The sequence below is a fragment of the Aquarana catesbeiana genome, linkage group LG10 (assembly GCF_042186555.1).
Source record: "Aquarana catesbeiana isolate 2022-GZ linkage group LG10, ASM4218655v1, whole genome shotgun sequence".
Lineage (NCBI taxonomy): Eukaryota > Metazoa > Chordata > Amphibia > Anura > Ranidae > Aquarana > Aquarana catesbeiana.
In genome coordinates this window covers 162,206,180-162,350,358 of record NC_133333.1, presented here as the reverse complement: position 1 = coordinate 162,350,358, position 144,179 = coordinate 162,206,180, and positions in this window count along the sequence as shown.

The window sequence follows — 144,179 nt, the reverse complement described above, 5'->3', positions numbered from 1 at the left end:
TCCAACGGCATTTGCAGTGGCTCTGTTGTCCTCCACTCTGGTCACACAGTGATCGCGCACCCTGGATCCATACTGAGGCTTTCTCCTCCCTGATGTTGGCCGGCACTTAGGTCATTTCCAGCTTCTGAAAGGTTTTGGTAATCAGCCCCTTCCTTCCTTAGCCCTTACATAAGTGGGATAGCCATCTCTTCACCACCTTTTGGCCCCAATACCGGCACCATCATAGTGAGTTTTGCCCCTCTGATTATTATCCCTAATTTTACTGTGAATTGGCTACAATAAACTGGTTTTAATTTTGCATGGATTTTTATCTTTATTTGACCTTTTGCCACTTTCTGGATCAGCGCTCCCAAATTAGTTTTTCTTGTCCTATTCTCATTTGTTCATTTAAGTGTGATAGCTGCGGTCCAGTGTGACTTCCTTACTAACTTTGGCTCCTTAGTATTACTTTTTGGAGCTTGGCTCTCTGTTGGATTACTGATATAAGGGCCATTATACTAAGCCTGGTTTCTCATTAGGGTAACAGTTATAGGCTGGTCAGGTTCCATTTTCTGCAGTGTGTCAGTATAATCTGTTAGCTGTATTTATCCTTTCAGGGGCTAGCATTATTTCTTTTAGGAAGTATATATATAACATACTGTTTATTTGCTAATATCTTATCTTGTGTCGTTCAGAGGAATTCCTTTGCTGAGTCGGCGCTGTTGCCTAAAACTCAGCAGATCTATTACCTCCTCTTTGTGACAACATCCCTTTAATTGGTTCAAGTAAATATTATCAGAACATAAATACACAGAGTTGTCTGATTTATTACTCTACAGTGGTACAAGGATGTTGGAACCCAGAGTGTCAGGTGGGTTGGAATGTTCACCAGGTCATGGCAGTGCAGATGAGCAGGTAATTCCAAGCAGTCCCTTAGAGGGTTGTGCTACATTTAGGGGCTCATCTGGGATCCTATCTGCAACTGGCCCTAGCCGACCTAGACAAGAGCCACAATCTGTGTGGGATCTCAATGGCTGCGGTTGCTTGGGGCAGAAGCCATGGAGCTCTATTAGAGAAAAGCAATGTTCTGGAGATCTCGGGAAATGAGCACACCGAGAGAGAGATCAGAAGGTGGCTGAGAGCCCTGACACAGGGCCTACATTGTGGAAACAGAAGCCACAGAGTAGTAGGATCAAGTCAGGGCACTAATAGAATGGCAGGAGTAAGTGTCTGTGTGCTTCCAGGAGGAAGAGGTACGTCTGACTGAACGAGTGACTGCAAGAGTGTCCCCACTCAAGATGTAAAGAGAACAGACCGAGAAGCAGCCCTCGACAAAAACTCAAGAGTGAGGTCCTGTCCTTGTGGGAGCTGACTCGCAAGGGGTCAGTGCTCCTCCCCTCTCTTTCTACACAGATATGAGCCTATTAGTTGATAACTTGTTAAAGAATGGATCTGGAAATGCTGATCAGAGCTAGCGACGACTTAGGTTTTTCTCAGGGCAATTGCCGACCCCATGGAAGAAGATGAGTTTGAGACATGTATGAGTCAGGCTCTGCAGGCCATGGAAGAGTGGAGTGTTCCAGAGGCTGTGAAACGACAACGGCTTAGTGAGAGCCTTCAAGGCCTGGCAGCTGATGTGATCCGTAATCTGAGGATGGGCAAGAAGACTTGCATTGCCATGGACTACATAGATATCCTATATGCTGTATTTGGGTGGGTGGAAACTACTGCTGACCCGATGTATAAATTCAACCACACTCACCCACAGAAGGGAGAGAGTCTGTCCAAATACATCTTCCGAGTAGACAGGATGCTGCATCCTATGTAAACAAGGCAGACCGCCATTCTGCCAGAGGGGAAAATAGAGATCTTGTGTTTCTGCTGAGCAGAAACATGGATCTCGGTTTTCCTTTAGTCAATGCACATCCCCCACGCAGTTAGAAAGCACCCCCTAGGGACACACTTAACCCTTTGATAACCCCTTCCCTGTTGGTGTCATTAGTACAGTGAGAGTGCATTTTTTTAGCACTGTTCACTGTAATAATGTCACTGGTCCCCAAAAAGTGCCAAAAGTGTCAGTTAGGTGTCCGATTCGTCCACTGCAATGTCGCAGTCCTGCTAAAAATTGCTGATTACCGCCATTACTAGTAAAAAAATAAAAAAATATATAAATAAATAAAAAATAAATAAATATATATTACCAAAAATATGTAGCAGAATACATATTGACCTAAATTGATGAAGAAATTTTTTTTTTTTTTTTACGTTTTTTTTTTTATTGGGTATGTTTTATAGCAGAAATTTAAAAATATTGTTTTTTTGTCAAAACTGTCAGTTTTTTTTGTTTACAGCGCAAACACTAAAAATCGCAGAGGTGATAAAATACCACCAAAAGAAAGCTCTATTTATGGGGGAAAAAAGACATCAATTTTATTTGGGTACAGTGTCACACGACCGCGCAATTGTCAGTTAAAGCAACACAGTGCCGTGTTGCAAAAAAATGGCCTGGTCAGGAAGAACTTGGAAAACCTTCTGGAGCTGAAGTGGTTAAGGATGATCCCTAAAGGAAAGAAAGCCAGTGTATATGTTGGTCCCAACTTTAAAGGGCAATGAGCTTTTGACCTATGATTATATATGCCCATATACAAAGGTGAGCTGCTAATATTACCAGTGGAGGATTCACGTGGTGGATTACTAAGCACATGTTCAGTAACTGCACGTTATTGCCGAGCACGGTTAAAGTAGAAGTGAATTCAAAAAGCACTTGGTGCGTGTACATATCAAAGTAGCAACAAAATGACTGCACATTGAAATTTTGTTAGAGGATCATTTATCAGTTACCTTAGCTCATGTGTTTATTTTACCAGGAAAGTGTCACCACTGTTGTTAAATGTCATTCATAATGTTTATATAATTAAGGTGTTATAATAATTTGCGCATTTCTGCCTTGGGATTGCATTGTTTATATAGAGAAGTATATTTAAGTATTTATGCTATATACACAGAGGGTGACACCATTATTGCTGAAAGTTATTTATGTTAGTAAAATATGTTGGTCTCCTAAAGGTGTATTACTGAAGAGAATTGGAGTAATTTTTTCACAAGGAAAATACCAACATTACTCTTCACTTATAAATTAATTATTTTTATGTTTTTTTTACAATTTTATGTGCAATATTTAGAAAGCTGGTAGTGGGACTACATCCAAGTTATTTAAGTCATTATAGGTAGCGCTGCATTTTTTTCTCTTTTGTACTGGAACATATCATTTATAACACATAGCATAACAGATGTAACACATAACATTCTTGTCAGTTTTCCTATCGCACACGTTCCTGGAAAGTATGGCTCTTAAAATGGTGGGTGCTGTAGCAATTACCAGTTGGGTCCTGGAAACATCAAGCAAGTGTACATATTCGCCAGCACACCATTAATCCACAACTTCCCTCCAAGGTTTCTTTTATTGAGGGAGCTCACATCACAGAAATAAGTGCAATGTTTCGGAGCCGCGCAGGGCCCCTTCCTCAGGCATGTAAAAAAAAGTGCAACAGTGTCAGAGCAGAATATAAATACTTTAGCCACAAATCAGAACATGCAAAAATTGAAAAAATTGGAAACAATGGTACCGCCCCCACCCTATGACGTTAATCTGACGCCAGAATCCCGGTTCATAGGCTGCTTTGAGTTATTTTGCTGCTATTTATGTAATGACGTTTTTGTCAGGATTCTGACGTCAGATTGACGTCACAGGGTGGGGGCAGTACCATTCTTTTCAATTTTTTTCAATTTTTGCATGTTCTGATTGGTGGCTAATATATTTATATTCTGCTTCCCTTTGTGTCTGTGCTTGTAAATTAGCCTGTCTATAAAGCTCTATATAGTGCAAGTGCGTGACCTCCAAATTATTGATCCAATTATGGGAGGAGTTCAGGTGGTCCAATGTCAGGACACTGGTCTACTACATAGGGCGATACATCAATATCAAGCAACACAGGAGAGTGGGTCACAGCCAGGCAGTAGGCGTCAATCAGATTAGGACTTGCTGAAGTTGCTGATCCTCTGGTCCCTGTTGGACCAGACTAGGGATGGGCCGAACACCCCCCTGTTTGGTTCGCATCCAGAACATGCGAACAGGCAAAAAATTTGTTACACCGTTAAAGTCTATGGGACACGAACATGAAAAATCAAAAGTGGTAATTTTAAAGGTTAATATGCAAGTTATTGTCATAAAAAGTGTTTGGGGACCTGGGTCCTGTCCCAGGGGACATGTATCAATGCAAAAAAAAGTTTTAAAAATAGCCGTTTTTTCGGAAGCAGTGATTTTAATAATGCTTAAAGTGAAACATAAAAGTGAAATATTCCCTTAAATTTCTTACCTGGGGGGGTGTCTATAGTATGCCTGTAAAGTAGCGCATGTTTCCCGTGTTTATAACAGCCCGAGAGCAAAATGACATTTCTAAAGGAAAAAAAAGTCATTTAAAAGTACTAGTGCTATTAATGAATTGTCAGTCCAGACAATACTTTATTTTTTTATTGAAAAATAAAAAAATAAAATGCGTGGGGGTCCCCCAAAATTCCATTACCAGGCCCTTCAGGTCTGGTATGGATATTAAGGGGAACTCGGCACCAACATTTTTTTTAAATGGCGCGAAATTTGGTTCCCCCAAATATCCACACCAGACCCTTATCCGAGCACACAACCTGGCAGGCCGCAGGAAAAGAGGGGGGACAAGAGAGCGCCCCCCCCTCCTGAACTGTACCAGGCCACATGCCCTCAACATAGGGAGGATGTCCCCATGTTGATGGGGACAAGGGCCTCATCCCCACAACCCTTGCCCGGTGGTTGTGGGGGTCTGCGGGTGGGGGGCTTTTCAGAACTTACGTTTGACTCGAACATCGGGACCATCCCTACTGATGGGCAAATCTTACTTGTTATTGAAAATTTCTCTATCGAGTTGTAAACAACTCATGATGGGTAAATGTTGTTAAATGTGATTGGTTAGTTCTCTTTTAAAATGATTGGCACCCATGGTGAATCTTCTTTGAAAATTATAGGTTAATTACACGAAATACAGATGGATGAATGTCTAGCAAACCTTAAAAAGTAACTCCACTTTTGTTGAGAAAAATATAATCCCCTCTGGGTGATCTGTTTACATTGCAAGGATTTTATCAAACTTTATAGCAGTCCCTATCTATTTCTGTTCTTAAGAAAAAGCTGTATGTTCAACCATGTCCTTGGGTATTAACCTGGCATATAGCCAAAAATATAAAAGATATCAGCTTTTGTTCCATTTGTGTAAAGTCAGAATTTGGTCTGTGAAAAAGAGCATACTATGGAGATCGGATCAAGTTTTTTTTTAAACGAATAAATATTAAAGTATATGTGCGTGTCCATAATGATTGGACTATGGGGCATTGCCACCATATATGAAGTAGTGTGCCAGGAGAATTGCAACCACAGAGGCACAAAGGGGAAATAGACGTAAATTTAGCTAAAAGTGCTGGAGTCATGTAACGGAGGATATAATATTTTGTAGGCATTCTTCTGGTCTAGGACATTGATGGAACAATGGGCTATTGCTGATCAAATTTTTCCTCATTCAAAGATATCTAATAATTCTCCTAGATCAAGTTCCCAGTTGAGAAAATATTGTGGTTTAGAGAAATAAGACCGATTAATTTTAGAGCATGGTCACATTTATTTTCGAAGGAGATCAGGAGAGTTGGAGAAGTCCGAATATCGCTGAAAAGTTTGCGGATAAAATCTGATATTACGATCAAACAAGATTCAGAGGTAGGAAGTTTCCAGTGAAAATGATTTAACTCCATCAGGGGTTAAAATTTTTTGTATATATTTAATATATGTATATGAGAGGTTTTACAACCACTTTAAGTCTGTTTGCTAGAATCTTCGCCAGGAGCTTGATTTCTGTATTGAGAAGGGAGATAGGTTGAAGGTATAGGTTGAAATATGTGGGTCAAGGTTTGGTTTCGGTAACATTACAATAGAAGCTTTAAGTACTTCTGGAGGCAAAACATTATCAAGATAAGGCAAATTATAATAAGATAAAAGATGCAGAGTTAGAATGTCACTATTTTTTTTAAAAAAAGAGGGGTATATCCATCAGGACTAGCGCATTTGCTGCTTTTTAAGGATTTAATGGCAGCTATGATCTCCTCCGATGTAATTTCTGAAAAAGGCATGGTATTAAAATAAGAAGGAAGGAAAGGCAAGTTTATATTTTGAAAAAAGTCTCCTGCTGAAGCATCTGAAAAAGAGGATGGCGTGGTATAAAGATGGTATAGATGATGTTTCAATTCAAAAGGTACAAGGATTGCATTGCAAGTCAGTTTGACTTTTGCAGTATGGATTGAAATAGGATGTGGGTTATGATCAACTTTTTTTAAATGTTTGGCAAGCATTGTAGTGGGTTTATTACTTTGTGCACAAAATGTTTGTCTTGTTCAACGCAATTGTTAAATAATTCAGATTTATCGGATAAACAAAGATTGAGTTCTTTTCTGACTGTTATATGTTGTTGTAAAGTGAGATGTTCCAATTGCAACTCAATTTTACATTCCTTTCTTTCTTTTGAGCAGTGAGAGGAAAGTTGTATAAAGTGTACTCCAAGTACTGTCTTATATGCTTCCCATAGAGTTATTAGGGAGAAGTCCTTATTGATCAGAAAGTATTCAGTAGTGATGGATTAGATTTGATCAAGGATTTTAGGAATGGGCAACAAAGAATCATTTAAAAACCAAGAGGGACAGTGAGGTCTTGTTTGTTGGGAATTACAGTAAATGACTGTCGGGCCGTGGTCTGACCTTGATACAGGCAAGATTTTTGCCTTAATGGTTTCTGGAGTGTCAGAAACCATGAACCAGACCGAGACAGAAGTACAGTAAAATCACACTTGTTTATTAATAAAAATAAAAAAGTAAAAAGAGTAAACGTAGTCAAAGCATAGCCAGAATCCAGTAACCGGATCGGGTAGTCAGCCAAGCCAGAGTTCAGTAACCAGATCGGGTAATCAGCCAAGCCAGAGTTCAGTAACCAGATCGGATAATCAGCCAGGCCAGAAGTCAGGGATCCAAGTAGAGGAACAGCAAGCAGGATAAGGAGCCAGAAGGGATATCAGCAAAGCCAGTCTTTAAACAGGAACGCAGGAGATGGTTTCTTGAGATGTGACCAAGGCGAAGGCAGGAATGAAGTGAGCTGGAGATCTTTAAGTAGGCAGGACTGACGAGCAGATCCACAACAGCTGGTTAACTGTGGAGAGAGATGAGAGCTGGCAATTAGCCGACAGCTGAGCAGCCAGCTCAGAGAAGGAAGGGCTGAGCCAGCCCTGACAGGGAGAAAGAAGTGAGAGACCCAAATATGGTCAAAGCAAGTATAAAGATTATGTGGTGCAGAGTAATAAGTATAGTCTCTAAGAAGAAGGTTTAGTTCTTGCCATGTATCCACATAATTTGTGAATAAGTCACAAAAGTGGGCATGATCCAAAGATATAGAATAGGCGGTACATTTGGATTTATCAAGTCTAGTGTTAGTCACGAAGTTTGAGTCCCAACAGAGAAAAATAACACCTTTACCGTGTGTAGTAGCAAGTTCCACAAGGTGAGAACGGAAAGGTATTTGGGAGGCATTTGCTGCATAACAGCAAAAAATAGTGATGTCGGAGTCCTGGATTGTGCCTCGTAATAGCAAGAAGAACCCACTTGTGTTTCAGTGGAGCAGATGCTGATAAAACTGTCTGAAAAGAGGGATGAAAAAAGCAAAGATTTGACTGAATGAAAATAAGTGTCTCTTTGAGACAAGCAATGTCAATGTGAAAAGTTGAAAACAGTACAGCGTTTGGAGAGGGAGTTCAATCCTTGAGTATTAAGCGTGAAAAACGTAAGAGTCGTTAAGAAAAAAGTGAATAAGTGATGAAAAGTGCGACCTGGCAGGGAATATGAAAGGGAATGGGAGAGATGGGAGGTAAAAAAAGTGGGGGAAAAACAGAAAATGAACTGAGATTTTAAAAACTGAAACCGAACAAAATAAAAAAGTAATAGTATTAAAAATGAATGAAAAAAAGAAAGAAATATTTCAGGGAAGTGAAATGGGATGTTCCATGGAGAAAGCATGCGTCTACAAAGGAGCAAAATATCACCAAACTCAAAGAAACAAAAAGTGGGGCCACTTTGTCAACTAGCAGAAGGAAAAAAAAGGCTGGGGGTCTGAGGGAGGGAAGGGGGAGGGGGAGAGGGGGAAGGCAGAAGCAAGCTAAATAGATAAAGAACAAATAAGAACAAGTATATCTAAGAGGTAGGTAAGTGACATGCAAAAATCACATATAAATTATTTGTCTATAATTTATGGAAACTCATGGAGTACTTCTTGGGGAATATCACACAAATTAGCAAAGTAAGGAACAATAAAAAATGTTATAAATTAACAGTGAAAATATATAATATATATTATCATATATTATTTAAATATATTAAATAATTCTGGCAAGCCCTTAGGAGAAGCACAGTATGTCTAAGAACAAACTGATAAATGTATAAAAAAAATGCATGCGAAAGCCCAATGTGAAAATGTCAAGGGCAGAACATATTTCTAATAACTGCATTGTTAACTATAATAAGGAAGTAAATAATAAGTGACATTACTAAGTAAAGCATCATGGAGTAAATATATAATCCTAGAATATATGTATATGACAATATAGTATTAAGAAGTTTACTTAAAGTGGATGTAAACCCTCACATATACCCAGTGGAGTGGACAACCTCAGATGATACACAGGGATGAAACAAATCTCCCTACATAAGTTTTACATGTATATCTGTCTTCAGCTTTATATATTCTTTAGAAAGTTCAAATCGTGTTAGGAGATTTTCTCTTCCTGTTCAGCACTGCAGTGAAGCCTGGGCATACAGCCAAAATGGCTGATTGGAGGAAAGGCACACAACCCCTCTCCTCATAGGTAGAGACTTTCAGAACTGTTCGTTGAATAGTTCAGCACTCTGCTAATCTAGTTATAGAATCCTCCCCAACACAAAACTCAGGCTGCTTTTATTTCAGTTGAGGGAGAACTTGTCAGAAGTTATCAGGCTGATAACAGAAGAATGGAGCAGAAGACAGCTACGGGACATAGAGAGAGATAAGAAAACACTACATATATAAGTGCCCAGCTCAAATTTCATGAATCATGAACATCCACTTTAACATAGAAATAAATAATGTTTAAACATATATAAGTCATTTAAATTAAGTGCAGTCCTGCTGGAATAGGAAGAGGCAATTCCGAAACTGTTCCCACAAAGTTGTAAGCATGAAATTGTCCAAAATGTCTTGGTATGCTGACGCCTTAAGAGTTCCCTTTACTAGAACTAAGGGGCCACACCAACCCCTGAAAAACAACCCCACACCATAATCCCCTCTCCACCAAATGATTTGGACCAGTGCACAAAGCAAGGTCCATAAAGACATGGATGAGCGAGTGTGGGGTGGAGGAACTTGACTGGCCTGCATAGAGTCCTGACCATAACCGGATAGAACACCTTTGATATGAATTAGAGCGGAGACTGTGAGCCAGGCCTTCTCCTCCAGCCTCAGTGACAGCCTTCCCAGAAGAGTTGAAGCTGTTATAGCTGCAAAGGGTGGGCCAAGTCAATACTGAACTATACGGATTAAGACTGGAATGCCATTAAAGTGCATGTGTGTGTAAAGGCAGGCGTCCAAATACTTTTGACAATATAGGGTATATGTGTAGCACTACCCCCGCAAGAGTCGTGGATGACAAGGATCGCAGATGACGCTGTCTTCCAGGCAGGCTTGCTACATGTGGCAGTCTTTCCCCTTGTAAGTCCCTGACCGTGCTGACATACTCACACTGTCCTCCTTGCTCCTGCTGCCTCTTAGGTAAAATTCCTTTCAAACCTTGATGCTGTCAGGATCCTCACAAGCCAGCCCGAGCTCCAGCTGAGGTAGACCCCCCCCAGCAGGGTTTTTCCTTAAGGGCCACTGATAGTCTCCTCCGCACACCCTCTTCCACCTGACTCCCCTTCTGGCATGATTCATCCATATTTAGGGGTAGCTCAGCCACCATGTCTGACCCACTGCCTGGGGATTGGCCAAACTCTCCTAAGTATGCAGATCAACCCTCCTGGCCTCCGCCCTCCAGCTTCTAGAAGTTTCTCCAAACTTCCAGAACCAGGGGTAGGCACCAGAGACCTGTCTGTATGAGTCATCCAGCCTTGACCTGCAAAAAAACTCTTGACCCAGATTCAAGACTCATCAGTTAAACATGAGCCAAAAGATACATTTACCTACACTTACACTAGTAGCACACTAGAGGGTGCTACATATGAAAGGCATGTAGATAAAAAAAATACTAAATCATCTTTTAAAGAAAGCAAGTTTAACCGCATTGAAAAATTAGTACAAATGAATATTTATAAGTATGATAAATCATAGTTACATAGTTACATAGTAGGTGAGGTTGAAAAAAGACACAAGTCCATCAAGTCCAACCTATGTGTGTAATTATATGTCAGTATTACATTGTATATCCCTGTATTTTGTGGTCATTCAGGTGTTTATCTAATAGTTTCTTGAATCTATTGGTGCCCCCCCCCCCGCTGAGATCACAGCCTGTGGAAGGGAATTCCACATCCTTGCCGCTCTTACAGTAAAGAACCCTCTACGTAGTTTAAGGTTAAACCTCTTTTCTTCTAATTTTAATGAGTGGCCACGAGTCTTGTTAAAGCTCTTCTGTGAAAACATTTTATTCCTATTGTGGGGTCACCAGTACGGTATTTGTATATTGAAATCATATCCCCTCTCAAGCGTCTCTTCTCCAGAGAAAATAAGTTCAGTGCCCGCAACCTTTCCTCATAACTAATATCCTCCAGACCCTTTATTAGCTTTGTTGCCCTTCTTTGTACTCACTCCAATTCCAGTAATCCTTCCTGAGGACTGGTGCCCAAAACTGGACAGCATACTCTAGGTGCGGCCGGACCAGAGTCTTGTACAGCGGGAGAATTATCGTTTTATCTCTGGAGTTGATCCCCTTTTTAATGCATGACAATATTCTGTTTGCTTTGTTAGCAGCAGCTTGGCATTGCATGCCATTGCTGAGCCTATCATCTACTAGGACCCCCAAGTCCTTTTCCATCCTAGATTCCCCCAGAGGTTCTCCCCCCAGTGTATAGATTGCATTCATATTTTTGCCACCCAAATGCATTATTTTACATTTTTCTACATTGAACCTCATTTGCCATGTAGTTGCCCACGTCATTAATTTGTTCAGATCTTTTTGCAAGGTTTCCACATCCTGCGGAGAAGTTATTGCCCTGCTTAGCTTAGTATCGTCTGCAAATACAGAGATTGAACTGTTTACCCCATCCTCCAGGTCGTTTATGAACAAATTAAACAGGATTGGTCCCAGCACAGAACCCTGGGGGACCCCACTACCCACCCCTGACCATTCCGAGTACTCCACATTTATTACCACCCTCTGGACTTGCCCTTGTAGCCAGTTTTCAATCCATGTACTCACCCTATGGTCCATGCCAACGGACCTTATTTTGTACAGTAAACGTTTATGGGGAACTGTGTCAAATGCTTTTGCAAAATCCAGATACACAACGTCTACGGGCCTTCCTTTATTTAGCTGGCAAGTCAGATTACTTAGTATTTATAATAATAATTTAAATAAAAATGATAAACTATTCATGTTGGAAAAAAAGGGGGGATATACATCGAAGGCAATTCATACATTAAAAGTTGCGTAAAGAAGTGAGGTAATAGAGATGTAGTTCAAACTTCATTCTTGAAAGGAAAGATGTGAGAATTCAAACGGTCAAGAATTGGAGATGATTTTGTCGGAGAAAAAATGTTGTTGTATTTCGAGGAGCAAGCAGAAGAAAACGGAAAATTTATTATCAAATACTTACCGTAATTTTCCTTTCCTGATGGACTCCATGGCAGACTACGTGTGGGTTAACCCCGCCTCCTCTCCAATGCTATAGGACCCCATACCCATAAGAGTAAGCTCACCTGCCTCTGGACTGTGTTCCGTAACTAGCAGACTCTAGACCCATTTTCCCTCTTTTTTTTTTTTTTTTTATGGGTGGGAACCCCGTCTGCCATGGAGTCCATCAGGAAAGGAAAATTACGTATTTGATAATAAATTTTCTGTTTTCCTGACAGACTCCATGGCAGAATACGTGTGGGAAATAACTAACCAAACCACGCGGGAGGGTATGTTGAACAAAAAAAAGTTTAATTATTAATTTGCCCCGTCAACTGACAGGATTTTTAAACCAAAGCTCACAGAGGAAAGAGAAGCAGGTTCTATGCAATAATGTGACATAAAGGTATTGATTGAGGCCTATGAGGCCGCTTTGCAGATGACATTAGGAGCCACATGTCGAGCTGCTGCCCAAGAGGCCGCCATGCCCCTGGTAAAATGTGCCGTCACCGCCTCTGGAGGAGCCAAGCCCTTAGCCCTGTAGGCCTGTTGAATGGACTGGACGATCCAGGCCGCAATTGTTTTGGATGAGGCTCGCTTCCCTCTGTTAATGCCAGAATGCAAAACGAACAGGTGATAAGAGCGTCTGAAGGAAGAGGTAACTTGTAGGTATTCCTTCAGTATTTGTCCTACATCTAGAGGATGCGCCTCTGCAGACTCCAGAGACCTGAACATAGGTAGGACGATTTCTTGGTTTTCATGAAACACTGAGGTGACTTTCGAGTTTGAGCCATGCATAGGAATGAGGACCACCTGGTCCGGGAAGAAAGTCAGAAAAGGTTCCTGACAACCCAAAGAACTAATCTCGGAAACCCTTTTGGCCTAAGTGATGGCAACTAGGAAAGCGACTTTGGCAGACAGCTCCTTGATAGAGGGCGGAGTGGAACCTGTGGTACTGAGAGTAGACAGAGAGTCAAGGACAAAAGGGAGATCCCATTTGGGGAACCTTGGTTTTCTTTGAGGCCTAAGCCTTGTTGCCCCCCCCGAAAGAACTGTCGAATTAAAGGATGGATGGCCCATGACGTTCCGGAGAAGGCCGACAGAGCTGAGACTTGAACTCTGAGGGAGCTGATGGAAAGAGACAGATCTAGGCCGGACTGAGGGAAACTAAGTATATCCTGGATTCCAGGGTCTCTCCATGGTCTGCCAGTAGAAAAAGAAAATTCAACGAACTTGCCCCTTATTCTCCCATAAACTTTATTCGTGCTTGTCTTCCTTGAGCTCATGAGAGTGGAAATTACTCCTGAAGCGCACCAGAGAAGTTCCAACCTCTCCCTCTCAAGAACCAGACCATCAGTCTCAGTACTGCTGGACAATGGTGCAGAATTGTCCCTTGAGACAGAAGGCTCAGGCCTGAGGGGAAGAGGCACCGGATCCCGGAAGCTCAGCTGGGCAGGAGGGGAAACCATGGCCTGTTCGGCCAGTAAGGCGCTATCGTCACCACCTCAACTGCTTCCATTCGGAGTCTCTGCAAGAACTTGAGGATGATCGGAAGAGGGGGAAAGGCATATGCCCTGTTGAAGTTCCACTGGCCTGTCAAGGCATCTATTCCGAAGGCCTGGTTGCAACGGCCCCGTGTGAAGTACTTCTTTAATTTGAAGTTGCAGGGGAGGGGTACGCAAACAGATCAACTTCTGGATCAACCCCTAGGGACAGGATCCACTCGAATGTTTGTGTATGGAGGGACCACTTGTTGTTGTCCAACCATTTGCGGGACAGAAAGTCTGCTTGGATGTTCTGAGCCCCGGTGATAAAGACTGCCGAAATATACACTAGATTTTTCTGGGCCCAGGACATGATGGGTTCGACCTCTTGAAGTAGAGTGAAGCTCCGAGTACCCCCTTGTCTCTTCACATAGGAGACTGCTGTGGTGTTGTCCATCTTCAATAACACCAATTCCCCTACTAGGAGATAAGTGAAGGATTGAAGGGCGCACCAGGCGGCCCGAAGTTCCAGGACATTCGAACCCAGGTTGTGAAGACGGGCATCCCATTTGCCTTGTGCAGGTTCTGACCCGAAAAGGGCTCCGCAGCCCGTGCCACTGGCATCGGACATGACCGTAACCCATGTGGTGTGGGCAATGGAGTGGCAGGTGAGAAGATTTCTGCGTTGAAGCCACCAGAAGAGGCTGCTCCTCATCAATGGAGTTACAGTATATAAATCAGTTGATTGACGTCCCCTGAATTCCATTACTGGAGAAGCCTTGACTGGAAGGGGCGTAACCTCCATAGCGCCCATTTAACCATAGGGGTCGTAGAGACCATCGTGCCTACAATTTTTAGGCATTGTGAGGCCTTCAGGTGTGAGGGGCCCAAGGCCCATGAGATTCTTTCCCGAATGACCAGAATCTTCTCTACTGGAAGGGAGATGGTGCCTTCCACTGTATCGAATTGGGCTCCCAAGTATACCAGACGCTGGACTGGATCTAAATGGGTTTTCTCCAGATTCAGGAGCCAACCATAATTGGTTAGAGTAGAGATAACCAACTCCCTGTGGACTAGTAGTTTTCCTTTGTCTTGGAATAACACCAGGAGATCGTCGAGGTAGTGGTACAGGCGTACCCCTTTTACTCTGATGAAAGTCACTACAGCCAGAAGAACTTTGGAGAACACATAAGGTGAGGTTGGCAGACCAAAAGGGAGGCAAGTGAACTGCAGGTGTTTTTTTTCGACTTGGAATCGAAGATATTTGTGAAGAGCCTCTGTCACAGGCACGTGGAAGTACGCATCCTTTAGGTTGATTGAGATCAGCCAATCGCCTGGTTGCACTGCTTTCTGAATGGTAGGCAAGGTCTCCATTTTGAATCTCTCGTACTTTATAAATTTGTTTAGATAAGTTAAGTCTATCACCGGTCGCCATGAACCGCTTTTCTTTTGCACTAGGAAGAGAGGGGAGTACACACCCTGGAATTCTTCTTCCTTCGGGACAGGCACCACCGCTCCTTGAGATTCCAGCGAATTAACATAGGATAGCAACACCTACTTCTTTTCTTCTGATTGTGGTAGAAGGGTATAAATTGATCTGGAGGGGGGATACTGATGAAGGACCATGTGTGTCCTGAAGAGACCATCCTGATGGTCCAGTAATCTGAGATTGAGGCCACCCAGACGTGCCGGAAGAGAAGCAGACGGGCCCCCACCCGACCCGCCTGGGAGGGCCCAATCTCAAAGGGGCTTAGCTGGCTCACGCCAACCCAGGCGCCTGCCTTTTAGCAGATCTCTGGAAGGGTGCCTGCCCTCTATTCCAATTCCTCCTGAAATCCCGTCCGGGTTTGTAGGAGCGTGCTTCTCTTGAGCGCTCAGTACTGTGTCTTCGCTGGGGCCTCTTCTGACAGGACAGACGCCTGTCCTGGGGCAGGAACCCTGACTTCCCCACCGTAGCCCGAGTTATAGTGCTATCTAGCCTGTTACCAAACAATGAGGGCCCCTCAAAGGGCATCCTACACCAGGCTTGCTTGGATGCTGGGTCGGCAAGCCAGGGGCGCAACCACAAGGCCCGTTTGGCCGTAACCGAGGACAGCATCGATCGGGCCAACAGGTGGATAAGGTCAATCGAGGCCTCCCCCAGGAAGGCCACCACCAGCTTTAGCTCCTGAATTGCCAAGCCCTGGGCCAGATCATCTGAGACTCCTCTAAGTACAGAGTCCACATTTTCCGTCCAGGCCTCCATGGCCTTGGACATGGCTGCAAGGGCCAAGGCTAGCTTGCAAGCCATCCCAGTCAGTCCATAGATCCTCTTGAGATCTTGATCTATCCTTCTTTCAAGACCATCTTTGAAGCAAACCGTGTCTTGCATTGGAAGAGTGACATTTGGCTAGCCGCATCAGAGCTGCGTCGACAAGAGGGGCATTTTCCAGATGTTTCACTTCATCAGCTTTGAAGGGGTATAATCTGGAGGTTTTGCTTGACATGGATACCTTCTTATCCACTTTACTCCATTCCTCATCAAAAATGTCCTTCAATTCAGGAAGGAGCGGGAAGTTAGAACGTTCCTTCCCCAGCTGCTTGAAAAACTTCCTTTGCTTTACTGGGGGAGCAGAAGCATCTTCCCACTTAAGGGCTTCCTTAACTGCCTTGATCAGTGGGGAAACTAGGGAATAGTCGAAACCTCCGGTAAACTCATCTCCCTCCATCTCGCTGTGCGAGGAATCAGGGGAGGAATTATAGGGCTGGAACAGGCTGGGAGCTTCCTGGGCCTCGTCAGCCAGGGAGCCAGAAATGGTGGTTGACTGACTCCGCGTGTGGGATGTACCCAATTCTTTTAGGGATTATTGCACCACACGCTTGACAGGAGACTCCATGTGTTGATTTTCCGTCTCTTTTTCCCCGACCGTCCGGGTATAACAGGGATCACACAGGGATTTGCCCTCTGGGTCCCACATCCCCAGCAGGCTCTGCAATTAGAGGAGCTATCATGGTGGTGGGAGCGGTGACTGGAGGAGGAAGGGGAATATCTCCCCTGCTTGTGGGAGGAATGAGAACATCTCCCCTGATGGTGGGTCCCAGATGGAGAGTCGCGTCTGGACCTAGATGATGAGCGTTGTTGCAGCCTGGCAAGGTCTCTGTTGACTTGAGCCACTGATTGGTGGTCGGATCTTGCAGGGCTGCAAAAAAGTAAAAAAGGGGGGGTGTCAGCGTTTCTCTTTAAACTCAGCCGAGCCTAATCCCCTTCCCCTCAACTACACATACCTTGTGCGAGAGAGCTGACCACACGAAGGCTGTGACTTGTCCATGATCTCCGGGACAATCCGACAACCCGAGCCAAAAGCACTCATGCACCACTTGACAATACCTGAGCATTTAAGAGACAAGTGAATAGAAAAACGTTTTTTTTTTTTTTTTTTTTTTTTTAAACTTCCCCTTTAAGATGTCTAACATAACCTGCAAGGCCCATAGAAAACAAGAGGATTTGACTTGCCTGAAGTGATGCCGAGCTTGGGGAGGCTGCCGCTAGCTGCATATAGGTGTCCCACCTGGCAGAAGCTGACAGCTGTTTAAACTTCTCCGCCGGAATGACGCCACCGCCAGCCTCCATAGCGTGCCTGCGCTGAAGATACCGGCCAAACAGCGCCTGTGCAACCACGGGCCGCCACGTCGCTTTGCGCATGCGCGGAACCAAGCCTCGATGTGCCTCGGGAACCAGGAAGTGTCCATCCGCGCATGACGATATTTACTCCCACTGATGCCAGTAAAATTTAAATCCCACTGGTCAAAGTCCAACCCTCCTAGAGTCTGAAGGACAATAAACCGGCCCTTTGTTTAGAAAGTTTGGAGACCCCTGGTTTAGGGCATTGCAGGTATTTGTCACACAAGGAGAGTTTGGTCCTGGGCCTTCTCAGGAACCTTTCTAGGGATTTTAATCAAACCTGTTTAGATGAACCTATTCATCCCATTCTGCACCGCAAGGTGCTCAATGCCTTAGTCCCTATCCAAAGTTCTGAATCAATTCAGTTTTTTAGGTGGTGGCTTAGTTTTAAGTTCTTGGTTTCCGCAAGCATCTAAGATGCATACCCTATATTTCTAAAACACCAACACTTTTTGGACTTAATAGACAATTAACACTCCCAGTTTGTGGTGCTACCCTTCAGGTTGGCCACAGCTCCCAAAGCATTCACCAAGATTCTGGCCCCAATCCTGACAGCGCTGAGAACTAGGAGCATATCAGTTGTTGCCTATCATCAGCTTAGGAATTTCAGACCAGTTTGCAGATCACCCTAGATTCCTACAATCTACATTTGATTTTGAAACTCCAGAAGTCCCCCTTCATCCTGACACAATGCCGGGCATATCTAGGCCTCTTTTTGAATAAAAGGTCAACAAAGGTTTCCCTGTACAAAGGTTTCCCTGTGGGGCTGTGCTGTTTTCTTCCTCTAGTGTCCAAACTCCTAAAAAAGGTGGCTTCATTGATTAGGTCCCTCATTTGACTACTGGAGAAAATACAAAAAAATATTTTTTTTCAGGGAAACTTCACTTTTCTGGTTGTTTTTCTGTTGAGTAAACCATAGTGCTCTATATCAGATCTATGAAAGTTTAGTTCAGTATAGAGACAAAGCTTTTTATGAGCTCTCGTCATACTAATAACATGTTATGGGTATCTTGATAGCGGCTCATTTTCAATAGTGTATTTATTGCATATAACAAAAACTTACCATACTGCTAAATTAAAACATGTGCACACAAGACAAGTTGTCATATTATGATTACTTTATTAACGTCATATGCATCCTTGTCTCTAGCAGAGTAAACCAAGAGAGAACAGGCCCAAACCTGTGACAATTTAATATGATATACAGCGCGAACCTTCTGTTACCTTTACACATTCCAAGATATTTTCTTTAGACTGTATCACTTTATTATATTTTATGCAAAGCATGCAGCAACAGCTCTGTAGCAGAGCAAAACAATGCTTATAAAATTATGATGATGAGACGTTAGCTCTGGGTTTTGTCATATTTAGGCTTAATGTATACTGGGCATTTTAAAATCTCTCCTGAACAATTTAACTTGACAGATGGCAACCAACGTTTAAAAACGGCCGTTTTGCTGCATTTGCATGCTGCGTTTAGCCCATTTGCATTTAGAAGTGTTTTTTTTTAAATAGTCAAAAATGTATCTCCATTAAAAACGCCTGTAAACGAAACGTGGCTAAATACGAGTTACCGCGTTTACACGCGTGTACAAGCTGTTAGAGGCATTTGGCGTTTCAAATGCCTCTGAACATCCATCCTGAACGCTTTATTTTGCTTTCCAAAAAATGCTTCTAAACTCAACTGCCTATAAAGGACTATAAACGACCCTGTGTACATGTAATGATAAGATAACATAGGGGAGAGTCCAGGGGCAGCTGAAAAAGACGCCCAACTGCTCCTAAACGTCCGTTTACCAGCAGCAGTGTACATGAGACCTTACAAGCACTATTGTTATTTTTCCATGAAGTAAGATCAGGGGTCTTTTTTTAATTTATTGGGGCTGCAACCTCCCTGTGTGACACCACTAGTGTTAGTTGAAACAATAGTGTCAATTATTTTAAAGTGTATGTCATGCAAAAGCCCTTTTCTTAGTTTTGGCTGAAGTGGGGAAGAATTACAATTCATTTACTGCTACCCAAGGCTCCATTAGAGAGATCTGCCTTCTCTTCATGTTCTGCTCTCAGTGAGGGGAACTCTTGAATGACAAAACAGAGGGAAATACAAATAATTTTCTTTGGAAAAGTAGGGAAGGCTAGAACCCCCATCAGAATTGTATTTTTGTCTGTATCCCTGCTGTAGATTTTCTCTGATTTCCTATTTGGTAATACATTGTCAACAGGCCAGGAAGTGAGGATAAATCTCTCTAATGGAGCCCCAGATAGCAGTAAAAACCTGACAGAAGTTCTAACCCTCCCCTACTTCATTCAAAACTAGAAAAATAATTTTGTCTTTACATTTACTAAATTACTTCTAAAACAAGGACAGGAAACAGTAGAGTTGTCAACATTGTCAAGACACCATTTGCAAAGAGACTAATGCTGGTAATATAAGTTGCTAGAAAAGAGCAGCAATGTAGGGAATAAACTTTAAATTTACTTACGCATAGTACTTTGCTTATGGCAGCTCATCAGTATTTTTCAGCATCAAGCAATATTTTTTGCAATATATAATCTTGTGATGAAAAAAATTAAGTATACAGCGCTGTCACTTTTGTCAAAGTCTAAGGCTCCATGCACACTGAAGCTAATAATCTGATGATTTTGGGAGTTTGGGTGTTTTTTTTTCAACAGCTCTTAAACTCCCCTCTAGGTTATCCTATGTGTTTATGAACACATGGATGTTTTTGGACGTTTATCAGCAGAGGAGTTTATGGGCTGTTGTCTGAACGCCCTAAATTCGCATTCAAGAGCAGTCCTAAAAATGCTAGATGTCGGTAAAAGCTGTTAAACTCGGTTTAACGCTGTATACAGAGCGTTAAGCCTCATCAGGCATTTCTCTGCCTCCATTCAAAATCAATGGTTTCCTCTGGGAGCCCACTGATTGGAATAGAAGTCGCACCAGAAGTCGGATCATGATGATCCAATTTGTGGTGCGACTTGTGTGCTGAGGATGTTAAAGGGGAGCCCCCGCCATGATGAAAAAAAAATTGGCATGGGGTTCCCCCCAGGACGATACCAGACCCTTCATCCTGGTATGGATTTTAAGGGGAACTCCTCAAAATCCCCCCCAAAATCCATACCAGACCCTTATCTGAGCACGCAGCCCGGCAGGTCAGCAAAGGGGGGACAAGCGAGCGCCCCCCCTCCTGGACCATACCAGGCCACATGCCCTCAACATAGGGGGGGCCCGCCCGGGGCCCTGTGCCCCCCACCCCAAAGCACCTTTTCCCATGTTAATGAGGACAAGGTCCTCTTCCTGACAACCCTGGCTGGTGGTTGTCTGAGTCTGCGGGCGGGGGCTTATCGCAAATCTGGAAGCCCCCTTTAACAAGGGGGACCCCAGATCCCAACTCCCCACCCTATGTGAACGAGTATGGGGTACATTGTACCCCTACCCATTCACCTAAAAAAAAAGTGTCAAAAATAAACACAGTACACAGGTTTTTAAAGTAAGGTTTTTAAGGCAGCTCCGATTTCTTCTCCCCTCTCCGGCTCTTCTCCCTCCTCTGGCGGGTCTTCTATCTCCGCTGTCTTCTCACTCTTTTGTCAGGTCTTCATCGCTGTCTTCTCCCTCTGTTCTTCCGACGTTAACTCATCACAATCTCCTGGTGTAATGCTGGGTCCACCGTGTGCAATGACTTATATTAAAAAGGCGCGGGGCCACACGCTGATGTAATCTGGAGGCCCCGCCCCTTGTGACATCATCGTCCCATCATGCCCCGGGCATTTTCCTGCTAGCAATCCGCCTAAACCATTGTTTCTCAACTTCAGTCCTCAAGTACCCCCAACAGGTAATTTTTTCAGGCTTTCCATTGTTTTGCACAGGTGATTTGATCAGTTTCACTGCCTTAGTAATTACCACAGCCGTTTAATCTGAGGGAAATCCTGTTCCGATTGTGTGCAATCACATCAATTGAATATCCCTTACTATGTTACTGACTGCTGCTGTTCACCTAAAAGACCAACATTTTCCCTTTGTATGTTCACAAATTACTTATACCACAGCGCTGTCATAAAATCAGACCAAATATGCTCAAATGTTATTCAGTACATTGAATGTCTATATATAAAATATAAAACAAACAGTCCCATATATTTCAAAAGTCCATCAAAAGCTTTATCCCTTCTCCGAGTGCTCAGTGCTCAGATAATGCTCTTAGCGCTCCACAAAGTGCTGTGTGCCAATACTGTGCTTCCACACACTCAATGGACCACACTGATTTTATGCTTGTTCAGCAAAAAAAGTCATGGCAGGCTTGGAGAACAACCCTCCTAGGTACTCTGGCAGCAAGGTTCATCCCCCAATGTTAGAAAAGAGGGGGAACCCACACAGTGCTGTACTGTTTTTTATTAATACAGTATCTCACAAAAGTGAGTACACCCCTAACATTTTTGTAAACTTTTATTTTTATATCTTTTCATGTGACAACACTGAAGAAATTACACTTTGCTACAATGTAAAGTAGTGAGAATACAGCTTGTATAACAGTGTAAATGATCTGTCCAATGAAAATAACTCAACACACAGCCATTAATGTCTAAACCACTGGTAACAAAAGTGAGTACACCCCTAAGTGAAAATGCCCAAATTGGGCCCAAAGTGTCAATATTTTGTGTGGCCACCATTATTTTTCAGCACTGTCTTAACCCTCTTGGGCATGGAGTTCACCAGAGCTTCACAGATTGCCACTGGAATCCTCTTCCACTCCTCCATGATGACATCACGGAGCTGGTGGATGTTGGAGATCTTGCGCTCTTCCACCTTCCATTTGAGGATGCCCCACAGATGCTCAATAGGGTTTAGGTCTGCAGGCATGCTTGGCCAGTCCATCACCTTTACCCACAGCTTCTTTAGCAAGGCAGTGGTCGTCTTGGAGGTGTGTTTGGGGTCGTTGTCATGTTGGAATACTGCCCTGTGGCCCAGTCTCTGAAGAGAGGAGATCATGCTCTGCTTCAGTATGTCACAGTAAATGTTAGCATTCATGGTTCCTTCAATGAACTGTAACTCCCCAGTTTTGACAGCACTCATGCAGCCCCAGACATGACACTCCCATCCCCATGCTTGACTGTAGGCAAGACACACTTGCCTTTGTACTCCTCACCTGGTTGCCACCACACACGCTTGACACCAAATAAGTTTATCTTGGTCTCATCAGACCACAGGACATGGCTCCATTAATCCATGCCCTTAGTCTGCTTGTCTTCAGCAAACTGTTTGCAGGCTTACTTGTGCATCATCTTTAGAAGAGGCTTCCTTCTGGGACGACAGCCATGCAAACCAATTTGATGCAGTGTGCGGCGTATGGTCTGAGCACTGACCCCCCCACCCCTTCAACCTCTGCAGCAATGCTGTCAGCACTTGTACGTCAAGTTCCCAATGACAATCTCTGGATATGACGCTGAGCACGTGCACTCAACTACTTTGGTCGACCATGGCGAGGCCTATTCTGAGTGGAACCTGTCCTGTTAAACAGCTGTATGGTCTTGGCCACCGTGCTGCGGCTCAGTTTCAGCGTCTGGGCAATCTTCTTATATCCTAGGCCAACTTTATGTAGAGCAACAATTATTTTTCACATCTTCAGAGAGTTCTTTGCCATGAGGTACCATGTTGAACTTTCAGTGACCAGTATGAGAGAGTGAAAGCGATAACACCAAATTTAACACACCTGCTCCCAATTCACACCTGAGACCTTGTAACACTAACAAGTCACATGACACCAGGGAGGAAAAATGGCTAATTTGGCCCAGTTTGGACATTTTCACTTAGGGGTGTACTCACTTTTGTTGCCAGCGGTTTAGACATTAATGGCTGTGTGTTGAGTTATTTTGAGGGGACAGCAAATTTACACTGTTATACAAGCTGTACACTCACTACTTTACATTGTAGCAAAGTGTCATTTCTTCAGTGTTGTCACATGAAAAAATATAATAAAATATTTACAAAAATGTGAAGGGTGTACTCACTTTTGTGAGATACTATATATGTATACAGACTATAATACACTCACATGAACAACTTGCAAAAATCACATATAAGACCCGGAAATGCAGCTGCTGCTGCGTGCGTTCCACAGGCCAGAGGTGATGTCACCGGATGTCCCTCCCAACGTATTTCACCAACCAATCAGGCAGCTTCGGGAGCCTGGGAAACGCACGCTGCCGCAGCTGCATTTCCGGGTCTTATATGTGGTTTTGCAAGTTGTGCATGTGAGTGTATTATAATCTGTATACATATATTTTAATAAAAAACAATACAGCACTATGTGGGTTGCCCCTCTTTTCTAACATTGGAGGCACACAAGTATTGAGGAGGACTGTATGAGCATCAGGAGAGGTGAGCCAAGGTGGAGAGGCTGAACCTTGCTGCCAGAGTAGGGTTGTTCTCCAAACCTGCTATGACTTTTGTGCTGAACAAGCAAATAATCAATTTGGTCCAGTGAGTGTGTGGAAGCACAGTATTGGCACAGAGCACATTGCGGAGCCCTAAGAGCATTATTTGAGCACGGAGCACTTGGAGAGGGAATATAGTTTATTATGGACTTTTGAAATATATGGGACTGTTTATTTTATATTTTTTTTATATAGACATTCACTGCACTGATGACATTTGCGCATATTTGGCCTGATTTTATGATAGCACTGTGGTATAAGTAATTTGTAAGTATATAATCTTAGTAGTTATTAATTAGTATAAATTCTAGTGCTAGTATGATTAATTAGTCTAGAATGTTAATCACCCCTAAATGTGGCTTGTTTTGTATAATTACAAACCCCAAATAACTTTTAGCTTAGGAGATATTTTGGGATTTTTTTAAACTTCTGAAACCTGCATTAAGCTGGTCATACATGATTCAATATTTGGCCGGTTCAGCAGTGACTGGCCAAATTTCGATCCATGTACGGGCACCCGGGTGCTTCCCAATCAATCCGTGCCACCGGCCATAGCTGCCAGCACTGATCATTGTATTCTGATGGCAACCCTCTGTCAGAACACTTCAAATATGTGTATGGGGGAATTAGACCTCTTTTTCATTCAACCTGCTGATTGAACAAAAAAAATGTTTAATGTATGGGTTTCCTTAGGCATACAGGATTAATATCAGAGAACTAGCCAAGATGACTCTGAGAGCAATAAATCTACTCACATATAGAGGGAAACAAGGGAGGTCCTGTGGTCCAAAAGAATTTTAAGTGCATCTGACAGTCAGCTTTTCTAGAAGGGAGACTAGATTTGTTTTACTTTTACATGCACACTGATTTCTGTATTTGTTGCCCGAACAACCTCCCTAGTGGGCCTTCTTCCCACTAGTACAGGAAACAAAATAGTAGTAGTGTGTAACATACAGCACAGCATACAACGTGCAAGGGTCAGGTGAATGTAACGGTCAGCACAGTGTACAGAGTGCAATAGTAAGATATATATAATGTACCTACATGTGTAGCCAGTAAGAGCATCAGTGTATTGGTAATCAGTAGAAAGAAGACTGCCCTTTACATTGGTATTCAGTGGGAAGAAGACTGCACCTTATTATTATGGTCAGTTGATAAGAAACTGTCTTTTACACAGGTGTTTACTGGAAGTGTTCATTACATACATTAGGTAGACAGCTCTATGTACTGGTAGTCAGTGGGAGGGAGATGGCTCAATGCATTGGTGGTCAGTGCGGGAAATATGGCTTCTTCCATTGGTGGACAGTGGGAGGGAGATTGCCCTTTACATTGGTGGTTAGTGAAAGGGAGATGGCTGTTTGCATTGGCGGTCAGTGGGAGAAAGTCAGCTCCTTACAAGGAAAGTATGTGGGAGGAAGACTGACACTTCCATTGGTGGTCAGTGGTCTGGGAGGGAGCTGGCTCTTTCCATTGGTAGTCAGTTAGAAGGAGACTGACCCTTACTCTAGTGTTCCGTGGGAGGAAGACAGTTCTTTGTATGCAGTCAGTGGGAGTGAGATTTCAAAAAAGAAAAACATCCAAGAGGCACTGAAACTTCAATCATCATTTATTTAAGGCAGTTGATCAAATGATTATTTATAGAGTTCACTGGTTCTGGCTAGGCAACTCACAACAAAGAAGGCTACCCTACCCTACCCCAGTGGGTACCTAGTGGCAAGTCACCCAATGCATACACCAACAAACGGAACTGGAGACCAAATTATAAAAGCATCCAAATTGTTTTGTGAACAAAATTACTGTATATGAACAGGATAATAAAAGTATATACTGTGTAAATATATACATGTAGCAGGCAAGTTGTAATGGAATTTCTCCTTTTGGCCACAAGATGGAGACAGAGAGATGCTGACTTGTCCTTCCAGAAAACAGAGATGCAAAGCACACTGGGAAAAAGGGGAGTTTTTAGGAAGTGCTGAGGTAAATGAGGTGAGAGAAAAGAGAGAGAGACAGGTTTTCCACACAGCACTACAGACAGAGTGCTGACAGAAAATCTGAGGAGGGCTGTCTGAGGAGAGTGAGCAGAGCGCTCTGAGGTACCAGCATCTGATTGAGGGGAGAGACACACGCTGACACCAGGGACTGTGTGACCCAACAGAGGGAGAGAAAGCCACGTTTCTCTTGAGACTACCAGTGAGAGTTAGCGTGAGGAGAAGGGATAGAGGACAGGAGTAGTGAGGTGACAGGACTGTGTGGTGGAACTCCACCTAAGAAAGAGAGAGCCACACCGTCTACCAACATCTGAGAGAGAGAGAGAGAGACACGCTTTTCCCAAGACTGCTGCCAAGAGACAGTATAAAGGAGCCAGGAACAGTGTCAACCACACGGTCCTCCACCGTTCAGCCCAGGGACCCTGCTCAGCAACTCAGCACCATCTAGCCCAGCAGAGACAACCCACACACCATTTCAGGGATCACAAGACCCATCCAGATGTCCTGTTGGCCGTTGTCCCATCACCCTGCCATTTCAGCTACCAGCCACCCCGATTGGCTGACAGGAGGTGATCCAGTGCCTTACAACATTGCCAGGAGCCTGAACCATCATTTGGGACTTCCATTGTTTCATCACTCAGAGGATTGGTGAGCGGGTGTAAACCCAATATCTTTCTTAGCACAGTACAGACACTTCATGCAGACACCTATTCCCCTTTCTACTATCAGAGGATGCTTGTTTGGAGCTGCCAGTTTTAGCCATTCTGTTCTTACAAACCACTACCTAACAGGAATTCCTAGAGGATTACTGTCTCACTTTTGATTGATTAAACTTACTCTCTTTACAAAGGACCCCAACGTTTGCTAGCACTAGTACCCTTCAACTCAGGACCTGTAACATTACAGAACTGTGCTTACTTTACCTGTTAACCCATTTCTTCTTTTTGTATTGTTAATTTCAATGGTGTTTGTGGCCCAGAAGGAGCTGAGAAGTTGATAGATCTTCTCTCCCCCCTCTCAGCGTCTGTGTTATGGGCATATAGATTATTGCCCTTTTCTAAATTTACAGTTGCTAAGTATTAAAGGTTGTCTTTTCTAATATATTAATTATTTGCAGAAAGGTTTAACAGTGTTGTAAGCTTCCATATACTTTAAACCGTGATAATATATTCAATTTGTTTATCACTACCAGGTGTGTGTCTGTTTTTTAGTGATAATCCACAGCCAGGATAACAGTATTTTCCACACGTGTCTTTGAATGTGTTTGCAGTAATTTAATTTAACCAGGTGTGCCAAAGGGGCTGAGGTCATTCTTGGGGTTGAGGAGGAGATCAGGGAATCCAAATTTACCAAGTGGCACCTTCGGGGGTGGTGCATAATACACAAAAAGTATACATACAGTATATTAATAAGATTGATAAAATTATAAATATTCATAAGAAAGAAATAGTCATGAGTATTCATTGAGTAACATTTTTTTAGCTATTGGAAAACGTTCTACATATATCTGAATGTGAAATAATACATAGAGATCCTCATTATTGAGCAGATGTTTAAAAAATATCGGCCATGAGGTTTTAAAACGGGCTATTTAGGCATATAACCAATGAGAGTCACCTTCTTCTGTGACAGCATCCTTGAAGAAATAAGCGAAGCAATTCTCATTGGTCAGCGCAGTCACGATGCAGCACTGACCATTGACTGCGCGTGATTATGAGTATTATCATGCTTTCACACTATTGGATATAGTGCAGCTTTCAGTTGTGCTGTGTATGGACCATTACAGCAGCTGGCATGGGGATCTCTGTAGTTAAAAAGAGAGACAGAGATTCAACACAAAATTGCAGTATATTTAGAAACAATTTATTGGTAAAAAGATGAACGAAACAAACTCACAAAAATTGGTATGAAAAAGGGCATTTCATACAGTGTGCTGACAGATTGTACAGGTCTCCAAGGAGACTTCAAGGAGACTGATGAAAGGGGAACTTCCCCAGAAACGTGTCTCTCCATACTGGCATCTTAATATCACAGCACCCCCAACATGTCACGTCATCCCTGAGTCATGTCTGGACTGTCAGTGGGGGCTTTCCCCCTTGCACACAGAGATACCAGGGCTGCAGCGTTCCATTTATCCAGCCCAACTGGGCTTTTTCAGCAACTCTGAGCCCTGGAGTGGACCTATATCAGCTGCTAGCACACTGTATGAAAGGCCCTCTTTCACACCAAAAAAAAAAAATTTTTTCTAAAAAATGTAAAAGTCAGCAGTTACAAACACTGTAGCTGCTGACTTAAATAAGCACACTTACCTGTCCAGGGTGCCCGCGATGACGGTTGCCGAGGCCGACCCGTCCCTCGGCTCTCGGGTCCCGGCACCGCCATCCTAACTAAGGGAGACAGGCAGTGGAGCCTTACGGCTTCACTGCCCGTTTCCTACTGCGCATGTGCGAGTCGCGCAGCGCTTTGTGAATGGGACGCGATGTGTTGTGGGACACACACAGTTCCCATAACATACCGCGCCCCATTCCCCAGAAGACAACGTGGGGACTAGAAGACAGAACATCACCGCGGCGTAGGAAGAGGCAGATTAGGAAGATTGCCTAGCAACAGCCATTTTAGGTGAGTTAAAAATTTATTTATTTTTTTACCTCCAATGTTTTAGGTATTTTTTGGTGCATTTTTTTTGTGGTGGACCTCCACTTTAAATATACTGCACAGTATTAGTGCAGAGAGTGTGATAAATGAGTTCAATGAAATGTACAAAGTTCATTTGAAAATGCTCTGAAAAAACACAATTTTCAGTCTTCAATCACGTGAAAAGCAGCATCGGGTTATTTATTCAGATGGCACATTTTTCCACCACAAGAGATCTCTCAGAAATAAACTCACCAGATTGATGTGACCAATTAACTAAAGCTGATCAAAACATTTTTAAATTTATTCCTCCTTTCTACTTTTCTCTTATAATTGTATGGTATTTTCATGGCTGCTAGTGTGATAAGTAAAAAAAAAAAAAAAAAGTGTTTACTATGTTTACTTTACTATTTTGTAGTGCCCTAAACTTTGCTGTTGCTGTTGCTTTGTGTGGCCACTCCAATTCAATGGGGGTGAATTACTAAAGTAAATGACCAAGATAAAGGAAAAAAAAATTGCAATATGCTCGCATCGCTGGCCCACACATGCATGTGGATGTTTTTACACCTAGCAATCACAGTCTGTGAACTGATCTAGCGGATCATACACTGATATTTAATGCAAATAATGCAGCCCTAGTATGCTGTGCATGCTGAATATCCAAATAATGCAGCTTTTATACATTCTGCTTCTAAAAGGTGCACAAGTGAATCCACACATCAAATTTCACGTAAAAATTAACTAGGGTCCATTCACACTAGCTTAAAAAAAAAACACCAGAAAAACTTTTCTTGGCAGAAAAACATGTTAATTTCAAGTGTTTTTTTGTACTAGCATTTAGGAGCAGTTAGAAGAGTTTAGCATTTTTTTCATCCAGAAAACTGTTCTCAAAAACGCAAACCAGGGTTTTTTTTTCTGCCTCTAAACGCTGAGCTTAAAATATGCCTATAAACAAACCAATGAGCACAGACACATAGGATAACATCAGTTGCTTCTACAGACAAAACGCTAAACTCCATTTATTTAAGCCAGTGTGCATGGAGCCTAATGCCTTGTACACACGATCGGACCTTCCGACAACAAAACCGTGGAATTTTGTCCAAAGGGCGTTGTCTCAAACTTGTCTTGCATACACACGGTCACACAATTGTTGGCCTACAATTAGGAACATAGTGAAGTACTAGACGTACCTCATGGTTTTTCAGCTCTTTAGCGCCACCCTCTGGGCTCCTTCTGCTAATTTCGTGTTAGTAGAAGTTTGGTGAGTGTTGATTCGCGCTTTTCTTTTCGCGCTGTTCATTTAGCACTTTCCAGTTCGTTTCTGAAAGGCCGCTAGTCAACCAGACAGGTTGCGGAATCGGAGGAGATAACGTGTTATTTATTATTGGACTTATTGCTTTGACATTATTTTTTTGGTTGAATAATAATGATTTGATTTGTTATGTTTGTTCTATATTTTGGATGTATAGAATGCACTTTTTGGTTAAGTTCTATTGGCAGATAGCATTGTCTAATTTTTTTTAATGCACAATAAAAAAAAATGTGTAGAATAATACTTGGCTATGTGTTTTACTTCAAATGACAGTTGGGAGTAGGCAGTTACATTTTAAAAAATACATTGTAAAATTGACAAGGGACACCAACATAGTTGTATCTTTATTTTTAAAAACAACATGATAATGGTGTTGTGGTAACTTGCCCAAATAAATTTAAAAAAACATAATAATATTATTCTTGATATCACTATAAAAAAAAAGCCTTTGAAAATGTATTTTCAATAACTCCATCAGTATCACCAGCAAAGCAGCTTCATTATTATCCCATTAAAGAAGAAGAGAATTGTGCGCTACATTTGGAGATTTCATAATTTGCCATGTCACTAATGTTAATTCTCCATTACAAACACTAGTTTACAAGACCGACCGCTTCTGCTTCTGAGCATGCGTGTTTGTACTTTGGACTTTTGTCCGACGGACTTGTGTACACACGATCGGAAAATCCGACAACACACATTTGTTGGGGGAAAGTTTGAAAACATGCTAGCCAACATTTGTTGGCGGAAAGTCCGACAACAATTGTCCGATGGAGCAAACACACGGTCGGATTTTCCGCCAACAGCCTGACATCCAACATTTCCTGTTGGAAAATCCGATTGTGTGTACGGGCCTTAAGACTCCATGCACACTAGATTTTGAAAAAAAACACTGCTCCTAGAGGAGTTTAGCATTTTGCCTTTAAAAACAACTAATGTTATACTATGTGTTCATGCACATTAGGTAGTCTAGAGGAAATTTTTTAAGCTCAACGTTTAGAGGCAGAAAAAAACCCTTCTGTTTTGCATTTTTGAGAGCGTTTTTCTGTTAGAAAAACCACTAAATGCTCCTAAACTCTAGTACAAAAAATGCTCAAAATTAGCATTTTTTTCTACCAAGAGCACTTGGTAAATGATGGCTGGGCGGTGCTGCTCTCGTTCTGGGTGGACGTCATATGACGGCTTCCCAGATCGACCGCTCTCGCGCGCCCCTGAGTGGCCGCGCCGTGTTGCTAGGACCATGTGATCGGCTGTGTCCAATCACAGCTGGTCACATGTAAACACAGAGATGCCGGCAATTGGCGCTCCTCACCTCACACTGACAGAGTGTGAGGAGAGGAGAGCCGATCAGCGGCATCTCCTCACAGGGGACAGCTAGGTATGTACTCAGGGCACTGATCATCAGTGCCCTGATTACAATTAAGTGCTCACCAGTGCCAGCAATGATTGCCCACCACTGCCAGCAATCAGTGCCAACCAGATTTCCTCCACATTGGTGCCCCTGCTATTGCAGATCAGCCGTGGAAAGAGGAGACCAGTAGGACAACGTAAGGAGTCCATTGTGGGATATATCCAGGAGTTCATCTTCCACTACTAAGCCTGTTTTGACCCCCCTGAGTAAGGGCGGTCGCAGGCTTTCTGGTAAGCCTCCAACTTTATCATCTGGTGGTGGGCTGCACTGACGGTGGATCATGTAACTCCGGACCCTTTATTTGTCTCGTTTGTGGATTCAACACCTTCATCTTGTCACATTTATGAACATTTTTTTATTCAAAATAATTTTTGACACGTCTATATAGCCACATATATGAACTTTTTGTCAATATTTTGTCACCATTTACATATAATAATTTTTTCACTCATAGTTTTGTATACACCCATTTAGGGTATGGTTTCATATTACCTAATATCACATATTGATTTATGATATATTTTTTAGGTCTTTATTTATATGTGTATGTAACACATGTGTTTTTTTTTTCACTAGTCCAGCGCTACATTGTACTTTTTGTATATTTTATGTGCCCTTGTATTGGGGTTATTGTGTTTCAGCTGCAGGACTTCCTTCACGGTCCCCTATTTCATTTCTCAATAGTATTTGTGATCAGCACCTAGCGCAATTTCTTTTTCTTTTTGGCACTGTTTTAAATGGCTAGTCAAAAAACCCTTTGTGATATGTTGTCATAGGAACATTGACAGTGTATTTATCCTTGGTATCTTCATGCCAACCACAAGCATATTGCATCTTATATGCAAGTTCTCAATGCAGGTCTACAAAGATCTGCACATAGAACTTATTATTGCTCTTTTTTTATTACAAAGCATGTATGAATCAGATATTACAGCATCAATTTTGATTTATGCAAGTGAAGTCGTCTTTTGTAAAGGGAATAACAAATGGCCCTCCCCAAACATGATATTGCACCAAACCTGTAGGTAAATAAGAGAACCAGAACCTTTGTTAGGTGGAATGGTGGATTTGATAATACCATTGGCAGTACCTCCACCCAGGACAGGGCTTCTGTGAGCAAAGGAAATTCCTTTTTGGGAAATGAACCAGTAGTCTAATCAAAGTAATTGGGAGCAGAGGAACTACTGCATCCAGAATATAACATGAATCATTAGTACATAGATGCACGACAGTAAAAAAAAATACAAGCTTTATATAAGAAAAGATTAATAATAGTACATCCAATGTACAAGAAGGTATTATCGGCAAAGGACCCAATAAAAGTTCTGGTGGAATTGTGCCCATATACCCGAGTATACAGTGTATAGGTATGAATAGAGATTTCTCTAGAGGAATGCTGCAGCAAAGTTTAATTGCAGGGGCCCCTGAGGATGACCGTGATGCAGTGTCTGTCTTGGTGTTGAAGACCTGAAGGCAAGATCAGCAATGATACAGAGACCCTCCAACCATTGTCCAAACAACCTGGAATGCAGCTTTTCACCAGCAGAAATAGTGGTGGAACTCAGAGTCAGCCTATCTTCTCTGCTTCTTAGCCCCTAGTAACTTCTAATCTGTCATGCAACTGGACCTCTATCTACCAGAAATGGCTGTTGGATGCCTAACCTGGCTCTAGCTTATGTTAGTTATTGAGTCCTGAGCTAACATTAGCTATAGAATCCCAGACCAGAACAAATAACTAAATAACAGGAGCTGCATACAAACTCTATTGCATGAAACAAGTTCAACTACTAACATTCGGCAAGGTGACCACTACACACCATATCACAGACTCATCTATCAACTATGGTATAGTAGTGCATGTGAGGTAACAAGGGGGCAGATATATTTTTGTCACCAGTCTTTAATATACACACCCAGAAGTTAGTAAACTAATAGTAAACTAACAACATAGGAACACTTGCCTCGTAATCCCTGCTTCTGGTGTGGATTAACAGTTCTTCCTTGGGAACATGTCATCTCAGCCCCTCTCTCTGAGCACTGCCTTCTTTGAGGGGGGGGGGGGTCCTGGCCAGCCTCCCAGAGACAGGAAGTGCTGATACATAACTTTGTTTTATTAGCAGCTAGATTATTCACAAATATAAACAGTAGAGGGCAGCGGACCCCTACACATTTTTTTAAATAAAAAAGAGCAATATTTACAAATCTACTGTGATAAGCTTTGTTAATTTTGCTGGAGTGTGCCTGAGGGTGTAGATCAGTGGTTCTCAACCCTGTCCTGAAGTACCCCCAACAGGCCATGTTTGCAGGTTTTCCTTTATCTTGCACAGGTGCTTTAAATTAGAGTCAACAGCTTGGTATTTTGGACAGTTATTTTATCTAAGAGAAATTCCCAAAACATGTCCTGTTGAGGACAGGGTTGAGAACTACCGGTGTAGATCATAGAAAGAGGCATGAAAAGAGACCAAAGATGTGCTATCTCCTCCTAATCCGGGGTTTGTACTTAGGAGCATGCATACAAATATACACACATGTGCAATGCAATGGATTTATATAGAAAATTGCGCCAACTCCTAAAAAATCTAAATAGTGAAGCAGCCAACACAACAATCTGACTATTGTGGATGTATGAAGTGAAATAAAGTGTGGCGCTAATAAAGAAAATAATAATATTCAAGCAACAGTGATATCTAAAGGGAGGGTACAAAGCCCTAGAATGTGCACCAATTGGACTCGTGATAGTCTCAAAGAGTGTGTAGAGGGATATCTCTTCAAACACCACAAAACAAATAAACAATAAAAATATAGGAACAAATACATAAGGTTAGAAACATATCTATATCCAATGTATCAGTTGTGAATGGAATAACCTACTTTAAGAATATCTCAAAGATAGATCACAATGGAGTGAAAAAGTGAGAAAATAGTGAAAAAAACATCAATGTGATGTGCATTAACCCAAAAATGAAGTGTTCATCAAAACAATACCCTGGTATGAAGCCATGGATAAATTAAGATAGTGAATATGTGCAAATACTTAATGTCCGTCACTGTGCAGTGGGATAATCACAAAATCGCAGTGACACCCTAGGTGCATACAGTCCTCATATATGGTAAATTGAGACTGCTGAAAGTGTCTCTGCATGTAGATGGATTCTTCTCTTGATATGGTGGTATTATCCCAGAATAATAAGCATAAAATGCCCTTACCAGAGAAGGTGGACTCACAGGCCCTTGACGGTGAGTCAAAAGAGCTTGTACCGTCAGAACGGTGTAATGCAGTGAACCGTATGATTATCCAGATCTGGATCCCATCGGTGGACCTGGCTTTCAGAAGACGAACGATGTCACCGAATGGCGTGTCCCTGGAGGGGTTGAACTGGGCCTGGGTGTCTTCTATGCTCCGCCTCGATCATCGATCGGAAAAGTCACCTCCTCAGCGACCATCCAAATGGTTAGGCAAATAAGAGAGAAAAAACTTCCACATAGTGTGAATCCTTTTTAAAACGTTGTAGTGTTTATTGGCATCAGAAATATAAAGGATATTTTCCAATAAGTATGCAAATATATAAAAATATGGGCAGTAAAAACTCGGCTCAAAATACAAAAAAGGTACAAAAAAGTACAAAAGAGTAGCGCAGTAGGTGATGGTGGGGGTAAAAACACAAGAACCCGACGCGTTTCGTCCTCTAAGAAGTCTATTGGAAAATATCCTTTATATTTCTGATGCCCCACTGCACAGTGATGGACATTAAGTATTTGCACATATTCACTATCTTAATTTATCCATGGCTTCATACCAGGGTATTGTTTTGATGAACACTTCATTTTTGGGTTAATGCACATCACATTGATGTTTTTTTCACTATATATCCATTGTGATCTATCTTTGAGATATTCTTAAAGTAGGTTATTCCATTCACAACTGATACATTGGATATAGATATGTTTCTAACCTTATGTATTTATTCCTATATTTTTATTGTTTATTTGTTTTGTGGTGTTTGAAGAGATATCCCTCTACACACTCTTTGAGACTATCACGAGTCCAATTGGTGCACATTCTAGGGCTTTGTACCCTCCCTTTAGATATCACTGTTGCTTGAATATTATTATTTTCTTTATTAGCGCCACACTTTATTTCACTTCATGTGCAATGCAATGCTCTCTTGTTCACTGAAACATTTTACAAACTAGGGTTTTTATTGTTTTCTCATGAAAGCTATGTGCACCTTTTTTATTATTATGATTATAAGGCATGCAAATGATAAAATATTAGCCAAATGTAGATACACCCTGAAATATTACAAAAAAGGCCATTTTTATTTTAGGCATGCCATTTAGCTAGACATGGGAGTATACATTCCATAAAAAAACACCCTTGTTGGTAAACTCCATGTATATACACTATATCTGTATGTAAGCTGAGCATGTCTGCACAGATTGCAGACACATAAACTTCGTCATGATATGATCTGCATGTCTGTGCACGATCAATGCGCTGGAGCATGCACATATCCTTTAGTACATCGGGTCCAATAATTGAAAGCTGAGCTAGTACGAAGCAAGACATTTTTCACATCTCTATCAATGCACTAGTAGCTCACCCTAGACCTCTCTGTGCATATTATCACAGTGTAATAAAAGGTGGAGTACAGAAAAAAAAAATATGAGATGCCAGTTATTGGGCTGCATAATAGCATTTCCCTGTTTCAAGGACAAAGGGAAAACAAAATCACCATCTCTGTTTTGTAATTTTATCAGCTCCTAATTTTAATACAACATCCTGCTTTTCAGTCGGACTCCGTTCTTCGGTATTTTTGTAGCCGTTCTTAATTAAAAATCTCTTTAAACATAATCAACCCTACAGCCACAGTATTTTTGCTGACTTGGACTTAAGAACTTTTCCTACATCAACAATGGTAGTAAGAGCTGTTCTTTTCACTGAGATTGTGTGATTTTTCTGTAGCTCGCAGAAAACTTGGACCTGATCCAGCTTCTCGCCCCTGGCTAAGCTCCAGAATTAAAAACAGATGGCCATGAAGTTCAATTTATTCTTTTTTTTTTTCTGTTTCCTCTGCAACTCCACAAAAAGAACAAAAAAAACCAAAAGAAAAAAAAAACACATATTTTGATTATTTCCTCTGTATCATTTTACTCTGACAAATTTGTATTTTGCAAAGTGCAAACAATCCACATTTATGAAAAATATGCACAACAAAAATGTATTACATAAGTAATTTTTTCTTTCTATTAAAATGAATCTTCGTGAACCTTGATGCATGTATGCACTAGCCAAATTTAGCAGCTTTAAAATGCCCTGGTTAGCTTAGCAATGACACAAAGAAAAGAGAGCGCACCAGCCTAGTGCAGTATCTTTTGGTACATTTATTCAGAAAACATAATGAAAACTACTCACAAAAGTAGGAGACAATCATGCTTAAAAAGGTCTTTGACATATGGCATAAGCTCCTCCCCCAAAAAAGATGGGTGGTCTTAGAAAGGAGGCGAACTTTAGCCAAATGTTTATAGCTATATTTGAATTTAAATTAAAATTGAAATTGAGTTTAGATATACATATGTATACACACCAAAAGCATCCACGCACATGCATATACACACAGACACACATAAATATACATACAAATGTGTGTGTGTACATGGAGGTAGAATGTAGAGGACTAAAGTGGACAGGTACGCCAGTGCAGTCACCCTTCCATTCAGACCTCAGATCTGGCAATAAAAGGAGTATGAAACGGGCAAATTTAATAAACCAGAAGTAACTATATGGAGTCGTAGTGAAATGCAAATGCGTGTGTGGAAACATACATGCATATATATATGCCTTTATAATAGACAATAGCGATGCAATATACCGCTAAGGCAAGGTAATTTCTGAACCAAAGGCCGGTCCTTCATGTGAGAGTGCAATAGCCCACACCTCTTTTAAACCCAAATCCTCTTTCTTCCGCCATCGGGCAAAGGGAAAGTTCATTTCTACGTTTTATGATGTGGTTTTTAATACTTTTAAAATAAAGTTTAACAAGCAGAACAATACCAAAAACACTGACCCTAGTTTCATACCCATAGAGACTCTAAAACAAAATCAGGATATAATCATTCGAAGGGCCGATAAAGGTGGGAGCCTTGTTATTCAAAATAAGGATGAGTATATAGCCGAAGCAAGGAGACTTCTAGGTAACACTAACACGTATATCAAATTAAGAAAAGACCCTATGGTGGAATATACAAAGGAGCTTAAAACACTCCTAGATACATAGTTACATAGTTACATAGTTACATAGTAGGTGAGGTTGAAAAAAGACACAAGTCCATCAAGTCCAACCTATGTGTGATTATGTGTCAGTATTACATTGTATATCCCTGTATGTTGCGGTCATTCAGGTGCTTAATAGTTTCTTGATGAGGCACTATTTAAAGAAGTTCTGATGAAAAATGAATATTTCTTCTTGTTTAATAGGCATGCTGTGACCCCACACTTCTACCATATACCCAAAGTACATAAGAGCCTCACAGATCCCCCAGGTAGACCAATAATAGCAGGGATTGACAGTCTCTCTAGCAATCTGGGTTGTTACATTGATTATTTGTTGCAGAACATAGTGACCAATCTGCCATCCTTTGTAAGAGATTATGGCCAGATGCTCGAAATCCTGTCCAATTACAAATGGCTGCCCAACTATAGATGGCTCTCCCTGGATGTAGCCTCGCTATATACATCAATAGACCATGTATATGGCCTAAGAGCAATGAATCACTTTCTGTTAAAGGATGACAGATTAAATCCTCTACAAGTGAAATTTCTGTTGGATTGTGAAGGCTTTTTTCTTACACATAATTACTTTTCCTTTCTGGGTGAATACTATCTGCAGACCAAAGGTACAGCCATGGGGGCCAGGTTTGCCCCCAGTTACGCAAATATCTTTATGAGCTTTTGGGAAGATGCCTACATATGGAAAAACAACCCCTTTGGGGCAAACCTGGTCCTATATGCCAGATACATCGACGATATTCTCATAATCTGGGACGGGTCAGATCAAGACCTCTGTAACTTTTTGGAATATTGCAGGAACAATCCTTTTGGTATAGAATTTATCCATGTCATAGATGAAAAATCTTTGTTTTTTCTGGACCCAGAATTGCAAGGTGACCCAAATGGAGATATTTTCTCCAAAACGCATTTTAAACCTAGTGAAGGTAACTCTTATTTACATGCTAAAAGCAATCACCATCCAAGATGGATACAGAACGTTCCCTATGGACAACTCTGTCACTTAAAGCGCACGTGCACCAAAAAAGAGGATTATTTGGAACAAAGCAAGCTTCTAACACAGAAGTTTAAAGAAAAGGGCTATGATGTTAGTCATATAGAGATAGCTTGCAATAGGTATCTGGCTCTCTATGATAACCTATTGGGCGAAAACAATAAAAAATCTCAATGTCAGATTACCCCCGATAGTCAGCAGGTTAGATTCTCCACCCAGTACAACAACAAGGCCTTTAAAATTCAGAATATCATCAAAAGAAATTGGAATATTCTTAAACACGACCCTGTGTTAGGTAAAATACTCCCTGATTATCCTAACATTGTCTTTTGAAAGCCCCACGACCTAAGAAGCTTGGTGGCCTCCAGTAATAAAAATTGTTTTTAAAAACTGTGGCACATGCATGTACATGTGGAACAGAAAGAAGATAGTAGGGAGAGATGGAAGGGTCCATAAAATCAAACAATTCATCAACTGTGGAACAGAATATGTAGTTTATGGTGTTGTTTGTCCCTGTGGATGCTTGTATGTCGGTCGAACTCAGCGACCAATGCGAGTTAGAATAGGAGAACACAAATGTGGTATTATTAATCTAAGAGACAAATACTCAGTCCCTCGGCATTTCATAGAAGCTCATCAAGGGGACCCTGCAGGCATGAGAGTTTTTGGAATTGAGACCACCGGGGGAGAGCTAGACACTGGGAGGAGACATCAGAAGCTATGTAAGCGAGAGGCCTTCTGGATCTTCACTCTTGGCAGTCTTGCCCCCGGTGGCCTCAACGAAGACCCAGAAATACACAAAATAGCGTGAAAACGTCATAATGCCAATACAGAAAAATAGTTTCACGTCTATCTTATCATTACTAATATAGGGAAATATGTTTTTGGTCAGTCCTTATTTATCTCTAATTTCCAATTTTTAAATTGGATTTTTAAGTTTTAATTATTCATTTTTAATTTTTAATTTAAACATTTTTATTTTCAAGTTTTAAATTCCTATCTTTATTTCAAGTTCTAAACTGTAAGGTATAGGTTCCTAACCATTTGTTTAGTATCATTCACAAGATGGTTATGAGCATGCACACACTGTACAGACTAATATGTGTCTGTGTGTGTGTGTGTGTTCATGCCTTTATGTGTATATATTTTATCTATATATCTCTATATATACATATTTATCTATTTATATATATATATATAGATATATATAGATATATATATCTATATATCTATATATATCTATATATATCTATATCTTTCTGGGGTGCACATATATGTGTGTGCATATACATGTATGTGTATACATGTGTATATTCCAATGGTTAATTTTTATTGTCTAAGTAGAATCTAACCATTTTAAACACTTTTATATACATTTTTAATCTTAATTTTGATCCTTTTAGCAAGGATTTAAATTAATGCATATTAGCATCGGTTGCTTGCACATGGTCTTGTCTTAGTATCATGCAAGTATCTGAGCGTGTGCACCTTTGCGTATATATATATACGGACATTCTTTGCGAATCTCTTGCTCATGCCCTTATAAATGTAAACACTAGCCCATTTAGCTACAGGCACATATATAGGAGAACATTTATTATTATAAAAATTAATTATATAGCATAGAATAATAATCATAATATTTATACCAACACTTCTTTAGATACTCTATGCTAATTTTATCCTTGCTAGTACATATGTGTGCATACTCTGAGCATGTGTGTATATATGCGAGTTTAAGATTATTGTCTTAACAGTTTATTGCATCGCTATTGTCTATTATAAAGGCACGTGTAAATATATGCATGTTTGTTTCCACACATGCATTTGCATTTCACTACGACTCCATATAGTTACTTCTGGTTTATTAAATTTGGCCATTTGATACTCCTTTTATTGCCAGATCTGAGGTCTGAATGGAAGGGTGACTGCACTGGCGCACCTGTCCACTTTAGTCCTCTACATTCTATCTCCAACAATATGGCGGACATTGTTTACCACCGCTGACATCAATCCCATGCGGCAGCGGACACACGGGAAGTGACGTCAGAACTGCACTTCCGCCCCGTGGACTGCAACAGGAAGGAGATGGTATGGCGTGCGTTCCACCCGCCGCAATAGCGCACCTCAGCTTGTATTTCTGAAGTGGTAATGCCTGTGATAGACAACCGGACCTACAAAGCAGTAGGATGGAGGACAGTTGCACCCCCGGACTAACTGTAGCCCCCACTATAATGGATGTTCCTGATGGAGGTGAAGTTATAATTACACATTTGTATGTATATGTATGTGTGTCTATGTTTGTATATGTGTATATGCATGTGTGTGGATGCTTTTGGTGTGTATACATATGTATATCTAAACTCAATTTAAATTTTAATTTAAATTCAAATATAGCTATAAACATCTGGCTAAAGTCCACCTCCTTTCTAAGACCACCCATATTTTTGGGGGGAGGAGCTTTAAAGTAGATCTGAGATGTGTCTCCCAGAAGAACACATGTATAAGTACCTGCGAGAGAGCAACATTGTTAGGCTCTGATGAAGAAGGAATACCTTCAAAATGCGTCAGCCAGCAGCGGTTCGTATGTCCACTCTCCAGGACTCAGAGACTGCAATCAGAAGACAGACTGCCATATGTCAAAGACCTTTTTAAGCATGATTGTCTCCTACTTTTGTGAGTAGTTTTCATTATGTTTTCTGAATAAATGTACCAAAAGATAATGCAGTAGGCTGGTGCGCCCTCTTTTCTTTGTGTTTTTGTCTACTACTAGGATATCCCTATCCTGGAGGGCAGCAAGGCAGAAAGCTATTATCCAATTTGGTCTTTTGGATCACCTAGCCAAAACACCTGTGCACAAGAGCTAGGAAGCGGAGCGGAGAGGGGCAGAACTGGGAAGCGGAGCGTGATGCAAGGATGACACTGCACACTAGAGGGAGGGAGCCTCAGGTCCATGGGCAGTGTACTCCTGTTGCCCCCCCTCATGCTGCCTGGGTCCCGTGGACCCACCGGAACCCATGGTAAGGCCGGCCCTGGATGAAGGGAATCCCTGGCCGCTCCCTTTACAATCAGAACATAGCATTTGGGAATCAACATTTAGCAGGCAGCAATTTAACTGGTAATATTTTTTTTAAGGCTTCATGTACACTGCTGCTGGTAAACGGACGTTTAGAAGCAGTTGGGCATTTTTTTCAGCTGCCCCAGAAATCTCCTCTATGTTATCTTATCAGTAAATGTACACATGGTCATTTATAGTCATTTCTAGGCAGTTGAGTTTAGAAGCATTTTTTGGAAAGCAAAAAAAATGCATTCAGGATGGATGTTTAGAGGCATTTGAAACACCAAATGCACGTAACAGCTTGTAAACGCGGTAACTCTGGTTTGTTTAGCAGCATTTCGTTTACAGGCGTGTTTAATGGAGATATGTTTTTTGACTATTTGAGAAAAAAACGCTTCTAAATGCAATTGCGGCTAAACCTGGCATGTAAATGTGGCAAACTGGACGTTTGTAAACGTTGGTTACTATCTATCTAATTAAATCGTTCAGGAGAGCTTTTAAAACGTCCCGTGTACATTAAGCTTAACCCTTTCATGACTAAGCCTATTTTTGAAATTTGGTGTTTACAAGTTAAAATCCGTATTTTTTGCTAGAAAATTACTTATGCCGCGTACACACGGTCGGACTTTTCAGCTACAAAAGTCCGACAGCCTGTCCGACAGACTTTCGACGGACTTTCGACGGACTTGCGGCGGACTTTCTAACGAACAGACTTGCCTACACACGATCACACAAAAGTCCGTCGAATTCTTACGTGATGACGTACACCGGACTAAAATAAGGAAGTTGATAGCCAGTAGCCAATAGCTGCCCTAGCGTGGGTTTTTGTCCGTCAGACTAGCATACAGACGAGCGGATTTTTCGACCGGACTCGAGTCCGTCGGAAAGATTTGAAGCATGTTTCAAATCTAAAGTCCGTCGGATTTGAGGCTGAAAAAGTCAGTTGAAAGTCCGGAGAAGCCCACACACGATCGGATTACCAGCCAGCTTTAGTCCGTCAGCGTCCGTTGGACTTTTGTAGACGAAAAGTCCGACCGTGTGTACGCGGCATTAGAGTTCACTTTCATGAATTTAAAAAAATCCAAACAGTAAAGTTATCCCAATTTTTTTGTATAATGTGAAAGATACTGTTACGCAGAGTAAATAGATGCACCCTTTATAATTGCACGCACTCGTGGAATGGCGACAAACTACGGTACCTATGAATTTCCATAGGCGACGCTTTAAATTTTTTTTACGGTTACCAGGTTTGAGTTACAGAGGAGGTCTAGGGCTAGAATTAAACTGTGTAAAAAACTCCTGCGCTGTCAAAAGAACCCTATACTAAAGGGACACTGCTGCAACACACAAGACTGCTCCAAAACAGACAAAACAAAAGTAAATTAAGAGGGTGGTGGCTGCGCTGTGATAGACAGGGGGAAGGGGGGAGAAAGGGGGGGGGGGAGGGGGGGGGGGAAGGGAGCTAAACTAAATGAATCAATAAATACCAAATGACCTGAAAATGTGAATAGATAATGCGAAAGCGTACTCACAAATGCGAATAAATAAATAAGGTGTAAGCACAAACAGATGTCGCTAAAAATTGTATAACAAAAGTGCTGTAATCAAACCAGATCAAATAAATAAACTGGAGGTGTATACCAGCAAAGAGTGTACAGGGGTATATGAATCTACTTCAAAAGGGGCATTAATCCAAAATCTATCAAAGTAACATAAAAAACTTATCAAATGAAATTACTAAAACCATGTATATATAAATGTGCTACTATAATAATCAACTGATGGTATAAGTACACACGTGAATAATAGTTAACAATGTGAATAAAGAATATATATAAGTGTCCATAAAAATAGTCCCAGTGGTTGGTGTTGGTGACCCGCCAACACTTGGCGTAAAAAATTATTATATACCAGAGAAAAAATAAAAATAAAATAGACAAACATACGACAGTCCCATCACCAAATGTGATAATCCTGGATATAGATAGAATAATGATGATGAACCAGGGGGGAAAGAAAACAGTGTGCTGACAGGTGGGGGCACCTCCGTGTTCCCAGGCCCCTTACCTTACAGCTGTAAGGTATACAGCATATGTAGAGGAGGCCCCGCAGACGGGGAAGTCCAACGGTACAGCAGGTGGCGTTGATTGGTAATGCCGTATATCATATGTAGAGACAAAGAACGAGTGGTATATAGTATAATACTGTTTGATGTAAAGATACAGGTGGGGGGGGGGTTGCACTCACTTTTAAGTAATGAGCGCGCGCCTCAACCCACGAGCGCCGAGCTCGTATAATCCCATGCTCTGGATCTTCTGAGAGACTCTCCCCGCTTCCAATTCCTCACCACCCGTTGTGCAGAGTTATATTGTGCGGGATATAGAAAACAGAAACCGCACATAGCATAATCCCGCTTTATACTTTATACTTTATTAACCACTTGACAACTGGGCACTTAAACCCCCTTCCTAACCAGACCAATTTTCAGCTTTTGGTGCTCTCACATTTTGAATGACAAGTACTCAGTCATGCAACACTGTATCTATATGAAATTTTTGTCCTTTTTTTCACACAAATGGAGCTTTCTTTTGGTGGTATTTAATCACCGCTGGGTTCTTTATTTTTTGCGCCGTAAAAGAAAAAAGACCGAAAAATCTGTAAAAAAAATACATTTTTCTTCATTTCTGTTATAATATTTTGCAAATTAGTAATTTTTCTTCATATATTTTGGCCAAAATTTATACCGCTACATATCTTTGGTAAAATTAACCCAAATCGGTGGATATTATTTGGTCTTTGTGAAAGTTATAGAGTCCAAAAGCTATGGTGCGAATATCTGAAAACTGATCACACCTGAAGTACTGACGGCCTATCTAATTTCTTGAGACCCTAACATGCCAGAAAAGTACAAATACCCCCCAAATGACCCCTTTTTGGAAAGAAGACATTCCAAGGTATTTAGAAAGATGCATGGTGAGTTTTGTGAAGTTGTCATTTTTTCCCACAATTCTTTGCAAAATCAAGGTTTTTTTTTTACTTTTTTTTTTTCCCACAAAATTGTCATATTAGCAGGTTATTTCTCACACACAGCATATGCATACCACAGATTACACCCCAAAACACATTCTGCTATTACTCCCGAGTATGTCGATACCACATGTGTGAGACTTTTACACAGCGTGGCCACATACAGAGGCCCAACATGCAGGGGAGCACCTTCAGGCGTTCTGGAGCACCCAGGCCAATTCTGACATTTGTCTCCTACATGTAAAAATCATCATTTATTAGCTAGAAAATTACATAGAACCCCATAACATTATATATGTTTTTTTAGCAAAGACCCTAGAGAATACAATGGCGGTCGTTGCAACTTTTTATCTCGCACGGTATTTGCGCAGCAATTTTTTTAACGCTTTTTTTGGGAAAAAAAACTGTTTTGTACTTTACAAAAACCAAAACAGTAAAGTTAGCCTAATGTTTTTGCATAATGTGAAAGATGAAGTTACGCCGAGTAAATATATACCCAACATGTCACCTTTCAAAATTGCACACGCTTGTGGAATGGCGCCAAACTTTGCTACTCAAAAATCTCCATAGGCGACGCTTTAAAAATTTTTACTGGTTACATGTTTTGAGTTACAGAGGAGGTCTAGGGCCAAAATTATTGGTCTCGCTCTACCGATCGCAGCGATACCTCACATGTGTGGTTTGAACACCGTTTTCATATGTGGGCGGGACTTACGTATGCGTTCGCTTCTGCATGCGAGCACACAGGGACAGGGGCACTTTAAAAATTTTTTTTTTTTTTTATTGTTCATTTTACTTTATTTATTTTAGTTTGATGCTTTTTTCCAAAAAAAAAATTTTTTGACCACTTTTATTCCTATTACAAGGAATATAAACATCCTTGTAATAGGAATATGGCATGACAGGTCCTCTTTACAGTGAGATATGGGGTCAATAAGACCCCACATCTCACCTCTAGGCTGGGAAGCCTGAAATAAAAAAAAAAAAAAAAACGATCCTGGCTTCGATCGTAGCGGTGAGTCGGTAGAAGCGCGGGAGGGGGGGACATCCCCTCTCGCCTCCCGTAAGAACGATCAAGCAGTGGAACAGCTGCTATGATCGTTCTCATGGTGTAGGGAATCGCTGGCTGAAAAAGCTGATATCTGAATGATGCCTGTAGCTGCAACCATCATTTAGATATCCCCGCACAAAGTCAAGGATGTTGTATGATGGCCGGCGGGCGGGAAGTGGTTAAAACGCTTTTTTTTTTTTTAACACAAAGTTGTCCATTTATACAATATTTCTACCACATAACATGTACATACCAAAAATGACACCCCAAAATAGATTCTCCTACTCCTCCTGAGTACGGCGATACCACATGTGTGAGACTTCCACAGCCTGGCCACATACAGAGGGCTAGTACAGCTGAGCATGGCTGGGTATGGCAGGGTATGGCGGGGTATTGCGGAGTATGGCGGGGTATTGCGGAGTATGGCGGGGGCGGGGTATTGCGGAGTATGGCGGGGTATTGCGGGGTATGGCGGAGTATGGCGGGGGCATGGCAGAGTATGGCGGGGGGCATGGCAGAGTATGGCGGGGGGCATGGCAGAGTATGGCGGGGGCATGGCAGAGTATGGCGGGGGCATGGCAGAGTATGGCGGGGGCATGGCAGAGTATGGCGGGGGCATTTCAGAGTATTGTGGGGGCATTGCAGAGTATTGCACAGCATTGCAGAGTATTGCACAGCATTGCAGAGTATTGTGGGGGCATTGCAGAGTATTGTGGGGGCATTACAGAGTATTGTGGGGGTATTGCAGAGTATTGCACAGCATTGCAGAGTATTGTGGGGGTATTGCAGAGTATTGCACAGCATTGCAGAGTATTGTGGGGGTATTGCACAGCATTGCAGAGTATTGCACAGCATTGCAGAGTATTGCACAGCATTGCAGAGTATTGCACAGCATTGCAGAGTATTGTGGGGGCATTGCAGAGTATTGTGGGGGCATTGCAGAGTATTGTGGGGGCATTGCAGAGTATTGCACAGCATTGCAGAGTATTGTGGGGGTATTGCAGAGTATTGTGGGGGTATTGCAGAGTATTGCACAGCATTGCAGAGTATTGTGGGGGCATTGCAGAGTATTGCACAGCATTGCAGAGTATTGTGGGGGCATTGCAGAGTATTGCACAGCATTGCAGAGTATTGTGGGGGTATTGCAGAGTATTGCACAGCATTGCATAGTAGTAGGGATGGCTGAGCATGGATGGATGGATGGATGGATGTCTCTGTGCAGCGCTGTGGGCACTACACATACAGCCCACAGCGCTGCAGACCTCCATCCATCCCCCTCCCCGCTCACTGTGTACCGATCGGTACACAGGAGGGGAGGAGAGGAACCATTTGACGGCGCGATCACATGGTAAACGGCCGCGATCAGCGGCCATTTACCGGGATCCGTGATGCGCCGGGTCCTCTGGACCCGGCGGTCACGGATGTGTTCGGGTGCGCACCCCAGGGGGCGCGCAAGAGGGGAATTCTGGGAGGACATCATAGTATGTCCACCCAGAGTTATCCAACCGCCCTGCAGCCGTCATTCGGCTATCGGCTATGGGCCGGTTGGTAAGTGGTTAAAGCACTCACAAAAGTTCATGCACTTACATTTAAAACACAGCTGGGGGGTAAAACATCCACGAGCGCCGAGCTCGTCACATCCAGCTAGTGTGTGGCAGCGTCCCGTGCTCCTGACGCGTATCGTCACGTGACTTCTTCAGACTTCTTCAGAAGAAGTCACGTGACGTGACGATACGCGTCAGGAGCATGGGACGCTGCCACACACTAGCTGGATGTGACGAGCTCGGCGCTCGTGGATGTTTTACCCCCCAGCTGTGTTTTAAATGTAAGTGCATGAACTTTTGTGAGTGCTTTAATAAAGTATCTTTACATCAAACGGTATTATACTATATACCACTCGTTCTTTGTCTCTACATATGATATACGGCATTACCAATCAACGCCACCTGCTGTACCGTTGGACTTCCCCGTCTGCGGGGCCTCCTCTACATATGCTGTATACCTTACAGCTGTAAGGTAAGGGGCCTGGGAACACGGAGGTGCCCCCACCTGTCAGCACACTGTTTTCTTTCCCCCCTGGTTCATCATCATTATTCTATCTATATCCAGGATTATCACATTTGGTGATGGGACTGTCGTATGTTTGTCTATTTTATTTTTATTTTTTCTCTGGTATATAATAATTTTTTACGCCAAGTGTTGGCGGGTCACCAACACCAACCACTGGGACTATTTTTATGGACACTTATATATATTCTTTATTCACATTGTTAACTATTATTCACGTGTGTACTTATACCATCAGTTGATTATTATAGTAGCACATTTATATATACATGGTTTTAGTAATTTCATTTGATAAGTTTTTTATGTTACTTTGATAGATTTTGGATTAATGCCCCTTTTGAAGTAGATTCATATACCCCTGTACACTCTTTGCTGGTATACACCTCCAGTTTATTTATTTGATCTGGTTTGATTACAGCACTTTTGTTATACAATTTTTAGCGACATCTGTTTGTGCTTACACCTTATTTATTTATTCGCATTTGTGAGTACGCTTTCGCATTATCTATTCACATTTTCAGGTCATTTGGTATTTATTGATTCATTTAGTTTAGCTCCCCCCACCCCCCCCCCCCCCTTTCTCCCCCCCTTCCCCCTGTCTATCACAGCGCAGCCACCACCCTCTTAATTTACTAGGGCTAGAATTATTGCTCTCGCTCTGACGATCGCTGCGATACCTCACATGTGTGATTTGAACACTGTTTACATATGCGAGAGCGACTTCCGTATGCGTTTTCTTCACTGCGCGAGCTCGCGGGGACAGAGGCACTTTAAAAACATTTTTTTATTTATTTATTTTATTTATTTTTATACTTATAAATTGTGTTTAAAAAAAATATATATTTTTTTACTTTTATTGCTGTCACAAGGAATGTAAACATCCCTTGTGACAGTAATAGGTGGTGACAGGTACTCTTTATGGAGGGATCCCTCCTTTGCACTTCAAAGTATTCAGATCGCTGAAAACGGCGATTCTGAACACTGTATATTTTTTTAAAACCGGAGCCATTGGCAGCCGAGTAAACGGGAAGTGACATCATGACATTGCTTCCGCGTTTACATTGAGAAAGCTGGAATGAAGCCACCCACAGCTTCGTTCCAGCCCGCCCCCAGCCGCCGAAGGCAGCCGATTTGACACCGGGCCTCCCGATCGCACGGGAGGCCCGGTAAGAGCGACAGGAGGCAGCGGGAGGGGGGGTGTCCCCTCCCGCTCCTCCAGTATAACAGCGAGCAGCTTTTAGCCGCATCGGTTGTTATACTCGGATAGCCGATCGCCCGCTGTAAACAACGGTACCGGGATGATGCCTGCAGCTGCAGGCATCATCCCGGTATAACCCCGGAAAGCCGAGTACGCAGATCTGTGTACGGTCAGCGGGAAGGGGTTAAATGTCTCTTTTGTATGTGTACATTGTACACGTGCACCACTTCACAGGCAGGTTTAGGGTATCCCCCCCCCCCCCAAGCATTTTACTTAAAAGCCAAAGTAATGCCACTCTAAAGCTGGATACACATTATACAACATTTGTTGTTCAATTTCCTTTAGATTTACCTTCAACTATATAGTACAAGGAAATGCCCGATTGCATACAATTTTTATGTTTAGGTATGACCTCATATTATATAGTTTTAGTAAATCTAAAGGAAATTTGTACAAGAAAATTGTATAAAAGTTGTATAGTGTGTATCCAGCTTAAGTGAGTGACCAACTCTCACGTGTTGTGACCTGGAACCCAGAGTGCTGCACAGCTCATCTGTGAGATTCAGCAATATGCACAAGTCTGGAATATTTCCACACTCCTTGGTCTCTTTATTGAAGCATTAAGCCCCTAATCTACATGCAGGGCGCCGGACACATGGACTTCAATGGGATTTTTTTTTTTTTATCACATGATTAGAGCCTGAGGCTCTAATTGGCTTCAAAAAGGGTGGGCTGGGGGCGTAGAGCACTGTGCCCCGAGCCCACCCACTTGTTTAACAATAGCAAATTAATATTCTCTATTGTTTTCCTGCTTCTCCTCCCGGCCAATCAGAAAGTGGGTCTTAAGACCCGATTGGCCGAGAGGAGAAGCGATCATATTGGCTGGCCGAGAGCAGAAGCAAAGGGGAAGCCATCACGCAGGAGACCCGGGGGAGGGGGGAGCCGTCAAAGCTGCCCACAACCTGAATAGGGTAAGTGCGGGGCTGGTGGGTCAGATGAGTCAGCGATGGGGTTTGGTTTGCTGAGCAACGGGGGGAGTGGGGGGGTTGGATCGATCGACTGAATGGGGGGGTCGGGTGGTTTGTTTGCAGCTCCCCACCCCCCAAAAATGGAGCACCAGCGGCCACTGGGTATGACAGGAACATTAAAAGATTACGCGTTTCGTGCTAAAGTCAGTGTTTACTCAAACCTTGTACTTAATTCTTTTTTTTTTTTCTTATTGCATTGGTGCGTGCCCCACAGGCCCTTTGTTTGACAACCGCTTGAAACAAGAGAGTCGGTTTTTTAAGATTTTCCTCCCATTTAATACAATGGGGTTCACAATAATGCTTGCAAATTGTGTGTTTTTTGGATATGTTTGCTGAATCTGCCCTCAAGTTGAAACCAAGCAGATTTGCTCATCACTAGTTCCTAGTATATTTGAGACTGGGTGAAAAAGAGGCAGCACTGCAATTATTATATTTACATAGAGATCACAGGGCTATATTATAAAGTTGCTTTCACTGATTTATGTTCAGATCAGAAGATAATCTCTTGAGCTGCAAATACAGGGCTTTTTTCTCAAAGAACACGTGCAGGTACTTCCCCCCCCCCCCCCCAGTCATCCTTTGTTTCCACCACCTACCCACCTTGGAGCACCTTCCCTTGATTCCACCCCCTACCCACCTTCCATGCAGCCAATAACACTAGATCCCACCCTCCCTAAGCAACAATAGACTCCCTACAAAAATACTGGAGGTGCCAGAACTGTGTTCCCCCATGTTCCCGCTGAAAAAAAGCCCTGTGCACGTATAAGAACTACGGTAGTTGAAATTGTAAAAATATTATAGTTACAACACATGTATCAACAAAGCTAGAAAACAGTTTTTTATTGTCAGTACTCCTGCAGCGTAGACATGGCTGGACCATGCCAGTGATTTCACCAGGTAAAAAGTCCGTAGTGGCGGAGGAAGACCAGGGCATATGAGGTATGCCAAAAGTTTTAAGGGTGTGCCTAATATGTCCAAGGTACACGAGTGGTTAATTTTTTTTTATTCCAAACAAATTTTATTGAAAATACATTTTTTGTTTACAAACATTTCAAGAACAAAACAGTTGTTTGATAGGTACGGGGTAAAGAATCAGTATATAGGAGATATTACATGAATAACGAAACATAAATCATTAATACTGCTGCCAAATAGACATTGGGGGTTATTTACTATAGGCAAATTCACTTTGCACTAGAAGTGCAAACTACAAGTGCAAAGTGCACTTGAAATTGCACTGAAAGTGCACTTGGAAGTGCAGTCCCTGTAGATCCGAGGGGGACATGCAAGGAAAATAAAAAACAGCATTTTAGCTTGCACATGATTGGATAATAAAATCAGCAGAGCTTCCCCTAATTTCAGATCTACCCCTCAGATTTACAGCAACTGCATTTCCAAGTGCACTTTCAGTAGTAGTTTGTAGTTTCAGTTGTAGTTTGCACTTGTAGTGCAAAGTGGATTTGCCTTTCGTAAATAACCCCCATTATCTAATTGTAGCGATCTGTGATCTTTGAAGGGTCTTTTAAAAAAAGAAAAAGAAAAAAAAAAAAAGAAAAGGGGGAGAGGAGGGAAGGAATAAAGAAAGGGTTGCAGGAGAAGAGCGCAGCTGTCTGGAAGAAGAAGGGTGTAGTGAGAGAGCTGAGCGTGTGTTAAAAAACACATTGTAGCCTCCCTGGCGGTTTTCCCGAGTGTGGCTCGGGGTTAAAATTCAGTACCATTACTCGGGATCGCATTGCAAGATCCTGGGGCGGCGTTACTTACCTTGTCCCCGGGATCCTGCGATGTCACCCGCAGTGTCCGAGGGCTCCGTCCTCCTCCGAAGCCTCTCCGTGCCAGGCTCCGTTCCCTGCGAGCGGCGCGACGCACGGGGGCGGATCCTGGCGGCAAATTAAAAAAAAAGTAAAAATCATAACACATACAGTACTGTAATCTTACAGATTACAGTACTGTATGAAATGATTTCACATCCCTTTTGTCCCCAGTGCTTTGGCCCATGCCCTGCATGCAGTTTTATATGATATATACTGTTCTTTCTGCCTGGAAACTGGAGATTGTCCATAGCAACCAAAAAGTGTCCCTTTACGTCAAAAGTGGCTTTAGACCAGCTAGAAAACAGCGATAGTAAATTAGAACACTTGCAGAATTGAGCGATAGTGAATTGTGGGGAAATTTATTTTATTACTATTTTTTTTTTTTTTAATTATTTATTTTTATTTATTATATTATAATTTATGTTTTTGTGTTTCAAACTTTATCATACCCGGGATATCTACTAGACTCTGGTTTGGACAGATTTAAGTGTGTTATTGTTAAGATTTACAGACCTACAATATAAAACGCCAAATTTCCATGCAAAATAATGGTACCGCTTTCAGCACCTAAAATCCGAAATAATCATACCGCCAGGGAGGTTAAGACTATCGCCAATGAAGGGGAGCAGAGTGGGTATATCCAGGGTTAAATTAAAAAAAGGAGGAAGGTGGGGGCGAGGACAGGGTGGGTTAGGTGGGGGGGAGCTATAGCAGGAGACCACTCTGACGGGGTCCCCCCATTCTCTTCAGAAGAATATAAGCCTCTTGTCGTTCAAAAGTCACGATAACCGCTTGACGACCGCCCACGATAGATTTACTGTGGCAGGGCGGCCACTCTGCGCCAGATCAGGTACGTGACCTGACAATTCTGTGTCTGAGGGCATGCGCGTGCGCCACTGGCGACCCACTCCCACTTTGATCGGACACAGTGGGAGCCAATCAGCGGGTCCGGTGGACGCGTCCGCCGGGACTTCGTCGATCGTTTGTGAGAAAGGGGAATGTGCCGTTCTGTGAGACGGGAATGTGCTGATCTTGTGTTACTGCTAAGCAGGAACACAGATCTTTACATTCCCCCAGTCAAAGCACCCCCCACAGTTAGTAATCACTTCTTAGGAACACATTTAATCCTTTGACCACCCCTGTTGACCGCTTCCTTGCCAGTGTCATTAGCACAGTTATGCCCCATACACACGGTCGGACTTTGTTTGGACATTCCGACAACAAAATCCTAGGATTTTTTCCGACGGATGTTGGCTCAAACTTGTCTTGCATACACACGGTCACACAACGTTGTCGGAAAATCTGATCATTCTAAACGCGGTGACGTAAAACACGTACGTTGGGACTATAAACGGGGCAGTGGCCAATAGCTTTCATCCCTTTATTTATTCTGAGCATGCGTGGCACTTTGTCCGTCGGATTTGTGTACACACGATCGGAATTTCTGACAATGGATTTTGTTGTCGGAAAATTTTATATCCTGCTCTCAAACTTTGTGGGTCGGAAAATCCAATGGAAAATGTGTGATGGAGCCTCCACACGGTCGGAATCTCCGACAACAAGGTCCTATCACACATTTTCCGTCGGAAAATCCGACCGTGTGTACGGGGCATAACAGTGCATATTTTTTGTCAGTTAGGTGTCCGATGTGTCTGCCCCAATATCGCAGTCCCGCTATAAGTCGTTGATCGCCGCCATTACTAGTAAAAAAATAAACAAAATAAATAAAAATATCCCATAGTTTTTAGAAGCTGTAACTTTTGCGCAAACCAATCAATATACACGTATTGGGATTTTTTTTTTACCAAAAATATGTAGCAAAATACATATTGGCCTAAATTGATGAAGAACTTAGATTTTTTTTTTTTTAATTTTATTGGGAATGTTTTATAGCAAAAAGTAAAAAATATTGTTTTTTTTTTCAAAATTTTTGGATGTTTTTGTATGTAGAGCAAAAAATAAAAACCACGGAGGTGATCAAATACCACCAAGAGAAAGCTCTATTTGTGGGGAAAAAAAAGGACATAATTTCTTTTTTGGGTACAGCGTCGCACGTCCGCTCAATTGCAGGGCTGGACTGGGACAAAAATGTGGCCCTGGACTTTATCCAGAATGGCCCAGGGCACAGCACATCAGGGCACAGTGCACATCAGGGTAAAAGCACATGAGGGCACAGCACATCAGGGTACATCGCACATCGGGGCACAGCGTACTTCGGGGCAACACAACACAGCAAGATCAGGGTACAGCACATCAGGGTACATGGGGCACATGAGAGTACATGGGGCACATGAGGGTACATAGGGCACATGGGGCACATCAGGGCACATCAGAGCAGATTCAGGGCATATTCGGGCACATGGGGCACATCAGGGCACATTCAGGGCACATCAGGCACATTCAGGGAACATCAGGGCACATGGGGCACATTCAGGGAACATCAGGGCACATGGGGCACATCAGGGCACATTCAGGGAACATCAGGGTACATTCAGGGCACATCAGGCACATGGGGTACATCAGGGAACATCAGGCACATAGGGTACATCAGGGCATAATCAGGGCACATCAGGGCACATTCAGGGAACATCAGGGCACATGGGGTACATTCAGGGAACATCAGGGCACATGGGGCACATCAGGCACATGGGGTACATCAGGGCACATTCAGGGAACATCAGGGAACATCAGGGCACATGAGGGCACATTCAGGGCACATGGGGTACATTCAGGGCACATGGGGTACAATCAGGGCACATGGGGTACAATCAGGGCACATCAGGGCACATGGGGTACAATCAGGGCACATCAGGGCACAGCGTTTACTTGTTTTTTTTTTTCACATGCAGAGTAGCACAGGCAGCCTCTGTAGTAAGTTCTTTCTCATGTCACGCTGCTGCTGCTCCCCCCGGCGGCCCCTCCTCCTCCTCTTTTCTTGTCCATCTCCATTTGTTTGTGACATCGCCCTGGCTCCGCCTCCTCCTATGTCCCCGGGCCGCCTCCGCCCTCTGTCCGTGAGTGACGTCACGGTGCCGGGACAAAGAGGCCGCCCAAATGGCTATATTGATAGCTGTTAGGGGGAGTGCCTGGGGGAGTGTCAATGCCTGTTCTTTTGTGACGCTGGCGGCCGGCCCGCCCGCCGAGTGCTGGAGCGGAGCCGCCCGGCGCCCGGCGACGCTCGGACGGAGAGAGACAGTGACACAGTCACTGTCTGACACAGTCAGAGAGAGAGTCATTGGTGTAGTGGCCCGCTGCCAATCGGCCCACCGGGAATCTCCCGGTAGTCCCGATGGCCAGCACAGGCCTGCTCAATTGTCAGTTAAAGTAAGGCAGTGCCGTATCGCAAAAAATGGCCTGGTCATGAAGGGGGGTAAACCTTCCAGAGCTGAAGTGGTTAAAAAGTTCTCATAGCAAGTATTGATTAGTGTGAGAAGAGATCTTACCTAGTGATGGTTCAAGGGGTAAGGCCTATCAATTCTTTGTGGTTAATTTTGACTTACCCACATTTCTCAATACACACAGGGGTGGGAGCATACAAGTATACAGGCAGTCCCCGTGTTACGAACACCCAAGTTACGAACGACTCCTACTTACAAACGGCCTCAAATGCCGGCCACTTGTGCTCCACGCTGGTCCTGGATACCTCCGGACACATCCCATACTGCAGTACTTCATGTACTGCATGGCCAGAAGAGCCCCAGATAACATAACAAGCGCCCGGAACATCCCACATCCATGCACAGGCGGACGTTACACTTACGAATGCAGTGTTCCAACCGGAAGTTACACTTACAAATGCAGTGTTGCGACTTACGAACAACTTCGACTTACGAACAAACCTACAGTCCCTATTGTGTTTGTAACTTGGGGACTTCCTGTAGACTATTACTAATGATGTAAAATACTTTGTATTGTGCTACCTGCTGGGTGTTTGGTGTGCTCCTGTACCTTTAAGAAGGGATGGGCTCCCCTTCAGTCCTCCTGCCCTTATTTATCCATCAGAATGTATGTGCCTCCACTGTGGGGACACTCATATTTTAGTGTTAGGACCACAGATATCAGGGTGCCGTGACGAGACTCTGTGGCTTATGCATGCGTTTGCAAATGCGTGCGGATTAAACCCCTGTTTTTAACGCGTACTGTTAGACAGGTTAATTGGTTGTCTGCGAGCTGGTGGTAAGTAGGCTTGGATTTTTTCCTGGGCATTCCCCAGGCTTTGTTGGTATCTGTTTGTAGCCTTCCAATGCCGCTTACTGCGATAGCCAGCTATAAATGAGGGTGGTGGCAAGTTTTTTGTGATCACATTGGTGTGTGCATTAGTCCAGAAACAGACCAGCACCTTTTCAGCCATTGTGCTACCTGCTGGGTGTTTGGTGTGCTCCTGTACCTTTAACCGGTTCAATACCGGGCAATTTCACCCCCTTCCTTCCCAGGCCAATTTTTAGTTTTCAGCACTGTCGCACTTTAAACGTCAATTGCGCGGTCGTGCGACGTTGTACCCAAAAGAAATTGACGTCCTTTTTTTTACCACAAATAGAGCTTTTTTTGGTGGTATTTGATCGCCTCTGCGGTTTTTATTTTTTGCACTATAAACAAAAGAAGAGCGACAATTTTGAAAAAAACACAATATTTTTTACTTTTTGCTATAATAAATATCCCAATTTTTTTTTTTAAAAACACATTTTTTCCTCAGTTTTGGCCAATACGTATTCTTCTACATATTTTTGGTAAAAAAAATCGCAATAACCGTATATTGATTGGTTTGCGCAAAAGTTATAGCATCTACAAAATACGGGATAGATTTATGGCATTTTTTTAAAAAAAATATTTTTTTTATTTTTTTTAGCGGCGATCGCGATTTTTTTTGGTGACTGCGACATTATGGCGGACACATCGGACACTTTTGACACATTTTTGGGACCAATCACATTTATACAGCGATCAATGCTATAAAATTGCATTGATTACTGTATAAATGTGACAGGCAGTGAAGGGGTTAACCACTAGGAGGCGGGGAGGGGTTAATATGTTTCCTAGGGAATGATTCTAACTGAAGAGGGAGGGGACGCACTAGGGGAGGAGACCAATCTGTGTTCCTCCGTTCTGGGAACACAGATCGCTCTCCTCAGAGCTGACAGGCTGTGGATCTGTGTGTTTACACACACAGATCCACATGCCGGCCCGGTTAACGGGCAATCGCGGGTGCCCGGCGGACATCGCGCACGCCCCCTAGACGGCCGGGAATCCCAGGACGTCATATGACGTCCACTCAGGATGGGAGATCCCATCTGTGGACATCATATGACTATGGGCGGGTAGGGAAGTGGTTAAGAAGGGGTGGGCTCCCCTTCAGTCCACCTGCCCTCATTTATCCATCAGAATGTATGTGCCTCCACTGTGGGGACACTCATATTTTAGTGTTAGGACCACAGATATCAGGGTGCCGTGATGAGGCTCTGTGGCTTACGCATGCGTTTGCAAATGCGTGCGGACTAAACCCCTGTTTTTAACGCATACTGTTAGGTTAATTGGTTGTCTGCGAGCTGGTGGTAAGTAGGCTTGGATTTTTTTCCTGGGCATTCCCCAGACTTTGTTGATACTCTGTAAAGGGTTGTATATTACATTTTCACCAAATAACATGGTTTATAAATAGAGCGTCCAATTATGAGGAAGCCATTGCAAATCAAAAGAAAATGTCATTACCATCCACTGTCACTTCTTGTGCCCCATTGCTGGTATTTAGGTTTTTCATTATGTTTATGCATGAGGTCACCTGGTAAAATTATGGCTGACTACAATGAATTAGGGGACCATAACCTAAACATAAAACAACAGGGAAAATAAACAAACAGCATATATCTGATTTCCTGTGCTTAGGAGTTTTTTGAGGCCTGGGGATTAAAGGTCATGGGGGTCTGATGGAAGAGGCATTGCAACACGTTCCCTTGAACTGGAACAGCCATTGCAGCAGCATATGTAGCACTTCTCCACACACAGTCCCAGACCAGATGTCTCCTGGAATCTGAAGTATAAACAGCTGCCTTTCCAATTTCTGTCTCCCAGCCAATAACAATCCACAGCGCTAACAGTCTAGATGTATGTGTCTCTAGCTGTGTGTATATGTCCGCTGAGGGTTAATGAAGACCAGATTCACAGATTAAGCCTCCTCTTCTACAAAATAAGCAAAAACAGGAGACCAGATGATACAGAAAAGAAAAGCCGACCCTGTGTAGGAGTAATTATCCATCATAACATACAAAAAAAAAAGATGTTATTCACTTCAAAAAGCTTTTTTTGAAATTATCAAAACTAAATATACACATTTAAATCAAAAGGGCAAACATTTTTATTTTAATAATTTATTAAAAGTTTGCATTATCATAAAATTTACCTGGATGTCATTTTCTCACAGAGTTCCCATGTTTTATTTGCTTCCTGTGTGTGTATTTTTTTTTAATTCCCTGGTGAAGCTTGGTAGGCTAAATCAAGCCATGGCTTCCTATTTTTTTGGCTACTCCCAATCTCACTACCATAATTTCTGACTCTGTTCCTGCCTACCAGGGAGTTTGGTGTTGTGTTCCCACACATCAGGACAGAAAAGAAAATATTTCTCATGGGGGAAAAAACCCTTTTTTCGGGCAGCGGGAACTAGGTTAAAAGTTTTAACACTATTTTTTATTGATGTCTGTGCTTTCCTGTCCCAGTGAAAACTGTTCCAGACGTCAAGCAAAATCTCTACAATGGGAGTCTTCTTGCCTCCTTCCTGACTTTTCGGTCCCCCTTTACTTAGAATTGCTACCCAGAAACAATATGCTCTCTACGATTTACACTGATAGGGTTGAAATAATGACTTATGCCGCGTACACACGGTCGGACTTTCCGGCATACTTGGTCCGGCGGACCAGAGTGTGCCGGACAATCCGCCCGTGTGTGGGCGCCGGCGGACTTTTCCGGCGGACTTTTTCCCAAAAGCCCGCCGGACCTAGATTTGAAGAAAGTTTTAAAACTTTCCGCCGGACTCAGTTTCGGGCGGAAAGTCCGCTCGTGTGTGTGCTGGTCCGACGGAAAGCCCGCTCGTGTGTATGCTGGTCCGACGGACCAGATACGACACGAGGGCAGGGTATTGCATCTCGCGCTCGCTGCAATAGGATAAACAAATTTTCCTATTGCGGCGAGCGCGGGGCATACCAGGCCCTTAGGTCTGGTATGGATTATAAAGGGAACCCCCTACGCCGAAAAAACGGCGTGGGGTCCCCCCTAAGATCCATACCAGACCCCGATCCGAGCACGCAGCCTGGCCGGTCAGGAAAGGGGGTGGGGACGAGCGAGCGCCCCCCCCCCTGAACCGTACCAGGCCACATGCCCTCAACATGGGGGGTGGGTGCTTTGGGGGAGGGGGGCCGCCCTGCGGGCCCCCCCCCACCCCAAAGCACCTTGTCCCCATGTTGATGAGGACAAGGGCCTCTTCCCGACAACCCTGGCCGTTGGTTGTCGGGGTCTGCGGGCGGGGGCTTATCGGAATCTGGGAGCCCCCTTTAATAAGGGGGCCCCCAGATCCCGGCCCCCCACCCTATGTGAATGAGTATGGGGTACATGGTACCCCTACCCATTCACCTAGGGAAAAAGTGTAAGTAATAAAACACACTACACAGGTTTTTAAAATATTTTATTAAACAGCTCCGGGGGGGGATCTTCCTCCGGCTTCGGGGGTCTTCTTCCGGCTTCGGGGGTCCCTCCGCTTCATCTTCTCCCGGCGTCCGGTTGGTTCTTCTCCGCTCTCTTCTCTCCAGTTCTTCGGCCGGCTCCTCTGCTGTCTTCAGGTAGCTCTCTTGCCAGCAGAGGTCCGGACTTCTTGTCTTCTTCTCTTCTCCAGATGTTGACACGACGCTCTCTCCGGCTGGACTGCTCCCCGAGGGCTGCGTTGTGACTTATATAGGCGGAGACCCCGCCCCCTTTTGATGTCACAGTCCCTGGGCATGCTGGGACTGTGACGTTTTAGGGGGCGTGGTCAACATCACCCAGTGACCACGCCCCCTAAAACGTCACAGTCCCAGCATGCCCAGGGACTGTGACATCAAAAGGGGGCGGGGTCTCCGCCTATATAAGTCACAACGCAGCCCTCGGGGAGCAGTCCAGCCGGAGAGAGCGTCGTGTCAACATCTGGAGAAGAGAAGAAGACAAGAAGTCCGGACCTCTGCTGGCAAGAGAGCTACCTGAAGACAGCAGAGGAGCCGGCCGAAGAACTGGAGAGAAGAGAGCGGAGAAGAACCAACCGGACGCTGGGAGAAGATGAAGCGGAGGGACCCCCGAAGCCGGAAGAAGACCCCCGAAGCCGGAGGAAGATCCCCCCCGGAGCTGTTTAATAAAATATTTTAAAAACCTGTGTAGTGTGTTTTATTACTTACACTTTTTCCCTAGGTGAATGGGTAGGGGTACCATGTACCCCATACTCATTCACATAGGGTGGGGGGCCGGGATCTGGGGGCCCCCTTATTAAAGGGGGCTCCCAGATTCCGATAAGCCCCCGCCCGCAGACCCCGACAACCAACGGCCAGGGTTGTCGGGAAGAGGCCCTTGTCCTCATCAACATGGGGACAAGGTGCTTTGGGGTGGGGGGGGCCCGCAGGGCGGCCCCCCTCCCCCAAAGCACCCACCCCCCCATGTTGAGGGCATGTGGCCTGGTACGGTTCAGGAGGGGGGGGCGCTCGCTCGTCCCCACCCCCTTTCCTGACCGGCCAGGCTGCGTGCTTGGATCGGGGTCTGGTATGGATTTTAGGGGGGACCCCACGCCGTTTTTTCGGCGTAGGGGGTTCCCTTTATAATCCATACCAGACCTAAGGGCCTGGTATGCCCCGCGACGGGGCTCGCAAGGTGTCAATCTCGCCGATAAAAGCGGCAAGATTGACATCCTTTTCTAGTCCCGTCGCACCTGAGTCACGTTCAAAATGAACGGACTTGTCCGTGTGTGGGCAAGTCCGTTCATTCTGAAAGTCCGCCGGAACTCCGGCGAAAGTCCGTCGGAAAGACGGGCGGACTTAGCCCGCCGGAAATTCCGGGCGTGTGTGGGCAAGTCCGTCCGTTTTAAAGTCCGGCGCACCTGGCGGACAAAGTCCGTCGGAAAGTGTGCCGGACCAAGTAGGATAGAAAGTCCGACCGTGTGTACGCGGCATTAGAGTTCCACTTTAATTGTTTCTGTTTTTTCTTACCTGTGTACGTATCAATTGTTCTATTTAAATAGTTTGTGCTCCTTTCTTACCTGTGTACGTATCAATTGTTCTATTTAAGTTGTTTGTGCTCCTTTCTTACCTGTGTACGTATCAATTGTTCTATCAATCTGTATCTAGATGGAATTTGGAACTGCTGAATAATCATTACATGTTCGCTGATGAGAAACTCTTTGTACCTTAACCTCATTTGGTAATGCCGATAAGATTACTGCTTTTGGAACTGCCTATAAAAGAAGTAAAGGGAGCAGTCCTTTTTTGGGATGCTCAGAACTTTGATACAGACATACCTGACTCTGTGTCTTAATTCCTATATGAAGCAATAATTAGACAAAGCAATATAAACTATAAGCAACTTGTTTAAGAGTTGCCCCTAACAACACCATACTGACTTCATCTCGATTTCACTTGTATGTGGGTTAATCTAGTCTCTCCCCTTTTTTTTTTCTTTTCCTGCTTTCTTTTCTTACTTTTCATTTGCATCTTAACGTTTTGATGATCCACTGATAGACCATTTTTATCTGGACCTCATTGTCATTGTAGTTGTGAATTTATTTTGTAGCAAGATGGAAATCTTTATTCCCCCCCCCCCCCTTCCTTTTTCTTTTCTGTACCCCAAATTGTTCTGATTTATTCTTGTTATTTTATGATGAAAATTCAATAAATACATACAGTGCCTTGAAAAAGTATTCATACCCCTTGAAATTCTCAAAATTTTGTCATGTTACAACCAGAAACGTAAATGTATTTTATTGAGATTTTATGTGATAGACCAACACAAAGTGGCGCATAATTGTATAGTAGAAGGAAAATGATAAATGGTTTTCAAATTTGTTTACAAATAAATGAAAAGTGTGGCGTGCATTTGTATTCAGCCCCCTTTACTCTGATACCCCTAACTAAAATCTAGTAGAACTAATTGCCTTTAGAAGTCTTTTAATTAGTAAACCTGTGTGTAATTTAATCTCAGTATAAATACAGCTGTTCTGTGAAGCTCTCAGAGATTTGGTAGAGAACCTTAGTGAACAAACAGCATCATGAAGGCCAAAGAACACACCAGACAGGTCAGGGATAAAGTTGTGGGAAAGTTTAAAGCAGGGTTAGGTTATAGAAAAACATCCCAAGCTTTGAACATCTCACAGAGCACTGTTCAATCCATCATCCGAAAATGGAAAGAGTATGGCACAACTGCAAACCTACCAAGACATGGCTGCCCACCTAAAATTACAGGCCGGGCAAGAAGAGCATTAATCAGAGAGGCAGCCAAGAGGCCCATGGTAACTCTGGAGGAGCTGCAGAGATCCACAGCTCAGGTGGGAGAATCTGTCAACAAGACAACTATTAGTCGTGCACTCCACAAATCTGGCCTTTATGGAAGAGTGGCAAGAAGAAAGCCATTGTTGAAAGAAAGCCATAAGAAGTCCAGTTTGCAGTTAGCGAGAAGCTATGTACGGGACACAGCAAACATGTGGAAGAAGGTGCTCTGGTCAGATAAAACCAAAATTAAACTTTTTTGGCCTAAAAGCAAAATGCTATGTGTGGCGGAAAACAAAAACTGCACATTACCCTCAGCACCATCCCCACCGTAAAAGTCCAGACCTAAATCCAATTGAGAATCTGTGACAAGACTTCTGACAGAGCTTGAGCTATTTTGCAAAGACGAATGGGCAAAAATTTCACTCTCTAGATGTGCGAAGCTGGTAGAGACATCCCCAAAAAGACTTCTAGCTGTAATTGCAGCAAAAGGTGGTTCTAGAAAGTATTGACTCAGGGGGCTGAATACAAATGCACGGCACACTTTTCACATATTTATTTGTAAAAAAAAAAAATTGAAAACCATTTATCATTTTCCTTCCACTTCACAATTATGTGCCACTTTCTGTTGGTATATCAGATACAATTTCCATAAAATACATTTACGTTTTTGGTTGTAACATGACAAAATGTGGAAAATTTCTTCAAGGTACTGTATGCAACCTAAAATCTCTACTCGGGTCAAAGACTGAAAAAAAAATGATTAAACTGAAAGACTGAAAAAAAAAATTAAAGTCTATGCCGGGAAAAAAACCACATTACATCTCTCCTATACATGCACATTCCACTATGTTTTGTGGCTTTAAAAACACTAAAAGTAACTTTTAATCTGCTTGAAAACCTCCTGTTTGGGCTGACAACACAGTGGCTTTGCTGCTCTGAAATCCCAAACAGCATTGCCATCCCTGCCTGCTGGACTACAGAGCTCCACTCTACATGCATGCATTGATTTATTTTGCCAGCACAACAGAGCTGCTGCCTCAGCTCAACAAGATCCTGCCCACACACTGAATGTAGAGAAAGGGTTCTTGGGAGATGTTTGTCTGGAGGCATGCCTACATCACTAGGAGTTGAGCTCCAGCCAGCTGCAGGAATTTTAGATGCTTGGGGATGATATAACAATGAGTAATAAAAGCTACCTCTTGCAACAGGAAGAAAATAAATGCTGGGGCATAATACAGAGGGCAAGAGGAAGGTTTGGGGGCAAATTTGGATCATGCCTATACAAATCCTTTACAGTCTATGTAAACCCAAATAATGAATTTCTCTCATTTGCTCCCTATTGGTGTGATAAACAGATAAAACAGAGGCTTTCAATTGTATATATATTAGGCGGAAAAGTACCAGTTGAACATTTCATAAATACAGACCTTTCCTGTGTCCAGTGCCAATTTCTCAGGGAGAGAACTTAGCCCTCCAATCCTATGCTTGGGACTACAGAATAACTAGCCTTTGACCCCTTTCACACTGGGGCGTTTTTCAGTTTTTCAGGTGCTTTTGGGCTAAAAATAGCGCCTATAAAGCACCTGGAAAACACCTCCTTTGCAGTCCCAGTGTGAAAGCCACAGTGCTTTCACACTGGGATGCTGCGTTGGCAGGACGTTTAAAAAAGTCCTGCAAGCAGCATCTACGGTGAAGCTCCTGAAATGAATGGGCACCGCTGCAAAGCACCTGCAAAGCGCTTCGGCAGTGGCGCTACACAGGCGCATTTGACCCTTTATTCAGCCGCTAGCGGGGGTTAAATGAATCTTGCTAGTGGCCGAATCGCGCTGGGTAAAATGACGGTAAAGCGCTGCTAAAACTAGCAGCGTTTTACCGTCAATGCCCGCCCCAGTGTGAAAGGGGTCTAAATGTTGTGGAGAAGGGAGTGTGGGATGGGCAAGAGAAAACTTGTCAGGGCTGATAGCACTCAGTCCCCAAAATGCTGTGTGTTGTCGGCTCACAAGACTTAGAAGCTGCATGCATTTCTGTATGATCAACAGGTATTTTTCTGTATTTGCAAAGTCTTTAACCCCTTGACCACAGTGGTAGACAGCCCTTTAAGTGTGCTCCTGATTATAAGGTACTGTGATTGGTTGCACTGTGATGACATCATTGGGAGCTTTTCCTATTGGCTGTCGATCATCAGTAGTTGACTATGAGCTGTTAATGTCGACAGCTTGGTCACACTGTTGGGGGTGCTCATAGAACATGCCCCCAGAACAACACAGTGATGCACATATGCCACATGTGAGCATTAAGGCCCACCTTCTGCGCTGCCACATGAATGCATTAGGTTGTCACAAAGAGTTTAATAGGGATAAAATATAAGGAAATGTGCATGCATTGCAAAAGGCAGGACATACACTTTCAGTTAACCCCACTCTATCCAAAACTTAAAGAGGTAATAAAAGGGAAACTAAACCCATTCAACAACTGGTTCAGTAATAAACGCCTATTCATTGTGTATTGATTGACACCAAGACAGGAGTGAGCTGTGCCAGGTCTATGTGGCAGTAGGAGGGGTCCCACCACTCATCTCACCCATATCTATAATAAGTGGGCCCCTTGTACAATCCTTGTACAAATTATATGTCTGCCCCTGCAGGCAGCAATTGTTTTAATTGCTGCAAGACTATAGTCTCTTTATAAACTAGAGGTACTTTTAACAGTCAAATATCAGGATATGACATATAGAAAGTCCATCTCAAGTCTCTAAGCTAAAATGTATTTATTATCTGATATTTTTACTTTCAAATGAATAAAAGCCAAAAAAACCTGAAAGTGAACACACAGCTGAAAATGATTGTTGTAGAAAAAAACTGATGTGTTATATCTTAGTGAATTGGGCCATTAGTCACCAAAATACAGTTTATCTGTACATAAACTGTTTCCCCTATTCTCAAGAATTCACCTTCTTCCATTACATTTTGTTTCCAATTATATATCTCCAAGGAGGCTTTGTAGCAGTGGAAATTACGGCTTTATATTGTCTGTGATATATTTTCTTTTAAAAGTCTTGCTTACTTCTGCATTGATAATAGCTTTAAACTTGGCCTTGTTATTTCACAGTACAGATGGACTATAAAAGAGGCTCTAGTTGGGCTTTCACAGCTGTGTAATCATTTTAAGCACAGAAGACAAACAAACGTTCCAGCTCTGTATATTGCTATCATCTATAAATATATTAGGCCTAGATTCGGACTGAAATTTGATGGTTTGGGTATTAGAAAGAACACCAAACTTTTTGTCGTTTGGCCCTGTTTAGTGGAAGTCAAACATCATATAGGGAAGTAATATTTGTACTTCTTCGCTTCCTGATGTTAATGGTTGCTGTCCCTAGCAACTGGGGATGTTACAGACACCATTGACTTGCATGGTTAATTTTAAAGGGGGCTTCCAGATTCTGATAAGCTTCCCCAGTGGGGAATAGATCCTTGTCCTTATCAACATGGGGACAAGGTGCTCTGCAACTACCCCCATGTTGAGGGTATGTGGCCTGGAAAAATTCAGTGGGAAGGGCAACATCACCCCCTTTTATGGGGAGTCAGGCTGCATGTTTAAATTAAGTTCTAGTATGGACTCCTATTTCATTTTTTTGTTTTATTGCATGAGGAACACCCTTAAAGTCCATACCAGACTCAAAGGGCCTTGTATGCACTGTGAAGGGGAAAATCCACAAAATTTTTGCCATTCTTGCTGTAAGGTGTGATACAGCAAATGGGACATTTCCAAACATAAAAAATGGTACAGTTTAAATTGCCGGAAAATGTCACTTCTTTTTTTTTTTTTTTTTTTTTTTTTTTATTAATTAAAACACAGTCCACAGACACCTCCAAAGGTCTCCCAAAATATGTAGCAGGGAAGGGCCGTGAACACGAAAGAGGGACCCAAGAAGAGGAGGATCTGGGCTGCTCTGTGAAAAAACAAAATTTCACAGGACAGGTAAGTATACCATGTTTGTTATTTTTAAAGAAAAAAAAAACAGACTTTAGTATCACTTTAAAAGTAGAATTTGTTTAGGCAAATTTTGCATAAGTAGCACAACAAGTTAAAGGATAATTTCTATGAAAGAGGGCAAAAGCATAATCAATCATTTTGTGGCCAAACCATTACATTACATCAGTTATAACTCATCTGTCATGTCAATTCATCTATGACTGATTCCCAAGCTCATTCCTTGAGTACCCCCAGCAGTTTTCTGAATTTCCTTCACCTTCCACTGGTATTTAAAATCATTGTCGATGGTTTAGTATTTATGACAGCTATTTTATCTGAGGGAAATTTTCAGAACATGGTCTGTTGGTACCTGAGAACTGAGGGTGGGAACCATTGACCTAGGACATGATGCCATATCCCTGTGCATATGAATTCACTGTGTACAAGTACTAATAAGTTTAATATCCATGATAAATAAATGTCTAATAAAAGTTTGAAGTCAGTCTACACTTGGCTTTGGAGTTGCTGGATATCATTAAATACATTGAAAAGTAACTAGAAAGCTTTATTCACAGTCAACGCAGATTATCTAAAGATAATAATGCAATACAACCTTCTATAAAGATGGTATATAAAACATTTAACAGCATAGACTCACGCTTTTCATTGTGTACAATTGTGTTGCTAGTTGTGATTGGTCACATGGTACAGACAGCTAATAACAACAATACACACAAAATTAATCAATTTCATTCAGTAAAATGGTTACTTATAGTATAACAGTGAAATTCACTGGTATAAGCAATCATAATATATAAAAAAAAAATCCTGATCGCTACCCCAGAGTAATACAATGCTACTATGGTAACACTGTATTGCACTGGTCACAGTGTGTTTAAAAAAATCATTCAAAAAATAAATAAAAATAAATAAAAAATATATATTATTATTATTTTTTTTAAATACTGTCACCAGTCCCTGGTCCCTATCACTGATCACCGCCACACCAGTTATATAATGACGCTGTACTGCACTGGTGACAGTATATAAACAAAACAAATAAAGTGAAAAAAATATTTTGTAATTTCTTCATTTTCCAGAAAATTGTGACAAAAAAGTACAACCTAAAAAAACTCGTTATGCCTCTTACTAAATACCTTGGACTGTCTACTTTCCTAAAAGGAGTAATTTGGGGGATATTTGTACTGTCCTGGTATTTTCAGGCTTCAAGAAATTAGGCTGTCAGTACATCAGGATTGATCAATTTTTAGATATACTGTACTGTACAGTGGGAACGGAAAGTATTCAGACCCCCTTAAATGTTCCACTCTTTGTTATATTGCAGCTATTTACTAAAATCATTTAAGTTCATTTTTTTCCTCATTAACCACTTGCCTACCAGGCCAATTCTGACATTTCTCTCCTACATGTAAAAATCATAATTTTTTTGCTAGAAAATTACATAGAACCCCCAAACATTATATATGTTTTTTTAGCAAAGACCCTAGAGAATACAATGGCGGTTGTTACAACTTTTTATCTCACACAGTATTTGCGCAGGAATTTTTGGGGAAAAAAACAGTTTTGTGTTTTAAAAAAAAACAAAACAGTAAAGTTAGCCCAATTTTTCTACATATTGTGAAAGATGAAGTTATGCCGAGTAAATAGATACCTAACATGTCACGCTTCAAAATGGCACACCCTCGTGGAATGGCGCCAATGTTCGGTACTTAAAAATCCCCATAGGCGACGCTTGAAATTTTTTTACTGGTTACATTTTTTGAGTTACAGAGGAGGTCTAGGGACAAAATGATTGCTCTCGCTCCAATGTTCGTGGCGATACCTCACATGTATGGTTTGAACACCGCTTTCATATGTGGGGCGGGACTTACATATGCCTTCGCTTCTGCGTTCTACGGGGACAGCGGCGCTTTAAAAAATAATTTTTTTGTTTTTTATTGTTAATTATATTTTCTTTTTTTTATTTTGACACTTTTTTGAAAAAAAAAAAATTTGATCACTTTTATTCCTATTACAAGGAATGTAAACATCCCTTGTAATAGGAATATGACATGACAGGTCCTCTTAATAGTGAGATATGGGGTCAATAAGACCCCACATCTCACCACTAGGCTAGGAAGCCTGAAATAAAAAAATAAAATAAAACAATCACCGCTTCCCAGCTGAAGCGGCGCCGTTTTTTTGAATGGAGAGGCCAGGCGTGACGTCATAACATTGCGCCCGGCCTCCGACGATCATAGAGACTCCGGCGACCATCTGGTCCACCGGAAATCTCTATGATCTACATCTGGCACCGGCGGATCCGCTCTCCGCCTCACCGATTGTAATTGACGTCCCCTCTCGCCTCCCATAGGAACGATCAAGCGGCGGAACGGCCGCTATGATTGTTCCTATGGTGTAGAGATTCACCGGCTGAAACCGGCAATATCTGAATGATGTCTGTAACTACAGGCATCATTCAGATATACCCGCTCAAAGCCCAGGACGTCATATGACGTGGGCGGTAGGGAGGTGGGTAATGTACACACAACACCCCATATTGACAGAAAAACACAGAATTGTTGACATTTTTGCAGATTTATTAAAAAAGACCCTTAGCTCAGTATTTAGTAGAAGCATCCTTTTGATCTAATACAGCCATGAGTCTTTTTGGGAAAGATGCAACAAGTTTTTCACACCTGGATTTGGGGATCCTCTGCCATTCCTCCTTGCAGATCCTCTCCAGTTCTGTCAGGTTGGATGGTAAATGTTGGTGGACAGTCATTTTTAGGTCTTTACAGAGATGCTCAATTGTGTTTAAGTCAGGGCTCTGGCTGGGCCATTCAAGAACAGTCACGGAGTTGTTGTGAAGCCACTCCTTCGTTATTTTAGCTGTGTGCTTAGGGTCATTGTCTTGTTGGAAGGTAAACCTTCGGCCCAGTCTGAGGTCCTGAGCACTCTGGAGAAGGTTTTCGTCCAGGATATCCCTGTACTTGGCCGCATTCATCTTTCCCTCGATTGCAACCAGTCGTCCTGTCCCTGCAGCTGAAAAACACCCCCACAGCATGATGCTGCCACCACCATGCTTCACTGTTGGGACTGTATTGGGCAGGTGATGAGCAGTGCCTGGTTTTCTCCACACATACCGCTTAGAATTAAGGCCAAAAAGTTCTATCTTATTTCTCACCATCTTGCAGTACTTCAGGTGTTTTTAGCAAACTCCATGCGGGCTTTCATGTGTCTTGTAATGAGGAGAGGCTTCCGTCAGGCCACTCTGCCATAAAGCCCCGACTGATGGAGGGCTGCAGTGATGGTTGACTTTCTACAACTCTCTCCCATCTCCCGACTGCATCTCTGGAGCTCAGCCACAGTGATCTTTGGGTTTTTCTTTACCTCTCTCACCAAGGCTCTTCTCCCCCGATAGCTCGGCCAGCTCTAGGAAGGGTTCTGGTCATCCCAAACATCTTCCATTTAAGGATTATGGAGGCCACTTTGCTCTTAGGAACCTTAAGTGCGGTAGAAATTTTTCTGTAACCTTGGCCAGATCTGTGCCTTGCCACAATTCTGTCTCTGAGCTCTTCAGGCAGTTCCTTTGACCTCATGATTCTCATTTGCTCTGACATGCACTTTGAGCTGTAAGGTCTTATATAGACAGGTGTGTGGCTTTCCTAATCAAGTCCAATCAGTATAATCAAACACAGCTGGACTCAAATGAAGGTGTAGAACCATCTCAAGGATGATCAGAAGAAATGGACAGCAAATGAGTTAAATATATGATTGCCACAACAAAGGGTCTGAATATTTAGGACCATGTGATATTTCAGTTTTTCTTTTTTAATAAATCTGCAAAAATGTCAACAATTCTGTGTTTTTCTGTCAATATGGGGTGCTGTGTGTACATTAATGAGGAAAAAAAAATGAACTTAAATGATTTTAGCAAATGGCTGCAATATAACAAAGAGTGAAAAATTTAAGGGGGTCTGAATACTTTCCGTCCCCACTGTAAATACCAAAGTTTGTGGACTCTATGACTTTCCTACAGACTAAATAATAAACACTGATTTTAAATGAAAGAAATGTAGCAGGATACATTTAAGGCCTACATTTTTGAAGAAAGATTATTTGTTTGCAAAATTATATAACAGAAACAAAGAAAAACTATTTTAAAATGTTCTGTCTTTTTTCGTTTATTTAGCAAAAGAAAAAAAAAATCAGTGGTGGTTAAATGCCACCAAAAGAAAACTCTGTTTGTGTGAAAAAAATAATATTCGATGGCGGCTGGTGTTTTTTTTTTTTTTGGGAGGGTGGCGAACAATCCACCCGGGTCACTGGCACCCCCCAGTCGGTCACCAGCCCTGCACTTACCCCATCTAGGATAGAATAATTTCTCCTCTCGGCCAATCAGATTGGCCGGGAGGAGAATCATCAAAGCAATAGTAAATATTGATTTGCTATTTTCACTGGATGGGCTCGGGCTGCAGTTCTCTGCGCCCTGATCCCACCCTTTTTTGAAGCCAATTAGAGCCCCAGGCTCTAATCACGTGCTTCTAAAAAAAAAACACCCCATTGGAATCCATGCATCCGGCACCCTGCATGTAGATTAGGGGCCGGGCGCATGGATTAGGGGGGGTGGTGCCCCTGTGCCCCATATGGACAGGCTGCCACTATGCATGGATTAGGTGGGGTGGCGCCCCTGCACCCCGTATGGACTGCCACTGAATACAATCTTTATTTACAGACATATTACTTAACCACTTACACACTGTATGTAGGAATGTAGCCACCCTCTCTTGCTCACTCCTGAGATTGACTAGGGACTGTGGACTATGGAATTTGTAGTGCTCACACAGCAGTGCACACAACCACAACTAACAGGCAGTGCTTGCTCTAAACAAACGGAAGTGGTGTGGAAAAGGAGAGGTTTGAGAGTTCACGAAAGACATTTTAAGGGGGCAAAAAAACATCAAGACATGTGTCAGGACTTGGGTCTGAACCCCCAACCTCTACTGTGTCTGGTTGCGTCTCTCCTTGCAGAGCCACCTGGGCTGCTGGCCTGCTGGACAGCAGCCTGTGCAATTCCTAGAATAATCTTGCCTTGAACCTTGTTTCTTTTTGAACCTTGAGCCCTTTCCTTCTCTCATGAACTTCCTATTTTAGCCATGCCTTTGAACTTCCTGTTTGCCAGATTATTGTGCTCTCTCCAGCCAATATGTCACTCCTGTCACTACTGCTGCTGTCTGTATCTTCGCTACCAGTTGTTGCTGACCTTTGGCTTGTTCCTCAACTACACTTCTGCTTCACCCTAACCTGCAACCACTTCTGGTTCTGAGGACCACCACCTGGTACCAATGTAGAAATGTAGCAAAACCCATTTTCACCATGAGGAGCACTGGTGAACACCAGTTAGTGTTGAGGCACACCTCAGTGGAGAAAAAAGATATTGTTTATTATCACCTTAATGCAAACAAAGGCCCAAAATATCGGGCAATACCTCAACATAACAAAAACAAGCGGTAGAACGAGGGGTCATATTTTTCAAGCTTGATGTCAAGGTGGGATCCTTTGGAGGAGAAGGAACTGGTGAAAGTAAAGGGAAAAGGGAAATGTTTAAGAAATGGGTATAGACTGTTGGGAAAAGGAGTTGTGGGGTAACTGGTGGTTGATGTGACGCATTGGTGCTTGCTGGCAGGGGTCAGAATCTGGTGGCAGTGAACATGTTTAGAAGGGAGTGGTAGATTGTAGCAAGTATAAAATTAGAGGCAGGGGTTTTGCGGTGGTAAAGAGAAAAAAAATTTGTGGCAGGAGGAAGAATAAAACACACTATGTAACACATTACCCTAGAGAGCATCTCCACCTGATTTTCTCCGGGCACTTGTTTAATAAGGCCCACCAAACTTTGAGCAAATGCAAGCTCCTCCAACATGTTGGCCTTCATTTTTTAGTGTACTGTACATACAGTGCAGCAAAAAAGTATTTAGTCAGCCACCAAATGTGCAAGTTCTCCCACCTAAAAAGATGAGAGAGGCCTGTAATTTTCATCATACCCTGTTTCCCCGAAAATAAGACCTAGCGTGATTGTCGGTGATGGCTGCAATATAAGCCCTACCCCCCAAATAAGCCCTAGTTAAAGTCCATGTAGGTCTTATTTTCAGGGTAGGGCTTATTTTTGGGGAAACAGGGTAGGGCTTATGTGGGGGGGTAGGGCTTATATTGCAGCCATCACTGACAATCATGCTAGGTCTTATTTTCGGGGAAACAGGGTAGGTATACCTCAACTATGAGAGACAAAATGTGGAAACAAATCCAGACAATCACATTGTCTGATTTTTGAAAGAATTTATTTGCAAATTATGGTGGACCAGAAACAAAGAAAAACTATTTTTTTTTCAAAATTTTTCTGTCTTTTTTTCAGTCGGTGTGACAGTTGTTCACAAAACATGGGCCTAGGAGTGGAGGTTTTATCATTCACTGATCCCTATGAGATCTCCAGGGCCAAGTCACAAACCAGGTATTACCAACTGATCAGGAAACTGAAAACCCAATTTCCGTTGAATGACACATGCCCCCTGGAGCCCCTCAACCTGCCTAGTTGAGAATCCTGGGTCATAAACCCTCTTTACACCATGGCAGGGCACATAACTATATATATATATATATATATATATATATATATATATATATATATATATATATATATATATATATATATATATATATATATAAAATTTTTTTTTTTTTTTTACACATAGTACGCGTATTTATATGGTTTTGACAATATACTCAGTGCTTTACACATTGTACATGTATATCAGTCCCTGCTCTCAAAGAGTTTACAATCTAAGGTCCCTATCTCACATGCAAATATACACATACTAGGTCAATTTAGACAGGAGCCATTTAAACTTTAACCTACCATCATGTCTTTGGAATGTGAGAGGACACCAGAGTACCTGGAGGAAACCTATGCAAGCACAGGGAGAACATATAAACTCTGTCCTGGTTTGGATTTGAACTCAGGACCTTAAACTATTATTATTATACAGGATTTATATGGTGCAAACAGTTTGGGCAGCGCTTTACAAATTGAAGGCAGACATTACAGTTACAATACAATTTGGTACCAGAGGAATCAGAGGGCCCTGCTCGTTGAAGCTTACAATCTAAGCGGGAGGAAAGATTTATTATAAATATTCCAGTAAGAACACATCTTTGCTAAAATTGATATTTAGATTTGATAGAACAACTTATGTGCTATGCATACAGTGCATTTTATATTTCTGTTCTAATCTGGAGAACAGAGTCTCTTTGAAGGAACTGCAGAGAACACAGTAGGTGTTCAAACACTGTCAACAAGTTGCAAAATGAATACGGACAAACCACCTTTGAAAGTGACCAGAGGTTGAGTTTCATTCTTTGAAGACTCAGGAGTACTTTTGAAAACTTGATATAGAATAATGATGCCATGAAGTGGCAGAATTGGTAAACCTGCTGAGCGTCTTGATAAACGATACCTTTAACTACCACATCAAAGGTCAGCAGTCTGTCTCTTACTAGCTCCAGGCTCCAACCTTTCTCTTCAGGTCTGGAAATAGTTACATTATTACATAAGGCAGGAACACTGGACAACATCCATATTACATCCGTTTCAAGCATGGGAAATACTGTACAGTGTAACTTTTTGAACTGTTACCTTAATTATGGTGAAAATATATTTACAGGAAGCTCTGTAGTTTTCTATAGAGCCCCAGGGTATGTAAAGTACAGGTGGAAAACCACTAATCTTCCTCTGTACAAAACCAACAAAATATTTACAATAAACACAGCATATAATATTATTTGTATGAAAAAATTGTTGTGTTTGTGTTTCCAGACTGCTTTGCCTTTTTTCCAGACTGCTTTGGCTTTTCACATTATTATTTTTTTTTTCTCCTTGTCAAAAGAAGTTTATTGAGTATACAATGTTATAAAGATACATAAAGTAAGTTTACAAGGATCTATAAAGTAAGCTCATTGTTTTACAGTAGGGTTTATATAGGTAAATATCATGAAATTTCAAATATTAAACGTTGGGTTCACGTAAACCTAAATTAAAGATATATATCATTTCCTTAGTTACTTTTGTAGGTATTTAAATGATTTATACCTACTATACATATTGTTTACAAGTAGAGTGTATATAGGTCAAATAAATTCTGATAATGAGCTTTAATCGTAAGGTGGAGAAAAGGAAAGAGAAAGAAGAAAAAGGGTTGAAAGGTAGAGGTATGGTCCACAAGGTTGTCCCGCTCGTCAGTTTATTATTATTTTTAGTTCTCCTTGAAGCCTTAGAATGGGTGTTTCTGTAAGTCATTTAATCTGTTACCATGGCAACAGGACAGAGTCATTGAAGTTTGACAGGAACTGTTGTTTTATCCAAGGATGCCAAAGTTTTTCAAATTTTGGAATTTGATTATGATCGATGGCTACCATCTTAGCATGGGACATTGTATTATTCATTCTGTGAATTGTTTCTGCTAGTACCAATGTAGGAGATTTCCATGCCTTGGCCACTGTTTGTTTTGCAGCCGTTATTAGTTGGATCATAAGTTTGAATTGAGAGAGTGTTAACCATTCCGGTTTTAGATTAAGTAAAGTTAAATATGGATCTGGTTGTATTATTTTTTTAAATATTTTAGATGCAATCACGAAGACTTCCTTCCAGAAGGTTTGGATTACTGGGCACGTCCACCATATGTGTAAATATGTGCCTATTTCTGGGCATCCTCGAAAACAAAGAGCTGAGGTATTAGGTGAATATTTTGCCACTCTAGCGGGTACAAGGTACCAGCGAGTTAGGACTTTATAATTTGTCTCCAGTGCTAAGATGTTGGGTGAAGATGACTTAGATGTGAGCCATATGTTAGACCAGTCCGTGTCTTCTAAAGTTCGTCCCAGGTCCTCCTCCCACCTCTGAACGTAAGAGGGTCTATTAAGATTTGCTACTCCATATAATTGATTATAAAGTGATGAAATTGTACCTTTAGCAAATGGATCTTTTGTACAGATTGATTCAAAAATGGATAATTGGGATAATGGTGTATCCCCCTTTAGGAATGGTGTATAGAAATTTTTGATTTGGAGATATCTAAATATCTCAGAGTTTGGTAGATCATATTTTTCTCTAAGCGATGGGAATGAAAGGAATGATTTAGATGCTATGAAGTCATTTAGTGTCTGAATGCCTGATGTTGTCCAAGCTTTAAAAGAATTTGGGTAGATCCATGCCGGATAAAAGGCCGGATTTCTGATAAAAGAAAGGAGAGGATTGTGTGGAGATTGTAACTGATATTTGGTTTTTAGTTTATCCCAGAGAGATAAGAAGTGTTTAGTTATGGGATTATGAATTTTAAAGCGGTCTTTAGGATCAAGCCATAATAAATTTGATATTAATAGAGGGTCATTTTCTGAAGCCTCTATAAATACCCATAATGGGATTTCCTGTTTTGCATGGTATTTGGACAGACTGGCCAAATGTGCTGCTCTGTAGTAGTTAGTAAAATTAGGGTATCCCAGGCCTCCTTTATTTTTGGGAAGATGTAGTGTGTGTATAGGTATACGTGGTTTAGAAGAGCCCCATATAAACGAAGTTGCTCTTTTTTGTACTATTCTCAAAAAATAGGAAGGAATTGGAATAGGGAGGACTCTGAATAGATAAAGCAATTTGGGTAGAATAGTCATTTTGATTGCATTAATCTTCCCTATCCAGGATAAAGGAAGTTGCGACCATTGTTTTATTAGATTTGTGATCTGTCTTAATACAGGAGGATAATTGGTTGAGAATAAGTCAGAATGAGATGCTGTTAAATGAATTCCAAGATATGGGATTGATTTTTCTGCCCATGTGAATGGGAGTGCAGCCCTAGCCGGGATCAATTCCATGTTTGTGAGTGAAATATTAAGCACTAGGCATTTCTTAGGATTAATCATAAGGCCGGATAGGGCTGCAAACCCATCAAGAGCTGGTATTAAGTTAGGACCAGAGACCTGTGGTGATGATAGAAAAAGTAATATATTGTCTGCAAATATACATAATTTGTGTGTAATACCTCCTACTTCAATGCCAGTTATAGTTTGGTTTGTTCTGATGTATTGGGCCATGGGTTCGAGTATAAGGGCAAATAATAAGGGAGATAATGGGCAACCCTGTCGGGTACCTCTTTCGATATTAAAGGCTTCAGATTTGTATCCAGCATATTTTATATAGGCTTTGGGTTTATTATATAATGCTTTGATCCATGTTAAAAAGTGGGGTCCAAAACCCCATTTTTGTAATGTATATTGCATATATTGCCAGGATACTGTGTCAAATGCCCTCTTAATATCGAGAGATAGAAAACATAAAGGGATTTTCCGTTTTTTAGCAATATGTGCCAATAACACTGCCCTGCGTATATTATCGCCTGCCTGTCTATTTGGCATGAAGCCTACTTGATCTCTATGTATTAATTTTCCTATAATGCTATTAAGGCGTTTTGCTATTATTTTTGCTAATAATTTAATATCGAGGTTTAACAGAGAGATAGGCCGATAATTCACACAGGAAGTATCATCAGAAAGGGGTTTTGGGATCATACAAACAATTGCCATTAGTGTTTCTTGCCGAAAAGAATGTCTATCTAGAAGTTTGTTAAAAGTTTCAGTGAGAATGGGAGAGAGTATTTCTGAGAATGTTTTATAGTATAAAGCCGAGTAGCCGTCTGGGCCTGGTCTTTTGTTAAGTTTTAGGTCTTTTATGGCGTTAGCAACTTCATCTATAGTTATAGGCTCATCCAAACTGCTTTTTTGATTCTGAGATAACTCAGGTAAGTTTATTTTTGAGAAGAAGGATTCAGCTTCTGTAGGATTAAATTCATTGTTTGTCTTGTATAAAGTTGCGAGATGTGAGTGAAATTTATGGACTAATTTAACTGGATTACAAGTGTAAACATTTTTTAATAATTTCAAACGTATTGGTTTGAAAGATTTGTTAGTTGAATTTAATGCCCGAGCCAAATATGTACCTGGTTTGTTTGTATTCATGTAGAAATTGTGTTTGGAGCGTTTGAGGGATTTATCAACTGACTCAGTGAGAAATAGATCGTATTCCAATCTAGATTTTTCCAGATGAGATTTTGTACTCTGAGATGGATTATCTTGAAATGATATGTAGGCTGCATTAAAATTGAGTTCTAGTTTTTTTGCTAGATTTTTGCGTTCCCGTTTAAATAGTGCCATTTGTCTTTGTATTGTACCACGCAAGACAGGCTTATGAGCTTCCCACAGTGTTATTGGGGAGATGTCTGTTGTATTATTAATTGATATGTATTCCTTTAAAGCTTGTTCAATGGCCATCTGATGTAGTGGGTGTTTGAGCATTATGTCCGGTAAGTACCACGTTGGGTCATGCGCTTTTGGTATGGCTGAGGCTATAGTAGTGTATACTGCATTATGGTCAGACCACGGAATCGGAATTATATCTGATGCAATAATTTCTGGTATCATTCCTATTGTTAGAAAAATATGATCTATTCTGGTGAAGGTTTGATGAGGGTGCGAGAAATAAGTGAATTTCTTTTTCATTGGGTTACTTTCTCTCCATGAATCTACCAGATTGTATTTGGAAAGAAGTTGAGAAAAAAGGTAATCTAGAGGTTATTTTGGATGGTGTAAAAGGTGATTTATCTAGAAATGGGAGGAGGACCTGGTTCGAATCCCCACACATTATCACTGTTCCTATTTTGTGTGTATTAATCACTTGTAATATATGTGAGAGGAATGGTGTAGGTTGTTTGTTAGGAGCGTAGTAGGAAATCACCGTGATTGCTGTATCCATTATATAACCCATGAGTATCAGGTATCTACCTTCTGGGTCTTTAATTTCTGATGATAAGGTGAATGGTGTGGATCGGTGAAATGCAATTAGAGTTCCCCTTTGCTTGGTACAGGCAGAAGCCGTGTAAATTTGTTGATAAAAAGGAGAAATATATTTTGGAGTAGAATCTTTGGTGAAGTGTGTTTCTTGGAGGCATACTATGTGAGCCTTCTTGTTATGGAAAGTACGGAAGGCTTTGGTCCTTTTTTGAGGGACATTTATTCCCTGAACATTCAGGGAAAGTATATTCAGTGGTGCCATGGCAACAGATCAAATAGTTTTGACTTACTTTTTGTTATGCAGAGCTGACTGCGCAGATCAACCTGTGTGGACTGAAGAGATGAATAGATAGAAAAGAAACCAGTGAATTCTGGAGTAAAGAGTAAACAAAAAACATATGAGATTAGATGATACATTGTATAAATTATTTTTTGCAAGTAATCACAATTTACCCGTGAAAGAGAATAAATATCTCTCTCAGGGGAATAAGTGCCTTCGTCACACTCCCACATAATATGGTTGGGAGAATGAGGAGGGCTAATGGGGGTACACGGATCTTCTGCTTACAGGAGAGAAGTGCTATGTCAAAAGACATCAAAATGATGTTTCATTAATTGGAGTGCAGAATATAGTTTTTGTTGAAATTATTTATTCCAGGGTGGTTGTATATGGTTAGTCTTGCCCTAGGCTAAATAATTCAGTTAGAAAGGTACTGTTAATAACTTTGGTATTGATGAAGATAGTTTGAATTATTTTGGGATTTTAACCCTTTTAGAGTAAACAATTACATATTTTATTCATATGTAACTGTTTAGATATGTTAACTCATAAAATTGAGGTTGTATTGCTTCAGATTAGAATAAACAAAAACATAATTCTAGGAACTAGTTAGGTAATAATATATTTGTTTTAAGAAAAGAAAGAAAAAGCTTCCATTACTTCTGGATTATTGAACATATTTGTCCTAAAAAATAATAAATCTATTGTTATTACCTGATAATATATAACTGAACAAGAATTTCCTTATTTCACTTATATATTCTAAGGCTATATGAATCAGAAGTAATAAGAAATATAACTGGAATGTAACATGATCCCACACAGTGTGTGACTATCAGAATGCAGTTACATTCAGTTATAAATATAGTTTTTTTATAGAGAACCATCTCTTAGTATAATAAATGAAGAGATATCAGGAATTAGGATGTCAGTCCATTGAATCTTCTTGGTCCATGGATGATGTGGCATAACGGCCTCTTTTGTGAGAATGATGATTCCCATTTTGTTCTGAAATTTTCTGGGTGCTGCCTGAAGGTGAAGATGATGCCATTCTTCTGCGTGTGGAAGTGTTGCTGCTTGTGGGTTCTGTCAGATTTAATTTTAAAAGGGTTTGTTGTAGTTCATCTGCTGATCTGCTTCTGTAAATTGTACCTTGGTAGTTAAATCTGACTGAAAAGGGGAAGCCCCATTGATACATAATGTTGTGGCGTTGCAGTTCCATTAGTTGGGGTTTCATGGATCGTCTTTTAGTAATAGTAAGTTGGGATAGGTCAGCAAAAATTTGATAATTGTGTCCTTGAAAATTAAGTTCCTTTTTTTCTCTTGCAGCAATTAGTATTTGTTCTTTCGTTCTGTAATAATGAAATTTTGTGATTATATCACGTGGGGGTCCATCTTTCTTTTTGGCTGTGAGGGCTCTGTGTACTCTGTCCAGTTCTAAACGTTCAATAGGGATATCTGGCTTTAGTTCTTGTAATAGAGCAGTAATAGTAGATTGCAGGTCTGTCACAGTTTCAGGTATTCCCCTTATGCGCAAGTTTGAACGTCTGGCTCTATTTTCGTAATCTTCGAGCTTAGTTTGAAGTATTAAATTCTCTTTTTTTAATTGTTCCAATTCTGTTATATTTTCTTGGGTTGTAATTTCAATTTCATCCATTTTTATTTCTAAGGCTGCGGTGCGGTTTCCCAGCTCTCTTATTTCTTTGGTTAGGCTTTTTGTTATTTGGTCTGAGGTTTGTTTTAAAGCCTTATGAAGCATCTTTTCAAATTGTAATAATATTACTGAGGAGGCTTGTGGAGAAGTTTGTGAGAGGATTTGTTCTGTATCTGACTCAAATGGAGAGTCTTGCTGTGACATTTTCTGTCTGTGAGAGCGCCCTGATGCTGTATCTTGTGAGGTGACTGGAGCTGCTTCAGCTGCAGTGAGTGCCTGTGAGCTCTTTGTGAGGTGATTTTTATTTCTGCCACGGTTTCCTCCCAGTACCATATTTCCTGCCCAAACTTTCACAGTTTGTTCCCTGGGGCAAAAAGGTTCAAATGGATACCTTTTGAGCCTGCAGGCTCCGCTTTGTCCTTCTCTTCTCTCCTCAGCGGTGTGGAGCTCTAACAATCCATGTCTGCTCCGCTCTTTTCACATTATTTTTATAGCTATTTTTCATTAATTTGGAAATGATAATATCATTTTTTACATCAGAATTTCTGTTCAACTCATACAGTACTTCTTATTATTACAAAACCCTTGTTTTCATTGTAGGGTTATATTAAATGATATTGTATGATAAGGTTGCCTAGTGGCCGTGTTTGTGCCATGGATCCTGTAGGAAACTCTAGGCCCCACCCCCAGCCACTGATTGGAGGAGGGAACTGGGGGACATGCTGAAATAGTGCATGGCACAGCTCCCTTATCACCCAGCAGGTGGAGCACTGTAGCACGCAAGTAGTGTGAATGGGCCCTAAGGCCTGGTTCACATCACAAAAACGCAACCCGGATCCATTCCGGATGCGTTTATGCATGCGCGTTTTTAACTAGGGTAACTATAACTATACTAGGGTCCAGTGCGTTTTTGATGCGTTCCAGTGCGTTTTGATGTGTTTTACTGCGCTCCAGTACAGTCCAGTGCAGGAAAAATGCAGCATGTTCTACTTTTTTCCTGGAACTGAAAAGCCCTGGAACTGATCGCACTGATGTGAACTAAGCCAATGGAAATCATATAACCTACTTTCCATGCATTTTTGATGCAGAACAAAAACGCAGTGGACTGCATGTGGTGTGAATTGGTCCTAAATCTTAGTCTGACCTTTAAAGGGTAAATAGCAATAAAAAAAATTAAATAATAATAAAGTATATACAATTGTGACACAAATCATATTGTAATTGAATGTTATTAAAATTTACCTTTCCTTTTCACGCTGTAGCTCTGTAAATTTCTGTAAAGTGCAATGCAATATGGCTACTTGTAGGTGTTCTGTACACAAAATGTGTAGAGAACGCCCCCCAGGAACATCATTTCCTGCTTGTGCAATTGGCTCACTGATTTTGCCAGAAGTCTGTACTAAAGGTACAAGTCAGATATCAGGCATCCTCTGCAACAAAAATTTCATTTTTGGTAAGATACTCCCAATAGAAAGTAACGTCTAAAGGGATGCGGACCAAGCAGTTTTTCTCATTAGAGCCCTGATTCTGCAGCAGCGGGTTGATAATTATGAAACCACTCCCATTAGACTCACTCACAGGGGCACAGAGGAACAAACAGGGATTTTTTAGAAATAACAAAAGGTAGGAATCTGCAACCAAGTTTGTTAAAATACTTGCAGTGTACATAGACCCAAAGGGGAATGTTTTTTTCTCAAAAGTGGAGTTACGCTTTAACACCAAACCATCCCACCCTAACACCTAAAGTTACTCTGTCATTAATACATACAGAATTATTGGAAATAAGCAAATGAATACTTGGCCACCACCAAAGCAATGATCCATTCACATGAAATAATAATGCAAAATCATCAGAGAAGCGGACAATTTCAGGAGTGTCGATCTTCTGGTTCTTCCTGACATCCTCCATGTCACAACACTGTCCTGTCGGAAATGCCATTGTTCCAACACATTTTGTAGAAGCATTTCTGAACAAAAGAGTGGCATGTTGCAGCGCAGGCGGCATGAAATGTAAGAGTGTGTGTGTTACTAGATGGCTCTCAGCTGTCCCACCATAGATGGATAGCTGGGTATTGCACCTGGCTGCTTCTTCTCTATAGGCTCTGGGGTGTAGAATTTGAGGTTACTCACTCAATCCCTTTGGAAGATCCTGTAGCTCATATGGTGACTGCTGAACAGGCCTCCTGCTGGACAGGTCCTATTGGCTCCCTTGGTGACTGGCTGATGCTGAAAGGGTGTTAGGCTTCCTCTTCATATTATATGTGAAGTACTAATGCGCTACTACTCCTCCCTGTGGAGTCCCTCAGGGTTCACCCTTGTCACCAGTACTATTCAACATCTACATCCGGCCACTCCTCAAAATCATCAAAAAATCGGACCTCTGCTTCCACTCATACGCTGATGACACCCAACTGTATTTTCGCATCACTGGACAAAAAGACCACCATCAGCAATTAGAGAAATGCTTCACTTTGATAGATGACTGGATGACCATTAGCTCCCTAAAACTCAACGGTTCAAAAACAGAACTTCTTCTCCTACATGCTAACCAAAATTCCAAAACCAAGACTCCGTGGACACCTCCCACTATCTTGGGAAAAAACATCTCTCCAAGCACCAAAGCCAAAAGCCTCGGAGTTATCTTTGACTCAGAAATGACAATTGATGCACAAATAGGATAAGTAGTTAGCGGATCTCACCATCTCCTCTGCCTGCTACGTAGACTCATCCCGTTCATCCCAGAAGAGGACAAAGCAGCAGTAGTTGGAACAAATATCAATTCCCGACTCGACTACGCAAACTCGCTCTACATAGGATTACCCTAATATCAGCTTGCACGCCTACAGGTCATCCAAAACGCGGCGGCAAGACTGTTAACTGGAAAAAAACCCTGGGAGTCCATTTCCCCATCCCTAAGGAACCTACATTGGCTAACCATAAAGAATCGGATCACTTTCAAGACCCTCTGCCTCACCCACAAATGCATACAAGGAAACGCTCCTCAATACCTTCGAGAGAAAATAAAACACTACACACCCAATCGCAATCTTCGATCACCTAACCAAAACCTCCTCCTCATTCCGAAATACCGCTACAAAGCAAAGGGAGAACGAAGATTCGCAGTCCAAGGACCTCGGCTATGGAACGCTCTTCCGACCCACATCCGCATGGAAGAAAACCATCTGGCCTTCAGGAAAAAACTCAAGACCTTCCTCTTCTAGAAGCTGACAACACTAAACGCATTTAGCGACTTGAGGCGATTCAGTTTGCATTTGCAGCGCTTTACAAATCATTCATTCATTCATTCATTCATTCATACTAAAGTGAAAACAATCAGAGTAATAAAGTGCTTAATGCAAAAGGTGTATATAGCTGCTGAACTTCTATAGTGTTGCCAGCACCAATGAATGTATATAGGATATAGTGAAGCAGCGCTCAATACTCTAAAGCAATACTTAAATATAAAGTGCTAATATGTATCTCACATCCCAATGTGCAAACAGTGCAATAATAATATCATCAAAAAATATGTCCAACAAATAAATAACAAATATATAAAAATAAAGTGCATCCAAAATATCAAAAAGTTATAGAAAAATTTCTCTTTGAGTGTATAAATACAAAAAAGTACCGTATTTGTAAAAAAGGGGGAAAAAGGAGAGGAAAGGGAGTCCAATTATAGATGAAATATGATAGCCTGTAGATATCCTTCTCCAATTCACACCTAGTGTGTGCTAGCCTCTCATCTTAAAAATAGACACCAAATGGGTCTTGTCGTGCATCAAAGAACATATGACACCAATACGATCTTTTCCTACTCCATGGATGTATCCTGGACAAATGATCACTGCAGTATCAAGACTGTTTCTCCAATGAATCCAAGTTCCATGACCAGCTCCTCTAAAATATTGTCTCCAAGACCACAGGATAGAAATAGAAGAGAAGAGCCTCCATATTGTAGTAGTTAAAAATTGGTTTGGTTTATTTAAAAAATATAAGGTAACATGACAGTTTACAATGGCAAAAAAAACGCCAACAGCAGAAAAATACGTCAAACACAGGGACTTCCGGTTACGGCCGTAACCAGAAGTGACCTAAGCCAGCTCCTTCTGACGCGTTGCAACACACCACACGTGACTTTTTCAAGGGTATCAGCCAGCCAGGGCACACCAAACATAGCCTCTCCACATCTTCCATCATTCCAACAGCGAACCCTCCTGCTCCAAATGTATTTCTGTATCCACCATACAGCTCTGTCTCACTAGCTCTTTCTCCTGCACCTCAGCCATCTCAGCAAACCGGCTGTACACCCACACATAGTCCGCTATATTTCTCCTTTCACACACATGCAGGGTATACACCTCCTCCCAGGGCTCACAGCTCCGCCCCACCACAAGACACACTGGCACCAAATCCTCTCTATAGCAGGTTTGTTCGCGCATTGCCGTTAACCACTTACATGCTTACAGAAAGGTTACTGACTGTAATGCAGGAACGAATAGCACTGTTTCCATGCTGGAAAGATTAAATAGTCCCTTAGAAACAATGCAGGCACAATTTTCAGCCACCTCCAGATGGCCAGAGCACATTTGTAATCCACAGTATTTTGACGCGTGGTGGTTGCTACAAGCAACAGCAGCGTAAACTTCCGAACACACACAGTCTCTGATCATAAGTAGCATTACTCTTGATCCTGACAGACTGGAACACATGCTGAACTTGCTACTCTTTGAGTCACGGCTGCTACTGCCTGATTCTGCCCACGATCTCAAATCGCACTGCAATCGCAAAACTCATGATCGGGTGCTATTCTATGTCAATGGCACCTAAACGCGTTACGTTTTTGCCACGATTTTTCCCCTGCCAATCGGCAACATGCAAAGCTTGTTGCCGAAAGTATCTGCTCTTTTTGGGCAACAAGCTTCACACGTTGCAGTTTGCCGCAAATTATCACACGATAGTTGCAGCAAAACTACATTGCATTTTGGAGATGCGTTTTGCGATTGCAGTGTGATTTGAGATTGCTGGCAGAATCACAGCGATTTTGCTCGAGATCAGGGATGGGCTCGATGTTCGAGTCGAATGTAAGTTCGACTTGAACATCAGCTGCTCGTTTGTTCATAGAACAAACGAACATATGGCGCGTTCGCGGCAAATTCGCCCACAGCGGAGCGCCCCATAATGCATTGCGAGATCGCAGTGCATTTACAGCTTCTGATTGCGCGATGTGCTGTGAGAGCCATGATTGGCTACAGGCAGAGTGCTTTTGGCCAATCATGGCTCAGGGGCTAAGTCCATGCCCCACACTATATAAGGCTGCTGACTACACGGCGGCCATGTATAGTGAATTAATGGAGATTAGGCAGGTAGTGTAGTGTGCAGTCAGTCAATGTAGTATATATAATATAGTTCAGAGTATACAGTGCAGTCAGTGTAGTGTATATAATACAGTTCAGAGTATATAGTGCAGTCAGTGTAGTATATATAATACAGTGCAGAGTATAAAGTGCAGTCTGTGTAGTATATATAATATAGTTCAGAGTATATAGTGCAGTCAGTGTAGTATATATAATACAGTTCAGAGTATATAGTGCAGTTTGTGTAGTGTATATAATACAGTTCAGAGTATATAGTACAGTCAGTGTAGTATATATATAATACAGTTCAGAGTATATAGGGCAGTCTGTGTAGTATATATAATACAGTGGAGAGTATATAGTGCAGTCCGTGTAGTATATATATATATATATATATATATATATATATATATATATATAAAATACAGTTCAGAGTATATAGTGCAGTCTGTGTAGTATATAATACATTGCAGGATATATAGTGCAGTCAGTGTAGTATATATAATACAGTGCAGGGTATATAGTGAAGTGCAGAGTATATAATACAGTGTATTGAAGTTAAGGGGAATCCTATGACATAATTAAGGAAAAAACAGCATGGGGCCCCCCAAAATCTATATTAGGCCCTTTGGGTCTTGCATAGATTTGGAGGGGAACTCCACACCAAATTTTTTTTTTTAAATGGCGTGCCCCCCTCAAAATCCATAAATCCATACCAGACCCTTATCTGAGCATGTGGCCTGGCAGGCCAGGAAAGGGAGGGGACGAGCAAGCGCCCCCCCACCTCCTGAACCATACCAGGACATTTGCCCTCAACATGGGGAGGGTGCTTTGGGGTGCCATGGGGACAGAGGCCTCTTCCCGAAAACCCTGACCAGTGGTTGTCGGGGTCTGCAGGTGGGGGGCTTATCGGAATCTGGAAGTGTCCCGTGATGTCAATTCATCTTCAATCACGCCGCTGACGGACCTGAAAAATAGAAAAAAATTTTAAGAACTCTGCCTTCATGGGAGGCCTTCCGGTGACTGCTCTTTTTTGGCTTTGACAGCTGTTATATAGGCAAGGGCAGGCCACCTGATGACATAACCGAGTGACCCGAGGGGGGGCGGGGTCATCCGTTTACGTCAGCGGGTGGCCTGCCCTTGCCTATATAAGAGCTGTCAAAGCAAAAAGACAGCAGTCGCCAGAAGGCCTCCCACGGAGGCAGAGTTTTTTTGTTTTTTCTATTTTTCGGGTCCATCGGGCGGTGTGATTGATGATGGATTTACATCACAGGGAACTTTTCTTTTTTTTCTTTTTTTTAATAAAGGATTTGTCAAAAACTGTCTCTTGTGGTTTTTACTTTTTGATACTTTTTTGATGTAAGTAAAGGGAGCTTCCAGATTCCTATAAGCCCCCCACCCACAGACCCCGACAACCACCGGCCAGGGTTGTCGGGAAGAGGTCCTTGTTCCCATCAACATGGGCACAAGGTGCTTTGGGGTGGGGGGCGCAGAGCCCCCCTTGCCCCAAAGCACCCACCCCCATGTTGAGAGCATGTGGCCTGGTATGGTTCAGGGGGGGGGGCATTCACTCGTCCCCCCACTATCCTCACCTCCAGGCTGCAAGCTCGGATAAGGGTCTGGTATGGATTTTGGGGGAGATCCCACGCCAATAGTTTTTTACATTTTGGTGTGGAGTTCTCCTTAAAATCCATACCAGACCCAAAGGGCCTTGTATGGACTGGGGGAGGGACCCTACGCTGTTTTTTTCATTGATTTTTCATCTATATTGCCGGGAGCTGGCAATACATTAGAACCGCGAGCATTATTGCTGTGGCACTGTTCTACACATCGCACAGATGCGCCACTTTACAGGCAGACTAAGGGAACCCCAGGCACGATATTTAAAGGAATATTTCATTTTTATTGTTTCACTTTAGGCATTAGTAAAATTACTGCTCCTGAAAAAACAATTGTTTTAAAAAATTTTTTTTGTCCCCTAGGGCAGTACCTAGGTCCCCATACACTTTTTATGGCAATAACTTGCATACAAGCCTTTAAATTAGAACTTTTGATTTTTCATGTTCGTGTCCCAGAGACCTTAATAGGGTTTGCATGTTCGCTAGAACTTTTTGCCTGTTTGAGGTGTTCTGGTGCAAACAAAACTGGGAGGTGTTCAACCCATCACTACTCGAGATACCAAAACGCCAAATATGAATGGAGCCTTAGTCTTTTAATACATTCCAACCCTGGTGAAGGTGGAAGACTTTTGTACAATCCCTAAAATAGGTTGGCCTTCAACTCTTAATAGACTTTTTTATTATTACAAATAAAAAAATATATCTGTATTCATTCCTACAGCATGGCACTCTCATCCTTTCAACTGTCCATGATGGAGGAAGCATTCTGGGTTGGGGCGCACTGTCAGGATTGTGGCCCTGGAACATTTGCTGTGCTGTTGTAGAGGAATGCTAGTGGAGGGTATTCTGAGATACTTGGTAAAGGATCTCGCTCTGCCACTACTAAAGAATGCATCTCCCAGTATACAAACCCCACAATCTCCCCTACATATTTATTGATTATAAATGTGTTTGTTGAGTATCTTATATGGTGCTTTCATCACATATGTTAATCTTCTATTTCTGTTTGGATTACACATGTCATAAACAATTTTAATAGTCTGACCTCAAAACATTTGTACTTTTATAGCACCAACTATAGAAAATGTATATCTCACAGCATGTGTAAAGCTGGGGGATGTTTAGAATAAAGTCTACGTATTTTAGAGATTTCTGTGGCTAACTGATTTGCATTAGTCTGTCCATCTTATTCCTTGGCAATGCCTGTGTAGTTATTCTCAGTTAGCTTAATTCAAAAAAAGATGACTTGCATTATATATTTTTTACATAATAGGTAAGAATTTAACAAAAATGTTGCTCATCTCCAAATTTCTGTCATGAATGGCACTATAGCAAATGGTTGGGGACTGTGGACCTTCCATGCAGCCTGCAAGCTGAATGGTGGTGTGCTTGAAGAGCATTCCCGTGCAGGCTACAGCCAACCTGGTATAGGAATTCACAAGAGACGGGAATCTATGAAAGCACAGAGTACTGAATTCACAAGAATGGCAGGGTTTCAGTGCAACACAGGGGTGTTGGTCTTACAGGCAGACAGAGCATGGAATACTGATAAGACACATTTACAGTACTGGGTTGCAGGGATCACAAGGAGACAGGAGTACTGAAGCATCTTACAGCAGTGGGAAGCTGAGCTTATAGGAACACTGGGGGTAACAATATGTATGAGGAACATGAAGATGCACAGGGGTCCCTGGGAATGTACAGTAGGTACACAGAATACAGTTGGGGTGCATGGGCATCCCATGGAAATGAATGGGCTGCCCTACATGCAGGACATAACCCACTGTCTATTTTTCACACATGAATCTGTAACATAACAAGATCTGAGTCTCCTTTTTTCTGAACTGCAGAGAGGCAGGATCCTTCTTTAGGTGCCCACATCGATGCCTGGTGACTTGGGTACTTCCCAATGGCTGCACATCTGAAGGGCCCTCATATGGTGATGAAAACTTCAGCAGCATGATGCTGTCAAAAAAAGGGTTTGTAAAAAAAATTGCTGTGCATCTTTAAGGAGGACATATTTGATGCTGACTTAGCTGGTACTAAAGAGCAGCAATTAAACAAACAAAAAGTCACGCTAGTCAGAGTGAAAAAAAATGCAAGTATCAAGGCAAAATGACCCAATATAAGGTATTGAAATAAAACGCAATAACCTTGAACTTGCACAAAAAACAAACACAATCAAGTGAAATGACAGTATATGTTAAAAAGAAAAAAATGCAGTCAAAAGAAATGTGTGAAAAATAAATAAAGTGAGTACGCGTGATGAACACATAGACAGTTCCAAACAAGAAATTCCTTCAGGAGGGTTCCACCACCAAAGAACATGCAGATCCTCCTGTGACACCAATCACCCTAATAATGGGGACGCTTATCCGATAGCGTGGACCTTCTATTTCCAGAAAGGTCAAATGGGCATACAGGTAAACCCCTGCAGAGTGGACTGAGCAACCAAGCTTTGGAACCCGCTGATGGTCAAGAAGTTCCTCCAAGGTATGCAACTCACATCAGGAAGTCTCAATCAGCCAGGACCACAGAGCATGTGTATATAAAAGAAAGCTCCAATAGTATGACTAGTATGGACTAGTTTATTGGTAAAACCAAGGTACTTACAAACATTTAAAAGAATGACAAGCGTTGGTTAAAAAGCATTTGCCGACAAATAGAGAACAGAATCACCCGCACTTCCGGGGTCACGTGGGGCATGATAACGTCAGTAGCTCTGCTACTAAAGAGCAGCAGAAGTTTCTACGTAATTTAGAGTTCTCATTCTCCACCATGCTCAAAACATTTCTGCAACTAAACAGGCATCCATTGATAAACAGAAAGGGGCAAGGCGCAGACATCATGGCTCTGTCCTGAGTGGCTTTGTCACGAGTGATGCGCAGTTTCACCGACGCAGTTATCAATTCTGATCATGTCTTCTCTGCTCTTTTACAGGTAATTGTCTCCTATCTCCTATCCAACTGTACATCCCTACTGAACTGACTTTGCTGAGTCTGCTGTTAATATTTTTGGTAATTGTCTCCTATCTCCTATCTAACTGTACATCCCTACTGAACTGACTTTGCTGAGTCTGCTGTTAATATTTTTGGTAATTGTCTCCTATCTCCTATCCAACTGTACATCCCTACTGAACTGACTTTGCTGAGTCTGCTGTTAATATTTTTGGTAATTGTCTCCTGCTGCCATATCTTTAAACTTCCATATTTACTGCTAGCTCTATAACAAACACACTGCAATAGCAATATTACTGGTGATTGATTCTCAACTCCATGTGGCTTGAGTGATCAAGAGAGGTAATTAGCTTTATGACCCTAGCCTGTGTCTGTAGCTGGTCTGGCCCTGGCCATCTCCTCCCCATATTCAGGTGTCTCACATCAGACCCAATAATGACCAACTGAGAAATGCATCCCAGCTTAAGCTGGCCATACACCATCCAATTTTCTTATTCAATTTTCTTTAGATTTACCTTCAACTATGTAGTGCAAGGGCCTGCCTGATTGATAACAAATAGAAAGTGTTTAGGTTTGACCTCATATTATATGGTTTTGGTAAATCTAAAGGAAAGTTGTACAAGAAAATTGTATAGTGTATGGCCAGCCTTAGTCTCTCTATAAATTTATGGCAGCTTATGGGGTGGTGCAGACAGGGGCAAGGCGCAGACATCATGGCTCTGTCACGAGTAATGCGCAGTTTCACCGACGCAGTTTAACGAAAGCAGGATAACTAAAGCTGCATGAACAACAGGAACTCTGCTCCACTCTGCAAGACGACAAGTAAACCAGCTTTGCCATTTATTTTATATTAGATTAGTTTCCCACTCTCTATCCACCAACATGCTCCTTATTCTCTTCCTTCTCACATTGGTGTCTTCTATCCTCAAATTATCTTTACTCTACCCCTCCTCTCTTCCCTGCAGCATGCACATATCACCCTCACTCCTACCCTCTCCCTACTATGGCACCCATCATTTCCTGCAGTTGCTGCACCCACATGCTGACATAAACACCAGGCCACTAGACACGTGCGCTCATGCACATCCCACTCCCACCTTGCCTTCCTCACCCTCCTCCTTCTCCTAATCTCAGGTGACATTTCTCCTAATCCTGGTCCGCCATTTTCCAAATGCAAGTCACATATCCAATACCCCTCCCCCTCTGGCAACCACCACAATCCACTCAGTTTAATTCCTACCCCCCTTTTTCCTCAAAACAGCCCACCAATCTCATGTGCACTTTGGAACGCCCGCTCCATCTGTAACAAGCTAACATCTGTACATGACCTCTTCATCTCTCATGGCTTGAACATACTCGCCATAACAGAAACCTGGCTTCAAAATTTTGACTCAGCTTCTCCTGCTGCCCTCTCCTATGGTGGTCTCCATTGGACTCACTCCTCCAGACCCAACAGACAGAAAGGAGGTGGAGTTGGCTTCCTTCTGTCCCCACAAAGCACCTTCCAAGTCCTTCCTGTCCCTCCCTCTCTATCCCTCTCTTCTTTCGAGATGCACTGTATTCGTCTGTTCTCTCCCATTTCTCTGAGGATTGCAGCAATTTATAGGCCTCCAGGACCGGTATCGCGCTTTCTTGATGACTTTGCTGCCTGGCTACCCTACTTTCTCTCCTCTGAAATACCCACCATTATTCTTGGTGACTTTAACATTCCTGTCAATGTTAACAGCCCAACTACAGCTAAACTTCTCGACTTAACCTCATCTTTTGACCTCACCCAATGGACACATACTTCCACTCACTCCAATGGTAATACCCTTGACCTTGTATTCTCCCATCTCTGCAACCCTGGAAACCTCACCAACACCCCCTTTCCTCTATCTGATCACAACCTCATTACTTTTACTGTATCCTTGCCTCCAACCACTCATCCCTCCAAGCAGCAAACAATTACTTGTAGAAACCTTCGCCACTTTAACCCTTCTCTTCTCTATTCTGCTACTGACCACCTATATGACATAATCTCTCCCCTGTCCTGTCCTGACCTGGCCACTTCTGTCTACAACAGTTCACTCTCATCATCACTAGATGCACTTGCTCCTCTAACCACACGCAGAATCAGGCCCCGACCGTTACAACCCTGGCAAACTGACAACACTAGAAATCTCAAGAGACATTGCCGTGCTCTTGAACGACTGTGGCGTAAAACCAAATGCCTGCAAGACTTCACCCTATATAAATCTGCCCTTCTAAAATACAATTCATGCCTCCATGCTGCCAAACAAGCCTACTTTGTCTCTTATTAATTCCTTGTCATCCAGTCCCCGTCGGCTCTTCTCAACCTTTAACTCTCTGCTTCTTCCACCACCCCCTCTACCCACTAACTCACTCACTGCCCAAGAGATTGCCAATCACTTCAAAGACAAGATCGATGCAATTCGTGAGGACATCTCCACTGTGCGTACGTCTTCTCCACCCATCATACCTTGCCTAGCAGCACATTCAACACTCTCCTCTTTTGAATTGTCTACTACGGAAGAGGTTACAAAAATTTTCTCGGATGCCCACCTAACCAATTGTTCCTTGGATCCTGTTCCCTCACAACTACTACGGTCACCCTCTTCTTCTGTCCTATGCTCCCTCACCCACATCTTCAATCTCTCTCTCTCTAGTGGCATTTTCCCCTCCCCTCTAAAACATGCGCAGATCACTCCCATTCTTAAAAAGCCCTCACTGGACCCTACCGAGCTGAACAACTTAAGACCCATCTCATTACTCCCATTCCCCTCTAAACTTCTAGAACGCTTAGTCTACAACCGTCTTAGCTCCTACCTCAATGAAAATAACCTTCTTGACCCCTTACAGTCTGGCTTTCGCTCGCAGCACTCCACGGAAACTACCTTACTAAAACTCACTAACGATTTACTAACTGCTAAAACCAACAGCCAGTACTCCATACTCCTACTACTTGACCTCTCTGCGACCTTTGATACTGTTGACCACCTGCTCCTTCTCAATAAACTACATTCCCTTGGCCTCCGAGATTCTGCTCTATCCTGGTTCTCTGGCTATTTATTACAGCGCTCCTTCAGTGTCACCTACAACTCTGTCTCCTCCTCTCCATTGCCCCTTTCTGTGGGGGTCCCCCAAGGCTCGGTTCTTGGACCCCTTCTCTTCTCTATCTACACCTCCTCCCTTGGTCACTTAATAACTGCCCACGGCTTCCAATACCACTTATACGCTGATGACACCCAAATCTATCTGTCTACTCCTCACCTCACTCCTTCAGTCTCCTCTCGCATTACTAACTTACTAACTGACATATCAGCATGGATGTCGCACCACTTCCTTAAACTAAATCTCTCTAGAGCTATTAATATTCCCCCCCTGCCCGTGCCCCCCTCCATGACTTTTCCATCAAAATCAACAATGCAACCATCAGTCCCTCCCCTCACACCAGGGTACTAGGTGTAATCCTAGACTCTGACTTGTCATTTCAGCCTCAAATCCAATCGCTGTCAAAAGTTTGTAGAATTCACCTCCGTAACATCTCTAAAATTCGCCCTTTTTTTAACAAATGAAACCACCAAGCTCCTCATTCACTCCCTTGTTATCTCTCGCCTTGACTATTGCAACTCCCTTCTCATTGGCTTACCTCTCCATAGGCTATCCCCTCTTCAGTCTATCATGAATGCTGCTGCCAGACTTATCCACCTTACCAACTGCTCAGTGTCTGCCAACCCTCTACTTCAATCCCTACACTGGCTCCCAATCACCCAGCGAATTAAATTCAAAATTCTAACCACAACATACAAAGCCATTCACAACTCTGCCCCAAGCTACATCACTAATCTTGTCTCCAAATATCACCCAAATCGACCTCTCCGCTCTTCTTAAGACCTCCTGCTTTCAAGCTCTCTCATCTCCTCCTCCCATGCTCGTCTCCAGGATTTCTCCAGAGCCTCTCCCATCCTCTGGAACTCGCTACCTCCATCTATCCGGCTATCCCCTACTCTTGCTACCTTCAGGCAATCCCTGAAAACTCATCTCTTCAGGAAAGCCTATCAAGTCTCCAACTAATCTCCTACCACTTCCACCAGCTCATTCCCCACAGTTACAACCTTTTGTATCACCTGCCCCACCCTTTTAGATTGTAAGCTCTTCTGAGCAGGGCCCTCTTAATCCTATTGTATTGTATTGTATTATAACTGTATTGTCTCCCTTTTATATTGTAAAGCGCTGCGTAAACTGTTGGCGCTATATAAATCCTGAATAATAATAATAATAATAATAATAATAATAATAAAAAACTGCACTATTGTTTTAAATGTAGGCAACTCACCTTTCCCCTGGACAGGTGTCATGTTCTGCCCTAGCCAGGTTCAGGAAGGCTTGTGTTCATTAGATCAGTAATTCTCAACCTTTTTTCAGTCAAGACACCCGTTAAAATTCTGCACAATCTCGAGGCACCCCATTCTAAAATGTATAAAACAAAACTAATAGTTTTTACATAATGCAGCAACAGCCACAGATTGAGGACACCCAATGTTAGAGGTACCTCTAAAGCAAACACACCTTTGCACACTGGTACTCACTAGTGTTCCACTGTTTCTCTTCTCCCTCAGTTTCTCTCCCTTAGTCAGCTAATGTGACCCCAGTGCTGTCGGAGTGGGGCAGGGGAGGTGGAAACAAGTATGCTGTGCAGACGCCCAAAGTTCCCCTTATCTACAGATGACGTCATTGGTTGTTAGGACACCAGCAACTAGAAGGTTTAATGGTGCACAGTGAAAATCCATGGCTTTGCTCTGTGACAACTAAAAGGCAGGCTTGTATACAATTTTGGGGCAATTCTTAGGCATTTTGCCAAGGCACCCCTGAAGAAATCTGAAGGCACACTGGTTGAAAAAAGCTGTATTAGAGAAAAGCTGTATTAGGAACATGCTTATATCTGTAGGTCAATCCATGACCTTGGCTGATGCCCTCTGGCTAAGACCCATTAAACTAGTGAATGGGGCTAACTGCAATTACCGGGGGTAGACTCAGCGGAGTCCCCCACAAATATCTGTGGGTCTCCCACAAATAGCAGTGGTTCTGCTCAGTGGAAAGTTAATCAGATGGATTTAACTGTATCAATAATCATCACTGTACAGTATTCCCCAAGATAGTCTTGCACTTGCATATTTTGCTAGAATACATGCATAGCTCCCAGCTGTCCCTGATTTTGAGGGACTGTCCCTAATTTGGAACAAAGTCCCTCTGTCCCTCTTTCCTCCTCGTTTGTCCCTCATTTTGATCTGATCTACATAGTTGTAAATGAATTGTACTATTTATCTACCAAAAACTGTTTCCCAGTGCTAAACCTTTCATCCAGTTTCTAAATTTCTACATTGGTAAATTTCAAAAGCCAATATTAAGGAATAGTAGTGGTTAAAAAAAGCACTTGTGGGTTTAACTAATCATTTTTTCTGTAGGGGGTGTGGCAGGGGGTGTGTCCTATGCCTACATACTTTTGCTAATAAGTGTCCCTCGCTCCTATTGCAAAAAGTTGTGAGGTGTGTACATTCAGGACTGTCCATAATTTATTGTAAGTAGGTAACTATAGTAATGACAATGGCTATAGTCTGGTAACACTGCATTAAACATGTTTTGTTCCTTGTGTCCTGCTGCCAGAATAAACAAATATATGTATGCAAATAACAGTGCCAGTGTGCTGACAGTGTCACGGGTGCAATATGTATGGTTAGCTTAACATGCATGTATCATTTTGGTTCAGTCTGGTATAAGATCTATAATGTCCCCTAGACGTGTGAATTAGCCCTCTTTACCGTCCTGCATTTGGCTCCTTGTTGTCTGCCCTGTAGACAGATATGCATTGTTTAATTGGGATTTCACAGAAAAGGAGTCTGGGTCTCTCCTAAAAGTCAGTCTAATTGAATTAAGGGCAAGGCAGCACCAAATGGCTTTCTGTATTACATTAACAAGCTCGTTATGAGGAGTCTGTTTCTGAGTCATTTATGGGAAAATATAGGCTTGGGAAAAAAGTGTACACAAGGCTGGTCAGAATGAACAGGATGTACATTTTCTAGCTGTATATCAGAGCAAACTGTTATACATCTCAGCGTTGGATTTATGAATTCTGTCACCGTGTAACAAAACATTTGCAGTCTTCTCTTGATTGGTGGGAATCTGGAATTTACATTAGATAACTGGAAACCATCAGCCTTTCCAGAAAGGTGATGATAAAAAAGCAAGAAAGAACATAAAGTGCAGTATAGTGTAGAGTACAGGAAAGTATAGAATATTTTCACAGAGCACAAATTTGAAGGTATTATAAAAAAAATATATATATATTTTGTGGCTTTGTACTGTTTACAAGATTGCTTTTCCATATTTTTTAAAATAATAGATTAGCCACTAAAAGGAGATCTGACCAGCTAAATGCAATTAATCTACTCTCCTAACAACTGTTGAAATAAGGTATTAATAAACCCCAAGGTTTTGTGCTGATCCCTTTATATTTTATTCTTAAAGCTCCTACATCTACAACATAAAACACTCATAAACCTTTTATAGTGACCCTATTAACCATTTCACAAGTACCCCCAAAAGGGCATGTTTTGGGAATTTCTCTTAGATAAAATAGCTGTCCAAAATACCAAGCCATTGACTCTGATTTAACCAAATGCCGACCGGCATTACAGCGCGGTCGGTTAACTCTTGGAGGGCGTACTATGATGTCCTGCCAGAATCACGTTCCCACGTGCTCCCTGGGGCGTGCATCCGGGAATGTCCATGACTGTCGGGTCTCCCGACCCGTTCTGTCACGGATGGGTGTAAAGGGCCAATGACAACGGCCCATTACCAAGTGATCACGCCGTCCGATGATGGCATGATTACTTGTAAACAAACCAGAGCATATCCAGTTTGGCTCCTCCCCTCTCCTCACGCCGATCAGTACACCGTGTGAGGAGAGGAGGGGAGCCAGGTGCAGCAGCACTGTGGACTGGATCTGAAGTTCCCACAGCGCTGATCAGTGCTCATACATGTCTCATCCATGCATCCATGCTCCATCCAGGGCTCATCCATGCTCCATCCATGTTACATCCATCCATGCTCCATCCATGGCTCATCCATCCCCATCCATGGCTCATTCATGCTTACCCATCCCCATCCATGGCTCATTCATGCTCACCCATTCCATCTATAGCTTATTCATGGCTCATCCGTGCCATATCAGTGATCACCTGTGCCACACCCATGCCACATCAGTGCTCATCCATGCCACATCAGTGATCATCCGTGCCACATCCATGCCACATCAGTGATCATCTGTGCCACATCAGTGATCATCCGTGCCACATCAGTGATCATCCGTGCCACATACATGCCACATCAGTACTCATCAGTTCTCATCCATGCCACATCCGTTCTCATCCATGCCACATCCATGCCACATCAGTGATCATCAGTGCCACATCAGTTCTCATCCGTGCCACATCCGTTCTCATGCGTACCACATCAGCGATCATCTGTGTCACATCCATGCCACATCAGTACTCATCAGTGCCACATCCGTTCTCATCCGTGCCACATCCGTTCTCATCCGTGCCACATCCATGCCACATCAGTGCTCATCTGTGCCACATCCATGCCACATCAGTTTTCATCCGTGCCACATCCGTTCTCATCCGTGCCACATCCGTGCCACATCAGTGCTCACCCATGCCACATCAGTACTCATCCATGCCAAATCCATGCCACATCAGTACTCATCCATGCCAAATCCATGCCACATCAGTGCTCATCCGTGGCACATCCATGTCACATCAGTGCTCATCCATGCCACATCCATGCCACATAAGTACTCATCCGTGCCACATCCATGCCATCCATACCATATCAGTGCTCATTCGTGCACATCCATGCCACATCATTACCCATCCGTGCCACATCGGTTCTCATCTGTGCTACATCCATGCCACATCTGTGCCACATCAGTGCTCATCCATGCCACATCAGTTTTCATCCGTGCCACAACCATGCCACATTAGTGCTCATCCATACTACTACAGTGCAAATACTGTGCCTATCAGTGCCTCAAAAAAGTGTAATAGGTAGTCAAATTAGATTTGAAATTTATGTCCCTAGAACACCTAATGGTGCTCTCTGCATGTTGGGCCTCTGTATGTGGCCAGGCTGTGTAAAAGTCTCATACATGTGGTATTGCCATACTCAGGAAGAGTAGCAGAATGTATTTTGGGGTGTCATTTTTTGCTATGTGCATGCTATGAGTTGGAAATATCTCATTATGCTCATTATGCCTCATAGAATTTACGTTAGGGTGTTTACTTTCCAAAATAGGGTCAGTTTTCGGGCGTTTCCATTGTCCGGGTGCTCCAGGACCTTCAAAAGTGTAGGAGGTAGTCAAGAAATGATATGTGTAATTTATGCTCCTAGAACACCTGATGGTGCTCCTTGCATGTTGGGCCTCTGTATGTGGCCAGGCTGTGTAAAAGTCTCACACATGTGGTATTGCCATACTCGGGAGGAGTAGCAGAATGTATTTTAGGGTATAATTTGTGGTATGAATATGCTGTGTGAGGGAAATAACTTAATATGACAATTTTGTGAAAAAGAAAAAAGAAAATAAAAATCTTCATTTTGCAAAGAATTGTGGGAAAAAAATCACAACTTCAAATAACTCATCATGCCTCTTACTAAATACCTTGGACTGTTTACTTTCTAAAAAAGGGTAATTTGGGGGGTCATTGCACTGTCCCGGCTTGTTAGGGTCTCAAGAAATGAGATAGGCCGTCAGTACATCAGGTGTGATCAATTTTCAATGATTGGCACCATGGTGCGTAGACTCTATAACTTTCACAAAGACCAAATAATTTACACTGATTTGGGTTATGTTTACCAAAGATATGTGGCAGTATAAATTTTGGCCAAAATTTATGAAGAAAAATTACTAATTTGCAAAATTTTATAACAGAAATGAAAAAAAATGCTTTTTTTTAACAACATTTTTGGTATTTTTTCCAAAAATAAAAAACCCAGAGGTGATCAAATACCACCAAAAGAAAGCTTTATTTGTGTGAAAAAAAAGGACAAAAATTTCATATGGGTACAGTGTTGCATGACTAAGTAATTGTCATTCAAAATGTGAGAGCACTGAAAGCTGGTTAGGAAGGGGGTTTAAGTGCCCAGTGGTTAACCACTTGCCAAACAGCCGCCATCATTATACTGCGGCAGTTCGGCACGTTCCCGCGAGCCGTCGTAGCTATACGCGGCTCCTTTAAGTGGGATAGCAGGCGTGCGCACGCTGCACTGCGGGGGTGCCGATGCTCGTGGCCAACGGTCGCGATGACTGCCGGACACGAGCGATCGTGGGAACGAGAGGCAGAACAGGGACGTGTGTGTAAACACACAAATACCTGTTCTGTTCTGTGAGGAGAGACAGATCTTGAGTTCCTAATAGCTAGGAACCACAAACTGTCATCCCCTCTAGTCAGCCCCCTCCCCCTACAGTTAGAACACACAGTCAGGGAACACAGTTAACCCTTTGATCGCCCCCTAGTGTTAACCCCTTCCCTGCCAGTGACATTTATACAGTAATCACTGTATAATTGTCAATTGCCCCAAAAATGTTTTAAAAGTGTCTGATGTTTCCGCCATAATGTCACAGTCATGATAAAAATTGTAGATCGCCGCCATTACTAGTTTAAAAAAAATTAATAGTAAAAATGCCATAAATCTATCCCCTATTTTGTAGATGCTATAACTTTTGCGCAATATAAGCTTATTGCGATTTTTATTACCAAAAATATGTAGAAGAATACATATCAGCCTAAACTGAGAAAAAATGAGCTTTTTTTAAAAAAAAAATTGGGGATATTTATTATAGAAAAAAGTACAAAATATTGTGTTTTTTTCAAAATTGACTCTCTTTTTTTGTTTATAGTGCAAAAAATAAAAACCGCAGAGATGATCAAATACCGCCAAAAGACAGCTCTATTTGTGGGAAAAAAAGGACAGAAATTTTGTTTAGGTACAGCGTCGCACGACTGTGCAATTGTCAGTTAAAGCAACGCAGTGCCGTATTGCAAAAAATGCTCTGGTCATTAAGCAGCCAAATCTTCCGGGGCTGAAGTGGTTAAAGCACCTGTGCAAGATAAAGGAAAACCTGCAAACATGGCCTGTTGGGGGTACTTGAGGACTGAGGTTGAGAACCACTGACTTAGACAATTACTCGCTGTCAAGCAAGTAATTGTGTAAAATGTATTTTATATCTTTTTTTTGCCACAAACAGAGCTTTCTTTTAATGGTATCTAGTGTTTTTGTGTTTTACTAAATAAAAGAAAAAAGGTCAAAAACTTTTTAAAAATGGTTTCCCTTCCTTTCTGTTTTTAAACATAGAAACAAAAATGGCAGGACAATACGAACATCCTAAAAATTACCCTATTTTGGACAATAGGCATTGTCCCCCTAAATATGGCCCTTCATGGCAGGGTGGCCAGGTATTATTTTAATGAAAAGCTGTAAATTTCAAAAGATTGAAAATGATATTAGCATATCAAATATCATATTAGATTTTAGTGGATTGCCAATTCCTTAAGATACAGAAAAGGCATTTCTTTTCACCAACAGATTTTTTACTAATAGCTTTATAGGTTTATACTAGCTTTGCCCTCTGAAGAGCAATCCACAGCCAATTTCAGAGGGTATTTGACAGGCGGCAAGGAGGAAACATAATGCCTCATCACTGACTATTTTAACCCCTGAAATCTTGCATCACATGCTCCATGAACCAGATTCCCTTCTACACTATAAGCTTGACCAAAAGGTGATCAAGCCAAATCTATATGATTTCTGGAATTAAAAAGGTGGCTTGGTATACCAGTCTACATATATCTCAAATAAATGTGAAAAACTTCATTCTTCCATGTATGGAAATCCCACGTATTATATGATTATTATTCCATGGGCTATGGAATTATTCTTCCATGTATTGTGAACAGAAAACAAGGGTTTATATAGTTCTACCACACTGCAAAGCTCTCCCTTGCTTCACTGGTTGCTTCTCACAATTACTCCATCCAGGCAGTTTTGCCACCACCACCCCATGTTGCATAGGCCAACATCCTGCATACACGTGTCATGCATTGCGGTTGTAGCGCAGTGGTTTGGCATTTACAGGGTTAAAACAGGCCTTGAGGATGTGACATATCATGTGACAGTACAATTGCTTCAAGCATCCATAACTACACTCTATTCCCCAAGCATTAGATCTTGCCAATGTGCATGACTGCATCAATTATCTCACATATGCCAGGAATGGAGGACTTCACACACTGGATAGCTGGAATAGTTTAGCATATAACCAGAAAATATTCAATTCAATTAGCAAAAGGCTTTATAGCTGTAGAAACAAGGAAGACATTTGCAATCCAAAATGACTGACAAGGTGTCAAAATGTCCCCGGGAATAAAATATGATGGGGTTTAAAGGCTAAGTTCACCTTTTTTTCTTCTAAATTCCAGCTCCCCTATGAACCAATATAGCATTCATGTAGTTTTTTTTGCAAAAATATCAAAGCTTTCCATAAAATCTACAGACACGTACCTTACTGTCCTACATCCATGATCCCAAACGTATCTTATGCTTCTGTCTTACGTCCTTACAGACTTTAGGTCATGACACAGGAAGGAGTTGACCAGCTGACCTCATTAACACACACATCATCCACCCTCCCACTCCCAGGTACACGTTTTTTAAATGAAATGCAATTAATCAGTGATCACCCTTTTCACTAAATACACAAAATACAATCAGATTGCAGTGTATGGCCATCTTTATACAAGTACATAGGAGGGAGTGGACAGAAACACTCAGCTGTCAAGTCCCGTTCACATCTCTGCATAGCAGAAACTCGCATTCCCACATGCGTTTTTTATTTTTAGCGAGGTAGGAGGTGTTTTGAAGCATTTTCACTCATCACACATAGGGCCACCTGAATGAGCCGTCCTACATGCAGCAATCGCCCTAAAGAAGCTTCAGAACTTTTTTTAGAGAGCTTGGTGCATTTTTTACTGCAAATGTTTTGTGCCACGCATTTCTGAAATGCAAGGAAACACACAGATGTTAATGGAGCCTCATTATTCTTTTGTTATGGTACCAATTTCACTTTCAGGCCCGATTCACATCTAGCTTAGTGGGAGCGCACATTTGTGTCTCATTTTTCCTGTGAAACACATAGGGCAGCTTGCTGATTTAAATGGGCTGTGCTATATGTGGCTTATGGGACACGTCAGCGTGTTTTTTACTGTGTGTTTTGCAACATTTGCCATTTGTTTTTTCACATGGCAAAATGTGTGTTTGCTTCTGTGTTTGGTGTGTTGTTGATAATTAATGGCAATTAAAGCGCAACTATGTAATTTTTGGTGCATAAAGGTGGCCATACACTATACGATCAGATTGTACACAGGCCGGGATTTACTCCCTTTACCGACCCAAGGCCGGGTCCTTCAATGCCGCCCCCCCACACACACACCACCATCATTCTCGTCCTTTATCAATGACTGCTACAATTGATCAATTAAAAACATATCTCCACACACAAGACTGGAAATACTCTAATGCAGAAAATGCCTTTTAAAGATTATAGCAGTAAGAAACTCCCTACAATTTTTTAGTTCTAACTTTTCTTTTGGCAAACTCATTGATAAAATCATTGTTACACCTTTATATACATCCCTCTATCATCTCTATATACTCCCCCCTCTATCTTCTCCATATACACCCCTCTATATACACCCCTCTATCATCTCTTTATACACCCCTCTACCATCTCTATATACACCCCTCTACCATCTCTATATACCCCCCTCTATCACCTCTATATACACCCCTCTATCATCTCTATATACACCCCTCTATCATCTCTATATACACCCCTCTACCATCTCTATATACCCCCCTCTATCACCTCTATATACACCCCTCTATCATCTCTATATACACCCCTCTATCACCTCTATATACACCCCCCTCTATCTACACCCCTCTATCGTCTCTATATACACCCCTCTATAATCTCTATATACTCCCCCCTCTATCATCTCTATATACACCCCTCTATCATCTCTATATACTCCCCTCTATCATCTCTATATACACCCCTCTATCATCTCTATATACTCCCCCCTCTATCATTTCTATATACACCCCCCTCTATCTACACCCCTCTATCATCTCTATATACACCCCTCTATTATCCCTATATACTCCCCCCTCTATCATCTCTATATACTCCCCCCTATATCATCTCTATATACTCCCCCCTCTATCATCTCTATATACACCCCCCTCTATCTACACCCCTCTATCATCTCTATATACTCGCCCCTCTATCTACACCCCTCTATCATCTCTATATACACCCCTCTATCATCTCTATATACATCCCTCTATCACCTCCATATACACCCCTCTATATACACCCCCCCTCTATCTACACCCCTCTATCGCCTCTTTATACACTCCCCCTCCCCCCGGTAGGTACACCCCATGTCTCCGGTAGGTTCCCCCTCCCTCGCTCACCCTCTCCGGTGTGTCTCCTCTCCGGTTCTCCGCTCATCCCGCTACATAACGGAGACCAACACCAGAGGACGGGGACTCCCTTATGACTACGTCACTCCTTCTCTCTCCGCCAATCCGGAACAGTCTCTGCTCCCGCTTCCACCAATCCAGGTCAGGGAGGGATGAGGGAGGCGGGGAAAGGAGACAGAGTTTTGGTCTCCATGGAAATCCGGAGTTTTAGTACTTCATTGGGCGGAGCTTGCAGCTCTACAGGTCCTGCCAGACATGAGTGTGATGCCACCCTCTGCAGGTGATAGCAGGGAACTACACCATATCAGTGATTGCTCCATCTCTATGCAGAGCTCCGAATGATGTTAGTGCGGGGGGGCAGCCGCGAAAGCTGAGAAGTCGTCGAAGGAGCGGCGCTGCCCCTGCACCACTGCTGCCCCGAGGCCTGGCCTCGGTGGCCTTGTGGGAAATCCGGCCCTGATTGTACAATCTCCTTTAGATCTGCCATCAATTATGTAGTGCAAGGGCCTGCCTGATTGGATATAGAGTGATTGGCTAGATAGGTCTTTCCTCCTATTATATAAATTTGGTAAATCTAAAGGAGATTGTACAATCAGATTGTATCGTGTATGGCCACCTTTATACACCTAAAATTACTAGTTGCGCTTTCAGTGCCATTAATTGGTAATGGCACACCAAACACAGAAGCAAACACACATTTTGCCATGTGAAAAAACAAGTGGCAAATGCTGCAAAACACAGTAAAAAACAACCCACAAAACGCCAACATGTCTCATAAGCCACATATAGCAAAGCTGATTGAAATCAACAGGCTGCCCTATACGTGTCACAAGAAAAAACAAGACGCTCCCACTATGCTAGATGTGAATGGGGCCTGAAAGTGAAATTGGTGTGGTAACACAAGAACAATGACGCTCCATTCACATCTGTGCGTTTCCTTGCATTTCAGAAATGCACTGCACCAAAAATCGCCGTAAAAAACACACCAAGCTCCATTCAGTTGGATGGGCTGCCCTATGTGTGATGAGTGAAAATGCTCCAAAACACCTCGCTAGAAAAAAAAAAGCGCATGTGGGAATGTGAGTTCCCGTTATGCAGAGTGAACGGGGCTCGGCAGTTGAGTGTTTCTGTCTACTCCCTCCTATGTACTTGTATAAAGATGGCCATACACTATGCAATCTGATTGTGTATTTAGTGAGAAGGGTGATCACTGATTGATTGCATCAGATTTAAAAAACATGCAGCTGGGAGCGGGAGGATGGATGATGCAGGGTGTGTGCTAATGAGGTCAGCTGGTCAACTCCTTCCTGTGTCATAACCTACAGTCTGTAAGAACGTAAGACAGAAACAATAGATACGTTTGGAATCATTGATTGAGGACAATGAGGTATGTGTCTGTAGATTTTATGGAAAGCTTTGATATTTTTGCAAAAATGTACATGAATGCTATATTGGTGCATAGGGGAGCTAGAATTTAGAAAAAAGTGAACTTAGCCTTTAAGCAACAGGATAGGGTCCCACTACATTTTTGAAAGACCTTTTCCAGACATAATGGTCATACCAAAGTGCCATCTAGATTATCACACCTGCTCAGGGTCCCATAATTACTTTTTACCTCCTATTTAACTGGTGAAAAAGAAAGCATCATTGTACAAATATGAAATGAATGCGTTTTGCCTTACAAAGGAGCAACAGAGACTCCCTGAGCACAATTTTATTCCCAGTGAAAACCATAGCAATCAACCAGGAAAACATAGAAAAAAGAAAAATTGCGCATAGAGACTGATAAGCTGCCAACACTCCACTAGACATATAATGCAAAAAACATAAAAAACAATAATGTGGTGCTCAATTGTGAACAAATAAAATCATACAGAGAATTGAACCTGGAATGTTCAAAGTGTGGATATATGGTGAGTGAACAACCAATGATAAATATGTGAATAAAAAACAAACATTCAAAATTGCTCAAATTCCTAAATGAACACTATGAAACAGTCCATCTTGAAAAATAAAACGTGCAAAAAAAGCACCTTCTGCTTGTTCAAGGTAATGAAAACTTGATCTTTAAAAGTGCAATCAACAAGTGAAAAGGTTGGCGCGCTTACCAGAAACGGTGGACACACGTACTGTACAGCACGTGGATCAAACAGGCATTCGTGAGGGTATACCTCAACGGGATCTGACACAAGGAGATTGATCTTTAGAGAATTGGCCCCATCGGATATTAAGTAAGAGGTTCCAGCATCAAGACACAGATTCCAGAGTGTGTGATGGACCACATCAGATATCACAGTAATCCATGGTGGTGTGCATAAAAGACAAATAACCGCACATAGTGTGACTCTGTTTGTTATGTTTAAGAAGTAAAAGGGATGGTTTACACTTATAATAATTCCAGTAAAAACAGGCTTGTATCTTTAAAATGTATAGGTAGTTTGTAATGATTCCATGAGCGTCACCCAATGTGTTTCGTCCTATTGGACATCGTCTGGGGTGTGTCCACCGTTTCTGGACAACATTCCAGGTTTAATTCTTTGTACAATTTTATTTGTTCACAATTGAGCACCACATTAATGTTTTTTAACCAGAAAAACATATCCACTCTAATCTTTCACCTGTGGAGACTCTTTTGCCAAGCGTATGTGGGTACTACAAAGGAGTACCCACAGACATAATACTGTTGCCCAATCCAACTGTAACTGTCAGCGCTGGTTGAATGTCCTCTTCTGTATGTAGACACCTATAAGGCCCCTTTCACACTGGGGCTGTGGGTGCGACGGCGGTAAAGCGCCAATATTTTTAGCGGTGCTTTACTGTCAATTTTGCGGTGCTATTCGGCAGCTAGCAGGGCGCTTTAACCCCCTGCTAGTGGCCGAGAAAGGGTTAAAACCACCGCAAAGCACTGCTGCAGCCGCGCTGCCCATTCATTTCAATGGGCAGGAGCGGTGTATACACCGCTCCTTCACCGCTCCAAAGATGCTGCTTGCAGGAGTTTTTTTAATGTCCTGCAAGCGCACCGCTCCAGTGTGAAAGCACTCGGGCTTTCACACTGGAGAGACAGGAACCGCGCTTTACAGGCACTATGCAGGCGCTATTTTTAGAGCTGTAGCGCCTGTAAAGCGCTTCAGTGTGAAAGGGGTCTAAGAGTTGAAAAGATCAGCTTCAGCTCTGCATATACATTAAGCTAGTTAAACATATTAAAAAGTGTGGAAATATACATGTACAATTTTAACTGCCCTAGAGCATCTATACCAGCTACCACAGCCCTAAACACAAAATGTTGCATTGGGAGACTGTTCATGTTTAACTAAATAGAGTAAGGAGGGGTTGCAAGGAAATAACTAAGGCTGCTTTCACTCTGAGGAGTTTCTAAAGCATTTATTCGTTAAAAAAAAAGCATCAGAAAAGCTCAAGAAAAATGCTTTCCATTAAATTCTATGTATGTGTTCCAACTGGGGCGTTGCACTTCTGTTGCGGCGTAAAAAATCCTGCTTGCCGCATTTTTGGACCATGTGCAAACAATCAACTATGGATGGCAAGGCACTGTCGCCGGGATCTCCGGTATAAAGTTACAAACAGGCACAAGTCAAGAGATGGGTACAAACAAATTTCAAAGGCTTTATCAATGCCTAGAAGTACAGCGAAGTCTATTATTAGGAAGTGGAAGGTATTTGGTACAACATAGACCCTCCCTGAATCTGGACGTCGCTCCATACTGAATGAAAGAGCCAGGAGGAAACTGGTCAGAGAGGCTATCAAGAGGCCTACAGCACCTCTGAAGCAGTTGCAGGAATTTATGACAAAGAGTGGTCATTGTGTGCATGTGACAACAACATCACAAATTCTCCACAAATGTGGCTTGTATGGGAGGGTTGCAAGAAAAAAAGCCATTCCTCAAGAAAGGTCATATGCAGTCACGATTGAGTTTTGCCAAAACACACCTTGAAGATTTTGGGGCCACGTGGAAAAAGGTGTTATGGTCAGATGCGACTAAAATTGAATCATTTGGCCTCAACACCAAACAATATGTCTGGCAGAAATCCAATACAGCTCACCATCCAAAAACCACCATTTCTGCAATAAAGCATGGCGGTGGTAATATTCTGTTATTGGGGTGTTTCTTTGCAGCAGGGACTGGAGCACTTGTCAGGATAGAAGGAAAAATGGATGGGGGAAAATACCATCAAATTCTTGAGGAAAATCTGCTGACCTGTGCCAGAAAGTTGTCAATGTGAAGAAGGGTTACCTTCCAACATGACAATTACCCAAAGCACACAGCAAAAATGACCACAAAGTGTTTGAAGGAGAAAAAGTTGAATGTCCTTGCATGGCCTAGTCAGAACCTAGACTTAAAGTGTTACTAAACCCAGGACCCTGCATTCACTATATCTGGCCTCCCACAGTACACAGAAAATGGAAATGCAATTATTTTAGTAAATATAAACTGCTAAATACTTTTTCTCATCAGCAGTTAGAGCAGTCTTGTGACTTCTAATAGTGTCCAGCCAAACACTGGTTAAAGCTTATAGGAGGTGTTTTCCGACTGTCCTATGAGACTGCAAGACCCCTGACCCTCTGTCTGGACAATGCTGAATGGCCCTGTGCTGCTCACATGCACTCTCCCAAGAAAAAAACCTCTCTAGCAATACACACCAAACTGAGCATGTGCAGCCTGACTCCATAGACTCTCTGTTATTAGAAAATTATTGGGGACAGTGGAAGGAGGGGAGGATCAGAGAAGATAGAATCAAAACAGATTTTTGACACAGTGCGGAGGATTAACCCCTTAGGTTCCACAGTGAGAATAACAAGCATGCATATACAGACCGATTTTACTATTGTGGGTTTAGTAACACTTTAAACCCTATTGAAAATCTGTGGAATGACTTAAAGTGATTGTAAGGGTTTGTTTGTTTTTTTTAAATAACAAACATATTATACTTACCTCCACTGTGCAGCTCATTTTGCACAGAGCAGCTAACCCCCCCTATAAGAAGCGCTTTCCCAAAGGGGGTTATCTTGCGGGCGCGCTCCAGAGTCCAGCATTTGGCTTCCATAGCCGCCGAATCTATGATTCGGCCCTGCCCCCGGTGCCCGCATCATAAGATTTGATTGACAGCAGCGGGAGCCAATGGCTGCTCTACTATTAATCTATCCAATCAAGAGCTGAGAACCCCGGGCAGAGAGACTAGAATGTCCCTGCCGGGTCAAGTTCCAGGGCTCAGGTAAGTAAAAAGGGGGGGCTGAAGGGCCAGTTACTGCTAGGTGTTTTTTCACCTTAATGCATAGGGTGCATTAAGGTGAAAAAACACGAAGGTTTACAACCCCATTAAAGACTGCAGTCCACAAACGATCACCATTTAACTGAACTTGAGTAGTTCAGCAAAGAATAGTGGCCAATTATTGCAAAGTCTAGATATGCAAAGTTAGTAGAGACATATCCCAACAGACTAAAGGCTGTAATTAAAGCAAAAGGTGATTCAACAAAATACTGACGCAAGGGGGTGAGGCTTTTTCCAACTCGGTGATTCTGTTTTTGAATTTGTTTTTAGTTTTTTCTGACATGTTGGTGTTATATCTTTCACTTGGATGTTATATGTTGCACTAAATACAGTTGGATAAAACAAAAACTGTGTCTCTCCATTTCAGGCTGCAAAGCAACAAAATCTGATTATTTTAAAGGGGGGGGGGGTGATTCTTTTTTAAGCCCTCTCTATGCTTGAGGAGCATTCTTGAAGCTTTTCAACACTTCAAAAACACGCTATAAACGCTATAGGCATGTTAATGAACATTGCTTCATTCTTCATAATCAACACACATGAACAAGCCCTTACTAACAGAATCTCAGAAGGTGGTTCAGTAAAGTGTGGCAAAACATCCCAAAGAGCCTTTGCAAATGTAGGAAGACCAACATGGCCACAGGAGGAACACCAACTTGGCCACAGGTAGAAGACCGCTGGCCTGGTTTTTTTTTTTTTTTTTTTTCTTTTTTTTTCCCACTCAGCAAGATTATTTGTCTGGGACTCGTTTTTCAGTTATCAGTACTTCCAACTTCATCCCATTCCTGCTTCTCATCATCGTGGTAATGCTGATTGTACTTTTTTTTTTTTTTTTTTTTAAATTGATCTTACAAAGTTTGTTTACATTGTATTTAAACATTTTATCTTTATATATTTCTCCCCTTCCCCCCCCTACCCCCCCTTACCCCCCCCAAGACCGTGGATCCCCTCCTGCTCCCCCCCTCTTTCCCCATCCTCATCCATTCCCTCTGTTTCAGCTTCCGAGGTCATTGAATTATTGCTCACTGGGTCTCTTTATCTCTTTATCCTCCTATCTCGGCTGTCCATATTTCTGCCGCTCTCAGGGAGACTTTAAACTCTTCCCACCTTTTCCATTTTTCCACAAAGGCACCCATTTTCATCCCCTCACTGTATCTTAAGTATTCTAGGTTGTGTATTTCATTGACTTTCTCTAACCACTCCTTCATAGCTGGTCTCTCTATTCTTCTCCAGTATTTAGGTATCAAACTTTTGGCCGCATCCAGAAGATGCGGCATTAAGGTTCTCAAGTAGGCTTTATTGGGCATTTCGCTTAGGTGAAATAGGCAAACCCAAGGGTCGTCTAGAATGTTAATCCCTGTTATGTCTTTAATAAATCCCCTCACCTCTTTCCAAAATATTTTTATTGTCGGGCATTGCCACCAGATGTGGGTCATTGTTCCCACCTCTCCACAACCCCTCCAACAATGTTGTGGGGGTCCGTTGTGGAATTTGTTTAGACGTTCTGGGGTCAGGTACATCCTGGTAAGGCATCTATAGTTCAACTCCAAAATTTTACTATTAACTGACGTAGCTGTTGCTCTCTTTAGGATCAGTGACCCCTCTGGGGTAGTAAGCTCCCTCCCCAACTCCTTCTCCCACTTCTTTATAAAAGAGGGGGTTTCCGTGTTCCCTAGCCCTATCAGTAGTCTATATGTCTGGGAAAACCCCCCCTTCCTGTCCTTATCCAGGCACATTTTCTCTAGTGGGCGTAGGTTTCCCATTGATCTAATTGGTTTTGGGAGGGATCTGATAAACTGATTCAGTTGGTTGTACCGCCAGGAATTTATTACCAGCAAGCCTCTTTTTTCCTTTAATTCTTGGTATGTGCATATTTTATTTTGTTGCATAACATCTTTTAACTGTATGTTTTCGTCTAGTAACCAACTCCCAAACCACTCCCCCCTCCCTGGTGCGAAGTATGCTGAATCCTTAAGTGACATTAAAGGGGAGTTGTATCCCCAGTGCTCCTTCTTGTGAACCTTGTCCCATATCTTTAGTGCATGTTTAGTGATCTCGTGCGTGTCGGAACTAAATTCTCTTAAATGTGGGGGTATCCAAATTAATTTATTCAACCTTGCATTACTAATCTCCCTCTCCATTTTTACCCAGTGTTTATCTGCTTTATTTTTTACCCAATCTATTACTCTGGCTAAGGCTATAGCTTCATAGTACTTACACACATCTGGTGCTCCCCATCCCCCATGGCCCTTCACTTTTGTCAATTGTGTAAATTTTAAACGTGGTGCTTTCCCTCTCCAGATAAACCTTAAAAAAATTGATTGCAGTTTTCTTAAATATGTCGGCGGAAGTGCCACTGGCAGCATTTGCATTACATAGGTAATTTTTGGTAACACAACCATTTTATATATATTTATTCTCCCACCCCAGGATAATTGTCCTATGTGGATTCTACTAAGTTCTTGCTTGATCTTATTAAGGAGTGGTATGAAGTTGGCGTGAAAAAGCGTCTCATATGAGGTTGTGATCTTAATCCCTAAATAGTTTAACTCCTTTTGCCCCCATAAGAAGGGGAAGTGCTTCTGATATGAACGATCACCGGGTTTACTGGTGTTAAAGGTTAGTGTTTCCGATTTATTTGGATTTATTTTAAAATTGGAAAGCTTACCATATTCTAACAGGATTGACATTATATTCGGAAGGGATATCCTTGGACGTGATATATATAAGAGGATATCATCCGCGAATGCGGCTAGTTTATATTGTTCTTTACCTATTGTTACCCCGCTAATGTCCGGACACCGCCTGATCGTCTCCAGTAGGGGCTCTAAGGCTAATACGAACAAGACGGGGGAAAGCGGACACCCCTGTCTTGTCCCATTATACATTTCAAACGGCTCTGAGAGGACTCCGTTTGTTCTTACTCTAGCCGTGGGTCCCGAGTACAGTGCCCCTATTCTTCTCCGTATCTTGATCCCGAAGCCCATCTCCTCTAGTGTGCCCATCATGAAGTCCCAGTCTACCCTATCAAACGCTTTTTCAGCGTCTATTGACAGGAGTAGACTTGGGACTCCATTTTTCTTCATCTGCTGCACCGCTAGGAGGGTCTTGATGCTATTATCTCTGCCTTGTCGGCCTGACACGAACCCAACCTGATCTGGGTGCACTATCTTTTCTATTACGGGTTTTAATCGGTCCGCGATTACCTTAGCGTAAATTTTCGTATCGACGTTTAGGAGAGAAATCGGCCTGTAGCTTGAGCATACTGTGTTGTCTTTGCCTTCCTTTGGGATAACTGCTATTATAGCTTCTAAGGCTTCCTTTCTCAGTTCCCCTTTTTCCCCGGCGTCGTTCATATAGGAGCACATTCTTGGTATTAGGAGACGCTGGCCTGGTTTAGCATGAAAAGGACAATGCCGGCCTCCACAGGAAAAGCTTGTGACAGCAGGCTAAGCTCTGCCCCTTCCAAGTAAGACACCACAGGGTATGGAACATGTTTTCAAAGAAGACACTTCTCCTTCATCAGCCTATTCTGCCAGATTACTCTTTGCCATAAAGCCACAATCATCAATCAATAATACATGAAATACAAAGAACAAACAATATATCCAAATGATCATTAAGGAGATCCCATCAACATTAGAAAGTCAGATATGATATAATTATTATCTGAAATATACTATATATCATTGAGCATCAACATGGATTTTTTTTAACACATTTGTTACTAAAAGAACATATGAAATGAAAAGTGAATACAACATCAAATACCGGTAAATATTTTGGGACTGTTATTAATGAAAAGTGAATACAACATCAAATGCCGGTAAATATTCTGGGACTGTCATTAATGTGTTATTAAAGCTTCCATTTTTTATTAAAATATTAAACATGTTATACTAACCTGCTCTGTGCAGTGGTTTTGCACAGAGCAGCCTCAATCCTCCTCTTCTCGAGTCCCCCGCCGATGCTCCTGGCTCCTCCCCCCACCCAGTGCTCCCATGGAAAGCCAATTTCCATGGGGGCGCTTGCTCTGGAACCTTCCTGTCTGCATCTATTGACACAGACAGAGTAGGGATGGCCCAGCCACCCACTCCCTCGTCACTAGATTTGATTGACAGGAGCAGAAGCCAATGGCTCCCTCTGCTATCAATCTTCCCAGTTAGGAGGAACAGTAAGGTAGAAGGGGAGGGGTGAGGGGAGAGTCTGTGACCCAGAATGTTTTTTACCTTAATGCATAGAATGCATTAAGGTACAAAGCCTTGAGGCTTTAGAACCACTTCAAAAGACAATCCTATTTCATATGTAGATATAAAAAAAAATACACTGGTGGGTGAAGAGCTGGCATCTAACTCACCCCCAATAACCCTTGAAGTCCTAAGTACTACCATCGCAACAGCCTCAATTACTATGCACAGTGCACATACTACCCCAAGGATAGAAGGAGTTTACTACGTTGCCGGACATACAGTGTGGATGGATCCAGTGACCACTGATTGATTTAGCTTTATTAGTTGCTTTTCTGCCTAGCAGCATACCTATGCAGTGACTGTGCAGTCTTACCTTTGGTGGATATTAGTGCACAATTTTGGATTGTGTTTGGTGAAACATCTTCACATACACGTGGATGGGACTGTTTCTTGTAATATAATTTACACTACAGTGGATACTGACACTTATTTTTGGTGTTTTAATGACTATTTACATTAGAGCACTGTATAATTTTCAGTGCTGCAATTTATTTACACAATCATACTTAGATGTGCACATATGGTTAGACACTCTAGGACTAAAATCATGGTTATTTCATGAATTCAAGCAGCAAAAAAAATATACATACTATACTTAGAGTAATAAACTGCAGTGCAACAAATGTCTGGTTTAATGTAAAGCAATTTGATGGAAATTGCAAAATGGAAAATATTTGATTTAAAAATGCAAAGCAGCAAATGTATGTAGCGCTACTCCCGCAAGAGCATCTTGGAATGATGGGTCCTCTGTTCTTTGCCATGACTCTGTAACCACTTCATTCCCACTGACATACCTGGATATATCTTAGCATGTTGCAAGGACCTAGGTTAGCTTAGGCATTAGTATACATTGTAATATCATAACTGTTCTAACACACAGGAAACAGGCCACAATATGCTTGATAGTGAATAAAGTAAATGTATCATTGCAAGTCAAGCAAAATGCAATGCATAGAACAGTGAACAAGGCAATGAAAATGTTAGATTACCTGAAGGGAATATTAGCCTCACCTATGGCCATTGACTTACACCACAATAAGGTTAAACTCCATTAGACTTATATACACAGCATTGGTAAGAACAAAATCAACTGTGAAAGTATGAATGGCACAAAGAAAAACCTCACTGTAACTCTTGGTGGTAGCTATTTAAAAAAAAAATGTTCCAGAGTGCACTCTACAAATAAACCCCTAAGAATGGGTGGGGGTACACATTCCTATAAGAGGTAACCCTGGGAATGACTGTAAAGTACCTGGTGCCTGGCTGCTATTGGGCCCCATTTGTAAGGTGGTGCACATGAAGCTGTCCCTTTAAGACTGTGCAGGGATAGCTGATGGGCTGTTAAGTAAGGTGCAGTCTCTATGGGTTTTAACTGTGGGCAGTATGCGATCAGGCTGGGTTGTTCCACTCACCACACCTGGTATGCAATGGGTCCAATCCCATACGCTTGGTGGTCAGTTATCTCAGAAGGCTCAGTCCTTATGATCAGGTCCTCATGATACAGTCCTCAGTGGCAGTAGACACACACAGCAACAGGACTCCCAGCTCTGGTTCAAGGGCACAGTGACTCTCTGTGATTCAGTCTCTCATGTACACTGTTGGTGCACATGGCTCCAAAGTCTGCACAGCTCTCAGGAATCCAGTCCTCATGCAGGTCCTCTGTAGCTCTGGCCCAGCTCTCACAAGTCCATTCTCTATTTGGGACTGCAGACTCAGACAGCAATAGCTCTGCACTTTTTCATTCCCCGGGCTGCACTGCCCTGATTTTTGGTGTGCAGTATATCTGGGTATAGAAGTCCATGGCTCCATTCACTTGTATTGTGCTGCACCACTTGAGGACTACATGTGCCAGAGTCAGGGACTGCATCATCATTTGTCACAAACAAACAAAAGGTTCTCCAGCACACTTACCATCCAGCCTGCAAAACAACCAACTTGACCCTGTCTAACAGTTTACATTAGAAACAGAGTGTTTTGTTTGCACACATTTTCAAATATATGTGTTAGTTGTAGTGCTCATGTCAAGGGAACTCTGTATATACTGTGGTCTTAACTCTAAAATTTCCAGAGTTTTCATAGCAGGAGCACATATAAGAATGAATATATTAAGGGCAGGTGTGCCTGGAGGGATCCCACCCCTCCTTAAAGGCACAGGGACGCACGTGACACCCAGCAAAAGCACAATGGCAGCGGAGGGATCCAGTGCATCCCTGCATCATCACTTGTCCTGATTGGATCTGAACTGCCATTGCCAGAAGGGAGGGGGGAGCACAATCAAGGTGGATTTTACATAGCCACGATTCCTAGCACAGCACGGTAAATGGAGAGAGTCAACAGGCAACCTACAGCTGCACTGCTCCTCTAGTCCGCTACATAGTAGCAAGGGAGTGAAGAAGTAGAGTGGGCACAGAAAGCACAGCCTGCTCTTCCAAGCACTCTATCACAGTTTTCAGCGGCAGATTGGAGGCGGGGGCGAAGCTTCACAGCCGGGCACCCGGCTACATGTATAATGAAAAAGATATGGTAAAGAAGACTAAAATAGTGTAAAGAAAAGTAAGTATATAAATTATATCAAGGTCAATAATGCAACCATCAATCCCTCCCCTCATGCCAGGGTACTAGGTGTAACCCTAGACTCTGACCTGTCCTTTCAGACAATCGTTATCAAAAGCTTGTAGACTTCACCTCCGTAACATCTCTAAAATTTGCCCCTTTTTAACTTATAAAAATCAACAAGCTACTCATTCACTCCCTCGTTATCTCTTGCCTTGACTATTGCAACTCCCTTCTCATAGGCCTACCTCCCCATAGGCTATCTCCTTTTCAGGCTTTCATGAATGCTGCTGCCAGACCCATCTACTTTACCAACCGCTCAATGTCTGCCACCCTTCTCCGCCAATCCCTAAACTGGCTTCCGATCACCCAACAAATTAAATTCAAAATGCTAACAATAACATACAAAGCCATTCACAACTCTGCCCCGAGCTACATCACCAATTTTGTCTCCAAAAATCACCCAACCCGTCCTCTTCACCTCCTCTTAAGACCTCCTGCTCTCAAACTCTCTTGTCTCCTCTTCAATACATGCTTGCCTCCAGGACTTCTCCAGAGCCTCTCCATCTTCTGGAATTCTCTACCTCAATCTGTCCGGCTATCTTCTACTCAGGTTTCCATGATGAGATGAGTTTTCAGGGATCACCTAAAGGCAACCAATCACGCCTCCAACTAATCTTTTATTAGGGCCCTTTCACACTAGGGCAGGGGGCGGCGGTAAAGCGCCGCTATTGTAAGTGGCGCTTTATAGTCGGTATGCGGCCGCTAGCGGGGCGGTTTTACCCCCGCTAGTGGCCGAGAAAGGGTTAAAAAAACACCGCAAAGCGCCTCTGCAGAGGCGCTTTGCCGGAGGTATAGCCGCGCTGTCCCATTGATTTCAATGGGCAGGAGCGGTGAAGGAGCAGTATACACTCCGCTCCTTCACCACTCCAAAGATGCTGCTAGCAGGACTTTTTTTCCCGTCCTGCTAGCGCACCGCTCCAGTGTGAAAGCCCTTGGGGCTTTCACACTGGATACAAAGCAGCGGCACTTTCTGGTCGGTTTGCAGGCGCTATTGTTAGCGCAATAGCGCCTGCAAACCGCCCCAGTGTGAAAGGGCCCTTACTTCCATCAGTCCATCCCCCACAGTTACAACCTTCTGTACCACTTGCCCCACCCTATTATATTGTAAGCTCTTATGAGCAGGGCCCTCTTAACCCTCTTGTATTATATTGTATTGTATTGTCTCCCTTTTATATTGTAAAGTGCTGCATAACCTGTTGGCGCTATATAAATCCTGTATAATAAAAATAATTATAATAGTAAGTGAGTAATTAAAAAATGGCTTGTAATAAAGCACAAACACAAACATTAGTTTATCACAATGACACTGCACCTTATCACTAGTTCTATAGAGGGCATCAAGTGTCTTGTGTCCAATATGCTCAAATATCATATAAACAGGGTGAATGATAAATAAAGTCAATAAACCAATATATGACTGTGCAATAATCATTTCTACAGTGGCTAAATGGACAAAATACACCAAAAACACATGGCCAAAATTTAAATACCTTCAGTGGCGGCTGGTGCTCAATTTTTTTGGGGGGGCACAAACAAACTAAAAAAAATCTGAAAAAAACCCAATCAATTGCAGCCTCACTGTGCCACCCAACGCTGCCACTGTGCCCATCAATTGCCGCCACTGTGCCCATCAAACGCAGCCACTGTGCCCATCAAACGCAGTCACTATGCCATCAAACGCAGCCACTGTGCCCATCAAATGCCACCCCTGTGCCCATCAATTGCCGCCACTGTGCCCATCAAACGCAGCCACTGTGCCCATCAAACGCAGTCACTATGCCATCAAGCGCAGCCACTGTGCCCATCAATTGACGCCACTGTGCCCATCAATTGACGCCACTGTGCCCATCAAATGCAGCCACTGTGCCCATCAAATGCTGCCACTGTGCCCATCAAATGCTGCAACTGTGCCATATAATGCTCCCACTGTGCCCACCAAATACCGCCACCGTGCCCATCAATTGCCGCCACTATGCCCATGAAAAGCAGCCACTGTGCCCATCAAACGCTGCCACTGTGCCATCAAACACTGCCACTGTGCCCATCAAACGCAGGAACTGTGCCATCAAACGCTGCCACTGTGTCCATCAAATGCTCCCACTGTGCCCATCAAATGCTGTCACTGTGCCATCAATTCCTGCCACTGTGCCCATCAAATGCTCCCACTGTGCCCATCGAGTGCTGCCACTGCACCATCAAATGCTCCCACTGTGCCCATCAAATGCTGCCACTGTGCCCCCCCGCCCGCTCGCCGTCTGCCCGGCACTTACCCTGTCTCGGTGGGGCAGCGGGTGACGGCAGTGAGCGGTGTCCTTCATGCTCCTCCATGTCCTCAATGTCTTCTCCCGTCTTTCCTCCTGTCCTCTCTTATGATTGGATGCCTGATAGGCATCCAATCACAGCGCCTGTCATTTCAGCCAATCAGGTGATGAGTAACAGACCCGAACACCTGTTTGGTGGAGAGGTAGTTCAGTGTTAGGAAAGCAAATATTCATTCGCTTTTCTAACACACCTGGGTGAACTGCAAGCGCCAAGCATGGCGTTCGCAGGTCACCTTTTTTGACGCCTATGGCTTTAATCAGGTGCTTCAAAAACTACACCCGCAGCTGTAATTCAGGCGCTCGGCGCCCAAAGAGGGGCCTGTGCGCCTGAATAGGGGTTGGCAGTGGCGGCCATGGATAGATTCATGCAATGCATGAATCAATCTATTGGTCATATGGGGGTGGCAGGAGAGAGGGGGCGGCGCCCGTGCACCCTTATGGACGCACCGCCACTGAATGCCTTATTAAAAAAGGTCACCACAGAACCATGAGGTGAGTAATGAGAAGAGGTAGGTTAGGTCCATTATCACCTTGTTTTTTTACGGTATTTGAGTATATATACAAAACACCTGCTGCCCTCTACAGGACCAGTGACAAGGGGAATTCTCATTAGGGTTTATTTACTAAAGTCGGAGAGTGCAAAATCAGGCTCACTTCTAAACCAATCAGCTTCCAGGTTTTATTGCCAAAGCTTAACAAGCTGAGTTTAGAAGCTGATTTGTATGCAGAAGTGAGTTTGATTTTGCACTCTCCAGCTTTAGTAAATAGTCTAAATTGTGATGAACTACTATATATGTTTTCAATCAAAATATTTTCCATGTAACAGCATTTTTTAAAATTGTTCTAATGTATGTACACATTAGAAGAGACACTGTGAGCTTGTTGTTGTATGTTTCTGTACTAACATTGTAGGTGAACTGAAGGGTTTAGCTAATCTTTTAACTGCTAAAAAATAGCATATGTGTTTACATAAGCCCGTGTACTGGCATGCTTTCTGCTGGGAAACAGACTTTTCTTAATAGAAGTATGAGGATTGTGGATTTCTCTCAATATTGAATGTTTTAGTGGTGGAGGCCTGTGTGTGTTTTATCATTTCTAGATTGGGCTCATGTTCTCATGTTATTGCCAGCATGGCAATACATTTTTCCGTCATCTCCCCCGAGCCACAACATTCCATTTTTTTAACAGGCAACAACCAAGTTAGTTGTTTAGGATTGTGAAAACTAAATTCAGAATGTGCTGTACTTGATGTACAGAGAGCCTTCTTCTAAGTAAACTCTTTAATGTTTGTTACCCCTGCATTTCATATTCCTAAAATATGCCTGCTGTGCCATGTACTTGTATGAAAAAAGGATACAAAAAGTATTTGTATTGTTTCCTTTGTGTGAAATCCCTGGTGTTCCAGCCAGTCCCTCTGCTTTCCTATTAAAAAATGACCACACTAAGCAGGAGAGCTTACTGTGGTCAGTTCTCTAGCTGTGCTGGACACCCCCCCCCCCCCCCCCTGCACAGCCTTTCACTGGGAAGCTCAGTGTGTTGCTGCTTCCCCTCCCCCCAGCTCCTATGCAGCTAAGAACAGATGGAATGTGAACACTTTTATAAAAAAAAAAGGGGGGGGGGCATTGAGAGCGCAGAGAACTCTATTATCTGTCAATTGGTTTTTATGCATGGAAATTAATTCTCCTGCATTGGAAAAAATGGCTGCCCCATCACTAGACTTTTGGAAAGCCTTCATTTATAAGACATTGCCATTTTACAAAGCTACTGAACAGGGGCTGTCCAAAAAAGTTTGGAAATGTATGGCAAAGTTGGATATCTGACTCTTCCACCTTGACATGAGGCGGGTCTGGCTTTGACACCAGGTGATGAAATCTGTCACACAGATGTGCTTTGGGTGCTTTATGGTACATGGCTTTAGGTTATGAAAAGCGTACTTGTAGGCTTTTGCTGTTAGTAGACAATGGTTCTTATGTGGATATTAAAGTATTTGTTATGACAAAACGTAAATGTGAAAATCCTTCGCGCTAAAGTGATTCAGAGGAATTAGAGTGACAATCACAAAGTGAAAAAATGAAAACTAAAAGTGAAAAAATTATATGATGACATCAAGGATGATTGCAGCGAAATCGGAAAGTGTACACATGGCACTCTAGAAAAAGAATAAGGGTAAGAGGATTTCGCGCATATAGTCTATCATATAGATAAATAACTAAATAAATAAATACACATCTAATAATAATAATATGTGGGTGTATACCAATAACAAATCTTAAATAAAGTGCATCAATAAAGTACCCATGCTGGAAATTCATATATCCCAATACATAATCACATTAAAAATCAAATCAAACGCATGTGCAAAAATGCAGAAACATGTGCAGCAAAAGTGCCAAACTGCAAACAACGTAGTGTGGGGTGATTCCAATAATGGATATATCAGAAAAGAGTTCATAAATAACCATAAAAGTTCATAAGTATTGATGGTAATAACGTTGCTGTTATCACAACAGAGAAAGATATACACTGATGCCTGTTATTTCCATCCTTGAGGTGAGAGTCTAGAGAGCCTGGTTGAGCCGCCAGTCGGTTAATGAAGATTATTATTATCATTATCATCTACACCCTTTTTTATTACCATCAATACTTATGAACTTTTATGGTTATTTATGAACTCTTTTCTGATATATCCATTATTGGAATCACCCCACACTACGTTGTTTGCAGTTTGGCACTTTTGCTGCACATGTTTCTGCATTTTTGCACATGCGTTTGATTTGATTTTTAATGTGATTATGTATTGGGATATATGAATTTCCAGCATGGGTACTTTATTGATGCACTTTATTTAAGATTTGTTATTGGTATACACCCACATATTATTATTATTAGATGTGTATTTATTTATTTAGTTATTTATCTATATGATAGACTATATGCGCGAAATCCTCTTACCCTTATAAAGTATTTGTTATGTCATACTGTTTTTTTCCGAGGTTTAAATCTACGCTCTGGTCATCACTCCTGGATGGTATTGCACTAGGGGGGAAGGGGACTGTATTTTGGATTTTGTACTGATTTTTTACTGTTTTTGTACTGTTTGTACTTTTATTACTGGTTGCACTAGTAATTGTGTTTTGTGTGATATTTGTCTTGATAACTTGTTTTGTATTTTTGAATGCAAAACGAAAAAAAAAATTAAAAAAAAAAAAAAAAAAGGGAAAAAGTATTTATAATTTTTTTTATATCTATACACAAATGTTGTGCCTTTCATTTTAATTTTAAATTGAATGGGTTGTTTTACAAGGTGATCGTTTACAATCACATTAAAGTTTGTTCTTGGATTTACCCACAAACATTCAGAGGCTAACATGCAGTTCCATCTCCCAAATAAAACTGAGAATACAAAATATCAATTTAATTATGTATTTTTATGCCCTCAATATAATAAACAAGGAAAATAAATGTGTACAAAACCACTATATTTCTTTAATGTTGAGGCTCAATACAGAACAGGAATAAACTTTTTATAGTAGAAGTACCTCATCCATTTACTAGTCTGCAGCTACCCTAACCTAATAAAAAAAAAACTGGAAGAATGATAAAAAAAACACGCAAATAAAAACAGCCTGAGACATGTGTAAGACACATTCTTAGGAGTGATGTTATTTTTCCACTGGGATTATTTAATAAATTGTTATATTTTTAAACATCTCCCACCCACCTTTATTCATAGTATATTTTTGAGCGAGTAAACTGCTTGGTGTGTTTTTGGCCAATAAACTGTCACTTTAATCTGTTTTTATTCCTTTGCACGCAGCAGAGTGCTCTCGATCATAGTGTAATATGAGTAATTTCATATTTCATTATAACAAAGTTTCCAGCTTTTGGCTTGGAAGTCAGGAAAGGAAATCCATCTCTAAAATAGGATCAGTTTCTTCCAAACTTGTTCCAGTTATTGTAATGTTCCAGCACCATAAGGACTGCTTTATTTTCTTATGATATTCTTGCAGTCTTTTTGACTGGAAGCAGTTTGTGTGGCGTTGACCTATGGGACCGTGTTGATATGTGCCAGCTGTTTGTCCTCTAAACTTGGCTTTTATTTATTTCAGATAGACAACATATCTCTGTGCAAACTTCATATAGTGATAAAAGAGGTCGGATTACATAAGATGTTCAGGGAAAAGAGAAACACATTCGTTTCTCCATAGTTCATTATGATAAAGTTAACATAAAGTGTAACTGTGCTAAAGTAGAAGTCATTAAAAAGGCTTTAAAGTGTTACTAAACCCAGGAACCTCATCAGCAGTTAAGGCAGTCTTTTGACTTCTATCAGTGTCTGGTTAAAGCTAGTAGGACCAGTTTTCAGTCTCCTCTGATTGTCCTATGAGGCTGCAGGACCCCTGACCCTCTTTCTGGGCAACAATGATTGGCCCTGTGCTGATCGCATGCACTCTCCCAAGAAATAAAAAACTCTCTAGCAATACACACCAAACTGAGCATGTGCAGGCTTGCCCCCAGTGTTCTGTTTTATGGGGAGATAGACTGGGGACTGTGGAAGAAGGGGAGGATCACATAAGATGGGATCAATCAGCCTTTTTACACAATGCAGTGAGCCTCATGCACACTGGACATTTTTACGACAGCTGCTGTTTTTGGCTTCAGATGTTTTTTCTGCAGCCAGTAAACTTCCCAGCATGTTATTTTATGTGTCCATGCACACATAGGCTGTTATCAGCGTTTTTTGGCAGGGGCGTTTTCTGGATGAAAAAAAAAACCTAGAGCTAGTGGGTTTTAAGAGTATTTCAGCTGTAAAAATGCTCTAACTCTGATAAACCATAAGCTTTTGTGGGAGTATAGTTTTGCTAAAAAATGGTACAGCTAAAAGACGCTACTGCAAAAATGCTGAAAAACTCATTCTACAGCTTTCTACAGCTAACTCCACTGGTGTTTTTATAATGTCCAGGCCTTTTACTGCATTTACAGACTGATTTTACTGTTGTGGGTTGTGTAACACTTTAACTGCAGGTACATAGAGTTGCTTACATATACCTTTACTTCTCTTTAAAATTCTGCAAAATCCCTAAAACCAGGAACCTCAATCCAATACAGATATTGGCTCATCAGGAGCAGGAGGTGGGAATGCTTGACCCAAAAGCAATGGCTTCATAAGCAGAATTATCTGCATAATATAGTGTTGTGCAATACACTGTAGCTCGACTGCTGTACTCTGACAATAACTAAAACTTTGAAAATAGGACAAGAAGTAGGAAACATTCTCTAACAGCGAAACAGACAAAAATATAAAGTTCACCCCAGCTCAAGCTTTCCCACAATCCTATTAAAACATAGTGGGGCTGATTTACTAAAATTGGAGAATGCAAAATCTGGTGCAGCTGTACAAAGAAACCAGTTTCCATCTTTTTTTGTCAAAGCCTAAGTGAACAAGCTGGAGTTAGAAGCTGATTGGCTACCACGCACAGCTGCACCAGATTTTGCACTCTTCCATTGTAGTAAACCATCAGTGTTTCTAAGCCCCTGTTCACATGGTGCAATTTTCCATGTGTTTTGACATGTCAAATCGCAGCCTATTGCCAGCAACGGCATCGTCCAACTCCACGAAGCCGCACCGATTTCTAAAAGTAGTTCCTGCACTACTTTTGGTGACTTCGGGGGTGATTTCAAGACATCTGTGCATGAACCCACACAAATGTCTTTCAAATCGCCCCCGAACTTGCAACGAAATGCAGGTTTGAAATCATGCAAGTTCTGAACTTGCACGATTTCAAACCCGCCTCCAATGTGAATGTACCCTAATACTTTTAACTTTTTGGAGATGTCCCCTCACTTCCTGTTTTGGTGAGCATTTGAGCTGAGACAGGAAGTAAGGTGAAATCTTCCCAACAGGGCCGCAGAGAACAGATAAAAATTACAGGGGTTCTAAACCCTTCTGATAAAAACTCCAAAAATACGGTTTTGCTAGACTTACACCCTAAGGTGGCCAATAATATTGAATGACAGTCTCCCATTCTGTCTTGGTCATTTGTTTCACCAACAAAGCCTTTATACTATATGACCTGTACCCTTGAAATGTTATTTCTGTGCAGTCTATGCTGTGACTACTACTGCACTGCACTGCACTGCAAGCCTAACACTATATCTCCATTACTGTCACTGTAAAACTAAAATTCATAGCCCTGGGGTCCTCAAGGTCTCTGTTGAACTACAAGTCCAAGCTTATCCTGTCTGATGTCTCTTCATTCTCTTTACACCTGCAAATGCCAATATGATAATTTTGTACTCTGACCACTATAACCCTATAACATACTCTGTGGATTTACAAATGCATATGTGCATATGTGGGGAGTTGGGGGCGTCGGTGGTAAAGCGCCGCTATTTTTAGCGGCGCTTCACCATCGTTTTTGCAGAGGTTTTCGGCCGAAAAAGGGTTAAACCCGCTGGCAAAGCGCCGCTGCAGTGGTGCATTGCCAGCGGTTCAGAGGCGCCGCCCATTGATTTCAATGGGCAGGGATGCTTTAGGAGCGGTGTATACACGTTGCAGCGTTGCAAAGATGCATCTTGGAGGACTTTTTTACCGTCCTGCCAGTGCACCACTCTAGTGTGAAAGCACTCGGGCTTTCACATTGGAGTGAGAGGAGAGGCTCTTTCAAGGAGCTTTGCAAGCACTATTTTTAGCGTTATAGCGCCTGTAAAGCACCTCAGTGTGAAAGTAGCCTTCATATTTACCTGAAATACCTGATTGTGTTGGGGAACCCATTAGGGGGTGTTGGGGAACCCATTAGGGGCACCCTGTTAGTCAGGAACAGACGTAAGTTTTGTTAAGCTGGTCATACATGGATTCAAATTCAGACAGTTCAACAGGGACCAGTCAAATTTTAATCCATGTATGGGATAACTGGTTGTACACAAGTCGATCTATCATTCCACTTATGTACCACCAGCCTACTGGGTTTTTCCTGATTGATCAGTGCTGCCAGCTTTAGCTGGCAATAATGATCATTGTATACAGTGCTTTTCAAAAGTATTCACCCCCTTGGCATTTTTCATGTTTTGTTGCCTCACAACCTGGAATTAACATTGATTGTTTAAGGATTGGCATCATTTAATTTACAGAACATGCCCACAACTTTGAAGATTTTTTTTTTATTGTGAAGCAAAAAATAACAGAAAAAGTCAATGTGCATAACTATTCACCCCCCCTAAAGTCAATACTTTGTAGAGCCACCTTTTTCGGCTGTCACAGTTCCAAGTCGCTTTGGATAAGTCTCTATGAGCTTGCCACACCTTACCACTGTGATTTTTGCCCATTCCTCCTTGCAAAACTGCTCCAGCTTCTTCAAGTTGGATGGTTTGTGCTTGTGAACAGCAATCTTTAAGTCTGACCACAGATTTTCTATTGGATTGAGTTCTGGGCTTTGACTAGGCCATTCCAACACATTTACATGTTTCCCCTTAAACCACTCAAGTGTTGCTTTAGCAGTGTGTTTGGGGTCATTATCCTGCTGGAAGGTGAACCTCCGTCCTAGCCTCAAATCACACACAGAGTGGTACAGGTTTTGCTCAAGAATATCTCTGTATTTAGCACCATCCATTTTTCGCTCAACTCTGACCAGTTTCCCAGTCCCGACTGCTGAAAAACATCCCCACAGCATGATGCTGCCACCACCATGTTTCACTGTGAGGATGGTGTTCTTTGGGTGATGTGATGTGTTGGGTTTGCGCCAGACATAGTGTTTTCTTTGATGGCTACAAAGTTCAATTTTAGTCTCATCAGACCAGAGCACCTTCCTCCATACATTTTGGGAGTCAATGGCTTTCTTCTGGCCACTCTGCCATAAAGCCCAACTCTATGGAGTGTACGGCTTATTGTCGTCCTATGTACAGATACGCCAGTCTCAGCTGTAGAACTCTGCAACTCCTCCAGGGTTACCTTAGGTCTCTGTGCTGCCTTTCTGATTAATGCCCTCCATGCCCGTTCCGTGAGTTTTGGTGTGCGTCCGTCTCTTGGCAGGTTTGCTGTAGTGCCATGTTCTTTCCATTTTTGGTTATGATAGATTTAATGGTGCCCCTAGGGATCATCAAAGATTTGGATATTTTTTTTTTTAACCTAACCCTGACTTGTACTTCTCAACAACATTGTCCCTTATTTGTTTGGAGAGTTCCTTGATCTTCATGGCAGTGTTTGGTTAGTGGTGCCTCTTGCTTAGGTGTTGCAGCCTCTGGGGCCTTTCAGAAAGGTGTGTATATGTAATAACAGCTCATGCGACACTTAGATTGCATACAGGTGGAAATCATTCCACTAATTATGTGACTTCTGAAGGTAATTGGTTGCCCCAGAGCTTTTTATGGGCTTCATAACAAAGGGGGTGAATACATACGCACATGACAATTATCAGTTTTCTATTTCTGAAAAATAGTTTTATGTATATATATTTTTTTAAATTTTACTTCACCAACTTAGACTATTGTGTTCTGATCAATCACATATAATTCAGATTAAAAAAACATTGAACTAAAGGCTGTAATGTAACAAAATAGGTAAAAAAGCCAAGGGGGGTGAATACTTTTGCAAGGCACTTTATTTCTGGGAAGGCTCCCCACCAGCAGAATACAATAGCTTGGTGGGAGTGATTCCCCCATCCACATTGAATGTGTGGATGGGGCAATCAGTTAATGTTTTATGTTCAACCCACTGGTTGAACGAACAAAAATGAATCATGTATGGCCTACCTTAGTGGCTCAGATAAGTAGATGTTTTGTTTTATGCTATACAGCCTTCCTGTATTGATTCTGTTTTCATTTACTGTTACTGCCTTGATAAATAAAAGTGCAGGATGAACATATTTAACCATTTATAGGTGCCCTTGTTTTGTGCCTTTTTTTTTTTTTTTCTTGTGGATTCAGCTGTGCACACAGCGTAACACTTTAATGGCTGTATTACTATTCCTAATAGTGAGCATAATACATTTTATCTTTGGAGAGAAAATAAGGCTGAGAAACAGGATATACCACCCTGCTAGAAAACATATGTTTTAAATAGCTGAAGCGGGATCATTTTCATTAAAAATAATGACTTCCTGTTTTTTTTACAATGTCCCCCTGCTATATAAAGGTTCTGGGACATGAGAAACTAGACTGAAACAGAATATTACATCTGAAAGCATTGGATGTTATGAAGCAGAATTGGCTATGATGAACAGGAATGGGAGTTTAAATTGTACATTACATTCACCTTGCCTAATATGAATCCCAGATTGCCATTTAAGAAGACTGGAGGTGATAGGTTTTTGGCACAAGACTTATAGAAAATGAAAGGAAAGAGAATGAAAAGTCTAATAATAGATTTCTCTTATTTCCTTTCTTTTGGTCTGTTAAATAGATCATTAAAAGAGTTTTATTATATATGTTTGATAATTGCAAATATACCTGTTGATCAGGAAGGTATTGGCCTATTGCAGGGATATGCAATTAGCGGACCTCCAGCTGTTGCAGAACTACAAGTACCATGAGGCATTGCAAGACTCTGGCAGCCACAAGCATGACACCCAGAGGCAGAGGCATGATGGGACTTGTAGTTTTGCAACAGCTGGAGGTCTTCTAATTGCATATCCCTGGCCTATTGTATTGAGCAGCTAGCTCTAAATGAAGATATTCCCCCATTTAGACATTGATCAGTGGCAGTCAGTGAAAAATGCTGGGCTTAACCACGTAAGCCCTGGACCATTTGACTGCCCAAAGACCAGAGCACTTTTTACAATTCGCAACTGCGTCGCTTTAACTGACAATTGCGACGTGGCTCCCAAACAAAATTGACGTGCTTTTTTTCCCCACAAATAGAGCTTTCTTTTGGTGGTATTTGATCACCTCTGCGGTTTTTATTTTTTGTGCTATAATCAAAAAAATAAACTTTGAGAAATACGCATTGTTTTTTACTTTTTGCTATAATAAATATCCCCCAAAAAATATAAAACATTTTTTTTCTCAGTTTAGGCCGATACGTATTCTTCTACAATAAGCGTTTATTGATTGGTTTGCGCAAAAGTTATAGCGTCTACAAAATAGGGGATAGTTTTATGGCATTTTTATTAATATATATTTTTTTTACTAGTAATGGCGGTGATCAGCGATTTTTATCATGACTGCAACATTATGGTGGACAGATCGGACACTTTTGGTGTGATTTTGGGACCATTCACATTTATACAGCGATCAGTGCAATTAAAAATGCATTGATTACTGTGTAAATATGACTGGCAGTGAAGGGGTTAACCACTAGGGGGCAGTGAAGGGATTAAATGTGTCCTAGGGAGTGATTCTAACTGTGGGGGGGCGTGGCTATGTGTGACACGACACTGATCACCGCTCCCGATTACAGGGAGCAGTGATCAGTGTCCTGTCACTACGCAGAACGGGGAAAAGCCTGTTTACATCAGCATTTCCCCGTTCTTCCTCTCTGTGAGACGATCGCTGGTATCCCCGCGGACATCGGGTCCGCGGGACCCGCAATCACACTCACGGAGGCCGCGGCGAGCGCACACACCTGCAAACCGTTTCTTCAAGGGCAAGGTACAGGTACGTTAATCTGCCTGTACGTGCCCTTCTGACGACATATATCGGCATGAGCCGGTCGGCAATTGGTTAATAGAGCACCATTACTACAACACCACCACCACCAGCCTGAACCGTTGATACAAGGCAGGATGGATCCATGCTTTCATGTTGTCTACGCCAAACTCTGACCCTACCATCTGAATGTCGCAGCTGAAATCGAGACTCATCAGACCTGGCAACATTTTTACAATCTTCTATTGTCAGATTTTGGTGGACCTGTGCAAATTGTAGCCTCCGTTTCCTGTTCTTAGCTGACAAGAGTGGCACCTGGTGTGGTATTTTGCTGCTGTAGCCCATCTGCTTCAATGTTCAATGTGTCGTGCATTTAGAGATGGTATTCTGCGTACCTTGGTTGTAACAAGTGGTTATTTGAGCTACTGTTGCCTTTTGATCATCTCGAACCAGTCTGCCCATGCTCCTCTGACCTCTCTCTCTCTCTCTCTCTCTGATCAACAAAGCATTTTTGTCCACACAACTGCCACTGACTGGATATTATCTTTTTTGGACTATTCTCTGTAAACCCTAGAGATGGTTGTGTGTGAAAATCCCAGTAGATCAGCAGTTTTTAAAATGCTCACACCAGTCTGGCACCAACAACCATGACACGTTCAAAGTCACTTAAATTATCTTTATTCCCCATTCTGATGCTCAGTTTGAACTTCAGCAAGTTATCTTTACAGTGTCTAGATGCCTAAATGCATTAATTTGCTGCCATTAATTTGCTGCCATGTGATTGGCTGATTAGCAATTTGTGTTACCAAGCAATTGAACAGGTGCACCAATAAAGTGGCCGGTGAGTGTCTATTTGCCTCTAACAATCCGATGCTGCCCCACTATATGGTCTGGCTGCCTCCTTTCTACTCGATAACTTGACCACTACCTTCTTTCTCTTAATCCTTTGCATGCCAATTAGATCCTCTGCCTCATACAGGTCCAGAGAGAACGTGTCCTCTTGTTCAGCTTGTAAGATACCTAATAATTTACAATTCATCCTTTAAAGCAGAGCTCCAGTCGTTTTTGTGTGTAGTCTGCTGACTTTTAATAAACACACACTCACCTGTCTCAGGATCCAGCGATGTGGTCATCCGAACTGTCGCTTCTCTCCCCCTCCTCTTCCCGGTGCCAGGATTTCAACTGTGGCCACCTGGCGGTGACAGCTTGCTGCTTCACAGCTGGGTGCGCACTGCACATGTGCAAGTCGTGCTGCACCTGCTAAATGGTCTGGTAGTCTTTTGGAACCTCTGACGTGTACCCAGAAGACTGCAGGGAGGGGGAGAGCAGAACTTCCACTCAGATCGTGTAGGCGATTCAAGCAGAAGTGGGAGAGGGTACCTGTCAAAACTAGGTACACGCTCCCCCCCAAAAAATGTGGCAGGAGAGGGGGGGTGCCTAAAGCACAACTTCCCTTCTGGGTGGAACTCCACATTAAAGTCATATTTTTTAGCACAAATGGCAAGTACAGACAGTCCCTGGGTTACAAACAAGATAGGGTCTGTAGGTTTGTTTTTAAATTGAATTGGAACAGGTACATTTTTTAAGTGTAATGCTAACCAAAAAAATATATTTTTTACGTTTTTTGGATAGCATAGGGAAGGGTTAACACCCCTATAATGTTTTTTTTTGCTGTCTGTGCCCCTGTTCAGAAGATTTCACCTCACTTCCTGTCCCTGTGACAATTGGATTTAAAAAATGTGGGGTTGTGAAAACAAGGGTTGGTGATAAAGCTTCAGAGGAACCATCCTTTTCCCATAATAACTCTTATGCCCTGTACACACAATCGGACATTGATCGGACATTCCGACAACAAAATCCATCGGATTTTTTCCGACAGATTTTGGGCCAAACTTGTCTTGCATACACACGGTCGCACAAAGTTGTCAGAAAATCCGATCGTTCTGAACTCAGTGACGTAAAACATGTACGTCAGGACTATAAACGGGGCAGTAGCCAATAGCTTTCGTCTCTTAATTTATTCTAAGCATGCGTGGCACTTTGTGCGTCGGATTTGTGTACACACAATCAGAATTTAAACGATCGGATTTTGTTGTCGGAAAATTTTATATCCTGCTCTCAAACTTTGTGTGTCGGAAATTCCAACGGAAAAAGTCCGATGGAGCCCACACACGATCGGAATTTCCGACAACACAATCCGATCGCACTTTTTCCATCGGAAAATCCGACCCTATGTACAGGGCATTACAGTAGTGAATTTCCCTTCCTAGCAGTAGATTTCCTCTCAATTCCTGTTGTCTCCCTCCTTTTGTAAATATGAGTCGTTTGGAAGTTTGTAACTCGGTGATTGCCTGTAAACAGTATGTTTATATGTATCCTTTAAGACCACTACTACAATTTACCAGGTACACCAATCTTTGCATGGCTTCAGCACAATTTGTGTGGTCCACATTGTTTAGACCACAGGAAAGTGACACTGAAATAGTCAGTTGCGTGTGTTTGCTCCCAATGCCATAAGTTCCCATTCCTTCCCTGAAAGTCAATGCTTGATGAAACTTGGTTTGCCTCTGGATGGCTGGTGTGCAGCAGTTCTGTCTGACCTTAGGCATGATTTAATAAACATAGAAACCCTCAGGATAATTAATTGGGTAAGCACTCCACTCCTTTATTTTTTAGAAATATAACAGTTTCCCTTCCAACACGTGCAAGACTAGGGGGAAAGTGAACAGTACAATGATCAGGTAACCAAAAGGACCTCTCAGAGGCCAGAATAGCAACACAATAACAAGAAAGCTGATGACAGATAAGGACCACATGGTTCATTAAATCTGCACATTTTCCCAGGCTTGCAAAAGCTCCAGAGCCTCCAGATTTTCTTGGATAATATTGACAATGAGCAAAAAAAACTCAAAATATATAGACTAATGCCCTATACACACGGTCGGACATTGATCGGACATTGCGACAACAAAATCCTATGATTTTTTTCCGACGGATGTTGGCTCAAACTTGTCTTGCATACACACGGTCACACAAAGTTGTCGGAAAATCCGATCGTTCTGAACGCGGTGACGTAAAACACATACGTAGGGACTATAAACGGGGCAGTAGCCAATAGCTTTCACCTCTTTATTTATTCTGAGCATGCGTGGCACTTTGTGCGTCGGATTTGTATACACACGATCGGAAATTCCGACAACGGATTTTGTTGTCGGAAAATTTTATAGCCTGTGTGTCGGAAAATCCAATGGAAAATGTGTGATGGAGCCTACACACGGTCGGAATGTCCGACAACAAGGTCCTATCACACATTTTCCATCGGAAAATCTGACCGTGTGTACGGGGCATTACTCTTCTTTAAGAAAGAACATTCAGTAAAAATTGGTAGCTTCCATTAAGCTGGGTCAACAAACATAGCTTTGTTTGGATTGCTGTTTTGTTTTGCTTCATGTTCATACTTGTTGCATAATCAGAATGTTTCTATGGATTGGCCATATACATTCAGATTAGGCTTCTTTAAGTTTTGTTCAGGAAGCCCAGCTCTTAAGATTTAGCTATACACCCAGGCTAAAGTTTTGAATTGTGTGGTGTCGTGGAAAAACCCACTTTTGCGCTAATAAGCGCCCATTTCTTCTACTGGTATAATGCATCTTACCTATCACTCTATTTCCCGTACTGGGTCTTTTATTCAAAAACAACAAAAGCGATGACAAACAGGAAGTGATTGCCCCAACAGCCAATCGCATCCTCCATGGGAAATGACCTCGCAGGATATGACCTCTCAAGATTTGAATGTCAACACAGGAAATCCTTCCAACAGGATGAGTTTATACAAAATAATGTCTAGGGGAGTCTTATGGGCGTGTCTGGGCAGGGACAGTGTGTATGTTTTACCTGGAAGCCATGCTCTTCAATTAAACAAAGAAAGACGCATGGCTAAAAAACATGAACTCTGTCCCTGAACATAACCCAAAAGCTCCCGTTTTTACAGTTTTTCGTGAATCCTTATTCTGCTTTGTTCAGAGAACAAAGCATACCCGGACTATACTACCATCCAGTGTGGATGGGAGATTATCTGCAGGTGTATGCCACGGTCCCCCCCAAATATGTTGATCAGGCACACAGGGGTGACATGAGCCCACATCCGCTAAACCGATAATGTCTTTGCAGAGCAAACACATCCCCCCAGATGATCATTCTGTGCATCGCACAGGAGCCCTTTGCTGGTGGACATATCCCCACACTGCAAACACTTCTCTACATCCCCAGGGAGCTTTTCACTACCAAACGGATCTCAACCAGCGTCAGTCTGCCCCAGTCAGCTCTTTAGAGAGGGTTGCGGGAGAACTAACACTCTTCATAAAATTTCCACAATAGTGGTGACCAACAGAATGTCCACAAGTGTCTGGATTTATCAACTATTCAATATCAAAGTGGGTTTTGATTAATGTTAAGGGCTATATTAAACTCCTACATCTTCCAGTTTTTAACATTCCACATTACTTTCAGGGTCAGATTTTACACTAGGCTGTGGTCAAAGCCTTCCGCTCCAGACACTTCAAAATCCAACTGGACATTTTTATTTATTGGCTTCTCAGGCCTTGTGTCTTTCAGTCTGCTGCCCTCCTTGGTGTTACAAGTTAATTTTATAATTTTCCTTCCACTTCACAATTATGTGCCACTTTGTGTTGGTCTATCACATAAAATCCCAATAAAATGCATTTACGTCTATGGTTGTTATATGACAAAATGTGCAAAATTTACAGGTTAGGAATACTTTTTCGAGGCACTGTAAATGGACTGTCAAAGAGAGACATAGAACTCAAGACCTTGATAATTTCATGGAAATCAACTTAGTACATGTTATGAAGAATGTAGTTTTGTTTCTCAGTTTTGATGGAAGAGACTTCATTTTAAAAGAAAGTGTTCCTTATATTTACAGAATACAATGGCCTGGATATTATTCCAAATGCACCATTAAAAGGATTCTGTGTAGAGATAAGATGGTTGCCAAATACAGAAAGGAATGACTGAGGAGAAAAATATACATGCACGTGAAGAGACGCCTGAGGTGGCAGTGTTCTGAATGGGGTAGCAAGTGATGAACGACTGTTATTTAGAATCGAGAACATGAAACATTGCTTCCAAAAAGGCCTTATGTATAGCAGATCATTTGAGAGAAATATGTTAGAGCAGTCTGCCATTGAGGTAACGGTCTTAGGATTGTCACCAGACAACTGAAGAATGCACATCTGGAGGGACACTAGTATCCAACTGTAGCACTATCCCTGCAGGAGCCACTGATTTTAACTGGTTCTTTCCCAAAAAGCGCACAGGCCACTAGTCACACAGGCCATCAGTCGCCCAAGCAACGGTCCATTCACTCCAGCTCCAATGCACAGTCTAGAGGATGTCTTTTCAAAATGTATTGCTTGCAAAACTTCAAAGGGGAGGAAGAGAAACTTGGCCTGGGATACTTCAAAATGCTCTAAAGCAGAAGTGTTTAGAGGACAGTCCTTCCTAACAGTAGTGGTATTGGTTGAGAACAGTCCAAGGCCCCGCAGCTGAACATCAGGGGGCAAATTTTGGATCTCCGGTTACTCTGCGCAAAATGCGCAACTATCAATACAAAGTGCAGTGTCCAGTACAGACTATCAGTCATCAATTCACTACTAATACATCCCCAGGACCGCTGTCTTCTTCCAGCTTCCTCCAGACCTAGCCTCGTGAGTGAGATGCTGTCTCTCGGGACCAAATCCCTTATGGTATGATTCTGCCGTCAGTTCTGAGCAAGTCCACTAGTCAGAGTGAGGCCTAGTGCTGCACTGCACAGCTGTCTCCACCCACCTCTGCCTTCTCCGATGTGCAGAGGCATTAGAGGGAGTGACTCGCCAGTAGAGAGGGATTGGTCCATATGTGTATATGATCTCCTTCATGCCATGCTCTGCTCCATATCTAGCGCCTGCGCCCCACTACTGCCCACCAGCATTACATGCAGAGAGAGTGGCTTGCAGCAGCTGGCCCAACGTTTTCTGTCTGTGTGCTGCTGCTGCACTGCTGGCTGGGCTGGCTCAGTTTCACAGCTGTGTGAGTTCTCCTCCTCCCACCCGTGGCCCATCCGAGCGACTATCTGAGGGACCAGAGAGGACCACTCACCAGAGCACAGCCCTAGAGAGGGAATAAGGTGAGGATTGGATGGAATAGTAGAATCCCCCGCTGACGTCAGTTGGGAGGGGAGAAGGAGAGGAGGAGAGACGCGGGCAGTCACCTGAGTGCTGAGTGGCGCTCTGAAATAAGGTATAGAACAGCATTTTTTTTTTATAAAGCACACACACTGGGGCACATTATTAACTACAGAGGAATTGTCAGGAAAGGTTCCACCCGCTGATGATACTGTCTGACATTTGGCGTGCAGTACTGTGGTCCACCAGCAGGTGTCCCCTGGCAGTCTGGAACTGCTTAGGGAGCCTTCCCCTGTTGGTGGTATTATGTGATCCTTGGGCCGCAGTACTGGCGTCCACCAGCGGGTGGTTCCTGGCAGTGTGGGGCCGACATCATCTCCTGCAATTAGGCGTCACCTGAGTGATTGCAGAAGGTGTGTATAAGAACCCCGGGAAGGCACACTGATGCCTTGCCTTGGTATCTTTCCTTGTGCCCTGATCCTGAACCTGTGAAGCTCTGTATCTGTACCTGTACCCGTACCTGATCCTGTTCCTGTCTGTTACCTGAACCCTGTACTCTGAGCCTTGTACCTGACCCGTCCCTCCTGATATCCATCCATCCTCTCCCTGTGCTGTTTGTCTTCCTTTTCCCCAGCTGCTGACCTCCTGTTGATGACCCTGGCCTGGCCCTGTTTATTATTCTGGTATTCCCCTTTACTTGTATATATTTGTCTGTTACTATTTGTGGGTTTCTATTGGTGGTTGGTTGGTTGCACATTGTTATATATTGGAGGTGGTTCTATTTATTGGGTGGTTGTATTTATTCACTTACCTTAAATAAATCATATATTTTCACCTTACCTGCGTTTGTTCCTCTGTTGCCGTCCACACGGCTCTGGTCACACCTGATACTTGACAGGAATGTATGAAAATGCAAAAGTAATTTCAGCAGCAGGAGGGGAGGGACAGCCACTGTCACTAGCTGACAGGCAGGTAGGGAGGGGAGAGGAAGGACAGAGGAGAGCTGCAGGTGACGGAGGCACATAAACTGACCATGGTGCTAGGGCTCAGCAGCCAAGAAAAACCGTGGTCAGGTCAGTTTACAAGGGGAAGGGCAGTACCAGGCAGGATCAGCCAGGTATTTCAGGTGATAGAAAGGGCCAAATTACACAGCACAAGCACTGTGCTGCATAACATGCTTTAAAGGAACAGAATCCATATTTTTTTGTTTAGGGTAACAAACGCTTTAACTATTAGGACTGCTGGGCACCTTCATTATCTCTATTTTCAGTAGTTTTTTTTGCAGAGAGGGTTAATGTTGAAGGACTGACCAGTGACACATTTAATTAAGGGGCATGACGTGCCCTTCATGCTCTGGTTCCTTGCAATTCAGAGTGAGTTAACATTTCCCATTAATGCTCCTGCACTCTCTAAGTGGTTTGGCACAAAAAGCCTTGAATGTTGTCCTCTACATAAGTCTCTGCGCTCATCTGAGTCTTCCTTAAATCTTCCATGCTTCCAACATCAGATCTCTCCCATAATGATTTTCCTGCAGTTATGCAGGTTTTCATGGGACAAACTGCAAACCTGATTGCTGACTAACTTTGGAGACCAAAAGCATATTTATACATCTTCCCCTACAGAATCTTTATCTGATCTGCCTAAGGTCCAAGCAACTTCTCACCCTTCTACCGCAGCATCTCTGCTTGATGAAGAGTCTCAGAAATCCTTAATGGATGATATTGTCCCTAAAAGGAGCCTCAACCAGCTTGCTTTTCCTCCCAGACTGTTTCCGATCTCATTGATGCTCTGTGCAACATCTTGAGACTCGAAAAACAGCCAGCAGCTTCTACAAGCACTGCAACCTGTTTAGAATCTCTTAGAGGTGCCTATTAGTCCTATATGACCTTTATGAAGACTGGAGCACACCGAATAAGATTTGTATTCCTACTAAAATTTGGCAGCTCTTTACCCATTTGATGAGACTGTCTACTGTCAGTGAACATGCTCAGAATTCTTTGGCTTAAATGCTAAGTTGCAGAACAAGCATGCTACTTTGGACACTTGCCATATGGATGTCAATAGGGTTAACAATACTCATTTGCCACAGCAGAGGAAGCCAAGGCCTTGGGCAGGAAAGACCCCATCTGAGACCAAGAACAGTTCTTTTTGTTAATCCCAGGCCTCAATCTCCACAGCACGGCTTAGGCCAAGTAATCAGTTTAACCAAAGACCTTGGGCTTCCAAGTCCCCTAAGCTTGATGACAAATCCTCTTCAGCATGAAGGGGTGCCACCACTTTCCAAAGTGGAGAGATGTCTTTTAGCTTTTGTGGACACATGAACAGACAACATCTCAGATGTTTGGTAGGGGAGGTGGCTTCCAGGGCTACAAGCTAAAGTTCTGCTTCTTGCTCCATGAAGCCTTAGCAGATCTTGTGGATCAAAGAGTTGTCACCCAAGTTCCTACTGTGGAAAGGTTTCAAGGTTTTTACTACAAACTTTTCACAGTTCACAAACAAAAGGTGGCATCCATCTCATTTTTGATCTCAGGGTCCTCAATGTCCTCAATATGGTCTAACAATTCTGTGTGGAATCCAACAGGTATGTCGTAGTTCCCCTCTAACAGGGAGACTTTCTAGGCTCTGTGGACCTCAAGGATGCATACTTGCATGTCCCCATTAGTCCAGCATATCAGAACTTTCTTTGCTCTGGTGTGGCTCCTCAGCACTTCCAGTCCGTGGTTCTACCATTTGGCCTATCCTCTGCACCACAAGTATTCACCAAGTTGCTGGCCTTTGTTCAAGTCTTGCTAGCTCTCAAGGAATCTCAATTGTGGGATACATGGACAACCTCCTATTCAAGGAACCCCCAGTACAATGTGGCATTAAAAATTGCACTTTTTCTATTAATCCCAACGAATGCACTATTGGAAGAGTGAATAGCGCTCACCCTTATATCTCCACAAGACTCAAATCCTTGTTTCTATAATGAGCACCTGCACCTATTTCACTGCTTCACTATACCACACCTCAACATAAAGTTCCTCATAGCTCTTGAAAAAAAGCACACTTTAAAATAACAACACAACTACCAAGCAGATAATAACTGTGATCAAATTTTGCAGGGCTATTTACAAATCTGGAACTGTACTTTAAAAGAAAGCTGGAGGGAAATCCAGTTACAGATACTGCATAGAGAACACTTAACATTTGACTTTCTTCCTAAAATTGGGGCCTGTGATCCGTACCATAAATTCTACCCGATATATAAATAAAATTAACACATATTCTATGCGATTGACTCCATGCATCACATTTCTGGGAAAATGTAATCAGATTTATTAATGTGGTCCAGAAACTTACTTTATTTAACCGCTTGCCGAATGGCTCACGCCGATATACGTCGGCAGAAGGGCACGTACAGGCAGATTACCTGTACGTTGCCCCTTAAGAAGCGGTTTGCGGGGGCGCACGCGCGCCGCGACCACTGTGAGTGTGATCGCGGGTCCCGCGGACCCAATGTCCGTGGGGACACCAGTGATCGTCTCACGGAGAGGAAGAATGGGAAAATGCTGATGTAAACAAGCATGTCCCCATTCTGCCTAGTGGCGCTGACACTGATCACAGCTCCCTGTAATCGGGAGCAGTGATCAGTGTCATGTCACACATAGCCACGCCCCCCCACAGTTAGAATCACTCCCTAGGATACACTTAACCCCTACACTGCCCCCTAGTGATTAACCCCTTCACTGCCAGTCATATTTACACAGTAATTCATTTTTAATTGCACTGATTGCTGTATAAATGTGATTGGTCTCAAAATCGCGCCAAAAGCGTCCAATCTGTCTGCCATAATGTCGCAGTCATGATAAAAATCACTGATCGCCGACATTATTAGTAAAAAAAAATATTAATAAAAATGCCATAAAACTATCCCCTATTTTGTAGACGCTATAACTTTGGCACAAACCAATCAATAAATGCTTATTGGGTTTTTTGTTTACCAAAAATATGTATAAAAATACGTATCAGCCTAAACTGAGGAAAAAAATGTTTTTTTATATATTTTTTGGGGATATTTATTATAGCAAAAAGTAAAAAATAATGCGTTTTTTTTTTCAAATTGCCGCTTTTTTTTGTTTAGAGAGCAAAAAGAGGTGATCAAATACCACCAAAAGAAAGCTCTATTTGTGGGGGAAAAAGGACGTCAATTTTGTTTGGGAGCCACGTCGCACAACCGCGCAATTGTCAGTTAAAGCGAGGCAGTGCCGAATCGCAAAAAGTGCTCTGGTCTTTGGGCAGCCAAATGGTCCGGGGCTTAATTGGTTAAGTAACTAATTTGTTTATTTTAGCTATTAGTTGCCTTCTCTACAAGCCTGTTGAAGACCGCCCCAGTTGATGCACTTGGTTCCTTTAGTCTGGAGAGAAATAATGTCTCATATCAGCCATCCAAGCTCTACTGCGGAGGGGACATTTCATAACATGTCTAAAGGCAGACCAACTATTTTTTTCTCAAATGTAAGCCATTTATATTACATATGTTTTATGACTAAGAAATTGTTAATATCGTTCAACCTTGGTAAAAAATGGACAGTTTCCCCGGTGGGGCTTTAGACAGCAATATCTTGAAATCCAGAATAAAAAAATGTATAACCAGTAAGTGCTTTTATTGAACCATGAACAATAGTAATGTTATAATTCAATTGGCATTACAACATAGAGCGCTGGCCAAGTAGTACAATACATATTCCACAATATAAAGTCGACACATCTTTACACAAAATTATATACAGTCATACATTTCCGGGCTGTTGACGGTATAAATCCCCGACGCGTTTCGACCTGTGTACGGTCATCATCAGGGGGATAGTTGGTTCTATAAAATACATTGAATATCTTCAAAATTTAAGAACATGTCATCATAAATCTCATTGTAAGGTTAAAAATGGTAGTATATTTACCGCTGAAAAGTAGAGGGAATAATCCTTTGGCCAGTAAAAGCCGTAAATGGATTCGGGGGGCCCCCATATTCGCCCCTGTCTCCCCAGAGCACATAAGTATAGCCCAAGGGGCTTGCAAGGAGCCACATAGATGCCCTCCAGGGGAAGGAGAAATCAGCACCTGCGACAAATACCCAATAAGTCAAAATGATTCTCAGCACATTGGCAAGAGTATGAAGTGTATGGGCTAACTGCAATCCTAGTGATCAATATATATTGATCTGGTGTCCTAAGGTTTCATGATTGTAATTAATTATATAGAAGATGGCAAAACCATAAAAGAAATGGTTGTATAGTTATAGGGTTGTTTGAGTGGTGTGGTGTGTAAACACAGATGAGTGGGAAGTGATATGTGGTACTAGGAATATGAAAAACCCTTTGAGTGATAAAGTAAAATTAGATGGATGGCCAGCACAATGCTGACTACAGTGCCATGTCCAGGTGAATGAAATAGTGTGTAGTGTCAGCCAACACATGGTGGAATAAAAGTGAAAAACAAGTCAAAAGGAAAGTGTGTGAATGAATAAAACCAAATGAAACAATCAAAAACATGTGTGAAAGATCTAAGCTGATTATAGGAATAGGAGTATGAGTGTAGTGTTGTGATATTAGAGGAGTAGGAATATATGTATAGTATAATAATTTACCTTGTGCCACAGTGTGGCTGATGTAGTATGGTAAAGTTTGACTTGTATGAACCAAATTGCAATGAAGCAAAAAAGGTAAAAAGCTGGAGCCAAAAAAGGATTTGTGCAGTGCCATCCATTACGGTCTGCGTGGAGTCATAGTAAGACTCACAGGCAGCCGATCATGGATATATGCCTAAAGTAGGCAATTAATTGAGTAGGCACAGGTGCTGATCTCCTCCCCCCCAGAGTGAACAGCCCACATGTGGCTCCCCCGGCATCCCTGTAGGCGGAAAAAAAAAAAAACCCCGGCAGCTGCCGTCAACTCCGCCGCAAACCGCGAGATGTCGCGGCGCCGTGCACACGCCAAAGTAACTCGCACATGCGCACCTCGCCGCGGCTCATCCGGAGGTGATCAAGGGATGCCGCCGGCAGAGTGAAGCTCACGTCGGCGGACGATGGATACAAACGTCCGTCAATCAGAGCATGGGGGGGAGAGCTCAGATCCTGGATCACCCCCACATTCTCACCCTGCCGGGAAGCCTTCAATTAGACCAGGACTCACCCCCATGAAGCCGACAGGGGCGGCAGAGGTCCACCATGATCCATGACGGCCATAATCTAAAGTGCATATGTAAATGCAGTAGGCACTAAATTGTAGATGATGAGGTAATCATTGAATTTATGCAGGAGCTGAGTGGTAGCTCACTGACCCTGGATCCTAACATGTATATTTACAGAACAGGTGTTAGTTAAACATCTGATCTACTGCAATACAGGAGTCTAAAATAGATCTATCCTGATGCATGAGGTGGGGAAAGATACAGTTACGATCTACTCCCCCATTTTGGGGGGCGTTTCCTCCGCAAGAGGCAAACAAAGTGTCACCCCCAAAATGTGTATCGTATCAAAAGAGGTTTTAGACATGTGAGGGTTAGAAGGGCCGTATGAGCAACACAAAGCTCCTGCCATGTCTCTCATGTGTCATAGGGGAGAAGGGGTGTTTAACCACCCAAAATTCGGTAATAAAGAGAAAAACACATGTGGGAGAGACGCATGCACTGCACACCCCAAAACAATAATGGTAAAAAATGGACAGTTTCCCCGGTGGGGCTTTAGACAGCAATATCTTGAAATCCAGAATAATAAAAAAATGTATAACCAGTAAGTGCTTTTATTGAACCATGAACAATAGTAATGTTATAATTCAATTGGCATTACAACATAGAGCGCTGGCCAAGTAGTACAATACATATTCCACAATATAAAGTCGACACATCTTTACACAAAATTATATACAGTCATACATTTCCGGGCTGTTGACGGTATAAATCCCCGACGCGTTTCGACCTGTGTACGGTCATCATCAGGGGGATAGTTGGTTCTATAAAATACATTGAATATCTTCAAAATTTAAGAACATGTCATCATAAATCTCATTGTAAGGTTAAAAATGGTAGTATATTTACCGCTGAAAAGTAGAGGGAATAATCCTTTGGCCAGTAAAAGCCGTAAATGGATTCGGGGGGGCCCCCATATTCGCCCCTGTCTCCCCAGAGCGCATAAGTCCAGCCCAAGGGGCTTGCAAGGAGCCACATAGACGCCCTCCAGGGGAAGGAGAAATCAGCACCTGCGACAAATACCCAATAAGTCAAAATGATTCTCAGCACATTGGCAAGAGTATGAAGTGTATGGGCTAACTGCAATCCTAGTGATCAATATATATTGATCTGGTGTCCTAAGGTTTCATGATTGTAATTAATTATATAGAAGGTGGCAAAACCATAAAAGAAATGGTTGTATAGTTATAGGGTTGTTTGAGTGGTGTGGTATGTAAACACAGGTGAGTGGGAAGTGATATGTGGTACTAGGAATATGAAAAACCCTTTGAGTGATAAAGTAAAATTAGATGGATGGCCAGCACAATGCTGACTACAGTGCCATGTCCAGGTGAATGAAATAGTGTGTAGTGTCAGCCAACACATGGTGGAATAAAAGTGAAAAACAAGTCAAAAGGAAAGTGTGTGAATGAATAAAACCAAATGAAACAATCAAAAACATGTGTGAAAGATCTAAGCTGATTATAGGAATAGGAGTATGAGTGTAGTGTTGTGATATTAGAGGAGTAGGAATATATGTATAGTATAATAATTTACCTTGTGCCACAGTGTGGCTGATGTAGTATGGTAAAGTTTGACTTGTATGAACCAAATTGCAATGAAGCAAAAAAGGTAAAAAGCTGGAGCCAAAAAAGGATTTGTGCAGTGCCATCCATTACGGTCTGCGTGGAGTCATAGTAAGACTCACAGGCAGCCGATCATGGATATATGCCTAAAGTAGGCAATTAATTGAGTAGGCACAGGTGCTGATCTCCTCCCCCCCAGAGTGAGCAGCCCACATATGGCTCCCCCGGCATCCCTGTAGGCGGAAAAAAAAAAAAAAAAAACCCCGGCAGCTGCCGTCAACTCCGCCGCAAACCGCGAGATGTCGCGGCGCCGTGCACACGCCAAAGTAACTCGCACATGCGCACCTCGCCGCGGCTCATCCGGAGGTGATCAAGGGATGCCGCCGGCAGAGTGAAGCTCACGTCGGCAGACGATGGATACAAACGTCCGTCAATCAGAGCATGGGGGGGAGAGCTCAGATCCTGGATCAGGGAAGCCTTCAATTAGACCAAGGGAAGCCTTCAATTAGACCAGGACTCACCCCCATGAAGCCGACAGGGGTGGCAGAGGTCCACCATGATCCATGACGGCCATAATCTAAAGTGCATATGTAAATGCAGTAGGCACTAAATTGTAGATGATGAGGTAATCATTGAATTTATGCAGGAGCTGAGTGGTAGCTCACTGACCCTGGATCCTAACATGTATATTTACAGAACAGGTGTTAGTTAAACATCTGATCTACTGCAATACAGGAGTCTAAAATAGATCTATCCTGATGCATGAGGTGGGGAAAGATACAGTTACGATCTACTCCCCCATTTTGGGGGGCGTTTCCTCCGCAAGAGGCAAACAAAGTGTCACCCCCAAAATGTGTATCGTATCAAAAGAGGTTTTAGACATGTGAGGGTTAGAAGGGCCGTATGAGCAACACAAAGCTCCTGCCATGTCTCTCATGTGTCATAGGGGAGAAGGGGTGTTTAACCACCCAAAATTCGGTAATAAAGAGAAAAACACATGTGGGAGAGACGCATGCGCTGCACACCCCAAAACAATAATGGTAAAAAATGGACAGTTTCCCCGGTCGGGCTTTAGACAGCAATATCTTGAAATCCAGAATAATAAAAAAATGTATAACCAGTAAGTGCTTTTATTGAACCATGAACAATAGTAATGTTATAATTCAATTGGCATTACAACATAGAGCGCTGGCCAAGTAGTACAATACATATTCCACAATATAAAGTCGACACATCTTTACACAAAATTATATACAGTCATACATTTCCGGGCTGTTGACGGTATAAATCCCCGACGCGTTTCGACCTGTGTACGGTCATCATCAGGGGGATAGTTGGTTCTATAAAATACATTGAATATCTTCAAAATTTAAGAACATGTCATCATAAATCTCATTGTAAGGTTAAAAATGGTAGTATATTTACCGCTGAAAAGTAGAGGGAATAATCCTTTGGCCAGTAAAAGCCGTAAATGGATTTGGGGGGCCCCCATATTCGCCCCTGTCTCCCCAGAGCGCATAAGTCCAGCCCAAGGGGCTTGCAAGGAGCCACATAGACGCCCTCCAGGGGAAGGAGAAATCAGCACCTGCGACAAATACCCAATAAGTCAAAATGATTCTCAGCACATTGGCAAGAGTATGAAGTGTATGGGCTAACTGCAATCCTAGTGATCAATATATATTGATCTGGTGTCCTAAGGTTTCATGATTGTAATTAATTATATAGAAGATGGCAAAACCATAAAAGAAATGGTTGTATAGTTATAGGGTTGTTTGAGTGGTGTGGTATGTAAACACAGGTGAGTGGGAAGTGATATGTGGTACTAGGAATATGAAAAACCCTTTGAGTGATAAAGTAAAATTAGATGGATGGCCAGCACAATGCTGACTACAGTGCCATGTCCAGGTGAATGAAATAGTGTGTAGTGTCAGCCAACACATGGTG